The sequence below is a fragment of the Hoplias malabaricus genome, chromosome 3 (genome assembly GCF_029633855.1).
Source record: "Hoplias malabaricus isolate fHopMal1 chromosome 3, fHopMal1.hap1, whole genome shotgun sequence".
Taxonomy (NCBI): domain Eukaryota; kingdom Metazoa; phylum Chordata; class Actinopteri; order Characiformes; family Erythrinidae; genus Hoplias; species Hoplias malabaricus.
Genome location: NC_089802.1, coordinates 49,560,588 through 49,704,766, shown reverse-complemented (window position 1 = coordinate 49,704,766; position 144,179 = coordinate 49,560,588). Strand labels below are relative to the sequence as shown.

Here is a 144,179-nt window from a genome sequence, read left to right as displayed (position 1 = left end):
TCTGAACCTTTTTTTAAAGTGGAATCCTGGCCAGCATAGCACAAAACACCTGGTACCAGCTATGATTCTCTGGTATTGATGGCCACAGAGTCTCATCCACTGACTATAGACTGTGAAAAGAGCACACTCTTCTGCCCGCATTGCTGTTTTTGTAGTACTGTCCTGTGCCTGATTTCTTTTAGATACATGGCCCTACATTGCAGAACTTGCCAGCAATTGTTCCAGTGAGAAACTGTCAGCTCATGTAAGGTAAATGTCAACACTGCAGCTTCAGGTAGCTGACGGCGGAGGGTTGGTTTCTTTGGTCCATTGGAACTTCCTTGATTACTGATATAGTTTCAGTTCAGATATAGTACACTGTGACATAATTAATCAGAAAAGTGATTAAAATAACGTTATACTCTACAACTCTTCTCTTTATGCCTGCATTAGTATCAGTTCTGATACCAGATGAATCACAGGGTCTGCTGGAAGATCCATCTCTCCATGATGCCAGCACGATTTGCTCTGCTGATCTCTTTAGCACACACTTTCTCAGACTGTCAGTCCATAGTGACCACTTTAAAAAAGCTCTCTGTGAATTCTACTCAAGGGCAGTTGTGTGTGTCCTCTTGTCCTCTTCAGAGCACTCTGTCGCTCTTTCCTCAATCTCAAAAATGTCCCTGAGGCATTCAGGAGCCTCTCACACAAACACATTTCACAACGCAGCCCTGCTCTAAGTACAGTAGCTTTTAGGATCCAGGGTAAAGAACAAAATCTTGACATGCTTCTGTATTTTGTGTATAACACAAAAGAAATATCCTGATTAATAAAAATGCTTGGTACTTTTAATCATATTACATTTTTTTGATTACTATATTCTAATTGAAAATAGAATCTAAAACATTTCATGGAACATATTTTATTACACGCTGTTGGATGTATCTCACACATAAAAAACTGTGGCCTGTGAAAAAGTTATGGAATGTTGGTTATCATGTTGTATTAGTGATTTTATTCATTTTTTTAAGTCAAACAGTTTTGAGTTAAATGTCTTATTTTTATATCATTTTACTTATACCTGTTATTATTACTGTTGTAGGGCTCATTTGCAAAAGCAATGAGAGAGTCAACAGAGAGACAGCTCAGAGACCTAGTTTATGGACAGCAGTCTTTCTCTGAATGTCTGACAGACAAAATAACTGACTGTGGGATTCAGGAAGACACAGGAGCTGCACAGTCCTCTGAATATCAGTGTTTTGTCAGTGGAAACCATGCCCAACTTTAAGGTTTTTGGGGTATACATCATGAATCTACTCTCCAAACACCTCCTTCTTTCCTAAAATCACTGAAAGGACTGTCATGCACACACTCTTCTTCAGCTACTTCTAAAAAGGCATCATTGAAAGCATCTTAAATTCCAGCTTCATTGTCTAGAACACTGATCCGCCTCAGGAAAGAAGTGCAATGGGTACAGAAAACTACACAGCTGGGTCAATTTTCCCTGCCATCAAAACCATCTAAACTTAAACAGTATGAAAAAAAGGCTTGCAGCAGATCAAATTATCCCTCTCACCCCTAACAGAGTCCGTTTAGCTTCCTACCTGGAAGAAAGTTATGGTGCATCAAGGCAAAATCTTTCTTTCCACTGGCAGTCAAAGTACACTCTTAGAAAAACTGTCACTGTGGTGGTACTTTTTCCTGCCAGAGTTGTAGCACCCTGAATGATATATTTTTATTACCTTTAGCAAAAACATTCTATAATAACAGATATTTTAGAATTCTATAACGTAGATATTAAAACTGCTGATTTCATACACCCAGTTTCATCTTTTTTTTTAATTTGACACAGTTCTGTAATAAAATCTGATAAATATACATCTGTCCTACTGTAGAAGAGAATGCAATGTACCTTTAGAGAATACAACTAGACTCTAAAACCACTGCTGTACCTTTAAAGGTACATTACTTAGTGACAGTAATGTACTGTACCTTTGTTTCTTGATAGTGTACTGTATTAATCTGTCTGAACTGCCAGTCAGCTGAACAGCCCTCTTCTTTTGCACATACATACTGCATAGTCACTTTGTAATGGAAATATGGCACTAACTCATATGCGCAGACACGTTATCTTTAATGCTGCTAAGGAACATTTACATTATCAGGGTACAGAAATATTGTACAACTGGTATATTAAATGTGGCATCATGTCCTGGAGTAACTGCATTTTGTTAATCACGCAACCCACCTGACATGAGTCATTTCTTTATGTTCTAAAAAATGATGATGCACTGAATTGGGCTCAAATGTAGTTCCACATTTGTGAAATATATAACATTAGGCTAATGCTTACCAAAAGTATGTAGAGAAATAAATAATATGTAACATGAGATATAGAAACACACTAATGTAAAACTTTTATTCACATTTAAAAGCAGGGCACATTTAAACTGAGCAAATATAAGGTGTTCCTTTTTTCACTATGTGTTATTCCCAGAACTCTGCACTGAGAATCTGTGTTTGAATAAAAATGCTGGATGAAGTGTAAAGACAGGGTGACTGAAGAGTTCTCCCAAACTCCCTGCTCAATTTTCAGCTCCGTAGCCTGATGGTGGTCTTTTAGGGCCAATATAACTGCTATATTTGGGTATGATTCAGGTCCTAAAATGACTTAGTATTTTGCACCTATTGTTTTGTTTTAATTCAGATATAACCAGAGTTTTATAGATTTTAATTTGATTTCATTTGATCTAGTTTACCATTACACTTTCTTTCTAGCTGATTGTTGTTTGCTTTGTAAATGTGGCCTAAATCTAAGAGTCTTAATGAGACCTAGAAGATGAGACCTACATTCAACAAAATACAGCACAGAACTTCTACTTAATTAACTCTGTCATTTCAGAATATTTAAAATGGCAACAAGACACCTTTTTAGTGACCTTTGAATTTAAATCCAATATTCAAATGAACCCAGGCATGCCAGAAAACCAATGGAAGTCAGGCTTACATACAATATTTCAATAAACAAATGCAATTTGAATGGAATATCATTAAGCTATTTTATGGAGTTAATTAATTGTTAATGACTGATGTTCTCCAGCATTAGAGTCGACAGGGAGCAGACAAAACCACGTGAAGAAACTCATGGGATGTGCGTAGTTGTAAAGCCTAATTGGGTTGACATTGGCGTAGACTCTTAAATTATCCCATTTTTCAAAGGAAAAAGCCTGAAGCCATAGAGTCTCACTCTGGAAAACTGATCCTAATCAGAAGACTCATGTTGTAATTAAATTGTTTTATCTCTCCAATGTTTCTGATCAAATGCTTATAAAATGACTCCTGCTTTGGATAATTTAATTTGCTGTGTAAAACTTGGACACTTTATAATGCTATTACTATGTAGATTAGTGCACTTTTTTTGGATGAGAGTTGTAAATGAAATTTGCTGATTAGTTTATATGTGACTGTGTCACATTGTTAAGTTCTGGAGGAAACAGGTTTTCTCCGTAGAGTGAATTGTCTGATAATTGCAGTTAACAGCAGTGGCAGATGTTGAGTTTAATACTGGGTTAGTACTCTGGGTATAATCAGAATGTTAATGTGTGTTTTCACAGGATCCATCTCGCTCCCTGTTATACAGAATTTCAAGACTCCAAATCCTCTGTATACCAAAGGTATTTTTGCCTTTCTTTGAGTCCTGCTGCAGTGTTTTTTTCTCCTGCATGGAAAATTCATTCTTTTATCTCTCTTTTCTGAATGTCTCTGACTCTCTGACATTGAAAAGGACAGTGGGAGGGTATGTCCCACAGGGATGGATGCAGGGGGATATTGGAGGTTGGGTTGTTTGGCGGTCATTGATGGGAGATTTGTTGAAGACGCTTAGTTCTCTATGGGAATTAGACCCAGTGCTGGGCTGTGGTTGGCTGTCCTTAAGCAATTGATGTTTCTGGGTGTAGGATAGACTTAGGATGCAGTTTATTTTTTGCCAGTGTGTGAATTGGAGTAAAACGGCTGATTCCATATAATTCTGGGTTTCTGTAGGTGTGTACCAATACATACACTCAACTGTATGGTATTTGAGGTTTTGCATATTGTCACCGAACAAAGAAAAACATGTATGGTTTACTACATCATATAAACATAACATTTCTCCAGGAATATGCCAGAATTGCTTGGAATGTATCTTTTACTTTGAAATGGTTTGGACAAGGGGTGGCACGGTGGCGCAGCAGGTAGCGTCGCAGTCACACAGCTCCAGGGGCCTGGAGGTTGTGGGTTCGATTTCCACTCCGGTTGACTCTCTGTGGGGAGTTGGTGTGTTCTCCCCGTGTCCGCGTGGGTTTCCTCCGGGTGCTCCGGTTTCCTCCCAAAATCCAAAAACACACGTTGGTAGCTGGATTGGCGACTCAAAAGTGTCCGTAGGTGTGAGTGAATGTGTGTGTGTGTGTCTGTGTTGCCCTGTGAAGGACTAGCACCCCCTCCAGGGTGTATTCCCGCCTTGCGCCCAATGATTCCAGGTAGGCTCTGGACTCACCACGACCCTGAATTGGATAAGCGATTACAGATAATGAATGAATGAATGAATGTATAGGATACATACTCATTTAAATACATGCAAAATAGCAACATCATATTCAATTCAGTCAAATGTAAATGACATATGGTTATCACCTGTGTATTTGTCAAATCCCCATAATGACATATTCCTTAAAATGAAATATTTAGTAGGAATTCATGTACTGTAACACACCTAGTTTTTGAATAAAATATATGATTTGTAAAATGAATCCTAGCTGTTCACTGTAGAACCTTGTTTTTAATTTTTATAATAAATGTTGTGTGACAGCAGCATGTTCCTATAAATCTCTCTACGATAAGATTGTTCACAGCAATCCTTTTTCTCACACATCTTCCTCTCTCCAAAAGGATGTTATTTACAGGCCAGTCAGTGTCTCAGTGCCTCAGAGTGCTATTGATCTGCGTTGATGGCCACATTAAAGACCTTTTGACCTTTAGGTTGAAGGTCATGCTAACTGATGCTGATACAAGGCTTTTGGCAAAGCACAAATCACTGTAACACGGGTAGAGTGGACAACAACCCATCATTTCATGCACTTTATTGTCCTACTTATAAACATTTTTAAAAATGTATTTCAATTTCACTTAATTATCATTGATAGGTAGTTTGTCCTGTACAGATTTAAACCTGGCATTTCTGTTCTCAGATTTTAGAATGTCTGAACACTCTAGCCCTATGGCAGGCTTCTTAACACTTGTTCTAACTATAAAAGTTATTTAATGACAATGATATAGAGTGAGCTTCATTATGTGGATGTATAGCTGTGAAGCTACTGGCTTGTAATTTGCTCACTCACTCATACATACTCACACCATCAAACACAAGGGGCACAATTTCTCACATACTCACTCATATATAATGAATGCTTCACAAGTGCATGATGATTTTGCATCAGTAACACTGTCATCAGTCACAGATTATTGCTTTGTTAATATTGCATGTGTTTTCTGCTATTTTAACAAGATGTTACCAACATGTTGTTAGTGTTCAAAACCTCTCCAATTTATCGTTCTTATGTGTGCCAAAATGTAAAAATTGTATCTTTAAATTGTATTGGACTTCAAGATTAATGGACATATAAATGGTGCTTGGGAAAACTCCTGTTCGGTTAAAACCTTTTAGAACTCTCAAATTCAAAGAAGTCTCAAGAAGTTCAAAGGAATCTTCTAAAATATTCTAAAACACGTTATTAGAGCAAAAATAGCTTGTATTAAATGTATATTTAAGATATTTTCATTAAAAAGACTTATTGGTATTTTTACATTGTCATTTTTAGAATGTTAAAGATGTTAAAAAATGTTGGTATAGGTATTTTATGAATGGGTTAAATACATGTATGTATGTAGATCCTGTATTTTTAATACTACATTGGGAGATATATGTGAACACACTATTCTAGTCCATATGCTGTTACAGTATCACATTGTGTTCACAATTGCATGCACACACACAAACACACACACACAGAGGCAGACAGGGAGCATTACATTAACATGTTCTAATCTGTAGGAGGCTTATTGGAGACAAATCCCACCAAAGCCTTTAAAGGTTCAGCCTTTTTATCTCTCACTCACCCTTTTTTCCACTTTCTCTCTCTCCCTCTCTCTCTCTCTCACTCTCTCTCCCTCACTCACCTTACCTCACTTTCTCTATCCTCTCTGTCTCTTTCAGACCCTCTCCCTCAACACTCATGTACTCTTTCATTTTTCTTTTAACTTACTTTGCTCTCTCTCTCTCTCTCTCTCTCTCTCTCTCTCTCTCTCTCTCTCTCTCTCTCTCTCTCTCTCTCTCGTGTTTATCCTAAGTTTATGTGTAGCTTGTGTTCAACATGTGTTCAGGTGGTTAGCAGCCAATGATTGGTGGTTTGGTGCAGATAGGCACTCACATGTATTCTGTGTCGAATTAGCTGTACTTTAAGTCTTGGAGAACTGTGTTTTGTAAATTTTAGCAGAGTTATGGAGATGAAGCCCATGATGTACAGAGAAACAAGCATGACTTTCTGCTTCTGCTGCTGCTGCTGCTTATCCATCGCTTTCTCTCTCTCTCTCTCTCTCTCTCTCTCTCTCTCTCTCTCTCTCTCTCTTACTCACTCAGCCGTTTTTAGTAATGCACAGTTAATGTCCTAGTTTTCGGTGACCTGATATTCCTTATTTCAGAATGCAGTTCATCTTTCTCATGGATGTAGCCACCCATCTATCTATCCATCCTTCCATCCATCCATTTTTATCTTCCTGACACTCTCACCACAAACACTTCCTTCCTTACCTGCCCATCTGTACTGTGTTCACTCAGACTGACATAATAAGGTTATGGCCCACTTCAAAAGGTCACCATTCCCACGTAGAATCCACCAAATGCTGAACTTCTATTTTATTCCAACTCATCCATTTTTCAGTCTTCCAGTGTTCCCTGTCTTTCTTTTCTCCTTTGCTTTTCTTTCTTTAAATCGTCTGCCATTGGCCTTTACGTCACTCTCCGGCCGAACACCCACTGTTCTATGCTCTTTGCTCAACGAAGCGATGTTGGCAATATTCTTTTGTTTGAGATATCGAACGGGGACCTTAGAAAAAAGCCTGAAAATGTCAACATTTGTTCTGCATTAAGCAGTGTACAATCAGGGGTAGATCCACGGCCAAAGTCACTGAGCTGAAACTGGAATGATTCATCCTCTGCGGTCTGTTATCCTTCTTCTGGGTCATCTGGTAAACCTGGCAATTTGGAGGCCTTTAAAAATAACCCTTTAGCTTGGTGTATTAAACTGGATTAAAATAGGAGAAATAAAGAAACAAAAGGCTTTGTTTAATCTAAGTTTAAGATTCATTTGCACCGTTAGACTGTGCTTACTGCAATTTTTGTGTAATTAAAGTACTCCGATTGATCTGCCTTTCTTAAAACATGAGTTCTGTTGAATCATTCTGTTGTGTACTGTTGCTTCTCTTTTTGATTTTTCCACTTGTATGTATCACCAGAAGCAAAGAAGATGTATGATTCTGACCACATTGTGTATTTTGTAAATGATTCCATGTATCAGGAAATCTCTAATTTCATCACAGTTTGGTTCAGTATAATTTTGGGTTTGTTTTTGAAAATCCATTTTGTTCTTGCATATACACAATAATGAGATACATTAATAATTAACCGTTTTATTTATTTTAGCATTTTATCTTTCAACATGGGTGGCATGATGGCGCAGCAGGTGGCATGGTGGCGCTCCAGGGACCTGGTGGTTGTGGGTTCGATTCCCACTCTGGGTGACTGTCTGTGAGGAGTTGGCGTGTTCTCCCTGTGTCCGCGTGCGTTTCCTCTGGGTGCTCGGGTTTCCTCCCACAATCCAAAAACACACGTTGGTAGGTAGATTGGTGACTCAAAAGTGTCCGTAGGTGTGTGTGTGTGTGTGTCTGTGTTGCCCTGTGAAGGACTAGCGCCCCCTCCAGGGTGTATTCCCGCCTTGCGCCCAATGATTCCCAGTAGGCTCTGGACCCACTGTGACCCTGAACTGGATAAGCAGTTACAGATAATGAATGAATCATTCAACATACATTGAGATATTTTTCCAAAAAAGCATAAACTTGTTTGAAAATGTTTAATATATTATTTGTATATTATTATATATTGTTATTTTACAGTTTTTCTCAATTGCTAAAACACAAAACTCTGTTGTCTGAACCAAATTCTCAGTGTCCTAAACCCATTTAATGAAACCCACACATATTTCACCTAGTTAGTCACAACAGGTTCACCCTTTTGTCAGAACCTTAAGCACTTTTCACCTATTAAGACAAAATTTGCAAACATATTTTCACCCAGTAAAACACATTTTGCACTGTGATAAACATGGATTGCATAATGGTAAGCACAGGTAGCAAAAGTGAAACTCAAATAAAGCACTGGTGTCACACCTTAAACACAGCCACTCTAAATTGATCACACATGTGACAAATGATGTGAAGAAACCAATATAAGCCAGTACAAGGATCCCGGTCGTAAAAGTTTCACTGTGGATAGAAACAGAGAGGCAGAGTAAGGGGAACATGTGGAAGAAAAGGAGGGACGAGACGAAGAATGATAATTCTGATAACCATCATTGACCACGTTCTTGTCCATGGATTGACTATGAGGGAAGCAAGACTTCAAATTCAGCCCAATCTGAGTAGATTCACAGTGTCCACCATAATCCGAACATTCAGCGAGGAAAACAGGTAATTGCTTTATTAATTTGGTGTATGTTAACAGTATGACTCAGTACAGATCTGTAAAATGGTTTTTCATTAGATGATTTTTCTAAAACATTTGTAGGCTTAGTGCTGCATGCAATTTTTTGTAACGGCATGTTCTTTTGTAGAATCGCAAGACTGCCACATCGCAGGGGAGGATGTCTATGTTGAACCCACACCAAGAGACCCTCATTGTTGACATGGTTCATCAAAGACAAGTGTAATCATATTGCGTGAAATACAGCAGAGAATGTTTCAGCTGGATTCCTCAGACCGTCCACATGAATATACTTATATGGATGAAGCTGGGTTCAATCTCGCCAAAAGGAGGAGGAGAGGCAGGAACATGATTGGCCAACGAGCCATTGTTGCAGTCCCTGGCCAGCGTGGTCATGTTATGTTCTTCCATCAGCAATCATGGGGTTCGCCACCATCATGCCACATCGCGGCCATACAACACTCAACATCTTTTGGCTTTTATGAGTGATCTTGAGACATTGTCTTAGGGTGTGAGCAGCAGTATCATGAACAGTCAGGACATCCTGTCCATGTTGCTGTGTGGGACAATGTGAGTTTTCATCGTCCTGTCCAGGTCAGACAGTGGTTCAATATCAACCAAGATTTCCTAAATGTTTTTCTTCCACCATACTGCCCTTTCCTCAACCCAACAGAGAAGGGAGAATGTGGCCTGTGATGTATTTCTTCGTATATACAATATATATATATATATATATATATATATATATATATATATTTAATTTTTTTACACACTACATAATTACTAGTTTTTGTTAAACAAGTGTTTTAAAACTGCATTTTCCTTTGTGGACAATAAAGATTATTTCTACAGCTTCATGATCTGATCTCTGTGTTTTCCTTTTTTCGGGGTTGTGTGTAATGACTGTTCAATGCTGTTTATCATTGTGATTGACTCAAGACCTGATTTGACAACATTGTTTGGTTTTGAGCACTGCTTTGACTGTTTTGAGGAAATAGTTTGGTTTTGCAGGAAGAGTCAGAGGTTTTGTGATTTTAGTGTGTGAATTGGGTTTTGTGTTTACAGTTTGGAGAAATGGGTGCATGGTTTCAGGAAATGTGTCTTGGCAATTGAGAAAAACTGTAAACACATTTCAACATACTAGCATTCCAAACTTTACATTACAACATGTAAATAAATATTATTTTAATATATGTTTGTTAACAATAATAAGTCAACTTCGAGCTTGATGCCCATACCAGAAGTTCTTATTCTGCAGGTCCCTTTGTGGACTCAGAAAAGCCATTTGAAAAAGGCATACACTAGGGGTTTCTGGCCTTTTATGGAGGTACAATTTACAGCAGTTTTCATAGGGTCATAGGGCAGGGAATGTGCACTTGTTTATAAAGTGGTAAGACATAAAGAGGACTCAGTATAAAGAGCTACATCACTGGTCACCTTATTCTCTTTGTACCCTAGCTATACGTCTCTAGCTCTGGACATTGCATGCTGCTTGTGCCACACCAGGAATATGATCTATATGATCAAACTGCATGAGAAACTCATTCAGGTCAAATTCATTATATTCTATTCAAATATACATTTGGTGTGAAAGAATGTGTTTGCCCCCCTAACAATCATAGCAGAGGTGCAGTTGCTCCACATGCTCCATTGCTCATGTGCTATCCTCGATTTGCCCTCTCCAGTCTTCTCCCTTGTCTCTTTCTAGGCCCTCCTATTAATTAGTGTTCCTCAGCTAGCTCTCATTAAATTCTCATTAAACCAGTTTCTTGCCTCTTTGTCTCTCTGCTCTTGCATCAATTCAACTGTGTTTTTTTGTGTGTTTGTTTTTATTTATACTCACTGTCATTTGCATGTATATTTTATTCATGCTTTCATCCTGCCTCTACCCTTCCTACATGATATATAGTGGCCATTGGCCACCAAAGCCATGCTCTGATAGGACAAGACAGATGGGGGTGTGGATGAAGGCGTGACAGTAAAGCTATATTTAGCTTTTTATCTTTTCTTAGCAGGAAGCGATTTCACCTCCCCTAACCCCAGCGATCAGCTGCTTCAATGAGACTAATAGCAATGCACAATAGTACAGTGTGTTAAATAGTATTCAGGCTCCAATTCCCATCACCTTCTGTTCTCATTACAGCCTTCCATCATTATTCTCCCACTGTATGGTCTCATCAGAATAAGGCATGTTGGATTCTTACCTCTCTTTATCCTAATTTTAAGACTCATCATTCTACACATTTGAGTGACTCAGTTGCCTCCCAGTAAAAAAAAAAAAAAAGAAAGAGGGGGCTAAATGGAAGCTGTACATTTATAAAAATATGAAAATTAGCTGCAATTTGCTGCAATAAAATAGATTGAAAATATCCAGAAATGGCTGTTCTATCGGATCTGGAACATATCGTATTGTAACTGCTTGCCAAACAGTATTTGATTATTTTATATTTTCTAGCAATGATACTCAACTATCTTGTAAAGATTTGACTTGTTATTCATTTACAAACCCCATTTTGGGACAATGTTAGGACAACGTCCTAAAAGTGCAATAAAACCAAAAAGTGAAATTTATTAAATCGCTTGAACTTTCATTTAAATAGCAGAGATGCCACCTCCTGAGCCCCTCAACAGAAGCCTTCCTGTCCCAGGCTATGCCTCGCCACGCTGTCCATGAATATCAGGAACAGGAGTGGAGACAGGCCACAGCCCAAACAGTTCAATGCCCACATTGAACAAGCTTGACTTACTATCGAGGGTGCGAACAAAACTCAAACTCTAAGAGTACAAGGACTGTACGGCTTGCCAAAGCGATCCTGGCTCCCCATATTCACAAAGCACCTCCCACAGAATCTCTCAGGGAACACGGTCATATGCCTTCTCCAAATCCACAAAGCATGTGTAGAGTGGAGTAGCAAATTCCCACACCCCCTCAATCATCTGTAATAAAGTAAAGAGTTGGTCCATAGTTCCACGGCCAGGACGAAATCCGCATTATTCCTCCAAAATCCTAGGTTCGACTATCAGACGGATTCTCCTTTCCAGTACCCAGGCATAGACTTTCCCAGAGAGGCTGAGAAGTGTGATTCCACGATATTTGTCACACATTCTCCGGTCCCCTTTTTTAAGAATAGGAACAAACACCCCTGTTTGACAATCCAAAGGCACTATTCCTGAGGTCCATGCAATATTGTAGGGGTGTGTCAGCCAAGAGAGCCCCACAGTATTGAGATCCTTCAGTAACTCTGGGCGAATCTCATCCACTCCTGGGGCTTTGCCGCTGCAAAGCTTTTTAACCACCTCAGTGAGATCAGGTTAAGGAGTTCCTCAAAGTGCTCCTTCCAGTGCCCGACGATATGCTCAGTCAAGTTCACGATCCATACTGAGCACAGCTTGGACAGTGTACCCCCTCTCCCTCCTGAGCTATCGGAGTGTTGTCCAGAACCTCTTTGAGGCTGCCTGGAAGTCATTCTCCATGGATTTTCACAGTTTTCCTCTCTGCGAGCCGGAGCCACATTGAGACATCCCTCTCGTTTACTGGGACAAACTCCAACTGTACAGCCACAAGCCGGGGATTTGTGAGTATCCCCACACCCGCCCGGCACCTCTCACCCTGTGCAACTCCCTATCGAGGAGTTTGGTTCCAGAGCCCAGTTCCACATACCAAAAATCAGTTTCTGCTGCCAAATTCCATGACACCAGGGTCCCCTTCGACCTTGCTCTGTGTACGATGGGCATTGCACCACATCCCTACTCTGGATCTTGTTGGTGATGAGCCCACATGATCCTCCCACGTTGCCCTTTCGGGCTGAGACCGGCTGTGTAACGTTTACTGCCCAGCCACCAGGCGCGCGCCGTCGGACACTACCCCCCAGGCCTAGCTCCAGGGGTAGGTCCAGGTAACCCTCTTCCTGGAAGTGTACTCTTTAATCCTTTTAAGCTGTTCATAGGGGTGCTTTTTGGATCGTGTTTGTCTGGATCCTCACTCCAGACCTATTCACCATGGGAGACCCTACTGAGAGCTAACAGCTCCCAATGACCTAGCCCTGGAGGTAATTCGACCACAGGATCCAAGGGATTTGGTAATCTAAAAACACAAGATAATGTAATGTTAGAAACAGAAAAGGTGAGGTCAAACGAGGATGGGTCATGTTTCACTCATTTGTGCCAAACTTTGTGAGAGAATTGTCAGTCATTTAAAAGACAATGTTTCTCAGCACAAGATTGCAAAGACATTAGGTCCTTCAACATCTACAGTTCATAATATACCATGAAAGCATTTAGAGTCTGGATAAATCTTGTTGTGTATAGGCCTAAGGCAGAAACCACTGCTGACTGTGTGTGACCATAGAGCCCTTAGGAGGTATTGTTTAAGAAGCCATCATGCTACCATGATGGATGTAGCCACATGGGCTCAGGAGTAATTTAAAATATTGCACCCTGAAAGTGTATTAAATGGACATTTATTGGTCATTGTCTTCTGCATTTAACCCATCTGCAAGGAGGAAGCCATATTTTAATTTTGAGCAGAACCCTGGCAAGTTTTCTGGGCCCAAAGTCATTTGAGATGTACAGAAAAACGTGAAAACATGTTCTGTGGCCAGACAAGTACACATTACAGCTGTTTTTTGTTTTTGTTTTTTTTTTGTTTTTTGGGATGGGGGGTGCTGTACATTGGATTCAAATAACATGCCAAAGATGAAAAAGACCATCCAGACTGTTACCAACTAAAAAGTACAAAAACTAGCATCTATGATGGCATGCGAGTGCTTCAGTGCCTAGAGAATGGGCATCTGCATAAATGTAATGTGGAAGCTTATACTGGTATTTTGGAGAGACATGTTCTGCTATCAATACGAAGTCTTTTCACATGAAGTCAATGTCTTATTCAGCAGGACAGTGCCAGGCCTCATTCTGCACAAATTACAACTGTGGTTTTGTAGATATAGAGTGCATATCAATTAGTTTGTTAACTAAATCTCCAAGTGAATTTACATATTACAGATTTCAGTTTCTCTTGCATATTCAAGCAGTTCTGAAAATGTATTTTTTATAATATACAGTAGTAAGAAATATAGCTAAGTTATTTGTTAATAAACATACCAAGAAATATAACAAGAAACCATTCAGCTTGTTGGCTAAGAATAATTAGCTAAATGGTAAATATCTTTTTATATTGGCTGTTGTTTTGTTTTATTGTTTTCCCTTCAATTTAAAGTAACAAGCAGCCCCTCAAGAAACATTTTAACCATGAATCTGTTTGTGTTCTTTTATATCATCTTATTTCAGCTTTGGATGCATGCTAATGGATGTGGCCAGTAAACCTAGTCAAATCTTGGAGCAAGATTGTTTCTATGAGACATATATTAACTTCTTCTATTCCACTTAAAGCTGAGCGAAACTTTTAATCAGAGAAAATAGCTGGCTGGCTAAATTAATAGCTGCTGTATTTTGTTGTTTAAGATCAAAGAACATTTTTGAAGAAATTGTTTATTGAACCTAAAGCCATTATGTACATTTCTATTATGAGCTAAATTAATCTAGCATATTAGTAAAGTGATTATGTTAACTTGCGTTAACATATTATAATATATTCTACACATTACTCATTTCATACTCTTGTCATGATATTGGCCAGTACTGGGAACATTTTACAAGTTCTTTTTGTCAGCAATTCCACAAGTCTAAACATGTATCATTTCATATTTCTTTGTTCTTCACTCATGTTCCTCAGCCCTTGACACTTCACTGACACACACACACACACACACACACACACGCCATGGCTACTGCAGCTAATTTAATTTGTGTGCTAATTAGTGGAAATGACCTCAATTAAAATAGTGATGGGAGCATAGCATCCAGACACAAGTCTTCCTGCTGGTCAAACGCCTCATGAACTAATAATTGGTTATCACAGTAAGCTCACATTGTTATTTCTCTATCACACAGTGAGGTATTTATAGTATATTTTTTTAAGTTAGTGTAGTATGTGCCTTGATATGTTTATCTAGAGTTTTGAATGACATTTTCTGGATGAACAAGCAAGATATGGTCTACAAGAGAGCCTGACATACTGACATATAGTTCCAAGAAAACACTTTCTATTTCCAAATAGACATGTGACATCTCATTCCTCTGATCACTGATAGTGTTTAGGCAGTGTGTGTGTATGCTGTTGAAGGAAGGATGCTTTTAACCTTGTCTCAGAGCTCAGCTGACACATCTGGGACTTTTCTGTGCCTGGATTTGCAGAAGAGTATAAGAGCAAGTTGAAAATTACTCATTCATTGCTGTTATTTTAAAAAAAATCCCTATTCTTTTAGAAATAGTATATTTAGTTCAAATGAAAATCCTACTGTTTATTAATAAGTAATAATAAAACATAATTTCAGTTTGTTGTTCCATTTATTGGGAAAAGTTCACAAAGTGTAAAGATGTTGTTTTTAAGTGTAAAAAAAATAAAGTTAAATAATACAACGCTGACAGGTTTTGATACTGAGAACTATCTTTTGTTGCTTTCTCTCTCTCTCTCTCTCTCTCTCTCTCTCTCTCACTCTCTCTCTCTCTTTGCCTCCACTTTTTATTCTTCAGAGCTGTGCTGACCAGCTTTTAAGTTCTATAAAAGCACACCATAATCCTGCATACAGTATGAATGTCATACATATTAGCAATTGCATTTAATGCATCCTTCTACAGTGGGGTCCACAAAGATTTGAACCAGAATATTGGATGGAATTACCATTTGCACTGAACTCTTATCTGGTCTGTGACTTTGTAATCTGATAATTAGGGGTATGGGGGTGAGCAAAAAGGCAATTTATTCCACATCTGTCGCTCAATAGACATGTTGCCCCAGAGGCCCCATACATCAACCATAGACCCAGCAAAATCCAATCACGGACATATTTGATGTTCTATTAAGGTATGGGGCTGAATTTATTCAGCTAATGCCTCAGAACCAATGACATGCCATATTAGATATGTACAAGTCAATAAACCATCCGGAAAACCAACAATAAGGCATAGGTTTAGACATTTACGTGCCAAAACACACCGCATTTTTACATGCATTTGACAAGCCATAACTGTTAAAGCTCCTCATGAACTTTCACTGTTCACCAAAGTTCTTTACAACAATAAATAAAAAGAGTAAGAGAAGTCATAAATGAAAGATAAATAATGACACCTAAAGCCCTAAAAGAAATAAAAGACTCAATTCCCCATACACAACACAACACACAAACGAAGCCTTAAGCACATCAATCAGCACTAAATTTCCAGACAGTGTAAACAATGTATAGTTGCAATGAAAAATCCTGATATTACTGGGGACATTAGGAACAACTTCATATTATGAACTAGCCATGTTTTTCTCCAGGATTTTTGTCCTGAAAATGTCAAAAACCAAGCACTCATACACTAAAATCAGCCACACTGTATGCCCCAATCAGAAACAAGGCTGCCATGTGCTTCTTTTGTCCCAAAAGCGATTTGGCTTTGTCAGTCCCTGTTGGCTTGTGAGCAGCGGATACAGTGTAAAGGCTCCATCCTCCATCAGCCTTTTAACCCCCTGGCCATTCAGAGAATGTGCTGTGTTTATCAGAGCCTGTTGGTGCTGTGTGCTGGGTTTATCACAGCCTGTCTGATTCTCTTCTGAACGTGTGCAGTATTTCAGGTTACAACTCAGCAATGAAATGACATGTGTTTGAAATTAGCTGTCACTGGCCATCTGAGCACCTGCCAAATATCATAAATATATATGCATGAGAAAAACAGAAGCCTTAAGCACGTTCAGGTTTCCCTGCTTTCCTAAAAAGTCTCTTGACATGGCTTGTTCTTTGGATGTGCTGTGACATTTTCTTACAACAGTAATGTGCCATTATCTAACACCAATCATCAATAACATTATGAGCAGGTTCTTGTTTCCACACTCTCTATCCATGCTCCCAGCTCTACTGACCATACAGGAGCACTCTGTAGTTCTACACTAACAGACTGTAGTCCTTTTGTGGCTCCGAATTCTTCTTTGCCCCCTTTCAAAGATCTGGATGCCTACAAGATCACCACAGCGCAGGTATGATTTGGGTGGTGGATCATTCTCAGTGCTGCAGTGACATTGACATGGTGGTGATGTGTTGTGTTGTATGACTGGATCAGACATAGCAGTGCTCCTCAAGATTTTAAAACCTTCAGTGTCACTGTTGGACTGCTGAGAAACATCCACCAACCAAAAATATCCAGACAATACCATCCTGTGTCCACTAGAGTACGACCAACACAAACTGCGCAGCAACAGATGAGCTACTGTCTCTGAATTTACATCTACAAGGTGGACTAATGAGGTAGGTGTGTTTAATAGAGTAGACAGTAAATGGACACACTGCTTAAAATTCCAACAGCACTGCTGTGTCACTTGTACCATCGCAACACACACTAAGGGCATTTTAACACTTGTAGTTCATTTGTTCTTGTCCGAATTAGTAAGAAACTCATAATCTTGGAGCGTTTTCCCCTTGGTTTGGTTTGTTTTCACACACTGCACCCAAGTGCACCCAAACCCATCACCTCAAATCAGTATGTTCTCATCACTGGTCAGACCTGACTGAGGTGGGAGCAAGAATGTAAACACAGGAAGAAGGTCCTGTGTTCTGGAGTAGTGCGTTTCTGATCCATTACTCTAAAATAAGCGGCTAAAATTTAACCAGTTCTATGTTTACTTGCCTACTGAGTCCAATATATAAAACCCACCCTAGCTATGAATGCCATTTAGCAGTGACCTGAGGCTTACACCTTATTGTTGGGTCAGATAACGTTCTCACCAGAAATGAGCCACACCAGGACAGGGCCAAGACCACTTCTTCTCAAGGGTCTCGGTGCAGTTGTTTTGGGCCGCTTCCAAGTGTGAATACTTCTTTCACACCTGCCCAAGCGAACCGCACCAAGGGTGATTTAAGCAGACTTAAGAGTGCAGGTGTGAAAACACCCTAAAACAACAGGTCCATGTCAGTGTCACTGCAGCACTGAGAATGATCCACCAGTCAAACAATATCTACACTGTGATACTCTCTGACTAGTTGTTGCTGGGTGCAGACCTTCAGTGTCATGGTTTACAAAGTATAGAACACACTGCCACAGTCACTACCTCTCTTCTTATTTTTTATTATATAATCTGTTTTAATTCTATTTTAATAGCTTTTTAATTGTTTTTCTACCTTCTACTCTAATTGTTCTGTATTGCTCAGTAAAGCAGATTAAATTGCCATTGTGTATGAAAGGTGCTCTATAAAAATAAACTTGCCTTGCCTTACCTTTCCTCTCTTCACCTGCTGCATTCACCTCCTATAAAGCTTAGCTTAAAACCTAAATTTCCCACAATATTTTCATCTGCCTTCTCCTGGAAAGTGATGTGAGCAGATTTTTTGGTGTGAGATAAAATTCCAGCAGCTGAATTTTGGAAATACTGAAGCACACCAACAAATACGACACACAGCTGATACTCCTTTCTGAGCTTACTCTCGTCCCTGTGACAGACGAAGTCTGTGAAGTTCACAGTTGTCTCCACAGTTACAGTTGATTGATAGCTCCTAGATGTTCCTGCACTTCCTGCTCCTACTTAATGCCATCAACCATTCAGAATTAGCTCACCTGTGCTAAGCCCTTCCACTCAGATATTCATCAGCTGTCTAACTCATTTTCATCTGCTGCTCACACATCATCTCTCATCTCTCTCTCTCTCTCATATTCTGTTTCTTTTTTTCTATATTTTCCATTCTCGCTTGAGAGAGGTGTTCAAACTAAAAGCAATCTCTGAACAAAACATTTTTGTATTTTATATGGAGATGCTGATAGAAGCAAATGCTGTAATGTAATTGTCATGCAAACTGCACATTGGATCACCTACATATTGTACTGTTCTTGTGAGTAATATTGAAGGTTCAGTGAATTAGTAATTACATCATCTTATTCAAGATTTTTTAAAAAAGAAAAGTTTAGTGATTAAGATTTAACAGGGTTACAATACTATTGCAGCTTTGTAATTGTACTGGATAAAAAAACATTTATATAACAACAATATGTTTTACGAGCACATATTGCAGCTGCAAGGTATATGTTGCACTAAATTAAAATATACATGTTACACTATATGCCCAAGTGTCTGTTAACATTCAGGTTTTAATGTGCACCTTCAAGTCTATATGCTCAGCGTGTATAATCTTCATAGAAAGGCATAGAGTATTTAAAAAAGAAATGAAGCTTCTTCCTGCGTTCGATGTTCCCACTTCCTAAAGAGTGCCGGATGTGCTATTACTTTATGTGTCACTGTGTATGTCAGAGAGAGTGGGGGAGGTGGGGGTACTTTCTACTGCAGAATGCCTGCACTATTCCCAGGGTAAATAAAATTAATGCTAAGTCACAGGGTTTTGTGTTGTTGTTGTGTTGCATATTATCTGAGTGTTTCTGTTGGCTTGTAGATTTTAATTTTGAGAGAGAAATGTGGTCAGGTAATGTGCTGGAGGATTTGTGCTGAATCACAAACGCCACTCCAGCTTAACTGAAAATTTTGGAGGATGTTACATCACTCCAGAGAGCACATTTCCAGTGCTCCACATTCAAATGGCTTGTTTTTCTAAGCTTGATTTTACACTCAAAATACCTTTGGTGAATAAAATATTAAATAAATTATTGTCTTATAAGTAATAATAAATAATCTTGAAACATCCATTACTAGGATTCTCCTGGATGTTTGGTTGAATTCTGTAGTCAGAACAAGCATTAGAAGTGCATTTGGCATACAAAGATTCTGAAATTTAAATTTTGTGAGAATGGGCACACAGAACACACTCTAGAACAATAAAGACCCATGTCTGAGAGTGAAGTGTGATGTGAGGAACATTTTACAGATTTAAAGATGAACTACTGGTTCTCTTTCAGTTTTAGAGTTGCAATCCCATTTCCAAAAACATTGGGACATTGTGCAAAATGTAGATAAAAACAAAAGGCAAAAACATGCAAATTATTTAAACCCTATATTTTATTTAAAATAGTATTAAGAGAATATGATGCCAGGAGCACATTCTAAAAAAGTTGGGATGGAGCGTGTTTACCAGTGTGTTGCATCACATCTTCTTTTACACTGTGAAAGCTTTCGGGAACTGAGGAGACCAGTTGATGAAGTTTTGAAAATGAATTGTTTACCCATTCTTTCTTGTTAAATAATTTCACCTGTTCAACAGCTCAGGGTCTCCATTAATGTTTTTATTTAATAATGCTCCAGTTGTTTTCAGTGGGTTACAGTTGTAGACCTGTTTAGCTCCCAGAATCTTTTATTAAGGAACCGTGCTGTTGTAATCCATGCATACATTTTGCTCAGCATCCCCACATTTCTGGGATTGAGGTTGTATTTGTAGAATCACTTAGTTATGCTGATTAAAGTACTTATTTCTAAATGGGGGTTCTAAAGATCTAAATAGATATATAGTAATTCTTCTATGGCATGTTGCAGAATAATGCAGAGATGTTATTTGCCCCATTATTGTTAATAGTGTATTAAAAGTGTATGTGTAACAGCAGTTTTTAAAAGTGGGCTACAGAAGAAAGAGATTGTGATTCATGAATGTTAAATATTTTACCGTATGGTTATATGCCCTGTCGGCCTGTGCTTTAGAGAAAAGCGAGTGTTCTGTGGATGCTTTTAGAGAAATCCCACTGCTCCCTATGTGGATGTGCTGTGTTTGGACTGACCTGACTGGAGCTGAGCTACTGTAACGTCTGCACAGATGCAGCTCTATCTTTAGTGGAGGGTAAACAGCTCCTTTTATGACTCAGATCCCGTCATGGTTTTGTTCAGCAGCTGCTTCAATCTGCAGAAATTGTTGTGTGGCTTGTTTCTGATTATGATAATGTTGTTCCCATCATGGCCACAATTAGTGGGGTTGCCATCTGTCAACAGACAAGTCCCACTCGAACCGGTAATCTGTACAGTTAATGCATGGTGCATTTCAGTCCATAATCAAAGCTTTTCTCCAGATGGAGCATCTGTATTTTACAACGTCAAAAGAATTTTCTATCAATTGTTTCCAGTTTAATAGTGAGCTCTTTTTTAATACGGTGGCAAGTACACATAAGGCCAGATGGCATTATTATTATGAGAGCACTGTACCGCTGATACAAAGTCCTAATAAAAGTACTCATTATCATCATTTCCTTCATTTACTCACAGTAAAGCACAAAATTGTCTTTCACTGCTATTACGCTTGGGCTGCACAGTAGCTTTGGGAATATTTTATATATTATCAAAACAAATAAATAAATATTTAATATTATTGAAAAAGAATAAAATGGAGAAACTCCTGTTGATTTCACATAATCTCCAGTGGACAGTAGAATAGAAAAGCTTGTTTGGAAGAAGAGGTACTGTGCTGTGTTTGAAGAGACTCAGACAAGGAGGCAGGACAATTCTGAATTGCTTGCTCTCTACATAAGACGCAGCACAATATCAGAAATCAGAAATCATGTTTATACAGTGTTTTCAGACAACTGACCGGGTTGTTTTATTTCAGTTTGTATTTTGATAAAAATTACAGAATTAATGTGCAATTACAATCCACATTTATATATATATATTTGTAATGCCATAATTCTGTGCTTAAAGTTATTCCTCATTTTTTTATAATAAATAATAATGTAAACTATCAATCACTTATTTATAGTTATTAATACGCATTAAAGGCATTTAATAACACAGGACATTTTCTGAGGAAAACAGAGGAATAAATGTTTCTAGATTCTTTCTCACCTGATATTTTCCCCGTATGATGTTGTAACTCTTGCTTCTGCTCTTCTGGAACAGCTTTACACTAGATGAGCATTTAACTGCATAACATCACATAAATATTAATGAGTTCAGGGAGTGGTGTTAGGTGATTAATTCTGTATCACAAACAAGAGTGAAGAAAAAACAAGGCAAGCCTACTTTTGCTGGACTGCCATTAGCCATATACTCACTGTCACAGAGGTGTTTCTGGCATTTCAAAAACAGGAAAGCCCAAAATACTTACCCTTGTTATTGAAAGGTCTGGAGAAGCTTTGGTGCTTCATATCAATGTCTTTGTTTACATGTGGTTTTTATAATGTGATTGTGTTGTACAGAAAATATGGAGGGCAGGACTAATAAATACAGAAATGAAAAAAGGAGCAGAAAAGTTGTGTTCATAATTTATATTTTGTTGATTTTAAGAATTACAATTACTTATTTATTCAATGTAACTGGTTAAAGCATGTGAAGTTTATTGTGGCTGTGCACAGCTTTATGGAGTTTTATAAACACACTAACACCACAACATGTCTCCCACTAATTCCCTTTACAATATTTCAGGCAAAGACACACACTCACATAAAATAAGACAAATTCAGCAGTCCTCCTCTGTTTGTGAGATATAATACCTGTGTAAATGTTGCTGTGTTGAAGAACCTACTATTCTTTGGTTCCAGCTGGGAACACATTTTTTCTGGTCTGCGAACCAATTTATGTCAGTGGAAACTTGTGGAACAGTTCCAAATTTAGTTCACAAACTGGAATGTGAAATAAGGCTGAACTAACAATTTCTACTCACGAATGTGCTTTTCAACATTAGGAGTCAGTAAGCGAAAATTCAGCCGGTAGGAATGTTCTAGAATTGTAACTTGTTCTAAAAGTAATGGCTGGAGCAAAAATACAGTTCCTATGCCTCACAGCCCAGTACCCTATGCTGCTCTACTTAATGCTTGGCATTGAGGATGGTGACTTTAAGTTCAATGTACTCGCTTTGCTCATCTCTACATATTGAATGTAACATTTTTTACTATATTATTACTCCAACAACTTTGAAAAAAGCTAACTTCTTCCAAGTAATTTACAAGCCTAAAGCAAATTAGGGTAAAGAGTGCAGTGAAAAGACCAAAAAGAATCTCAATACTACTTTCAGTAAAACTTTCTGACTTAGCAGACAGTGGGTTCTTTTACATGCAGATGAAGTGAAAGCAAATATTAAAGTAGCTTTTAACAGCTTGTCTTTGTATGTGCCGTTTTTGAGATCACTCTCAATGAAAGTTCTTTTATTTTAATCACTCTTCTTCAAACACCATACAACACACAAGTGTGTTATAGCAGCATTAGGTATGATCATTAGAACTGGAATAAGTTGAATGTGCTGCTTTGAGTTGTCTGGTTTGTGTGTAGTTAAAGCAACTTGTATTCAGTAATCAAAGGGTGTATATTGATTAGCGCTAATTGCATACAAATCTCTCCTCTTTTAATGACCTTTCAACATCAGGTGGGAAATTGTCAACTGAAAACATGCCAATAGATTACAGAGCAGCAGGGATGAGACTAAGCTTTGTGTTTTGTGTTTGGATGATTAAATTAGTTGCAGGAACAGTTATGCTCTTGGGAAGCTAATTATATAAGGAAGTGGGACAGATTAAGTATTATGATGCTTTTTTAGTTTGAACTAGACATAGTAGAGTAGTGCGTAATTTAGTTGATAAGGTATTTCTTGTGCTGCTTATTGGTGCTGAAACTGTCATACTATACAGACTGATTGCACAAAGCTGGTATACTGAAGGATTCAGTCCCATTACACACTCATAAATGTGCTATGTTAATGCATAGTCCCTGTCCAACAATCTATCAACCTTCAGAATAGAAGACAGTTGGTTTGTCTGTTGTGAAATGTTCACACAGTGTTAGCTGTGTTCAAATAATGTAGATAAAAAAAACATGAAAATGTATATTTATGGTTTCTCAGAACAGTGATGAAATACTGGCATTAATTATATGAAAAGATGTGGCTTGTGTGAGAGAGAAAGAAAACCATGTGCATTTCTCTCCATGTGTGTTTTCTCTCCTACCCTGCAGCACTAATTAATCTATCTTCTATAGGAAATTTACTTTAGTAGCAGGAGTCACTAAAGGGAAAACCTCAAATTCTTAATTCAAATTCTTAAACAATGTTATTCAGAATAATTTACGATGAAATGCTGTCATAGAGAAAGATACCAAGTCAATAATTTTCACAGTGGTGGTGTCTGGAAGAAGATGTCCAGATCATTTGTTTATGTGTTATATGAAAAGACTCTGAATACACTACGCCCGGGACATTCATATACCACTATTATATGAGATAAGCTTTTAGCATAAAATATATTTTTCATACTGTTTTGCACCGCAATTTTATATATTTTTCATAATCAACTTCATTTAAAAAAAAGCTCACTGGATGTTTTGATTAATAAATCATACACTGGGTGTGTTTACTTCTAAAATATAGTTTACATGTCCATTATTGAGTTGAGCAAAATTTTTTAATTTTGTGGAAGAATGACAATATGTTTCAAAAAGTTGAGAAACAGTCCTTGGCCTCAGTAAAAATATAATATATGAAAGTAGTGAAAGAAAGCAATGGGCACTACTGACTAAGGTTAGTAATGTGTTATGGGTTACGCCACTGTACAGAAGAATAGTGTTTCATTCCCAGCTTGGGCAGGACAACGATGCTAAACCAATATTAATCCTTGGGCAAGACTTCTAATTCTGCACTGGCATAACACTGGAGTGTGATTACAAAGTTGTCTGTCCCTTTCATAAGGGAATATGCCAAAATATGTAAATGCAAATGTGAATTGACTGCATGGAGTGTGAACGAACGTTGTGGTTTGAAACTTTATAATAATGCAAACAAACTGTGTCATATTCTTTCATTTAAAATAAAAAAGGAAGATACTTGGTTTTGCCTAATGTGGGCCCTTTAAGTAAAGTAATGAAATAATTGCTGGATTCTTTTCCCCCTCTGACACATTGACTACTGCACATTGTTCATCACACGCAGGTACAGCTGACAGCCTGCAGGGGCTCACTATGACTGTGCATTAGAGCATGCTGATGATATGGAACTCTATATGGGAGTGTGTGTATACGAAATGTGAGCCTGCATGCATTTATTGAGTGTGAGCATGCGCCATACTCTCAGCCCAGGAGCTGTTTGCGTCTGTCTCCACTGCACTCTTTTCATTTCCTCCTTTCTGCTGACCTTTCCCTCTCAGTGTCAGAGAGAGTCAGTTCGGCCAAATCACATCACGTCAAACAGACTCCCAGAGAGAGGGAGCGCACTTCACTTCAGCATTCTGCACTGCATTATACACAGCCCGATACCAAATGTCAATCAGAGAAGCTAAAGCTCTGCAGGGTAACCTTTACCAGCCACTCAGGGAGCAACATGCTCACTTTGGTCCACCACGCATATTGAGCAGAGGTTACAAACAGATCATGAACCAATTTACAAGCCCAAAGAAAGGTGTCTTGGTTTCTTTACAGTTCATTAAAATGCCTCAAACTACAATATGATAGGTATCATTTGTCTGTTTTAGTGGATGACTCCATCCACTGACTCCATTTGTATACATCCATCAGATCAGGACTGTACTTGAACTTCTTTGACCTAGGTTGATTTTTATTGAATTTTAAAATCCCATCCTACATTTAGACGCAGATTCCAAATTCCACTCGCTTATCTCCCAGTCTGTTATTCAATACGCTATATATAATATTCTCTGCCCTATCCAAAGGGAGCTTTTAGTTTCCTAAGATTTTATGAAAGATTACACCAGTCAAGCAATCACAAACCCCATGCTATTCATTCCTGTCATTTTTTACCATTACTCATTTCAAAATATCGATCTTAAATGCTCTTGAATAGCAGCCACTTAATCAATAATGCACTTTGCAGTATGCCTACACAAAGCATTTCTTGTAGCTTGGCCACCCTCAAATTTAAGACTAACTGAAGGTGCCAGCTAAGATCAAAGCATTGAATATTTGCCATTTTAATCATAAAGGTTGCCATTTCTTTTTGTCACAGGTCCACTTGACATAAAATGCTTTGTCTTTCACTGTTAAAGTGTGTCTAAGCTAAGGATTTCATCTGACATTTACTGGCATCTGTGCGTGAGCCATCTCTTCCTTTTCCTGGCCCACAGACCATTTTGTAGGTATAGATTGAGAGAGAGAGAGAGAGAGAGAGAGAGAGAGGAGTTTATGCCAAAATATTTTGGATTGCTTAATATTTAACAATTGGCCCTACTTAATTCATTACAAGGGGATATGTTATGAAAAAATAGTTTTCAGTGCAATTTTGGTGGGATATGGACCACCTATCAACACATGAACTGTGTAATACAACAACTTAATCAGTTTTTTTGGGAATCTGCTTGGAAACATGGGATAAAAATGAGTCTTATGATTCTGTGCTGCATCTTACATAGATGCCAGACACTTTAGAGTTGTCTCGCCTCCTTGTCTGAGTCTCTCCAATCACAGTGCTGAACCCATGTTTTGTGAGACAAGGTTATGTTTATGTGACTAAGTTAAATATTGAATGAAAAAACAAACAAACTCATGAATGCAGAGAAAGTCCTGTAGTGATTATGTATGGCAATATAAGAATGGAAAAGGAAGAGAACAAAGCAAAAGAGAATAAAAGCAGCAGTCCTGCTTCTTACACCTTGCGTTTGGAGTAAATGGAAGCTAATACTGAACAGAATGCTGAAGCATATTCTGAAACAGGGTAGGAAAAGTGCTGTGTTGTTTGATACATGTGGTATATTGACCAAAGAATGCCACAGACATTTCATTAAGACCCAGGGTAATTATGTGACTTGTGGAAAAGGTGATATGAAAGAGTGACTAAAGACCTCCATGATCGAAACAGACTCCAAGGCTGCTTCTACCTGCATTTTTTAATTAAATCTCTATTATTTATCTTTTTGACCAGAGGAGGATGCAACACAGGCATATAATCAGTAATTGTAAAAATACAATTTAAATAAAACGGCTAATATTACAAGCTACCTGATTAACTGGACACTCAGTGAAATGCTACAAACCCTCTTTGCCTTCATCTCTCTCTCTCTCTCTCTCTCTCTCTCTCTCTCTCTACCCCAAACTCCCTTCCTAGGTGTGATGTGATGTTCTTGGATAAGAACACCCGTCATACACTGTTTCCGACATCCAGTGCTGTTGGTATCTTTATGGCAGCTACTGTGGTACTTTGCCATGTTAATCTAACTGTCCTGTTCACAGAGGCAAAGACCGCGTAGAGAAAGACAGACGCTCCAAACGAATCCTGTTAAAATATACGCCACTCACATACTTGTGTTAAGCACTATAGACTATGACTTTGATCACTGAACTCTTCCTCTCTCTCTCTCTCTCTCCCCCTCTCTCTCTCTCTCTCTCTCTCTCTCACACACACACACACACACTCAATTTCTCAGACATGCACAGACACCCAGTCTTGAGTGGATTCGTTCCTCTGTAAATCCTTTTCTCCACGGGTGATTTCCTTTTGGATGAGAAGATAAGAGCTACACTGTGTGTTCTCATTACTCTCCCTGTCACCCACAACTGCACAAGGTTGAAGAGGAAAGAAATATTCAGTCAAACAGTTTAATCTCTTCGGGTCAGTCAAGGATATTTCGTCATGTTTTCTACAGCTCTCCTCAGTCTTGTCATGGATTTTATCCTAATCCTCCCCACAGCCTCTTTCCTGATGCAACTGATCAACATCTTGACAGGCACAACCTCATTAGCCGGATGATTCAACTCTGCGCTCCACTCTGATAGCCCCTCTCTGAAGTAGCTGGGTTTCTACTCCCTCCTCATTACCAGTGTGATTCAGCTGTCTCTGAACTGAACTCTGATCTGTGTAGCAAGAGTAGGCACTTGGATGCAGGTTCTCCCCAGCCATGTGCTCTCTCCTCTCCAGAGCTCAGTAATTAAACCCACCGAGGAGCCATTAACAGCCATAATGGAGACAGATGTCCAGACGCTGCTCAGCTACCCCACTGTTTCTCCCCTCAGTCTTTCCCCATTGCTCAGCAGTGACTATGCTAAGTGTGCTAATGTGCTGCATGTGACACTGACACTGTGTTTGTATTACAAATTATGAAAAGAGTTGAAAAGAAGAGATAGATTAGGATTGCTCTTATTGTGGGAGCCATCAAAAATGTGCAGGCAGTGGTAATGCTTAAGGTTTATAAAAAACAAAACAGAAAAAAAACCCAGTGCATTGGTTATGCAGTGCATACATATCCACTGTCAAGTGACCGGTACAATAGTGTTAATTAGTGTTCTTATTATGGTTGTGATGACTGGCAGTCATTGCTGTGTGCATATCAAAACCTTTTGCAATGGCTCCTGCAAATAACTTGCCCTTCCCGCTTGAGAAAACAGAATTTAAAATGACAGTTTGAACCACTCACACTATTTGATGCCTATCAGCTTTCATAGATGGTGCAGATTATACAGGAGTTCACTTGAAGCAAACTGCAGACTACCATTTTTAGATGAACTTGATATGGTTCCAAGAACATAATGTAATTACACACCATCAACAAGTGTAAAAAGCAAAACAGGATCAACATCAGCTTGTGCAATGCTTGCAGGGAGAATAAAAAAAAAGATTTTTGTACATTCTACACAGAAGGAGAAAAACAGTTTGTAAGAGAACTTGAATAATGGTGCACGACTGAATTTTCCAATAATGCACGTGCAACTAAGTATTTAGTGTATTATAAACTGATGCTTAATTTGCCAGGTGTACTGAAAAGACCTGAAGTATGCGGTGTGCTGGCATGTTTAGTATAATGCCTAATGGCAAGTTGGTTTCCTAAGTGCACTCTCCCAAAACACAGAGGAAAGGGGAAGAGAGCCTGTGCTATACAAGTAGCTATTGACCCTGGATTGATAATAGTCATAGCAATCATCAGTGTTGGAAAATGGACTACGCAGCATCAGTCACAGGGTGAACTACAATCCATTTGTTTCCATTAATATTCGATGAATAGCATTCCCCAAGGGCAAGTGGTGTGCGTTTAATAAAATTGTGGTCTGAGTCGAAGTCAATGTGGTTCGTAGACAGAGCTAATATATAGGTGTAGAGTGAAGCTGATTGAAAGAATTCCTGCAGGTGGAACGCAGCTAGAACTTTGACCCAGTAAGTTGTTAGAGGGGAAAAAGAGGCATTAAGGTTAAGAACAGGGTCAAGAGGGTATTTACACGTGTCAAACAGTGCAATAGCTTAACACTGTTTCATCAATTCAGTTAGAATGCAGTACGGCCAGGGGTGAATTAACAATTTAGTTGTTGTCTTTTTGTGATATAATTAGGAAATACCACCTGTTGATGGTGTGTCCATCTTTTATATGCAGATCATTAAAAACAACTTTGAAATAATGAATTTTATTGAGAATTAAGGAGTATTTTGCCTTCTGTAATGTCACCATTTTGTTAATATTAGGTCTTGATCTGACTGCAGTGATTTACTCTTGAATGTTGATATAGCAATGATTGCTTTGATCACTGTGTTTGTAATCCCGATTTGTAACTGCTTAAAGAATGCCCTGCTGTTTTTGGACATGCAGTTAAAATATTGCTGAATAACAGAGCTTCTGACAAAACGTTTCATTCTCAAGACTTATGGTGTTTTTTCTCTTGATCTGAGATTACACTAGCATGTAGACCCCTGCAGTTGGGTTGAATGCAGGAGGAAATGAGGCGGGCACAAGTTCGGTCCTGCTCTTACTCAGTCTCCATTTTGGAAAGTGCCCCATGGGAGAAGTGCATAGGCAGCTGTGATATTAGGGATGTGGAATGAGGCAGTGATGGCTGGGGTTATTCTACAGAAAGCTTGAACAGGACAGAGAGCAGAGGATATAGAGCAAATTGACTGGAATATTTGGGTCTAATGTTCAAGGATGAGGAAATAATCTAAAAATTTAGATATTTTCCAATATGATTCCATACAGATGTGAGTCATGATGCCTCAAACAGGATTGGTAATTTAACTTCATTTTGTACAGTTCAATCATACGGAATTTATGAAATTATAAACTCCTCTGGCTTTCTAATGTTTTTTTATTGTATTATCATAGTTTCACCATATAATAGGTGTAATTGTGATATTTCCATGTGTAATTGAGTGATAATTCTGGATTGTTCCAGAAAACTGAAACTGAATTTCACATTAAATGGAATTGGATCAAAGTGAAATCTACCATTTTGTGATGCACTGAATAATTTCCTAAAAAATAATAAAATGCTATCCTTGTCAGGCTTATCCTATGTAACATTTCAAAAAAAATGTAGACTGTATAAATAAGTAGGTTATGCTGCTGATTGGATGTTAGTTTTCTCTTTTCTTAAAGGTCAGGATGTAAAGGTTGCTGGTCTCAGCCACCCAGTAGTTCCTGTGGGGGGAAGCATCCTATAAAAATGCTGTTTGCCCTAGCAGTTCCAAAGGCAATGCTGCAGAATTCAACTTTCAATATTATGGAAATCCCCCAGCGAGGCTGAGCTGAAGCAGAGTGCTCACAATAAAGATCAGGGAAGCTTTCAATCGTGGAAGATCCATGGCCTGCCCTCACCTTGCTATCCTCTGGAGACTTAGGACAGCAGAGCTTTACACCTAGAGGAGTGGGAGAAGCCGGTAAAAGCCGGGCAAACGTTTCCTGGAAAGATACAGTGTGTGCATTGATGCCTACTTCTCAAGGGGATACAGTAGAATTCAGAGGACAGTATGTCACAGCAAGAGAGAAATTCACAGAAAATCGTTTCATTTGAATGAAAGCATGTCAGCTCCATTGCTTTGTACTGTAGCATTCTCTGAGGGAACAAAGCTACAGTAAACAGTAAAATAATTATTTAAATGGTAATTAAATCTAGTAGTCTTTAAAGGGGATGCCTATGATTTTAGCAAAGATTTTATTTACAGTATAACATGCAACATTTCAGCACCACTGTAAATTATTACTATAATAGATATTAATTGTAATGTTATTAGATGGAATTCCCAGCATTAATATAATGCAAATGATACCTGAAATAGCACTAGATGTATCTATATCTATTTTATAAAGGTATTTCTACTGTATACATTGTCAAATATACCCTTTGTTGGCATCTGAAGCCGTTTTATTTTAACAATTCTTTACAGCTCAAATGAAATTGTGAAATGAAATCCATTCATATAAACTGAATATGAAGATACCAACTGTGGGCATGCTTCCTTGATAGTGACAATTTTATTTGTCTTATTCATCTTCTTTGTCATGGTGAATCAAAAGTATGAAGTGAGCGTGTTCTGGGAGGTATGCCAGCCAGCTACAGCACAACTCTAAGGTTTGTGATTTATCACATTCAATAGTAAAATGGATTTCACAAATATGGCTTTATAAATTATTTACATTTCCATCAAATGATATCCTAGCCTGGAGCTCAGCTCTACTTGCCTTTTATATGAAGCAGAAGTGCTGCAGTTTTTATTCTGTTGAGCTCTGGCCCAAATTAATCCCTGGTCCTGAGATAAATAATGGAATAATAAGACAGCAGTTTAAGGGGTTAAATCTATCAACAAACTCCTGAAATCTTTACTTAAAAAAAATTCAGTGCAAACCATCAGTGTAAACTATCGTGTCTGATTCAAATATCCACATATCAGGATATGGCTGCTCTGTCATTCCACATTCTCTTGCTGTCCTGGCTGTGATACCTCATGGTTTCTGTGATAATAATGATAAATTAATAATAATCTCTGTGGTAAATAAGGAGGCATTATGTTTCTCTCTCTCTCTCTCTCTCTCTCTCTCTCTCTCTCTCTCTCTCTCTCTCTCTCTCTCTCTCTCTCTCTCTCTCTCTCTCTCTCTCTCTCTCTCTCTCTCTCTCTGTCTCTCTATCTCACACACACACACACACACACACACACACATACTGGTAAAACTAGGGCAGCAGAGAGCCTGGGGATGGACAGGATTAATGCACTAATTCCATTCATACACTATTCAAAAGGCAAAAGGTGCTCTCGTCAGTAATCTGCTGAGTAGAGCAGTGTCCCAAATCAGCGAGCCATCACTCACTCACATTACACCTCACCATCACTATCTACTGCAGCCTGTCATAGGGGCTTCACCTCATCACATCACATACAATATTTTGTGTTGCAGTTTTTTTATTTATTTTACTTGTCATTATCATTGTATTAAATTTCCATTTTTAGGTTTTTCACTTCTAGTCTTGTCAGTAAGAATTTCATGAACCTGTTTCTGTGATGGAAGAAGGGTTTATGCTGTAGAATTGGGTTTGGGTTGCCATGTAGTACGCATATGAAGACGTTCAGCTGCTATAGTGTTTGAGACTAATTTGCTATCACTTGCCATATGTACCATGTGTCCAACCTGCCTTTATCAGCTTCTGCCATGAGAGCTGATCTTGGTGCCAGCAAGCTTTATGTTGTCACACTGCGCTAACACACAGCCATACGGTTCCACCATTTGTTGCATCATGCCATGCTTCACTCCACACATTCTTCCCAGTGGTGTGTATGTAAAAAATGTAAAAATCATATACCACATTATTTATCCAAAAATCTAGAGAATCTCCACAGAGAACAGTGCTAGCAGTACTGAAATCTCTGGAGCACCTGCTCATGAGCCAATGTCACTATGCCCAAGTGGAAATGAATTTTCTGAAGTGTCGGTACACAGATTTTTCATACATGAGTTGGAGTGGTGTTTTTAGTCCAGAACTAATCACCCAATATCACCTTCATTAATGCCTGATTGCCTTCAACTGCTAAAATAATGTTCCAGCATTCAGTCTAAAGCCTTTCCAGAAAAATAGATGCTGCCGGTGTAATAGGGGAAAAACTAGTAATACCAATACTTTCATGTTGGATGAGTATCCACATATTATTGGCTATGTGGTGTCTCCAACCTGTCTTTATTCTTTAGATATTTACAGGATATTTAAAGCCATTAATGAATGTGTGTGTGTGTGTTTTTTGCCCTGGTGTTCCCGCCTTGTGCCCAGTGATTCTGGGTAAAATCCGGCCCCACCGTGACCCTTGGATAAGCGCTTACAGACAACTAATGAATAAAATGCTGTGAGTTTATTAGGCAGATATTTTAGGCAGAGATTTACTATATGCTCAGGTCTAGCAGGACACACTTATTGGAGGATTAAACAGGCATTTTTCTGTATAAAAATGCAGACTTTTGCTCATTATCCTTAATTCCATGTGCAATATCACTTCAAACTTTTGGAACTTACAGTATGTTTAAATGCATTTGTTTTTATGACACTTTCTTGAAACGGTAGTCTGTTTTGAAACTTTGACAGTGTTTACTACATCAGACTGTAAACTTCAAGGATGCATCTTCTCCTCTGCCAATATTTTTCATTGGCATTACTGCTTTAACAGTGCCCATCTATCCTTTTCAGTGGCCTTATAGAGTTAAAGGCCCTTTTATCTTCTTGATGTCCTCTAGCTTTCCTCCACTATTAATTCACAAGACAATAAACAGAAGGGAATGAGAGCTAGCCTCTGCAGCCACCACCTAGAGGCAATCTGCCTAATTAAAGGCTGGCAGCAATCACAGGTTTTATGCCAAATAAAACCAACAAAATCTCTAATTAACGAAACATTGACACAGCTGATTTGTGGTAGTGTTCAATGTTGAAAGAGGGTCTGGTTGCTTTCTTTCCAAGCTATGCACATTTATTTCAGTGGGTTTGTGTGATCGAAAATTACATTAGAACATACTCAATTTAGCACTTAGATAATTTAGGACCTAGGAATGATTTCATTTTGTATGCAGTATCCCCTAGAATGAAAAGGATTAAGGATTATAGGGTTCATTTCTCTGTACAAAGTGTGCACTTGATGGAGCTAGTATTGCTCAGGTTTTGTTTGGATATATCTGCTGAGAAATGTACTTAAGGAAGTGTTAGGTGTGGGCTGCTCTAGCTGGTCAGGACTTGTACTGGTGTAACATAGCTCTACTCCCCTGAGTGTGCAGTAACTGGTCTAGACACGTGTGAAGAAAATGATTTGCAAAGCTTTGTCAGATCACTTTTAAGTGTGCTGAAATTCAGTTATGTATGTCATATCTCAGTTAATCTCCATTAATTATTTTGGTACATAGTATTTATAGATTTTGTGTTTAAACACAAATAACTGCATAGCCATTTTAGATGTTAACACACTTTAAATGCAGTATTATGCAGTCTCGTATGCACTTTTTTCTTAAGAAATAGCCATTCAGTAGCCCACATACAGATTGTTTTGTAAAAATCAACTGCCTGATTAATTCAGATTGTTTTGTCTTGCATTTAAATCACTCTAAAATTATGTAAGCAATCACAAATTTAACTATAAAAATATACCAAGCCAGTCATATTTTTTTAGGCTCTAAATGGTATAAAGCAATAGTTATTTTAGTTAACTTTGAAAACAGACAGAAATGTTTTATAAAATATATAACATGTTAAGCACATTTATTGTGTTATTTTAATAAATAATAATAATAATACATGTCTAATTATTGTATTCTATATATACTTTAGGTATATTATATTTAATTATCAAAACCGAAAAATGAGTGTAGTTGATTTGCTGCCCTAAGTTCTATGCATTGTGTTGCCATATATTAAGTCCTTACTGATCACAATTTGTTGCTTAAAGACAATGTCTACAATTGTGGGGAACTGCAGTTCTCTCTGGTTTGTTAATGTTCAGTGTCTTTTATGGTGGAACGGTTTGTTTGACAGAAAAAAATTACTTTTGTTTGTATGTAAGTTTTTATTCACAGTTTAAATTACCACAAAAACTAATTTGTAACTCGAGTTGTTTAGTTTTGTAGAAATTTTGTCTGTGTTTACTTTCATGAATTTAGCAGTCTCCTAATTTAGAGGGGCTCCTACCTAAATAATAAGAAACAGCAAAAATAAATCACTATAACTTGGAGCAGGAATAAAGCAATATCCTCATCTGTTTTTATGATTCTCAAGGTTTGGAGGTTTCTCTTTGCAGTTTCTCTGCTGTGAGCAGAGAGAAAGAAAGCCTAGCATGTCTGACAGAGTCACCTTTTTTTTAACTCGTTTACTGACCCTGGGACTTTGTAAATACATTTAACCATTTCCAGCATGCAAACAGGTTGGAGACCAAGCAGATGGTGAGGAAACATCTTGTAAATTTTATAAAAAGTGTTTTTTGTCGTGAACATCTCCGTAAATTTTGTATTTGTTGGCACTGGTCAGTTAAAGTCTGTTATAGCTTAGTATGCTTTGTTTGACAGGTACCTTGCTTTTTCTTTAAAATGGCTCTGGTCTGCGGTTTGGGAAAGGCCTGTGCAGAACACAGTGGCTTATAGATTGGGTACATCCATCTTCCTTGCTCTGAATTCAAGTCCCCTGTAGCATCATTAGCTGCTATCTGTCTTCCCAGACGTATGAAAGTTGTCTGGCACGTGGTCTACATTGTTTTCAAGTGTAATAGTTTCTCTCTTTTCCTCTCTCTCTTTTGCTCTCTCTCTCCCCCCTTTTCTTTCAAGAACCAAATTAACCATTCATCCTCATCATATTTTGTTCACCTATGTGTGTGTGTGTGTGTGTGAAAGGACAGATACAAATAATCTGCTTATTATTGTGCTGTAGAAAGTAAGAAAAGTATGTCATTGTATGACTGCTAGCAGAGATAGATCAATAATAAAAGAGCCCACATGTTTAGATTTACTGTTATACGCATAATGATGCAAATGCTGTTTGCTATATTTGGAAACAATATCCCCAGCGTTGGGAACCATAAGTGAGTAGTGGCAGTGATTCAAAGTGAGTTATTGAATTATGGGGTATTTATGATGTGAATGTGAGTAGCTATAACGTGTGAGAGGTTTGTGGTGTTGTATCCGCTAGCATCGCACTGCAGTGGACGCTGTAATAATTGTCATAAAGGCTGTTTACTTCTCATAATGGCTGCTCCCTGCTATGATAATTGAAAATTAGCAGTGACACACTGCTGTTTTTTTTTTTAATACATTGCCGGCCAGCAGTAATTGCTTTTACATGCATAACAAGGTCTGCTAGCGAGAGTGACGTGCTAGCTACAGCTAGAATGATGGGTGCACTGTTTAACATTACAACATGTTTGCTAATTTAGCAGGCCTATATATATATATATATATATATATATATATAGAGAGAGAGAGAGAGAGAGAGAGAGAGAGAGAGAGAGAGATTTAATTGGTAAAATTGCAGTGCACAAACAAGGCAGCAGGAAAAAAAAAGTGCAGAACTTGCTGTTTGTGCACAGACATAAGAGAGACAGAGACATGGTAAGGATGAGATTTTACCTGTATTTCAGCATTAAAAATATTTTAATCGACCTACTGAACTCAGTTGTAGCAATGCTATGTTTACATCTAATGAAACCGCTAATATGTCACTAGGCTCTCTAAAACTTGTACCTCCATTTTAGATGTTGTTCATAATTCTGTACATAAATCTGACATTTGACTGTGGTAGTGTGTAAACGTTTGTTGTTTATCTATCCCTGGTCTCGCATTGCCAGACTCTCTAGTGGCCATTCACCACTTAACGTGGCCAAGAACCACCTACTACTGCAGGAAAAGTAATTTGACTGACACACAAAAAGGACCAAGTCTGCTATTTTTGGCATGATGTGTTGAAGGAGGCAGCCTTTATGATTCACATCGGACCAATAGCAGAGCAAGTATAAAACAATTCATGGAAGTGTGTATATACGGAAGTACAGAGAGCCAGAAGACTGAGACTAATCTAACCCTAACCCTATTGCAGTATTGTGTTTTTTATTTATTTGTTTGTTTATTTGTGTATTTTTCTTTACTGTTGCTTCAAGTCAATGTGATGCTGGTGACAGAACAGCATAGCAGCAGATGTGAACTTTGTTCAAAAGTGAAATAATAATATTCCCTAAAACAATGCACTAAGACACAGAGGTGTGTCAGGTCAATATTTTAAATTGCCTGAAATTTCTGAAAATTACATTCAATTGAAAAAACTCTAAGACACAGTATCCACCTTGCCCTCTCTCTCTCTCTCTCTCTCTCTCTCTCTCTCTCTCTCTCTCTCTCTCTCTCTCTCTCTCTCTCAGTGGGAACAAGGCAGGAACATACCCTGGAGTCGAAACATATTTGCACATTCACACCTACAGACATTTTTGAATCTACCTACCAACATGTGTTTTTGGACATCATCATTTGAACACAGCAGCTGTCCTTCACATGTCCTTTTCATGATGAATGGGCCAAATTGGAATGGAATAAAATCTTTCTACATGGACTTCCACTGATATGTACACATATTTTGGAGATGCATGCTTTTGATTGGACAATGACTATATATATATATATATATATTTTTTTTTTTTTTTTAGGGCCCAATAGCACTCTAGACCTGGTTCTGATATCATTGTCCCAGTGTTCTAGAAAGGCTGTTTTGTTCTGTAATTTGGTTCACTCATTGGACTCTGATTGGACTCTGATTGGTGGGGAGTGCTAGAGTGAGGCTCTGGTGTGTTAGGGGCTATTGGGATAGTTTGTCTAAAAACTAGCTGCCATAGGGGGCTAGCTTTAGTGCTGAGCTCCTGCATTTTCAATGTGTTATTGCTGGGTGTTTTGTTCAATGGATTTTAGATGGAGCTGGACATGGGGGTAACTCCACTGCTCTTTGAGAGGAAGTGTCCAGGGATCGTTTGACCTCAGAGAGTCAGGACCTCAGTTTTACACCTCATTCGAAGGGCGATGCCATTTGTCTAGCGAAGTATTCTGGTTACTGCACTTGTGCATTGGGATCAGCCCATCAGCCAAAGGATAGCATTTTCTTTTGACCCAACCAACGCCACTTCCAGCAATCACAGAAAAGTAACTGAAAAGAAATTTAAAAGCTACCCATCTAACAGATAAACAGGAGGTTATCCCCAAATTAATATATTTATCTGCTTTATCTTTCTTTAGAAGTGTCCATCTAATACAAAAACCAATACAAAATATAGTTTTCAACTATATTACAAAATCTAAATTTACAAAATATTCAAATTTCTTGTGTAGAAAGAAATATTTTGTTGAATGAAGCACTCACTGGGATTTGAGTTTTTGCGAGAGTCACACTTATATATATATATATATATATATATATATATATATATATATATATATATATATATATATATATATATATATACAAGATAAGATATATGTGTAGCCTGCAAGGTAGACTGGACTCCTATGGAGGTAAATCTGCTTCTCATTATGTAGTTTTTCACTGCAAATAAATTTAGTTAATTATGGAAACTTTTACTGAGACTGGACTGGAATTTAAAGCAGTCTTTCTTTTGTCATTCTATATTCTTGTGCGTTTCACCCATTTAACCCCAAACTGTGAAGTTTTCTTCTTGCGATAATGAACCTAATCAATTTAAATAAAAATGAAGAGACATCAAACAGTGAATGTCTTTATATCTTCCGCCTTTCATCATCAGTGATAATGCATACATATGAGGAAGAGCTTTGTCCTGAGTTTCTCTCTCTTTCACTCTCTAAAAGTCATATAACATGTAGTTAACCAGTATGGTCACATTGTTTTGACCAACATCCAAAGGCCAACAAAAGCAGGAATTATAATTATAAAAATATTTTCATACCAAAAATTACCGGAGTAGATCAATTTAGATTAAGCGGTTACAGATAATGGATGGATGGATGGAAGTCATAGTTACTATAATCTACCATAGTAAAACCATGGGCCAGAGTCATAGTATAGACATAATTAATATACCATAGTATTTCATAGTAGAATCATATCATCACTGTCCAAAGAAAAAAACATTTATCTCCAAAATAGTAACTTAACAGGAAAAGGAAAAGACCTTCTTAAGTTTCATTTCCTGTCTGTGAGGAGTTGGTGTGTTCTCCCCGTGTCCGCGTGGGTTTCCTCCGGGTGCTCTGGTTTCCTCCCACAGTCCAAAAACACACATTGGTAGGTGGATTGGCGACTCAAAAGTGTCCGTGTGTGTGAATGTGTCTGTGTTGCCCTGTGAAGGACTGGTGCCCCCTCCAGGGTGTATTCCTGCCTTGCGCCCAATGATTCCAGGTAGGCTCTGGACCCACCGTGACCCTGAATTGGATAAGCGGTTACAGATAATGAATGAATGAATATAGATACTGTAAGATACTATAGTAGTTCATGGTACCACTGGTTAGCTATAGGATACCAAAATTAATTTAAAGTACCATAATGAAACCATGTTTAATTTTTTTAAGTGTGTTCAGACTATGATATGTATTTGTACTCAGTGATGTGTTCTGTGTGTTGTTTCAAGCTCTGTTAGTTTCAAATTATGGTAAGGGCTAATTTGCCATGAGAAGCCTTCCGGTCAGCCCCTAAGGTCCTACACAGTGAGAGAGCTAATTTGGTTGTATGGATTCTTGGGGAAATCTAAATGGATTGCACATTCAGTTATGGCAAGAAATTAAAAATGTAGATTACTTTATGCATTATATTATATATTAATAAAGTATGTTAAAAGTATTTTAATAAATAGGGTGTATCTGTTTTTGTAATTAGGCATGGGGTAACATTAGCATGGGGACTAATTTGTTGTTATTTTCAACCTGCCTATCAAATAAGCCCCAACCCAAACACCTAATGGCTTATTAGGGGGAATGGGACTTTTTTCATCATTTTGTAAAGCTTGTCCAAACTTACCAAATATAGTATATTTCTAATATAGTCAGTTCTCATGTGTTTATGTAGGTTTTGAAAGACAATTAGCTGTGGACCACAAAGACAAAACATGTCCTGGATCTTGCTGGTTGCCAGAATAAGCACAGGTTCTAGGTACAAAACATGTCTCTGTGTGAGAATCACTTTCCCTGTGTTTGAATGCTTTTGTTGGCATTACAGACACAATTTCCAAGCTGTATTTCTAAAGCAGCTTTGTGCCTTTCTCTCTCTTTTGACATCAAACGTAAGGCAAACACGGATTTCATGTTAACTAAAATTGTACACATATTTTAACCAGGTTTTGTTATGGATGCTGCAGGACATGGCCTAAAAATGTCAGGCAGGAGAAGGAGATGAACTAGTTCTATGCCTGAAGTGACGCTCAGTCTATCAGGTCATGTCATTCTACTTACCTCATTCAAAAGAGTTATAAAGGGTATGTCAAAAGTTACAAGACACCTTTTTATACCCAAGCATGTAATGGGTGAGGGGGCCTATCTTTTAGGCCAGTGTCCAAAACATGGCCGCCATCTTGAAAGTTGCCATTTTGGATCAGGGCAAGTTTTTCCAGTGGGAAGGTGGTCATGTAGCATATCAAAGAAATAAAAGGGTGTCCTGCAACTTGTGACTATGCCTGTATTTTTATCTACATTGCGCAGTTCACCCTTACAGTCTTAGGGAGCTGTTGAAACAGGACCTAGATATCATATAGAGTGCCGAGGCTAACACCTGTGGTCTTTTTTACAGTTCACAGAAAATATAAAAAATGCTATTTCAAAACAATCAATGAAGAATCATTATTAATATATCATTATTAAAATTATTTACATATATGTTATTATGGGCGGCACGGTGGCGCAGCAGGTAGTGTCGCAGTCACACAGCTCCAGGGACCTGGAGGTTGTGGGTTCGATTCCCGCTCCAGATGACTCTCTGTGAGGAGTTGGTATGTTCTCGTGGGTTTCCTCCGGGTGCTCCAGTATCCTCCCACAGTCCAAAAACACACGTTGGTAGGTGGATTGGCGACTCAAATGTGTGAGTGTATGTATGTGTGTGTGTGTCTGTGTTGCCCTGTGAAGGACTGTCGCCCCCTCCAGGGTGTGTTCCCTCCTTGCGCCCAATGATTCCAGGTAGGCTCTTGACCCACTGTGACCCTGAACTGGATAAGCGGTTACAGATAATGAATGAATGAATATATTATTATTATATTATTATATAACTAATAAACTGTAGTGATTAAGAAATGTTCTGTGATAAATGGAGCTGTAGATGATTCCATAATGAAAATTATGATGATCTGCATACCACTTAGAATTAACTTATTAATGAAACCCAGAATGCCTTAAATTTGGAAAACAGTAGCCAAATCTTGCTGTCTAAGTTTTTAAAAGTAGCATACTTAAAAGATATTAATTTACATGGGGCATTATTGTACTTACCACGACCCTGAAATGGATTAAGTGGAAAAGATGATGATGATGATGATGATGATTATTATAATTCTAGATTGTACTTTATTTATTGCACCTGTCCAAGTATTTAATACTGTCTTAACATCTTGACAAGGCTGTAATTTAATAGATTTTTGCTTATCCCAAAATTTTTAAAATTAATAATAACACAATATTTTATGTGCTTATATTTTGGTGATTCTTTTCTAACAAAACACTCTGCACTTCTTAGAATTGAGAGGAAAATTGGGGGTGGTGGGAGTGAAGGAACAGCACTCTCCTCCTCCCTCAATCTACAGCTGAGGTGCCCTTGAGCAAGGCACCGAACCCACAACTGCTCCATGGGTGCCAAGGATGGGTGCCTGCTGCTCTGGGTGTGTGCCTATTTCACTAGTGTGTGTGTGTTCCCAACAGACGTGTTAAATGCAGACGATTTTGTTGTACGTTGTTGTACGATGACAAATAATTGCACATTTGATTTAATTTTCCTTTCACATTTCATTTCAATATCTTTATATATATATATATATATATATATATTTTTACTGGACACAAAGACTTGACAATTGAAGGGTAGAATTGTGGTCTAGTGTCCATTTAAATTTGGGTCATTTAGGCCTATCCTTTAATGTGGTGATTTATTGCTTTTGCAAGTGTCAGTGTTGATGAAGATAAAAGAGCAGAGTGATAGAAAATGAAAAGGAGAACTCTTCTGGCTCTTTGGGTCTGTTTGTTGAGATTATATGATGCCTGTAGGGATAAGTGTGTGTGTGTGTATGTGTGTGTGTGCGCGCATTGTGTAATACTTCCCTGCCTTTTATATCTCATGTGCCCTGGGAGTTGTTGGCCTATTACTATTGCTCTACCCTCCTCAACCTCCTCTGTGAGATATTGTAGCCTGATTGGCTCTTGTTCAAAGATGTAAATGCACTTTAAATAAAAGGCTCTACAGTGTAAGGTGAATGAAAGGGTAAATAAAAGTAAATATAAGCAGCAATTTGTAAATGATATATATGCTCACTCAAACTCACACACACACACAAAACTGTTCTCATGCAATTTGGGCATTGCATAAACTTCTATACATTTTGTGTAGATTTACCTTTAATATATCCATAAACAGCCCAACCCTAATCCTTACACTAACCTTAGCCTAATCCTAACCTTAAAACCTGACTTTACCTTAATATTAAATGAGTTGCATTGTGGGGACTAGTTTGTGGTCTCAACCACAAACTAGTCAAGTAAACACAGTATGAGTGTGTAAATTATTTTGTTCCCTACACACACACACGCACAGTTTGTGACTAGCCAACTAGAACGACAAGAATGACCCATCATTCATGGCTACAACATGAATTTGCTCTTGTAAGGTAACTTGTCAAGAATGTTTTTTTAAAACATACTTCTGTAAAACACAAAACCATTATTTGTTATCTTGTTACTGAGAAACAGCTGCTGAGCACCTGCAGCTGTGAGACGTTGCAGAGAGGCAGAGCCAGGGTGGGGCCAGAGCAGGTTTCCAGAAAGGAGAAACTGTGACACTATTAAAATGGCCATGGACTGTAAGTACAAACCAGGAGAACATACATCCTCAAAATCACACATCTATGAATTATTAAATTAGCAGAACTCTGCTAATAGACTCTGAAGAAGCATGTACAAGTGATTTTCCCTCATACATTGTAACAATTTAACAATGCAACATCTGTGCATTCAAATGTTTCTTGAATTCCCACTGTTTTACATATAAACATTGCCTGTACTAAAGAAATCTTAAAGAATCCATTTTTAAAGGTTTGTATATATTTTTAAATCCCTTTGGTTTATATACTCTATCATCTACCCCTGTCCGGGGCAGTTAACTCTACTTCTCTCTACGTTTATTACTGTTTTTCCTTTCACTAATTTTTTTTGTCCATTGCCCTTCACAAAACGCCTCACACTACTTCATAATGAAATAAAATCGAGCATAAAATATAGTGACATTTAATGTGTTCACATTAAAGAAGCAATACAAGAAATGAAGTGGACTGCTTAATTTTGCTTACTAATCACTGTGCCATTGAGTCCTGTCCCCTTTGAATGAAAGAGAGAGAGAGAGAGAGAGAGAGAGAGAGAGAGAGGGGGGGGGGGGGGGGGGGGGAGAGATGACAGAAGCTGACATCTTCGCATGCCCCTTCCACACAGATCTGTTTGTTTTAAAACAGAAGCTAAAGCTCTGCTCGTTTTTTAAAAACATTCCCTTCCAAATGTATATAAAACGGTGGCATTATTATGCCAGTCCAGTAGGGGGCCATAGTAGGGCCTTGAGAGATATCAAAACACCTTGAAACATGAGAAAAACACAGAGGTTTGCCCAAATCACTCCATAATCCCTATGTAGTGCATTACACATGTCATGAAATTACTACTCTTAGCTAAAGAAACTCCTCCCACCATTTCATGGAGAGTCTGATACTTTTAGTGCACTAATCTGGCCTCATTGTCAGGATTCTGCCAGTTGCATTCTGATTAGCTCACTGTATATCCATGTATACACACTTCCATTTATCGTGGCTCTTACTGGTCTGACACGAATCATAAAGTATGCCTCTGTCTACACGTCATGGACAAACAGCAAACTGTTTGGTCCTTTTGCGTATCAGTCAGATTTTCTTTCATGCAGTAGTGGGCAGTTCTTGGCCACATTAATTGGTGAAAGGCACCAGACTCCCCCTAGAGATTATGGCAATGCAAGATTAATTAATAACTGAATCTAGATCTTAATAGTGCATTATATGTTTCGAATACAACATAATTTATATAGATTCATCTGTGGAATCTGAAATCCAGTGATATCTGAATGTATATGTTGTAGTTTTTTGACTTGCGTAATTCACTATGTAGGGAGTTGTTTGAATTTCATCCAGGTTTTCGAAAGCTCAGTTTTCAGTGACCTAATACACAATTTTCATGTGGATGGAAGGCCAAAACACAGACAGTAACCTCAGTATTTAAAAATAAATGGATCCCTATGCATGGGGCCTCATTGTGTGTGTGTGTGTTGCTTCCACTTACTCGTTCTAGTTTACTCCTTCCTCCCACTTTCTGGAACTATTCTGTGCTGCTTGGGAGATCTGTATGATCTCCTGATGTTTACATTTACATTTATGGCATTTATGGCATTATAGCAGACGCTCTTATACAAAGTGACTTACAAAAGTGTTTTGTCATCTAGTTCATAGATTGCATTCTCACCAGTAGAACCAGGATTTGAATCCAAACACTAAGACTAACACTCCATTAAGAAAATTCAAGGTGTTTATATGCCTGGGAATTACAAACACAGTTCAAGAAATTAGGAAAGTTCAAGATGTCTTGGTAAATGCAGGATTAGTGGTCATCTAAATACAGCACAAAGAGATGAGTATTTAAAAACAGCAAGGGACTCTGCAGTTGGTCCAGGCACTGGAAGTTTCTTCAACCATCTGAGAGCTAGGACAGAGATGAGCCATGATCCTTGTCTTCCACATGAATTGTGGATTATGCTCAAACATAATGGGGAGGAGCTGGTCCATTCCCATTGTTCCTTTGCAGAAGAGCATTAGGGTTTTAAACTGGCTTGGGTAGCTGCTGAAAGTCAGTAAAGGGAACACAGCAAAGGATTAATTTCTCAGATCTTTGAAACATTGAAGACCAGCTGTGCTGTTGTGTTCTGGATGAGCTGAAGATGGCTGATGGCTGATTTTTCAGAGGTCCAGCTAGAAACAATTTGCTGTAGCTGATGACACTATGCTGTATGACATGACACAAGACTAAACAGTATCTGGGCAGCCTCCTGATAGAGAGTCAAATCCATCATAATTTGTGAAGGAGAAAGCTGCATAACTGAGTCAGTTTGGAAAAATAATTTGAGAATAATAAAATAAAGTTACAGGGATGTACAAGGAACTCATTTTATATGCAGGTGCTGGTCATAAAATCAGAATATCATGAACATGTTTATTGATTTCAGTAATTAAATTCAAAAAAGTGAAACTTGTATATTATACTCATTCATTACACACAGACTGATATATTTCAAGTGTTTATTTCTTTTAATTTGATGATTGTAAATGACAACTAATGAAAACCCCAAATTCAGTATCTCAGAAGATTAGATTATTGTGAAAAAGTTCAGGGGTGGCACGGTGGTGCAGCAGGTAGTGTCGCAGGGTTCGATTCCCGCTCCAGGTGACTGTCTGTGAGGAGTTGGTGTGTTCTACCTGTGTCTGCGTGGGTTTCCTCCGGGTGCTCCGGTTTCCTCCCACAATCCAAAAACACACGTTGGTAGGTGGATTGGCGACTCTAAAGTGTCCGTAGGTGTGAGTGTGTGAGTGTATGTATGTGTGTTTGTGTCTGTGTTGCCCTGTGAAGGACTGGTGCCCCCTCCAGGGTGTATTCCCGCCTTGTGCCCAATGATTCCAGGTAGGCTCTGGACCCACCGTGACCCTGAATTGGATAAGCGGTTACAGATAATGAATGAATGAATGAATGAATGAAAACGTTCAATACTGAAGACATCTGGTGCCACACTCTAATCAGTTAATTAACTCAAAACTTGCAAAGGCCTTTAAATGGTCTCTCAGTCTATTTCTGTAGGCTACACAATTTGACAGTTGTCCAAAAGACAATCATTGACACTTTACACAAGTAGGGCATGACACAAAAGGTCATTGCTAAAGAGGCTGTTCACAGAGCTCTGTGTCCAGGCACATTAATAGAAAGGCCAAGGGAAGGAAAAGATGTGGTAGGAAAAAGTGTACAAGCAATAGGGATAACTGCACCAAACCCCATTTACAAATGTGGGGCAGATTCACAAAGGCTGGACTGCAGCTGGAGTCAGTGCTTCAAGAACCACAATGCAAAGACAGGTTTCAGCTGTCGCATTCCTTGTGTCAAGCCACTCTTGAAAAAAAGACAGTGTCAGAAGCGTCTTGCCTGGGCTTGGACTGCTGCTGAGTGGTCCAAAGTTATGTTGTCTGATGACAGTAAATTTTGCAAGATGGGTGAGGTTGAGACATACCAGCTAGATATAGTTGGGCTCACCTCTACACATAGTGTGGTCTCTGGAACCAAACTCCTCGATAGGGGTTGGTTTCTCTCCTACTCAGGAGTTGCACAGGGTGAGAGGCACCGGATGGGTGTGGGGATACTTACAAGTCCTGGCTGGTGGCTGTACAGTTGGAGTTTGTCCCAACAAGAGGGTCGCCTCAATGCGGTTCTGGCTCGCAGAGAGGAAAACTTTGACTGTTGTGTGTGCATATGCATCGAACAGCAGCTCAGAGTATTCATCCTTCTTGGAGGTAGTGAGTAGAGTCCTGGAAAAGATTCCATGCACTGGCTCCATTGTTTTGCTGGGGAACTTCAATGCTCATGTTGGAAATGACTGGGAAACCTGGAGAGGAGCCATTGGGAGGAAAGGCCTGCCTGATCTGGACCTGAGTGGTATGATGTTATTGCACTTTTGTGCTAGTCATGGTTTGTCCGTAATACATACCATGGTCGAACATAAGGTGGCTCATAAGTGTACTTCTGGGCTTGGCTGGCTCAGGAACTTCCTCAGATTCTGCGGATGGATACCGGCAGGTGAAAACGGCTGCAGCTGTGGCAGTTGCTGCAGCAAAATCCAGAGCCTGGAAGGAGTTTGGAGAGGCCATGGAGAACGACCTCTGGGCGGCCTCAAAGAGGTTCTGGAAAACACTCTGACAGCTCAGGAGGGGGAGGGGGGACACTGTCCAAGCTGTGCTCAGTAAGGACAGTGAAACTCTAAACTCGACTGAGCGTATTGTTGGGCATTGGAAGGAGCACTTTGAGGAACTTTTTAACCCGAGAGACATGCCTCCTGTGCAGGAGGTAGGGCCAGAAGTGTCTGGGGTGTCAGATTCCATTTCTTTGGCTGAAGTCACTGAGGTGATAAAAAAGCTTCACAGTGGCAAAGCCCCAGGAGTGGATGAGATTCGCCCAGAGTTACTGAAGGCAGTCGATACAGTGGGGCTGTCTTGGATGACACGCGTATACAATATTGCATGGACCTCTGGAACAGTGCCTTTGGATTGGCACACCGGGGTGGTTCCCATTTTTAAAAAAGTGACAATTATCATGGCATCACACTTCTCAGCCTCCCTGGGAAATTCTATGCCAGGGTACTGGAAAGGAGAATCTGTCTGATAGTCGAAACTAGCATTTTGGAGGAACAATGCGGATTTCGTCCTGGCCGTGGAACTATGGACCAACTCTTTACTTTATCACAGATGATTGAGGGGGTGTGTGAATTTGCTACTCCACTCTACACCTGCTTTGTTGATTTGGAGAAGGCATATGACCGTGTTCCCTGAGAGATTCTGTGGGAGGTGCTTTGTGAATATGGGGAGCCAGGATTGCTCCTGTGAGCCATATGGTCCTTGTACTCTCAGAGTTTGAGTTGTGTTTGCATCCTCGGCAGAAAGTCAAGCTAGTTTAATGTGGACATTGGAGTCCGTCAGGGCTGTGCCTTGTCTCCACTCCTGTTCCTGATTTTCATGCACTATGTTCATGATGATCATAAAAACTATGCAGTCCCTCTTAAAACTATTCCCCAAATGTTTGTGGCTGTTTTGTACATAAGGCTGGCGCTTTAATTTCTTCTTGTTTCTTAGCTTGTTTTCAGGGAAGTGTGGGATTGTCAGTGGCAGGTTCGGTTTGGCCTCTGTATGGGTGTGTTTATCTGGGTGCTAACTGGCTTAGCAGGGCTTGAAGTGGTATCTGGTGCTGGGAGAGGGTTCTTCATGCTTAATTAATTAATGCCCATGTTCACCAGGGTAGACTTATACTGAAGCTGTGTTCTCAGCAGCTCTGTGATGTCTCTGTGTTGCTGAGATGTGACAGCTCCTCTTTCAGGTCTGCTAGGTCTTTAATTGCATGTTTTTACATTGGGCTATATCTCATTTCTCCACATTCCCCTGTCCTCCCATTTGCTCCTGTACAATCACCTTCAGCTAATAGGGTTCCGTGTCAGTGGTGGTGGAAATGAGGGTCTGTACCTGCTTCTTCAGTTCCACTAAATGTACCTCCAGCAGAGAAAGGCTGTCTCTGAGATGGGCTACTCTGGATTGTAGGGCTCTGGGGTGGGGCAGAGTTAGTGCTGCTGAAGGTCTGCTCTCTCTCTCTCTCTCTCTCTCTCTCTCTCTCTCTCTCTCTCTCTCTCTCTCTCTCTTTCTTGTTTTCTCTTTTCTCTGTCTCTATCTTGTTTCACTCTCTTCCTCTTTCTGGTGGTGAGGGAGTCACCAGTCCATCACAGTAAACTCATTATCGTCAATACATATCTATGCAGTGCATTTTGTGCTAGTCTACCTGTCTGTCTGTTTACCTGTCTGTCTGTCTTATGGCTTACCTGTGTACTCATCTGCATAATCTCACAAAAACGGTCACCGTGGTCATGTCTTGTACTGTCAATCTGGTAGTACCCTCAAGGGTACATATTCAGTAGTTAACATTAAGAATCACTAAGCACTGTCAAACCAGATATGTTTTAAATGTTCAGATGTGTTTCTCCAAATGTTCTATGGATCCTCAGAACAACATGGTCATTAAGGAGCTGAAATATACATAATGTAGCAAATTTCACATACTCACCCATCACTAACACACTCACACCTGTGGGCATTTTTACACACCCAGTCACTCTCACACACCTGTAGACAATTTCACACATTCACCCAGTCATTTACACAGTGACACCTGTGGACAATTTAACACAATTACCAAGTCACTCACACACATCTGTGGATAATTTCATGCAGCTAAGCTTAAACTTAAGCCCTACTTGGATGGGTTTAGTTTTACCTGTGGATGTGGGGGTAAAGCACTTATTACCTGAGTATCTCAGTAGTTTTAAACTCATCAGAATAGACCATTGGGAGTGCAAGCTCCCATTTCAGGAAATATTTCTGAGCCTTTTTACCTACTGTAAAATAAGCAGTAATAATAACCCCAGGTTATATTAATCTCGTCCGAACAGACATATAGGGGAATATTGAATCATATCCCAGGGAAAAGGGGGTTTTCTTGAGAACAGAGGAGCTGAAGAAGTTGTTTGTGATGAAATAATATATGGTTTAAATAAAAGCTCAGCAACTGAACGAAGCACCACAAGCAAATCTAAAAAACAACCTGAGAAATCACTCAGTAAAGAGACATTTCTGATAGCTGTAGGTAGGTTTACCATTACCATTACCATTAAACTGTTTATATTAGTTCTAATAACTGTATGAAGGATTAGTAAAGGTTTGACAGTCTTCTCGTCTGTTATTTGCTATGAAGGACTAAGATAAGGTTGTTGAGTGCCTGATAAATTTAGTCTGTTTTTAGAACAGTTGTAACATTCTAAAAACTCCAGTAGCTCTGATGTGTATGATCCACATTGTGCGTTGGCAGTGCGTGAATCAAGTAGCCCCTCCCATCTCTGTTATTTTCCCCCGAGATTTCTTATCCACCATATGGTGCGAATCCACCATAAATATTACTGACATCTTGGGGGAAAATTACATTACCCCAGCTCCCCATGTAAAATGAGTCCCATCTGAATAAGGCTTTAGACTTACTTATTATTTGTAATATAGTCACATAAACGGGAGAATGACACTTCATGACATTTTATTTTCATTGATTCTTAAATATTTTCTGACAAATTATGATACTTTAGCCTAACTATGTTCAATTTGCTAAACTAACAAAGTTAATATAGCCATGTAAATGTCCTTTTCTGTTAACATCTTTTGGATGTAATGGGAATGAACAGTCTGATCAGAATGTCCATCCATCCATCCATTATGTGTAACCGCTTATCCAATTTAGGGTCGCGGGTGGTCCAGAGCCTACCTGGAATCATCGGGCGCAAGGCGGGAATACACCCTGGAGGGGACGCCAGTCCTTTGATCAGAATGTGACAGAGATATTTGTCTTGTTAGATTTAGTTAAAATAGGACACCTAATGGCAGGAGTGTCTATACATTTCTTATTGGGGCCAAAACGAGAAAAATATGGGCATTCATGGACTACATACACTCTGTAACAAATGAAAAAAAAAAACTTGCCTGTTTAATTTAACATAACACTTCCTTTTATGTAAGTGACTTGTTTAATGGCATATCTTTCACTTTCTGGTAAAATATCCTAATGGGAACTGTGATAGTGTGCCTTTGGACTGAAGAAGTGTTTTCAAGTTAGTTTTAGTCTGGTTGTGGAGAATTGAAGCACATATCAGAGTTGTCTGTCAGTTATCTCAACTTCACTCTTGTTCAGTGTCATCACAGAAAACACTGGCTCACATATTAATGTGTGAGGCGAACAAACTGATCGTTCTTTTGCTGTGGTGCCCTATTCAAGGAATTTGGGACTTTTTAAGCGTGTGTAGCTGGAAGTGAAAGCATCTTATGGTGACTGTGAAGAGCGTCATTGCATTTCAAAGAGTTCCAAAAGGACTTCTTCCTGTAGCTTACGCCTTCCACATCAACAGAGGAAGGGCTTGAACACTTGAACATTCTTCTCAATTGCAGCAAAGCCTTGAAATCTTTGGTTACATTTTTGGGCCACAGTCACATATTTCCCTGTCTTTTCCAGGAGTGTTGGAAAATGGGTTAATTTCTCCTAAACATGAGTGATGGAGGAAAGAGTGATATTTCATTTCATAATGACTCTTAATATACTATTTCTTTACCTACCAGCTCTCTCTCATATTTGTGTTGTAGTCACATAAATGGGAGACTTCATTTTGTTATGTGTGCACTTCGTGCAGGTCTTGCATCAAGCCAGAATGGGCAAAATGTCCATTTGCAAAACTGCAATAATTTGAATCTGCATTTCCCAAGATTTGTTGCAGGCTTCTAATTCAAAATTTGCCAATTTGGTTTACAAAACACAAACAAATTTTCATTAATTTATTGTCTGTAACTGCTTATCCAGTTCATGGTTGTGGTGTGTCTGGAACTTACCTGGAATCACTGGGCGCAAGGCGGTAACCCACCCTGTGAGGTGCACAATTTCATCACAGGGCATCAGACGCTCAGTGGAAAATGGAATGGAAAATTTGGATGCAATCCATCTACAAATGTGTGTTTTTTGACCTGGAGAAAACCCACGCAGACACAGGAAGAACACACTATGTGACCATGATACTGCCTGTTGAGCCACTTTGCTGCCCCACAATCAACTTGATCAGTGATTGTTATTTTCTGTACTAGTTTTAATTTAATTAATTAATTAAATTCTCAGGCAGCACAGTGACGCAGCAGGTAATGTCATAGTCACACAGCACCAGGGACCTGTGAGGAGTTCTCCTCCAGGTACTTTGGTTTCCTCCCACAGTCCAAAATCACACGTTGGTAGGTAGATTTGTGACTCAAAAGTGTCCATAAGTGTGAGTGAGTGAATGTGTAAGTGTGTGTCGCTCTGTGAAGGACTGGCACCCCCTCCAGGGTGTGTTCCCACCTTGTGCCCAGTGATTCCTGGGTAGGCTTCGGACCCACCGCGAACCTGAACTGGACAAGCGTTTACAGATAATGAATGAATTAATAAATTAAAATATTGGTTTTATTGCATTCAACAGCATGTCTCAGCTTCTTTGATAACTGGGTTTGTAAACTGAAATGTCCAGCATCTCTACTCCACGTTAAGAAGGAAGAGTCTCCCCCACAGAGCAGCCTCTGCAGCCCTTGTCAAAGCTGTTTAGTGGGCTGAGTGTTGTCTTGATCCTACTGAAGCTGAGGCTGGGGCTTACAAGTGGAGGAGACACCAGTGCTGCCCCCATGCTGTTGTGCATGTGCTCATAAGAGTTGACAGATTTATGTTTTTCATTTTTGTTTTATTTTATTCCTGTTTAATGTTGTTGTTTGTACATCTTGTGGGGATGATCAGTTAAGAAAATAATTACAGCTGGAGTCTTTTAATGAAAATAAGATTAAAAGCAGACTTGCTGCACTGTTAAATAGGAAAACAACACAGATATTCACAAAGTGAATTGACAGGTTGTTTCTTCATACAAAATAGGTTTGGGGTTTAAAATTAAATTCTGCTGCTTTAATTTAGGGGGTTAAATTAAGTAATTTTTTTTCCCTTAGGACAGGGTGGGTATACAGTATAGAGAATTAAAGACAGCAAAAAGATTAATGGGATGACCAGTAGTATTACACTAAATCACTAAAAATCATCTGAGAGATCCATAAAAGAAATGTGTTTTTTTCAGAGCAAGAAGGTTCAGCTCGGACACGTGTTTCAGCTTAATAAAGACAATTTACTGGAGATATATAATTTATATTATGTAGTTTTGTTTCTTCATACTTCTATATGTGTGTGTGTGTGTGTGTGTGTGTGTTAGTGGTGGGCGATATGGCCCTAAAATAATATCACGATATTTCAGGGGGTTTTGGCAATAACGATCCTCTTGGCGATATAAATAAAACACTGAAAAATACTTTTATTAATTTCAAGAACACACTAATGCAACAAAATAAATGTTATTTTAATATTAATTATAATAATTAAATTATATTTAATATATATTAATTGCAGTAAATGGGTTAATTTTTTAAAAAGATTTATTTTACTACAAATGTAAGAGTTTCAAATATTCAAACATAAAGAAGTGAGAAAAGAAATCAGTAAACGTTTGATTATTTTGTAAACAACAGTAATTTACCTATATTTTGATTTTGTATAAAATAATGTAGCATATAAATCTACCACACAACCAAAGTGCAGAAAATGGAGTGTGTGTGTATAAACAGCAAAAGGAAACAATTATACAAAAAGTGACATTACAGCTTCACAGTAAATAATAAAACAAACACAAAAACGGTGCTGAGTTTTATGCAAACGAGTCAGAATATCACGATTATCACAATATGTTTTTTATTGTTTAAAAAAATATGATATTATCGCAAACGATACTATATGGCACAGCCCTAGTGTGTGTGTGTGTGTGTGTGTGTGTGTGTGTGTGTGTTTGTGTGTGTGCGTGCGTGCGTGCACATGCGTGCATGTGTAACGTGAGAGTGTCTATTTAGCACTTGATTGGAAACACATGGCCTCATCTCTAAAATAGGATTACTTATCATAGGCATAGTGAATAGGAAGCAATCTCTGTGGCCTGTCACCACTGTCTGCCTGATTCATTTATTCTGCTCATTATGGCCTCCTTATTATTTTTGAATCAATGGCCTAATTAAGTTTGCAGGATGATTTATATGATCAGTTATTACAATAGGAGCTAGCACACACACACACACACACACACACACACACACACACAGGACTATGCACACACATAGACATATCCTGAAAAACTATATTGGATATCTTCGCCATCAAAAACTCATAATTCAATTTCTTTCTTTTTATTATTATACCACTTGAAAAGGATAGCTGCTATTTACTTTATGGGAACACTTCACGATTGCATGCTTGCAACTCATTTGTTTTAAGACTGGAAGGGCAGAAGATTTTAAATGGGAGTAGGGTACATGAATGCAAATGTATATAGTACACAATGATTTGTTATTACTTAGTGGTAGAGACTTTATTGGAAAATATATAACTTGTGCTTAAATATAATTTCGTAAATGAAAGAGTGGTCTCACTATAGCACAGTGTGGTACAATAAAAATAAAAGTGTGTTAAAGTTACCATCTTAAAGATTTAAATTTTAACTGATAGCAAGAGAATGTTACTCTGGTATATTTTTATTGTATTTCTTAATGAATCCAGCCGTTCCTATATCTCTGATTCACCTATGGTTGAATGCACCCGTTTATTGCATTGTGTTACTGTTGTTCTATCCATGAACAATGCATTACCCTTGTGAACGCAGTGTGTATGATTTATTGTTTTTTCAGTATATTTTTGACAATTTTTCTAGGAACAATAATGTTGCTAGCTTTAGAATGCATTTTTCAGGACTTGTTGTATAGAAGATGCCTAATCTGCAACAAACACACAGCACACCCCCTCTAGAGGCACACACACTCATGCACACATCCAGCTGCTTTGCTTTGACAAGTCCCTGGTGAAACTTTAAAGGTGATGCGGTATATTGTTAAATATGTATGAAGGCAAGTTAATAGTCCTTGTTCAAATATTCAGAGCTGAGCCAAGAAGGCTCTTTTGTTTCTATTCTTGCTGGTAAGAGAATGATGAAACTGGGACACTAACATACGCCATTATCGAGCAGTCGCATTGTGGCCTTGTTGTGCATATTTATATCTTCAAACTAGCCCTGGCAACAAGACATGTTTATGGATCATATTGACTGTTTGACTAAACAATGCTTGGAGATCTAGGTTTCATGGGAAGGAAAACGTATGACAATGGTACATATCATGGAACTGGTGGAAGTATATATTTGACATAAATGGTTAAATAGGTACATTTATCATAATAAATTCACAGACTCATGTGGAAGGTATTGATGTACTCGTCAGACCTAATTTCAGCAAATACATTCAGAAAACAACACAAATTCTGTTTTAAAAACTAAACATAGGTTTAAACTGGTTTTATCTGATCTGGTGCTGGTTTAGCAGGTCACCAAATATTGTCATCCCGTTTCCAAAACAAAACTGTTGCTGGCTTTACTGGTAGGTCATCTATGATTTTTTTTCTCCACCATAAGTCCCAATAAGTTTGAAAGCAAGCAAGATTGTTTTTTTTCCCTTCTCTCTCTCTCTCTCTCTCTCTCTCTCTCTCTCTCTTTGTTTTTGTGTATCAGTGCTATTTCAGTATACCCAGAATGCATTTTGGAAACACATTATAAAACATACCCTTCATGGTAATAAGGACATCCACTGATGTGGAGACTAATACATACAGACATCATCTTTTGGCTGCCTTGTAGCTACAATAGCTTTCTGGTATCCTTCTGCATTTATCAGCTTGCTATATATCCAGCGCTAAGCAGTTGTAGTTTTTCAGTCAATCAATTGAAATGGTGATTCTCACTTTGAATCTATGTGATATCACTCTAGCAGGATAGCTAAGTAATAAGAGCTTAAAGAAACCCGTATGTCTCAAACACAGAACAAACAGAACTGTAACAAAAGTTAATAGCTTGTCATAAATTATTAATAAATCCTTGTCATAAAACCCAATAATATAACTTAATTCAATATGGTTTTTAGAGGCTAAAACATCACTGTATCTCTTTCAACAGGAAACTGAGAGTTCATTGGGCCCTGTCACCTGTATGATGAGCTCCAAATGTAAGTACAGAGTCCAGCAGTAGGTGTTATTGCTCTGTGGTTCAGGGACATCTAGACCTTTCATTTTATGCCTTGACAAATTATTCCTTTGGTGGGATAATCTAGCAGTGTCTCTGGTGGACTGAGTGTGCACAGATCACTCACCCCTACCCTGCACAGCATGCCAGTACACACATGAGAGAGCCCTATGCATCCAGATGTTGCTATGGAAATATCTCAAAGTGTGTTGACACATTTGACAGGCATTATAATATTACTGACAATAGAACATGCAGTTTAGTCTTCAACTCCTTTATAAAAAAAATAGTTTTCCAATATATTTGTACAAACCCACTCCCCCTTCTCTCTCTTGCTCATTCTCTCACTGAGTTGTACACATGCCTGCATATTATGTATTTACACTGACATGTCTGTAGGTTATGTCATTGACCAAACACGCACACACAGACACACACACACACACACATGTTTACCCTAGAGTTTTTCTCTTTACCCAGAACACAGAAATAGAGTCAGCCCTCAGTCCATGTGACATACAACGCTCATCCAAAACACTCAGATGGTATTTGCTATGGATTCATCCTCAGTTTCTATCTCTGTCAGGACTTCTCTTAAAGCAGATCAGATCATTATACAGGCTTTTTAAGATTTGAGCAACTGATTTGATGTTTTGTTGAAAACATACAAAATTATTTTGCTGAAAATTGTATGGTTTGTGGAAAATGTTATGGTTCGGCAAAACAACACTCAGAGAAGAAAGGAATTGCCAGTGGACCGTTTACCCCATTTTTTTAACATGATGAAAATGTGTTAACTCGAGTAGAACATGATGTGAGAAGTGATAATGCAAGTTAACCCCACAACTGTGATGTTATTCACAATAGCAAATGACCTTGTGTTTTATTGCTTTTGCACAGCAGTTTGTTTGGCAAAGAAAGACAGAAATAAGCCCCAGTCATTGCATCAGATGTGTTTTAATATTAGCATGCCCATCTGCCAAAAAACAACAAGCCTTTTGCATTACTGATAGATACTGATAGCTTTTTTAATACATGCAAGAAAAGCTGATTTATATTTTGTTCAAGATGAACAGACAGCATTGTGTTTCAAAGTCTTTGTTGTTTGCTGAATGGTATTCTATTAATTCCAGTTAAAGATTCTGCTGATATAAAAGCTTGCTTAGTGGCAATGATACGTTTAGAATTTAATATAGACCCACTTGATATGTACCCAAGTGAGATGTTGTTTGGCAAATTACCCACTTCTTAGTAAATCATACTCTACCATATAAAATTGTTACAGACAATAATTCTTTTTTGTTGAATGTCTTGTGATGTGTTTTCCAAGTAAATGTATTGAATTAAGCATTCAATACATTACTGTAACAGTAAAGTACATCTGATTTGTGATTTATATGAATATGTACGAGGCGACACGGTGGCGCAGCAGGTAGTGTCGCAGTCACACAGCTCCAGGGTTCGATTCCTGCTCCGGGTGACTGTCTGTGAGGAATTGGTGTGTTCTCCCTGTGTCCGCGTGTGTTTCCTCGGGGTGCTCCGGTTTCCTCCCACAGTCCAAAAACACATGTTGGTACGTGGATTGGCGACTCAAAATTGTCCGTAGGGGTGAGTGTATGAGTGAATGTGTGTGTGTGTCTGTGTTGCCCTGTGAAGGACTGGCGCCCCCTCCAGGGTGTATTCCTGCCTTGCGCCCAATGATTCCAGGTAGGCTCTGGACCCACCACGACCCTGAGCTGGATAGGTGGTTACAGATAGTGAATGAATGAATATGTACGAGGCGGCATGGTGGCGCAACAGGTAGTGGGCTCTGGGTGACTGTCTGTGAGGAGTTTGGTGTGTTCTCCTCATATCCACGTGGGTTTCTTCCGGGGGCTCCGGTCCAATTGGTGGATTGGTGACTCAAAAGTGTCAGTAGGTGTGAGTGGATGTGTGAGTGTGTGTTGTGTGGAGGTGTGAGGACTGATGCTCCCTCCAGGGCGTGTTCCTGCCTTGCACCCAAAGATTCCGGGTTGACTCTGGAACCACCGCGACCCTGAACTGGACAAGAGCTTACAGACAATGAATAAATATGTACTTATTTTTAAATATGTAAGTTGTGTAGTGGGGCGGCACGGTGGCGCAGCAGGTAGTGTTGCAGTCACACAGCTGGAGGTTGTGGGTTTGATTCCCGTTCCGGGTGACTGTCTGTGAGGAGTTGGTGTGTTCTCCCCCTGTCCGTGTGGGTTTGCTCCCACAGTCCAAAAACACACATTGGTGTGTGTGTGTTGCATTTCTTATTTATAGATTTAATCATTCTACTGTGATTGGAGTTCTAGCAAAGTGTAACTACTTTGTTCTTTTTAATTGTTAATCTAATCTGTTTATTATAAGAGTTCTCTGAATGTGTGTGTATTTTCTTATGATTATGAATAAATGTATACAATTATTTGTGATACATTTCTGAGAACTTATTTATTTATTTATTTTGTGCAAAACAGTTATATATTTATGTAGGGCAAGTAAAGCATGAGCAAACCCACACAAACAGCAGCCCCACGGAAAAAATACAGAGGACATGCCTCATGTACTTCTTGCTAACCCTTAAGCCTTGTGGTGGATAAAAGGATGTCATGCTGATTCTGATATCTCTGCACTAAGTTAGAAGAAGATAAAAAGGGAAGGGAAGGCTTTAGGGGGCTGATGTTTTTTAACCACACTTTCCTGGAAGCCTTTTTGCTGAAGGCCGATATGCTTTAAAATTTCTTTAGTCCCGTGTCAGAAAAGATAAGGATATTGGAAAAAGACTGAGAGTTGGATCTTTCATAAGATAACCAGCTGAACCTACATTTCTTGGGTTTCTAATGGCACATATTTCACTTGTAAGATACCCGTGTTAAAGTGGTGTATTGCATAAATAAAATATTTATACTCTGTAACCGGTAAGACTGGTTCAAAGCTCTGGTATGTTTGATTTTGGACACCCGACTTTAAGTTATTCCACTTTTTTTTTTTTTGGATTATATTCTGAGACAAACTTAAAGTTACAGTGAGTGGTATGGTCAAAGCAGTGGAAATTTCAAAACCATCTAGTAGCAGTTTAAGAATCTGCAAGGCATCTGCCCTGAATAAATCTGGGGTATTACATTTGTTTTGGATGATTGTCCATTTATTGTTGGCCCTTTAAATGTAGAATTGTTTAAAACATTTTCCAGTATAAATTAATTAGTACACACACAAATTTGTTTCATGATTTTTATTAATTAAATACACAATTTAAGTATTCTCTTGAGAACATTTTGCTGCATGCAACAGTGTAACCTGTAGCACGGTGGAGCAGCAGGTAGTGTTGCAGTGACACAGCACCAGGGGCCTGGAGGTTGTGGGTTCGATTCCCGCTCCAGGTGACTGTCTGTGAGGAGTTTGGTGTGTTCTCCCCGTGTCCCCGTGGGTTTCCTCCGGGTGCTCCGGTTTCCTCCCACGGTCCAAAAATACACGTTGGTAGGTGGATTGGTGGCTCAAGAATGTCCATAGGTGTGAGTGTGTGAGTGAATGTGTGTGTGTGTGTGTGTCGCCCTGTGAAGGACTGGTGCCCCCTCCAGGGTCGAGCCTGTCTTGCACCCAATGATTCCAGGTAGGCTCTGGACCCACCGTGACCCTGAACTGGATAAGTGGGACAATGAATGAACAGTGTAACATGCATTAAATGAAAGGTAACTCATACACTGTCTGAAAGAAAATCCTAAACAATATGGCAGTGCAAACATATGTATATAAACATGAAACTACTCAGAATCATTCAGCACAAGGCAGGTGTACACACTAGACAGGACACCAGTCCATAGGGTGACATGAAAGTATGGATAACTTGTTTTCACATGCAGAAAGCATTATGAAAATATTCATACTGTTGAAATAACCCAGTTGAAGTTTACTCATTTTTTTTCAGTGAATGTTTAACTTTCCTAAATTACTTATTAAATTATATACACACTCTTTTTGAGAGATTCAGAGACCATTTTAATATAATAGAGGACATGAAAAAAATATATAATAATAATAAACTGTTGTTGTCTGGTTACTTATGCATTGTACCATTATACCGTGCACGGTCAGTGGCTGTGACTTATCTTGTAATGTTGTATCTTCTGACCCATGGACTGAGAGAGAGTTTGTAAATGTATATATGGAAATAGGACAAAAAATAGCACTGTTACAAAATGTAATTAGGACAAGGTTAGAAAGAGCATCTCTCTCTTTCTCTCCCACTCTTCTTCAGAAAATATAGTTCCTTGTGCTGTGTCCTCATGTCTTATCTTTCACTGTCTGTCTCTCTTTGCTGTAACCTCTGCGTTGTGCTTTTTATATATATTTTTTTTACTTCTTTGGAGTTCCTGTCACAACACCAGCCATGTTTTTTCATGCCCCCCGTTTGTCTTACTGTGTCTGTCTCTTTCTAACTATCTTCCTCTGTCTCCCCACTGTCTCTCTCTCTCGCTCTTGCTCACACACACACACACACAAACACATGAACAGGAAAGGAGCAGATGGGTTCTCTGCTGTATGACAGAGATACGCTGTGACAAACTAAAGCTCTCAAATGATGCTCAGCTGTGTGCGTGCGTGCGTGTGTGTGTGTGTGTGTGTGTGTGTGTGTGTGCACGCTCTCCTGCTGCAGGGACATGATCTGACACATACACGTACACTCAGTATGGGGTGCTGTTGGATAGATGTGGCTTCCCTGCAGTCAGGCGTTTGTGTTGTAAAGCTGCATCATCGCCCCAGCAGCACCAAGAATGAGCAGGAGAGCCACAGGGCCTCCTTCTGATTATGGCCATTTTAACCCTTTCAGCTTCCTTGAGGGTTCATTTATTTAGGCTTATTTTTCAGTCAATGTTTGGAAAACGATAACCTAAAGTAGTATTCGGATGGTTCATTTTTATTCTTTGAAACTGTTCCTGTGTCATTAAGACCGTAAATAAATGATCTGGGCTTTGATATGCCGCCTTGTGTTGTACCATTATGCAAATGCAGCATAGCCTGGAACACTCCTTATATCACCAGCTATAAGGTTTTATTCACTGTTTGAAATACCCCAGAAACTAATTTGTAACTCGTGTTGTTTAGTTTTGTAGCGCTTTCGGTCTGTGTTTGCTTTAATGCAGTTAATAGTTTCCTGAATTTAGAGTCAGTTCCACCTTAAGAAATTCAAAACACCAAAGATAAGTCAAGATTTTCCACCTGTGGGCTAGAATAAAGCAATATCATCAACTTTTCTCATGATTTTCAACATTTGGTGGGCTCTTCATCCCATATAATCAGCTCCAGATGAAATCTTAGCGGGCGGGGTGAGAGCCTGTTTTTTTGTTTGTTTGTTTGTTGTTTTTTATGTTTACTGACACTAGGGCACAGCGCACAAACAGGCTTGAGAACTAGCAGATGGTGAGGAAACATCTTCTGAATTTTCCAAAAGGAGTTTTTGATTACAATCGTGAATGTTACCTTAGCACGGGTCCACTGTTGCTGATGGTTATTGATGGTTGGTTAATGGATGCTTATCCTGATGGTTGAGTTTCTTGTAAGATTGTATCACAAAGTTTTCTGGGCACAGCACTTTACTTATCCTTCTTCATGGTCATAGCCTTATGTGGGCTTCCTTCTGCATTTGTGATTAGGGATTCTTTATTAAGGGATCAGTACAGTGTCTGAGAATCAGAGCATCTCATCTATCAGAACATTTACAAGTATTTGGCTCTCGTGTGTGTGTGTGTGTGTGTGTGTGTGTGTGTGTGTGTGTGTGTGTGTGTGTATGTGTGTGTGTTTAAAATGTCTATTTTACATGTCAAATGTTATGTACTGCCCCCTGGCACCCCCTGCTGTTCAGAGTCAGGAATAACTTATCTCTTCTTCACATTGCTGCTCCCCACACTCAGCCTGCCACTCAAACCCTTGAGTTCAGTATATCAGGCACAAAAAGAAAAATTTTAACTACATTTATGGGTGAGATATTTATTATATTGTCTAAACTCTCCCTGTGTCTGTGTGGGTTTTCTCCATGTGTTTCAGTTTGTTGATTGGACTGGCCCCTCATCTAGGGTGTGTTCCTGCCAGGTAGGGATCCCTAGATTAGCCAAGGAGTTCTTGTTGTTTCAGATTTGAAGCTAATGTAGCTAATAAGTCATTTTTGCTTCTTAATCTTTATGCGTTGCCTACAACATAGGGTTGACGCAGAAGCATAAATTGGGCTTTAATCATCGTATTTTGCCTCAAACTATGGCCAGTTGTGATTTGTGATAGTGTGCCACATTTTATGACATGTAAAATAAACAGAAATACTATGTAAAACAAAACCAGGCCAGTCTAGTGATGCCAGACTGCCACTGGATGCAAAGCATTGCTGATATTTCAGTAATTGGGAGGCAGTCATTCATGTTGGTCCAGAATATACATTTTTCTTGTTAGAAGTATAATAATACCCTGTGTTATGCGACTCTTTTTATGTTTTGTGCAACATTTCCTTTGGCCCTGACTAATGAAGGACACAAGGCACCTTCCTTGAAATTCAAAGATTGAATTAGTGCACAAATATAAATTATCAGGGAGAAAATGTATGATGCTTTGAAGAGGTAATTCATAATATGTTGTGTTTATAAATATGATATTAAATTATAAAACTGTCATTCACGTTTTAATAAATTATCCAATATGTATGCTGTAAAATTCAACAGAAACGTTCAATTCCCCCCACCCCCCCACCCCCCTTGAATTTAAAGGAACACTAGGTAAGGTTTTTTTAATTAATAAATTAATTTATTATTTGCTCCTAGGCTCCCACTAAAGACAGTGTCATTCTCTTTTAGGGCACAGAACTAAAATCAAGGGGGAGGGGGAGGGTGTGAGGGTGATTGCCTCCAAAACTTACATAGTCTAGTTTCTGCAGTGTTGAGCCTGGTGTAGCAATGACAGAGGCCCCGTTCTCCCTGTTACAGGTCAGAGAAGCATCACAGATTTTGAAGCTACCATTTCAAGTTAAAGATACTAACTGTTGCTTTAAATAAACAAACCAGTCAAGATATCATTTTGTGATATTGAATGATACGTAATTAACAGTAGGAAGCACAGCCATGTTTAATAGTAAATATTCCCTGGAGTGAATGGAATTTGTGTTCATTTGATCTGTGGCCTGTTGGTTTAAATGCATTTACATAAGTAAGATCTCATGCTGTCTCTTTTTTCATCTCATCTTTGTTTATGGGTATTTCTGTGTGTGTACGTAGTATGGCAGTAAATACTTGTGTAATTATTACACTATAGCAGATAGTGAGTGCCAGAGAAAAGTGCAGTCTAGGCCCTAACACAACCCATATATACAAAATTTACACACTCTCCAATTTGTGCTTCAATGTGGTGGTATACATCTCTTTTTTCTCTCCCATTCTCTCTCACACTCTCTCCAAGGTAGCTATGATATAAGTGATTACGTTCGGTCCCATGGCTAACTGTGAGTGACTGAATGGGAATCAACTGTGGATGAGTTGGAGTCTGTATATGAACAATATCAATTCAGATGACAGAGAAGTGATAAGTGCAAGAAGTCTAGGGAACAATTATGTGTGTGTGTGTGTGTGTGTGTAGTGTTTGCCACATAAAGTACAAAGCTTAATTAAATCTAGTTATACAGTCTGTGATATCAAGTTTAATCTTATGTTAATGTGGATTTGAATTAATTGACTGTCACTTACTGCATAATTCATTCTGTGGTTTCTAGCTGGTAAACAGCAAACAGGCAATTAACTGAAGCGACATTTGCTTTTTTTAAAATCATTTTCCCTTTTTTTCCGCAAGTCTCTTTTTTATTTATGTCCCCAAATGCATTCACTGGGCTTTGAAAGAGATAATCACTGTGGATTTACTCCTGAAACAGAAATGAATATGTTTCAATTATTCATTATTCTTAGTCTACACCAGACTTTAGATGAGTTCAGTTTTTTCCCCTTATTAATTGTATGTACCTTATCTGCATTTTCACTTTAACTGTGGCAGGCAGGTGTATGTTTGCATGCTTGTCTGAGTGAGTGAGTGAGTGAGTGAGTAAAAGCTTAATGAGCTTAATATTTAATGTTTTTTTCCTTGATAACCTTGGAGAGGCAGCTCGTCTCCTGCTGCAGCTGTTTCTGAAGATGATCTGAACTTTGCCTCCATCTCACTATCTGTTCTCGTGTGGCAGGAATTTAGCTAGTGTAATGTGTGTATCCACTTGAAAGCATAGCTACTGAGGTATTGTTGATAAGAGAATATAACTCCTTACCAAGAAAGGACACTCTTCTCTGTTCATTGCTGATAGGTAGCTTTTGCTTCAGGTTTTTGCTCTGTCTCCCACTGATACTACTGCTGTGGCTTAATGTGGCTTTCTCTCTCTCTTTCCTGACATTTTATATAATAATATACAAGAAAAGCAAAAAAAAAAAAAAACAATTATTGAAGAAAAATAACAAAGTTGTGTGTAAGCTGTGTGTTGTACAAGTTTTAATTACTGCAAATGCAAATTTAAATTAAATTAGCAGTATACCATGCATGTAATAAATGTCTGTGTTTAAGCTGAAATTTATATTAAACCTTGAGTGAATGTACAGTACCATTAGTTTTTTGCGAGGCTTCGCAAATCCAAATGAGGCGCTAGGAATTTTCACATTAGTGACATCATTATCTGAATTAAATAAAAAAAAAGCTCATGAACTTAATGGAATTTATATTTACTTTCTGCTGCTTCAGCTCCTGCTTTGGGTGTGGAGATGACAGCAGACAAGAAAAAGCACCAGAGAAGAAATGGAAGAGAGGTTCTTTGTATGAATTTAATACAAAATATATTCTGCTGTAGAAGGTAGTGTCGCAGTCACACAGCTCCAGGGACCTGGAGGTTGTGGGTTCAAGTCCTGCTCCAGGTGATTGTCTGTGAGGTGTTGGTGTGTTCTCCCCATGTCCTTGTGGGTTTCCTCCGGGTGCTCCGGTTTCCTCCCACAGTCCAAAAACACACGTTGGTAGGTGGATTGGCGACTTAAAAGTGTCCGTAGGTGTGAGTGTGTGAGGGAATGCGTGAGTGTGTGTTGCCCTGTGAAGAACTGCCATCCCCTCCAGGGTGTGATCCCACCTTGCACCCAGTGATTCCGGGGTGGCTACAGACCCACCGTGACCCTGAACTGGATAAGCGGTTACAGACAATGAATGGATGAATGAATGAATATATTCTTAACATGGTGTTGTATGGTTTAAATATTCTAAAAGCAAAAATTGTTAAAATGCAACCACATGCCTGATTTTATGATTTGACAATTTTAACAATTGGGTGAGGAGCTCGAAGTAGAGTTGTTGCTCATTCGTATTGAGAGGAGTCAGTTGAGGTGGTTCAGGCACCTGATGAGGATGCCTCCTGGACGCCTCCCACTGGAGGTATACCAGGCACGTCCAACTGGAAGGAGGCCCAGGACACGCTGGAGAGATTATATCTCCCGGGTGGCCTGAGAATGCCTTGGGATCCCTCAGGAGGAGCTGATGGAAGTTGCAGGGGATAAAGACATCTGGGCTTCTTTGCTCGCCCTGTTGCCACTGCGACCCTGAAATGGATAAGCGGAAAAGATGATGATGATGATTTTTAACAGGTGCTGTGCCATATCTATGACAACCCTCTGTGATTTTCATTCATTCAATCATTCATTATCTGTAACCGGTTATCCAGTTCAGGGTTGCGGTGGGTCCAGAGCCTACCGGGAATCATTGGGCGCAAGGCGGGAATACACCCTGGAGGGGGCGCCAGTCCTTCACAGCGCAACACACACACTCACACCTACGGAAACTTTTGAGTCGCCAATCCACCTATCAACGTGTGTTTTTAGACTGTGTGAGGAAACCGGAGCACCCGGAGGAAACCCACGCGGACACGGGGAGAACACACCAACTCCTCACAGACAGTCACCCAGGTCCCTGGAGCTGTGTGACTGTGACACTACCTGCTGCGCCACCGTGCCACCCCTCTGTGATTTTGCAACTTGAATTTTCATGGTTATCCATATTCATGTAGCTGGCATCTTTCTCCAACTTTTCCACTCCAGGTAAAGGGCAAGTCAAAGGAAGTCTAATGAAGTTGTATAATGAGTGTTCATGATCTTACTGCAGTGTGCTAGGGCTTTTTGCCAGTCCCTGTAATGCTGCAGAGAGTCAACTGGTAGAATGGTGTTTAACCTGACTCTCCCTACCCTCACACCCTTTCTCTGGAAAGTGCTAACATGGCAATGGGAAATAGCAGAATACAGACAGTCTGGGAACAAAATATGGGCCAGCAGACTCCAGTCACTTTAGTTGGCTGAATTGACTCCCACGTCAGTGAGAAATACAAAATCCTGCAACATGAAGCAGAAAAACAAAGACAGACTTGAAATACCTCACATATCTATATGGAAAATAGGATTTTTTTTTACCTAGTATTTTCCCTAGTGTCACAGAATTCATCCAGGCTGTGAGGATGGAGTAGCACATGCTTCCTCTGAGATATGTGAGATACCATGTTTTCTAAATTCCTTCTAACTCAACATGATTGGATAGCTCAACACACTTGGAGGAGAACATTTTACGGAAATGAGATCTTTCTGTGAGTCATATAAAATGAAATCTCTATCTTTATTAGGCATCCAGTAAAGATTTTCAGGTGTATAGTCACATCAGCTCCCATGTCACCATGACATTCTTATCTGCTTTGTTTTTTAAGATAAGCTGAAAAGGCAGATGCTCTCTGTATTGTGTTCAAATTTCATGGTGAAAGGACAAACAGAACTGTCCCAGATTTACTGGGAAGTAATCCCTTCTCTGTTATTTTCAATTTAAACTGAATAGTGTTTTTTCTCCTGTAAAGTTACAGTATTGGAGATTCAAAATTATTGCAATATTACAACAAAAATATGGGGCACGTATGTATCTCCTGGTAAATTACAAAAACATGTGTATGTGTGTGTGTGTGTGTGTGTGTGTGTGTGTGTGTGTGTGTGTGAGAGAGAGAGAGAGAGAGAGAGAGAGAGAGAGAGAGAGCAGGTGGCTGGCAGTCAGATGCCACATAAAGCAGGTGGTAAGGTTGTTGGTGGGTCAGTTAGAAGGGGGACAGTCTGTGCAGGTGACAAACAGCTTCATTACCAGAGCAAAACTACTGACAGTTCACTGTCAGTTTACACACACCAGTGTTCTTAATGTTCTGTGTGTGTGTGTGTGTGTGTGTGTGTGTGTGTGTGTGTGTGTGTGTGTGTGTGTGTGTGTGTGTGTGTGTTGTGTGTAGCAGATGTGCGCAGCAGGGTAGAGACTGAGCACAATCAATACTCTCTCTTGCCACTCAATTAACAGTTGTGTGAAATCAAGATACCTCTTTAAATTACTGTCTTTCAACAGGCAGCTATCTATCTTTCTGTTTGTGTTTGTGTGAGTGTGTGTGTGTGTGTGTGTGTGTGAGAGAGAGAGAGAGAGAGAGAGAGAGAGAGAGAGAGAGAGAGAGAGAGAGAGAGAGAGAGAGAGAGAGAGAGAAACTGCTGGTGCCATTTTTATGCCAGCTTGACACACATGATGACTCATTCTGCTTTTGCTCCCTCACTCCCTCCCCCCTCTGTCACTTTTTCTCTCTTGCTCCCTCTGTTTATCTCTTTCACTTCCTTTCTTTTCTACTCTAACTCTACATCTCTTGCTCCCTCTCTGTTAATCTGTTTTAATTTCTTAACGCTATCATTTCACTCTTTCTGTCAATCATTATCTCTCCTCTTTATTTCTCCTTACATCTCTGCCCTACTTTGTTTTTGAAATATTTTCGTCTATTCCTTTCTCTTCTATTTCTCTATTAATCCCTCATCTCTTGTTTCTATTTCTCTTCTTCAGCCCATGTCTTTTTGTATCTGTACAAGTCCTTTTCTTTCTGTTTCTCTCTCTCTCTCTCTCTCTCTCTCTCTCTCTCTCTCTCTCTCTCTCTCTCTCTCTTTCAAAAGCATATTTCAAAAGCATATTTGGCAGAATGTACAAGACACTGAGACTTTTCTCTTCCTCTGTCTTCTCTTCTTTTTCTCTCTCTCTGCATCCAGGACGTCTCCTCCAGGGTATGAGTGTCTCCCTGCTGGGACAATGCTGCTGCTGTAGGGGGGTGGGGGGTCTCCCCGTTCCGCCATGAAAGGCTACACCCCCCAGCGCTCCCGTCACCTCTCTGACTGTGAGCCCCCTCATTCCCCTTCTCACCTAGACCCCCTGTACCCCTCCTCTTCCTCCTCCTCCACACTTTCCCGCACTCCCTACCTCCTACCCGGAGCCATGGATCATTACGGAGCACTGGACCCCCATCACTTCTCCCCCTCCCCCTCCCATGGTGGTCTACCTCCAGACTGCCTCCTACCCCTCAACAACCAGCTGTCATCCAGTAGCACCTTCCCTCGCATACACTACAACTCCCACTTTGAGCAGGAGGACTTCTCACCCCCTGGTGGAGACAGCATCGGGGGCATCAGCACAGGCACACTGGGCACCTCCATGTCCATGGGCATGGGGATGGGCATGGGGCTCGGAGTGGGACGGACCAACATGATCACAAGTGGATCGGCAACCATATCAGGTAGGGTGACAGTTTCTTAAGAGAATTGCCTGTGTTTTAGACTCAAAACCTCCTTGGTATAGTAGCTACATTTATGTTTTGAATTCACTCTGGTAGGTAGGCACACCGACGTAGATAAGGAAGTGTGTGTTACAAGAAGTAGCACAGTGCTCAAATTAGGACACAGGGAATGTCAGTTAATGGAATTATTAGGTGTACAAATAATTTTTAAAGAGGTTTTGTTTAACATGTGACTGTAATTGGAATAATAATAATCAAATATTAATACACTACATTCTTGACTGATAATACCAAACTATTTTTAAATCATCTAAAACAAAACTCACATACGTTTGGATGCAATAATACCCTCAAGAACAGAACAAATGGATGCACATGCTTTTGCAGAGCTTTTGCCTTGTAGGATCTCACACTTGCCATTATCAAATGACTTAAACTTTAATTAATATTATGCAACAGAAGAAAAAAAAAGACAAAAGCACAATTATGCTTTACATATTCATTAAAATCATGAATGCAGAGAACAGATTTAATTCTGTCTTATTTTCAACCATTTATACGATCTAGAAACTCTCCGAAATTAAGGTACGATACGGGTACATTACTGTCAGAGTGGTTTTAAAGTCCAGTTGTATTCTCTAATGGTACATTACATTCCCTCCTACTAAATGAGAGGTAAACATTTGTAAGCTTTCATTACAGAACCGTGTAAAATAAAAGAACATAATAACGTCCTGGACTTGAAATTGTACATATGAAATCAACATAACTTTAAAATCTACAATTAATACAGAATATAATACAATTATGTTCCCTAACTTAATTTAAAATGTAATATAAACCTTTGAGGGTAGCACCACAGCGACTGCAAAAGATACCACCACAGTGACTTTCTAAAAATGTACCTCAGTCTGTGGAAGTGACTGGGGAAGTGATTAAAATACTTGGTCTTTCATGTTCTTTTATGGTCTTTCTTTATACTGAGAACCAATAATGATGTGTTTGATCTTTTGCCCTCATAATTTGCAGCTCTCTTTTGCAGTTAGCCATCTTTTGTACCTTAGGCTTTTTAAGGTGCATAAGCCTGAATAGTATTTCATACTCTGTTTTCCTACATGTTTTCTGTTTTAACCATCATGTCTGCGAGCAGTCTTCCCTTTAAGAAGGGAAATTGGTCATATGTACACTTCCATAAAATCACACCACTGATGGGTTGTTGTTCTTTGTTGGATTTTGATGTTATACTTTTAAAACATCTGGTGAGTCTATATTTCTTCAGTTCTGGGCAATATGCCAGATTTGGGTCATGCAGTATTATCAGACAGATTCAATATATAATAAGTGCTTCCACTAGCCAAGATAATCAGATATTATCACTTTGTTGAAGCTGATATACACTTGTGGTACACACTTTAAAAGCTTTTAAGTGGTTCTTGGCTTTGACAGACAACTATAAACAATACAAATACTTTTATCATCATTGGCTTGCTTGCTTGCCAATTCACATATTTTTGTAAATCCTTTATATTATTAATGATTTTTGACATTACTGAAGAAAAATGCATAGTGTAAAGATTATCCTCACTACCTTTCTCTTTTCTTCTAGGTGCAGGGAAGATGAACCGGTTGCCCCCAAACCTCCTGGATCAGTTTGAGAAGCAGTTGCCAGGGCAACGGGATGGGTTCAGCACATTACAGTTCCACCGTAGCACAGCCGTGGAGACGACCAAACAACAGCAGCAGCAGCGTACAGACAGCCCTGGAAAGATTCGCTACCTGGTCCACTCCGTCCAGAAACTTTTTGCAAAGTCGCAGTCACTAGAAAGCTCTGCTATCAAAGGTAATGTGAATGGGCGCTCAGGTGGCAGCAGCAGCGAGGACAAACACCACCGACGCAGCAAAAGCAAAGACCGGGCCAAGAGCGAGGTCACAGCTAAACGCCGGCCACGATCCAACATGTCCGGCTATTGGAGCTCAGATGATCTGGACAGTGACGTCAGCAACTACAGAAACCCCATGGCCATGATGACCCTGGGCCGACAGGGGGGGTCAGGTTTGGACAGTCAAGCGGCTTCCAAATATCTGATGCATGGCTACAATACCATCAGTGAACACACACTTAAAGCCTCGAAGAGTAACAATGACCTGAAGCACCAGGGGCTCCCAGCACTCCCAGCCCCAGGTGGAGATGGAGGCAGTGGGAGATCTCATATAGTGGAGGGTAATTTCGGCAAAGGTGGACCCTGGTCTACACTGACACTAGGATCCAGAGGACAGATGTGCCAGAAAGGCTCAGCCACACTGGACCGCTCCATGCTGAGCAAATCCAAGTCTTGTCATCAGGAGCTGGCCAGCCATTACCTTCAGGTGCGAGGCAGGGTGAGTGTGAGAGGCTGAGTCAAAAATTAGAATTAGAGAATCCTGTATGTAATTAGTCATTACATTACTGTAGTGTAAGAGATTTTCTCGTTATAAAAACTTATGTATTCCCTTAAAGCATACTTCAGGTTGTAAGTGACAACTAATGGTACCATGGTACCTACAGTACTCTACTTAATAATACTCTGTTTTTAGGTTTTTCATTTAGGCAAATTTATCTACTTATCTAGTACCTGCTTGTTTGTGGTTTCAGCAAGTCAACTACGTACTTAAACAAGGCATGTAAACTTTGCAGAGAGCAAATTAGTCAGAGAGATTGATCACTCTATGCGACGCCATATCATTACATTTGTTTAATTCGATTCACAATTGCAGCCTTCAAAATTACGCTGTAGTCTTTTGGAGAAGGATGAATGTTCCTTGGATTGGTGGCCAATGAAAGACTCCAGCAAGAGCTGGATGGTGAAACAAGGATTTTAAAAACCTATACTGATCTGTCTGAACTAATGCACGATGAAGCTGTGTTCTGTCCAGAAAAACAAACCCAACACACAAATACACAATAATTAAAAAACACTTACATTTACTGCTGCTTGTTGCAAGTTGCCAAGCCTGGGGTTAAAGTTAGAGATGGGGTTTTGCAATGTCATCGACTACATTTTGGGGAGGAGCTGTTGCAGTGGAAAACAAACCAGATACCAGGTCCCAAAAAGCAAACAGAGTTCAGTAGTGTAGGTACCATGCAGTGGAAAAGTGTTATTTTTGTCCTTGTCAGTTTAGTATGTTACATGTATTTACACTAAATTGATGGGGTAACTCAACAAATCTTACATGCTCAGTTTTGCATAAAGAAATCAACGTTTGGTTAGTTCCACTTTGTTTAGTAGCTTTTATTTATTTTATTTACATGGATGGGCGGCACGGTGGCGCAGCAGGTAGTGTCGCAGTCACACAGCTCCAGGGGCCTGGAGGTTGTGGGTTCGATTCCCGCTCCGGGTGACTGTCTGTGAGGAGTTGGTGTGTTCTCCCCGTGGGTTTCCTCCGGGTGCTCCGGTTTCTTCCCACAGTCCAAAAACACACGTTGCAGGTGGATTGGCGACTCAAAAGTGTCTGTAGGTGTGAGTGAATGTGTCTGTGTTGCCCTGTGAAGGACTGGCGTCCCCTCCAGGGTGTATTCCCGCCTTGCGCCCGATGATTCCAGGTAGGCTCTGGACCCCCCACAACCCTAAATTGGATAAGCGGTTACAGATAATGGATGGATGGGTTTAAATGGATTCCACTGCAAGGGTTACATGGGTCTTTTCACACAGGGCTTAGTCATTGTGTTTTAGATTTAAAAAAAGGTGCTTGGCAAAGCTCTGAGGTTTCACTTAAGTTTTATAGGAATCTATTCTCAAGTAGTTTTTGCATTTTTTGCTGAATTGTTTAATCAATATTTGGGATATTGTATCCACTTTTTGATCAGATGCCCTCTATGGGTGAGTGGGGTGGGACACTGGGACGGAGTGGGGGTCCAGGTGAAATCCCGTGCAGGCGAATGCGCAGTGGAAGCTACGTGAAGGCCATGGCGGACCTGGAGGACAGCGACGATTCGGACAGTAGCCCTAAACCCTCACCCAAATCCGCTGCCCGCAGACAGAGCTACCTACGAGCCACACAGCAATCCCTCAGTGACCAGTTCCCTTCCAGAAAGTAAGTGGCATTGCCTCTTGCACACACACTGGCACACACACACACACACAAGCTGAGCTCAATCATGTGTTGGATTTAGCACAGTGAGTTTCTTCTCTTTCTACCACATGCTACCTCCCACACTGTCCTCTAGACAGCAAAACAAAGTATGAACAACAACAAGCATGGATTTAATTTGCTGTTTTGTCTTGTTTTTTAGAAAATAAACACCAGATAAGGCAAAAACTGACAGGCCATTAACAGTAATGGAAACAAAGAGCTGATGTGGATCATATAACATTAGTGCAGTCAACGTAACATCTACTGGCTCCCGCTCTGGAAACTAACGTGTTAAATTATTTTTATGCTGAAATATGGATTAAATCTCATAACTAACTCGACACAGACACACACTAACACACAAACACAGCTGCTGCGAGAAGTTCGGCACATTTTTTTCTCTCTTAATCCTAAAATTTATCTTTTATAAAGTCATTTAAGCTGGAATTCTTCAATATGGAAGTGTTTTATTTTCTGAGCTGTGAGCTTCAGGCTACAGGTTTCTAAATTAAAGCTTGTGTCAGAGATTCGTGTTCTTTGATGTTAACTTATTCAGATCAGTCATAAAATACTCTAAAAAGTTTGTAATAAAGTAAAAAGAGCGTAGTATAAAGTCGCAGTAAATTCTGTCCTAACTTCACTCCCATACACTGTAGTGACAGCTGACAGTTAAATAGGTGGTATTTATATATTTACCTTCACTGACTGTACCATTTCTGTTGGTGTACAACACTCAAACTCTATATTAATATAAAATGACCACTGTAGGACCACTTCTGTCTGGGTATCATTTGTGTAATAGATCTTTCTTAGAAAAGCACTGGCAGTGTATGCTGCACTCATACACCCGTATCAAACCCTGAAGCACTGTGGAGTTTTTATGCATGTTTTAACAGTATGTGAGGAATTTCTGCTACACTGCTGCACTCTGTAACTAATACCTTGTCAGCAGTGGTCCTATGGTGGTCCCTTTTCAATCATGGGCAGAGTAGACAGTTGCTGGCAAACTGCACATGCTTTCAGTGCAGCAGCTGTATACTTACGAAATGCATCTATATAGTGTAACTGAATTAACTGCTAATTAAAATCCCTCCTATCATCCTATACCACAGTAGTTTATTTTATAGAACAATATATTTCCCACATTTCTCCTAAACCCTACCCCCCTGCCAACTTTCTCCCTGTGAATAACCTGTTACCTTCTTGCCCTTCTTACTGTCATTTCCCGGAAACCCCCAACACTCCCCCAGCCGTCCGCTGGACTATGCGATGCTACAGGGGGATCTGGAGGCCCTCTGGTCTCCCCTCCACAGCATTGCCACCCTGCAGCAGATTGGACGCTCTGTAAGGTCAGTGCAGTAAGGAGGCTGAGTGGCCAGCAGGTTTACTGCAGCTCCTCACTGTGCACACTGGGAGGCGCCACACCACTGCACTCCAGTGCTCCATTCATTAAGAGATCAGAGTCTTTATTCATCTCAGAACAGGAACGCTGATCCAAGATCAGATTCCACACAATCGTCGCTGATCTTGAACTAGCTCCTACTATGGGATGAGGAATAAGAATGACTCTTGGTTCAACAACTCTCAGGTGGCTTTCTCTATTGAACTTGTGATAGGATGGAGCAAGAGCTATATTTTGAGCCAGTTATGGTTAAAGATCAAGAAAACTAAAGGAGGACAGCCACTTCGGGGGTTATTGCTTTCACTCAGTGCTCACCCTGCCATTGTCTAACTGAACAATGACAGGAACTCAATGGTCATTTTCTTTGTCCCTACAGTCTGGTCAGATAGTGCTCTATTTCTGTTTCATCTCATTGAAGCTTGCCCCAATAAGACTTTACCTTTGTTCAAGTTTATAAATGTGACTGGTTATTCAATGCAGCTTCTGCCTGTTCTAGGTCCAAATTGAGGTTCCCCATTCCTAGTCCTGATGTTCTACATAGTGTGCACATTTTGTGCTTTGTCTCCTCTAACAAGATACCACTTATTAGCTTACTAATAGTCTCCTACAGTCTCCAAGGCTGGGACTGGGAATGTGTGATTCCGTTCAGATGAAAACATGTTGGTGTGTGTGAACAGTGACTGAAGGCTGCCGGTTGATGGGTTAATGAATGAATAGCTTCAAAGTTACATAAACAAGCATGGTGACTGAATAGGTTTTTTTTTCTCCATCAAAGCTTTATTCATGGCTTCTTTGTTTCCATTCTCTTTGTGTATAAAGGTAGAACTCAGAACATGGTGATTATTTCTTCTCTTATCTTCTCCTTCCTCTTTATTTTTTCTACTTTATTCTACTTCTTTTTTTATATTTTATCTCTTATTTCTCTTCTTTCAACTTTTTTAAATTTCTCTACTCTCTTTTGTCTTTTTTCTCTTTTTCTTTCCTCCAATGCTGTCCTCTCCTCTTGTCTCTTTTCTCAGTTGTCTTCCATCTCTGCGTGAGTTCTCGGGTAATCGCAGTCTGGATAATCTGGACTGTATTGGTTCAGGAAGTTCGTCGTTCCCGCGCTGGGATGATGATGACTTCAGTCAGAGCTGCAGCACGCTCGGACGCAACAGTTGCATCAGCCAGGTCAGCTTAAATATGGAAAATATATCAAATTAATACGTATCGTTCTTATTAAACAATAAACTGTAAGAAGCTAAGTAACCAACACATGGATGAATTTTGTTTTCATGAGAATTCTCATAATTTTATTTATTTATTTTTTTAAAATATACCTTATCCACACTTCCACATCTTTTCACTGTTCAGTTGCTGGATTTTAACTGGATCGCTTCTGTCATTTTAAACAGATACATAATGGGAAAATAATCCATTCTAAAGGACATGTCATGGGCCTCTGAGTTTAGCCTCTCATTTCTAACCCGCTCTACTCTTCTCCCTCATCTACCCCTGTGTAGATGTGTAGTGACAAATGATCAATTACAGCTCTGGGATAAGGGTCCTGCTGGAATGAATTAAGCCCACTGGAATGAAAAAGCTTTGGCGGCTAATGCTTAACACTGACATGTTTGAATGACACTGGTCTTGGGAGGGTAAAATTCTTTCACATAAAATGAACCATCATCTTCAAAGTCACTCTGTCTACACTTATGAGTGCTTAAAGCTGCTTGTTTGAGGGATGAATATGGCAGAATGTGAGTCACTGCCACTAGTTAATCCAGCACCATATTTGTCCTCTCTGTACCATTAATGCAGGAACTCGTTTTCTCTTAGTGAGCTTCTTATTATAAGCCCATTTGGTACATTTTAACTGCACTTATGCCAATTGCCCCACACAGGTGGATGTCATCACACACACAAACAAACAATAAAAATAACCAGTGCTTAGCTGACAGAAATTACACTTTCCATTTCTTACATGTATTTAATTGTACAATTTAATTTAAAAAAAAAACACCTAAAAACAGTGTCTAAAACTAAAGGCTATGATTTGTATTTCACAGAGTAAAATGTTGTTGTTTTTTTCTCTGTTTTTTCTTATTCCTCAGCGGTGGAACAATTCAAATAAAACTACTCTGAGCTGCTTACTTTACATCTAAATGGGTGGATTGTTTTCTGATGTATACTTGGAATTTATTTTTAAAATTGGTAATAAAATATAAGAGCTGAAAACAAAGTTGTTGCTTTTGACAGTTTGATTAGACTTTTTTCACCCCACTGTCACCTGTCAGAGTTCACACTGAGCATGCTCCCTGCCCCTCTCATCAACCACACATGCTCTGTAAAGTTAGTTCTAAGCTGAAAGACAGTCACAGACACAGTCACAGTTGCCCAATATGCATCAGTGTGAATCTTGCTGCAAACTGCCCAACTTGGCAACCCATAAAAACTGCTCAGTTTTGGCAGCTCAGATCAGACTGTCTCTGTCTCACCAGGTGCGGGACTCAGACCAACGTTACGGTGAAGAGTCCTGTTCGGAGTCTGTGTTTGGAGACACACAACCGCACATACGCTCTCACTCACGGGTTGAGGAGCATCCAGATTTACCCACGCCCACATGCTTCCGTTCCCGTAGCCATAGCTACCTCCGTGCCATTCAGGCAGGGTGTTCCCAAGATGACGACACGGCATCAGTGGACTCAGATTCACCACCACCCACCGCAACAACCGTCCGCACCTACAGCACCAGCACCGGTGAGTACAAAGTTCAAAAGTAATTAGAAAGATGTTTATGGACTGTAAAGAGCTCTAGTGTTCAAATATTGCAAATCTCATCAAACATATTATCAGTTTCTTATATGTCTGTTAAACATCATGTTGTTCATATATTTAATCAGGGTGAAATGGATTGTGTGATAAATTAAATTTCTGGGAATTTTCTGAAGTACATATTATATCTTTTAACTTTAAGTGTGCCTTAATGTTCTGCAATGTTAAGAAAAACATATTTTATTCATTTCCCCCAGGTCCCCAGTAGTCATGTGATCATGAAACACTTAGAATAATCATAAGATGCACTTTTTGTAAATAAGCTCAAGTCTAAGGAGTGTGTTTGCTAATCTGCACCAAATTTGGAACAGGTTCATTTTTATTTTATTTGTTTATTTATATATTTTGTGAAAAACATATGTATTTTCATTGCTGTTTTAAAAGTCAAGTAATTAACAGTAGTAATTAATTTTTTAAACGTCATGAACTGAATACAGATTCGTCATTCTGAATACATAGGCCTTAATCCTGTGTGTATGTGTGACTGATAGTGTGTGTGTGTTTTATTCTGAATGTCAGTTAAATGTGTTTCTATCACCCCACGTGATTATCTCTCGCTTTCCACCCTGCCACTCCTCCTTTCTAGTCCCTCTGTCTGCTTCCACTCTTTGCCCCAGACAGGGGCGGGAAATTAGCTTTTTTTCACTGACGTTGTGTGATTGGTTTAGAAGGGAAGCTACTGGCATCGAGGGCCAATAACACACGCGAAGCTCGGTGATTGACAGCTCTATTATCCATTGGCTGCATGCTAAGCCATCGCTTCCCTTAACAATGCTCCAATGCACAATACTGAGGGCGTTTCTCCGGTTCCTTTCTTTCCGCGACGTGGACCACGATACTGCTGTCTTACTTACTACAATATACACCCGGCTCAGTTCATTTTAGGGAGAATTAACCGTGGAGCGGTTTCAGTTGTGGATTTTAACGCCGTTGGCTATGTGTGTTTTATCAAAAGAAGAGGACAATTCGTTTTAAAGAGATACAGATTTCGAGATATGTGATGGCTGGCGAGGAGGTAAATACATTTTCATCTGTCATTATCCCAGAATGAGATTTCGTGATAGTCCTGGTCGCTGTTTGGTTTTTTCGTGTGGGTTAGGCTCTGCTCTCTGCTGCTGTTCATCATGGATGCTCTCTGTACGCTTCTCTTCTCAGAGACCAAGCCCACTCCCGCTCATTCACTTCTCAGTGACTTGAAGGAGATGGAAGTGAACCCGCACCGTTTCTCCGGTTTGTTGTGAAATTAACGCCTCGATGTTGATTGGCTGAAATTGCTTGATTGGGCGCTGCGTAGCTTGTTTTTCATTGGACGAACAAACAGAGTTTGAACATAGACATCATCCCTTGACAAAGAGACTGTAGCCTACCGTCCTAAAAGGGCTGTGAACGGCTTACAGTCGCATGAAAGGTGTGTATAAAACATAAAACCAGCCAAAAAAAAATCATGTTTTATGTTTTTTTCAAGATTAAAAGAATATTTACCACATGTCTACAGGGAATAAACGCACAGATAACGTATTAAACAACTTTATTTATTGGAGTGTGACATACTGGACAAAACAAAGCATTAATTAGCTTACTGCCTGACTTGTGTGCAGTCCACATATATTCCTTTAAAACTTACATTCAGCTAATTAAAGTTATTTTGACCATGGCAAACAAACTATCACACAAAACTGTATTAATGTATGAAATTTGATCACAATCAAATTATAATTCATCTATGCTTCTCGGATTTTGCCTTTTCGGGTCCATCACAATTAAAACTGTAACTTTTTATTTTTATTAAAACCATTTATAAGGATGCTCCTACTGTAAAGTTTTTTTTTTTCCTGAATATCTTATAGCATACTTTATAGTAAATAAATAGACATGAAAATACAATTTTCAAACAAAATTCAATTCTGTTAAATACATTTTATTTATTTATTTATTTAACTAACTAACATGTCAAACTGTGGGAGTTTATTTTAGAGTGAACAAACTTTGTAAATTTTAACTATGGGACAGGGACTTGGGAAAGAACATAAACGCATATGAGTGCCTCGAGATTAACAATGAGAATGAGGTGGAGTCTGGGGGAGCTGGAAGTCAAGCCTCATCATAGCCAAGCCCACTCTTTACAAAACCACACTTACTGCATTCCCACCAGTCCCAGTGTCATTTCTAACCGAGTTTTGTGCAGTTTTCACATTGATAACTGTTTGCTGTCATTATTTCACAAGCCATTTAATGAAGAGACACTGGAGAGGGTAAGTATGCAGCCATTTATGCTGTAGTTTTATAGATGGTGATTAAATAATCGAAAAAATGAAAGTCTTTAATAGGAGATCTGATTAACCCAGGCAAACATAATGTAGAAGCTGGTGAGCGTTTTTGCGTGTGGCTCTGTGTGTTCTGTATTTACTCATATCCTATTGATGAACGTTATTATTTTGTTACCATGGTTTATGACAGGTTGAGTAGGTGTGGTGAAGAAGCAGTGGAGTTTCAGTATGGTTCACACCCCCAGGGCAACTGAGGGATTTCATTGTTTACTAGCAAAACAATACACCCTTCTGTTACTATCACAGGAATGCTTTGCAGAACTATTTCCCCACAGACTACTTTTCTGGCTATACATTGTTGGACTTCTGGCCGTCAACTACCTTTTTAGGGAGGAGAGGGATGGGGTTATGACTTGATTAAAAAAAGAATAATAATAAAGATATAGTAATAAAAAAATGAAAAACAAAAGCTATTCCTTAACATTTACATAATGCAGTTATGGGAATTATACAGTAGGGAAGCTAAAGGAATTGTTTGGTGTTGCCCAAAGTAACTATAGGGGCCAACATACCAAACCACAATGCAAACAAATGAAGGTGTCAAATTTGTTTGCTTACATGGCATAGTAATTGCTTTATTTGGCACCTTAGCCACTGTCACCGTGAGTTTAATATATGTTGTCATTCAAGGATTTTGATTATTACATGGAGATTTTTTTTTTTAATTATTGAATACAAACTGCAGTCTAAGCATCTTTACTCTGGACTGTCTTTGTTCTCCTGCACTTAGCTTACTTAAACTCAAGCTACTCAATTATTGAGAGCTTTTTCCATTTATACAGCTGTGTCTTAGAGATCCTCTGCTGAGAACAAGAGAGTCAGTTTTGAATATTAAAAATGATTTAAAAGTGGAATTGAATGAATGAATGAGCTGTTTACCCATTTATTTTAGCCTGTGTGTTTATCTGTATATAGTTGTTTAGAATATAACGTGTGATTCCATGGCTATTATAACAGAAAACTAAAGGGTATATTTTGACAAAGATGCATGTAGAACATTGACTTTGTGAGTTTGTGGGGGAAAAAAAGTCTGATGAATGCAACATGAACATAAAGCATACAAATCCAAAATTGATCATTCAAAAGGTTTTAGAGGTCAGTCAAGGATAGGATCATCAGAACTTTGGCTTACAGAATAAAAGCTTATTACTAAACAAAGAGTGTGTTGTATACCAGGCAAATTTCATGTAAATGAGATTACATATAGTTAAATCAGTAACAAAGCTGGAGTTGAAGAAATATGATTCTAAAATCTGTTTTATTCACACCACATATGCTGTGGAAAAAAAGTGAGAGGATTCTTGTCTCTGTCAGCCAGCACTGTCCAAAACAATCTTTTTCCTAAAGTATATCTCTAAGTGCTTTTCCTGCACTTCCTGCATTCTTAATTAAAGTATTATCAGATATATATCCTTAATCAATGAATAACTGGTTCAATCCACCACCCTTCTGGTGGAGTTAGTTTAGACATATGGTGCTTAAATGAGAATCATCAATTTTAGATAAGTTAAGATATCTTAGATATTGTCAGTTGTCTTAGTTTACTAATAATTTTCCAAAACGTTCTTGAATAATCTGTTAAGCAAATAGTCATGTCCACCCCACTAGCAAAATGCCGTAAAACAAAATAAGATGATCTCAGCTCTCCTAAGCATTTAACCTATTTGTTTTTGTCATTCAAATGTGAATGTCTTACTGCTGTGTTTACTGCCACAAATCAGCCACAAACATGACATGGAATAATTAGATAAGATGACTTTCCAGCTCAGTCTATAAATATATTCCAGATTGGTCAAAACATTTTATAATGCCAGTGTGCCATAAAAGAGTGGTGCTTCTGTGTTTCAGTTTTCACCTTGATATTTTCTTTTTTCATTTGTTTCTACCAGGGGATTTAGAAATAAGGATATTCTGCGCAAAGTGATGTTGGCATTTTCAAGAGCCACAATGCAGGAAAATTGCAGGGGAAAAATAAAAAAAACAAACAGACAAAGCTGAAGATTTGCATTTAATTAGAATTTATTTTTGTTTCCCTGTGTTTCAGAGCAGATGGTGTGGGTGATTTTATTTTTTTTTTTTGTCAGAAATAAATAGGGACTGTACTTGTGTGGGAAGGAGGAGGGCGTGCAAGGACGGCACAGTGCCAGCATTTTTTTGGTCATTGACTCGTGGGCAGAATGAGTTGGCAGAGCCATAGCAGCCCCTCGTTAACACGCTGAGCAAAAAGCATCTCCTGGAGAAAGAAAGAAGCGATTAATTTATAAAGAACTTAGAACAGATCACTAGGGGCTGACTAGACAGAAGAAAATAATCCATGAGTGAGGGAAAAAAACACACAAAATGGCAGAAGAGGCAGATATCTTTAGTAGCTTGAGCTTCATCCTGGAACTCTCTTTTTCTGTTTACCAAACTACAGTCACCATGGTAATTGACCTTTTAGTTTGAATACATCATTCAACAAAAGCAACATAAAGAAACGCTGACATGGCACTCTCCCATGGTTTCTTTTCTGGCTCTGGATAAATGGCGGTTACGCAGTGAAAACCACTGTAGAAGACTGAACAAGAATGTGGATTGATTTTGTGTGTCTACATGTTGCGAAAACCATAATATGGCTCAGAGAGACATTTTCTGCACAGCCACTTCTGAAACTTGTTACAATAGCCAACATTTCAGTGGTGCTGCCTTATCATATGAGATGATCTTCGCTTCTGCACATTCCGTGCAAGTGTTTGGCACAGTCAGACCCACAGCTGAGTTTGGTCTGGCTGATGATAATGATTAAGTTTTCTCCATCTGCCAAGTTGTATGCTCTGGGATGAAACAGAACTGGCAAAAGGAGCAGGCAAATTTTCTTCCCATGATACAAATTGGAGGACTTTTAGGGTCAAAAAAGGTCAGTTCTCACCATAAATGCATACATTTAATTTGGGTTTTTGTGGATTTTATATTGTTAATATCAATATTGGAAATATTATATAGACCAAAATTAAAATACAAATTGTGAAAATACAAATTTTAAATTTTGGCCATATCATCCAGCCCTATCTACTTAAAGTGATGGACGAATTTAAGCCAGCACTGCAAAAAATAAAATCTAAGCAAGTAAAATTTACTTAAATGTAGTCTAAATATCTAGTATTATTCATTTGGAAATTGTCATAAGAATATAATAAGATTATTCAACTTCTTTTTACGTTTTTTAAATCATTTTATCTACAGAAAGTATCTTATTCCATTGGCAGATATTTGTGCTTCTTTTAAGCATAATTTTATGTTATTTCTTGAATAAAGTAAAAATATCTGCCAATGGAATAAGACACTTTCTGTAGATAAAATTATTTTAAATTATTTTAAAAAGGTAAAAATAAGTTACAAATAAGTTGAATAATCTTATTATATTCTTACAACAATTTCCAAATGAGTAACACTAAATATTTAGACTACATTTAAGTAAATTTTATTTGCTTAGATTTCATTTTTTGCAGTGTGTCTTCTGTTTGCTGTCATATATAAAGATTGGCTTTATAAGTCTTTCTGCCCAAGGCAGTAAAGAAGTCATGAATTATTTAGAATGTACAACATTTTAGATCTGCATGGGATAAAAGATGCTGCACATGATGGGAACTTCCTGCTCTGAATGCAGGGTACTATGAATAGCTAATGTGCTGCAGTTGCTCTGCAGTGGTTGTGCATAACTTTAACTTTGGAAGTATATGCTCAGCTTTTATTTTGCTTTTCTTCCAAATATGCGAATGATGATACTACTTTCGCTTTCCTCTGTGACTGAATAATAATCCATTAGTTTTCAGCTGTTTTAGAATACATTTTCACATATCGAATAAAGAAGGAACATCATTTAAAATTTCTTCATGTAACAGAAGATTGCAAAGCAGACACACAGGACACCCTGGAGGGGCTGCCCATGACTTTAAGGTCACCATGCTCAGCACTAAATGTTGTCTAGAGGGGCATAAATCCCCCTAGCATTTCCACACAGTGGAAGCTGTGGTTCTCTGTAGTGAATAAACACTTCTAATGCTTTTTTGAAATGAGTTGGAGTGCCCCTTGTAATTAAAAACTTGCTGCTGAATGCCATCGGGTCCTGACAGAATCATACCAATATCTAGTGTGCAGCCTTTCCATTAAATTGGAGTGGGACAAATTCCCTATAAATAACTTTGATTTCAGAAGAGAAGTTGGAGGCCATGGTATTTACAAATGTTTGTTTATTCAGAAATGCAAGTTTACATCACTGGTTTAAAACAGTTTTTTGCTGTCACTGGGCCAGATTTTCTGATCCTGCATCTATGTATTATTGATGTCACTGCAGAGAGTTATTAAAAGGGTAGGACATTGTCCAGTGCCTAGAGCATCATGTGCAGTTTGGTAGAAATAACATTTCAGTCTCTCTCTCTCTCTCTCTCTCTCTCTCTCTCTCTCTCTCTCTATCTTTCTGTCTTGGCCACAAATTGCATCATCATGTTCACACCCATTACTTTACAGATGACACATTGCTTCCCTGAGCCATGCAGTGGGAGTATCTGCAAGTGCCCGTGTACGTATTTAACCAACCTCCATGTGTCTTAATTTTACTTCAAAGTTGGCTTTCTTCCACTGTGTCTCTTGTCTTGGCTTGGCTTCCCATTAGGTACCCATTAAACGGGCACCGAGAGGACCTCTTCTTTTGCCGTATGCTCTGCAGTCCAGTGGCTCAAAGCTAATCCACAGTTACATGTTGCACAGAGGAGATTACAGAAAACTAAAGAGGATGATGAGAGCTCTCGCTGAGCCAAGATGGTGGATGAAAAGAGATCATGGAATGAGCTGAGTCTGTATGGATCTGTCTGCCCATGAATTTCTGGCATTGGCAATGTCCAGGCTGTTCCTCTGGAATTCACTTTTTATAATGTGCACTAAACGCCCTAGCTCTAGATATCTGAAGCATTCTCTCAGTCAGTTCTCTATTTACACTCAGATTTGATTTTTAAGTTTAGTCCCCCGCCCCGCCCCTGACTACAACTACACACAAACTAAAGTGACGACAAGAATTAATTAAGAACATGGACAGGTTGTGTGCAGACTTATTAGGAACTGTGTTTTCTTTTTTTTTCTTTTTCTCAGTAATTTGTTGACAGTATATTGTGTATTTTAGTTAAATTATATGAATATCTTCTGTGTGTTCTGTGTGGGAGATTGGGTGTTGAGATCTATGTTCATTCCAAAGAGAGCAGCTGCATTTTAGCAGCTTGACTGCCATTCTTTCACATTCCAACACCTCCCAGTGTCATCACTCATTTACAATCCGCAATGCCATCAACAGCCTATAAAAAACGAGTTCCTGTAGTAGTACATGGCCAATACTTTGACCTGTTAGAAGAACAGCCTTTGCCTGTCATACCTTTATACCAGTCCTGTTCAGACCTCTTTCTTACAAACCTTGTTTCTGAATTGTGAGGATTACTTTAGTAGAAGTGAAGACACTGCTATCTCAGCTGTCATGGCTGTTTTTGCTAACATTAACGGTATTTCTGAACCCACAGCTGAACAGTAAATCTTGTGTCGGAACAGTGAGTCGGATACCATGGCACATGTTCTTTTAGCAATTTGAGGTTAGGACTTAGGAACATATAAGCCTTGAAAGCAGATAGGCCAGTATTTTATGACTCTCTACGTAAACTGTCATTAGCCACAGTTTAAGCACAGGACCTTGTAGAAAATAAGGTAGAGGCCCCGTTTGGTCTGCACTAGGATCAGGTGTCCGTTTGCACAGTTTAGCTAATCTCAAATACCTTTCAGGTTAGCACACTTTCAGCAGTAGACAGCTTTTAAACAACTACACTTTCCAGCAGAGTTGCAGAAAGAAATATATTGATCAAGTTCCTTAACCAAAGACACAACAATGGTGCTCTTTTTACTGCAGTTATTTCCTTCCTTCTTCTTTTTTTTCTCCAATGTAGATGAAACATTTATAATTGTGTAGTCGGATTGTGTTTTTACTATACACTTGGCTCAGATATTCCAAACAAGGCCTTTAAAGAAAGAATCATATGTTAAATGTGCATTACTTTACACCGCTTCACCAAAAGAGACTGGGGTTATGTCAAATGGAATCAGTCATTTGTGCAAGAGCTTGTTATATGTCAGTATCTATTTATTTTCAGTTTTGTAACAAAAGACCTACTTATCTCCTCTCATCATTAGACTGTCAGGAGGCCTTTTTTTGACAATTGCTGTAGATGTTTTCCTTCCTACCACATGTAGCCTGCGGTCTATTTCCTTTCTTCTGTGTTTTTTTCCTGTTTAGAGCGTCCTGTTTCTGAGGTCATGCACAGTGACCCAGAAGTGACCCACTCTAGACCACTGCATAGTTGTCCCAGATGATTGTCAGAGCTGTCCTATCATCAGTGACTTTTCAGCTATCTTTGTTCCTTTATGGTTTGTGAAATTAGAAATTGATTTTGGAATACCAATGTTCACTTCATTAAAAAAACATTTAAAAAGCTTTTTAAAAAGTTTTGACTGTATCAGAAATATATAATAAAAGAGCCATTATATTACCATTATTCTTTAAGTCTTATTAGGCAACTTGCACTGCTGAGAGTAGACAAGCCCTGAAATGCTGAAATCTGTCTTGTGAAAGGGAGTGTTTGGATATTGCACTGCTTCAAGCACTGTTATCCTTTAGCTAGTTAGAGATTTATGTGTAAGCATGAGGACTCTTCCTGTAGGCACTCTACACAGTGTGTGCTGAGACCAAGATTTTAAATACAGCTGCTTCACATGTACAGTCAGACCTCCAACTCTCCAGGCAAAGCTAGAAAATACAACAATAGAATCAGCCATCATGGATAATGAAAACTAAACCTTTGCAGGAGCTGCTCTAATAGCAACTTCCATTCCCGAATCCTAATATGAATCATTCTAGAAAATCTACAGCCAGAACCAGTTCCTGTTCTCATTCATAGTCAAGGGTTATGAATCATCCATATGTAAATATAATTATAATATTTTGTCAATATATTTAACCTGAATATAGAATTTATTGTGATTGTGTTACCTGTAGATTACTTTTTTAAAAAGTGTATTCCCATTCAAGCTTGTTTATTGGCTCCACATTCAGAAGGGCTCTTTTAGAACGAGAATAGTAATACAGCATGCTGACATAGGTCCCAATGAGAAAAGTGTGTTTTGACTTGCTCTTCTGGGCTCACTCTCATTTCTGATCTTACAACATCCATTGACAGGAGGTTATTGCACCTCTGAATTCTGTCTAACTTTGCCTGGTCACTCAACAACAGTGGAGATATCATTAATCATATAGAGTTAGTCATGAAGCTGTAAGCTGTCTCAAGACAGGGGAGTAATACCACACCAGTATAGTCTCAACTGACTCAGACTGACACCATCTCTAGACTGGAATTCCCCATTTACTTACTGTATAACTGACTCAGAAACCTGAACCCAATTTGGGGTTAGAATGAAAGTGAAAAGCAAACATGAGAGGCAAAACTGCTATATGATTATTAGACATTATTAGACGTCTTTATAGGGGATGTATGAGCCAGTTCTGATATTCAGTGTATTTCATAATGCAAATACTAGTTTACACATTTATATACATTCTATATTTATAAAATATAGAATATTGGACTACATGAACCTGGATTAGTGTTAAGGTTAAATATTTACACTCTGTGTTCAAATGTTTGTTTACATCCATTCTAATTATGAATTCAAGTCATTCAGTTTGCTCCCACTGCTGACACAAGAATTCATTTGTGCATCCATAGCTTAGAAAAGTTTTAGCAATAGAACATGATGCCCTAAAGCAGCTGCTTGTGAGCATAGGATCACTATGCCCAATGACAAGTGTTAAATAGTGTGATACACAGCCCCAATATGCAGAAAATTGGAACTGTGTACTCTGGAGTGATGAAGCTCCATCTAATACCTTTGGGTTGAGGTGTTTCTGAAGCAGAACTAATCATCTTACCACAGTGACTGGTTCAGGGCAATCTAGGCCTAATCCTCACAACAATATATTAAAGCATTCCTAGAAGAGGAAAGGCTGTAACTGGAGTAAAGAGGGAAAATTGTTCCTATTAGGGTTGCAAAGGGGTGAAAAATTTCAGATAAGTCACCAGTAATTTACTGGAAATTTTCCATGGGAACTTTAGCTTGGGAATTTATGGGAATTTACTGGAATTAATAGGAAATATTGAACAATTTAAAACAACTATATCTGGTGATTTAAAATAATCCAAACCAAATGATCTTCAACTTGATTCCAGGCTTGTTTCTGTTTTCCTCACTTTTTATTAGCCAAAGGTGGAGGTCATGAGGCTTGTGTCCTTGACATACAGATGTATTTAAATCTCTCCACATGTTTAGATAATGAATAAAAAATAATAAAACATTCCCAAAATTGCTATAATACAAATGTTTTCATCACATTTGACATGGGGTCAGATGTTACAGTTAAGTTCATGACTACAAACTCTAACTAGCCAGCAGCAAGCCTTGAAATACACCTGCCACAGCCATAACATAATGAAGCACAGATCGAATTCAACAATGGCTCTTTTGTCCAGCTCCTTTGTTTAAATCTCTCTCACATGTTTTCTGAGGATTTCTTTTCAAGTGGTCAGCCAAGAGCAACTACATATTGAGAAGAAATGCGAAAGTGCAAATCTAAACATACATTGATGCATCGGTAAAGTAGGATTGCAATGCATCTGACATAAACTTTCAGTTTATTAAAGTTATATCCAATCACACAAATCCAAACCCAGAACTAGTCATTCACTGATGTACACAGAGTATGAATGCTTAAATTCTTACTTTAAGAAGTAGATAAGCATGTACATATATAAAAACATTTTATACACACACACACTGTGGGATGAGATTCCTGTGGTCTGTCTCTGCCATCATTTCCTTTTGATTCCCAGTCGGCCATCTGCCAGCTCCACCCAAATCCACCAAAATATGTCTCTGTCACCTTATGGTGCACACACACACACACACACACAAACACACACACATCCTTTCAGACTCCCCCAATAGCTCCCGCTAACCACAAACTCGCCTACACACAATCATAAAACCTCTCTCTCTCTCTGTCTCTATTGCCTTCTCAGTCTAAAACACACACACACACACACACACACACATACTGTGTGCGCTCACCCACCTACTGAGACCTCATAAGGGCTGGAAAAACAACAGTGGTGTTGGAAAAGGGGAGCAACAGAGTGGATTTGCGTCAGAGTGCTGCACTACCATAAACATTGGCAACACACGCGCACACACACACACACACACACACATATACACACACTTATGCACTGAGAGATGGATATGCACTCAGCCAGAGGCCAAACTGTGGATCCCCACTGTGAGCCAAAAAGGTCAATTTTCTTCAAAGCGATCTCTCGTCAGGTTATAGACTATATTAGTGGAGTATGATACACTCATTTCACAGTATGATATGTTTTTAAAAAGAACGCTGGAACCTAGGCATGCACATATGTATATATTTTTGTGGTGAATATAATTCTGACTTTTTCAGTTTTATTTTTTATTATCACTTTTAACAATTTTATTAATTTTATTTACATATGTCTCTGTGTGGGCTAAAGAAACACATGAAACACATTAGTCAATTTTAAGTATTTTATATTAGTCAAAGTTGTGATTTGTGGTTTGAGTTTACCCCGCGACCCTAAATTGGATAAGCGGTTACAGATAATGGATGGATGGATGGATGGGTTTGAGTTTATATGCTTAATCCAAAAATGCATAATGCATAACGCATAACAAAGCTACAACATTTTAGTAAAGGTGCTAGTTCTGATTTTGTATTTTGTGTAATAATTCATATTTATGCTGCACTGTTTGATGTAACTATGTTCATTTTACACTGGGTTTCCGGTTTATTTTATTTTATATTATATATGTCATTACACTAGAGCTCTGTGAACACACTGTGTTCAAGAACACTTCCCTGAGCACATTGTGTGTGTATTATTTATTCTTACCTTGACACAGAACCACTTCTGGTTCATTATGTACAGGATGTTGAACTTGTGTATTACTCATATAAAGAAGACTGTGTAAACCCCACTTAGTTCTTGAACAGTGCTTCATCACAGACTGTGAGGTCCATTTCATCATGAATATAATGGATGCTCTTGTAAACACACAGTACGCTGCTGTTTCAGTCTTTTGCCCTGAGACTATTGCTAACATGCATCAGTTCTGCTGGTCTGATGACCCATAGAATGCAAAGTTGTGCACATACACATCGATTTTATGCACATACAGATCCGCAGTTATTCTAATGGGTTGATAATGGATGGAGATAAGCAGGCAGACAAGAACATTAAGTTATGCAGATGCAGAGAAAGAAAGGATGAAGTTAGGAAATGAGAGACGATAAAGAGCGAAGAGTGAGAAGAGCTATTTGGCTGCTCTGTGTAATAAGGTTATCAGTGGAACATTAGTGCCAGTGAGTGGACTGACTTCATTTCCTGTGTATTTGCCCACTCACATTCTAACCTAGAATTCTATGGGGTTTGGGCTGAATGGATCTTTGTTTTTTGTGGACGTACCATGCCCTTTCTAATAAGCACACACAGAGACAGATCCACATAACTGTAAATACTCCAAATCTGTCAGCTGTTTTCTGCATTTACAGAACGCCTGAAATCATATTACAGTTAATTGTTTGTCTTCAGTTGTGGGATTGAGAAAGACACTATCTAAGCAACTGTGTAAGAAATATCAGTCTTCAGTCATCACCGTGAAACCATGGACTGCATCTTCTATCTTCAAAAAATATAGAAATGACATTGCCAGTCGTTTGCTCATAATGCAATTTTGCTATTCTGCTTGCTCCAACACACCTACTTTAGCTCAGGCTTATTTATGAGCTGACAGGTTTGACCTGTTGTGTTAATTCAAGGAAATATACAAAGCTGGGGTACTTGGGCTAGGAACCACTGACTTCAGCATTACTTAAGCTGGATTCGTTTTACCACAGGAAGGTTTGCCTGGTCATTTATATGAGATTTGACCATGTTGCATTTTAAAAATATTCCTGTGTAGACTGAGTTTATCCCTCTATTAACTTCACACTATATATTTGCAGGTCCAAAAGTGCCACTAACTGAAATGAGAATTATCATAGTGCTGATAATAGGACACAACTTCCAAAGGAAATGTTTGGCTATGGAAATGACCACATGAAATAATTAATTGCTATTAAAGAATTGCTAGTATGCATTTCTACTCCAAATCACCATATTTTATAGTGTGTTTCTACTAGTTTCTCATTGTCCAGTGTGGGTTTATGATTTATGATTGGAAGTCAGTTTAATGTAATGTTAATCTAAACTGGACAGATGCCACTATGGCATAAAATATAGGAACCCATCTTTGTTTATTATTTAGGTTTTGTTATGACATTATTTCAATAAAGTCCATTTGAACAGTCGATATTTGAACAGAAGGGAACTCAAAATGTATTCATTGTCACACAGAACTATCTCAGGGGTAAAATTAATCTAGCTCAGGCGAGTTTTGTTGAGCTTTTGTTTTTAGATGTTGAAATAATCTGTGTTATGTTCCTTTTTTTCTTTTCCCCCAGTCTCAACGTGTATAACAACGTGTAAGAAGGTAGCTCCGCCCCCCGTGCCTCCTCGGACCACCTCCAAACCTTTCATCTCTGTAACGGTACAGAGTAGCACAGAGTCTGCCCAGGACGGTTACCTCGATAACCACGACCGCAAGAGTGAAGTCAACAGCCAGTCAGGACACAGTAACTCTTCTGACAGCTTGGACAGCACACGGGCAAACAGCCTGGCCAAAAGCTCGCGGCCACAGCTGCCAGTGGCCACCCCTCGTGAGCCACAGATCCCAGCTGCTGTGGTAGTTTCTCCAGAGCCTTCTCGAGATATCCACAATGAGCAGGTGAAGGGGAGTGCTCTCACAGCAGACGAGCACAGGACAGAGCCTGTACCCCGCCGGAAACTCTCCTCCATTGGAATACAGGTGTGTGGGCAGTCTACAGCTAGAGATAAACTCCAGTCTCTAGTTTGTGGTGTTTGGATTCAGGTGGATTTACACAGAATTTTGTGGGGTTGCGAGTGCATTTTGGCTCAGACTTGATTTGTTTGAGTCAGACTTATACAGAATAAGCCTAAATACTTGGGTGCACACGAAAACTTCAGGCCTTATTGAAGCTATACAACAAATATGGTTACAAGGGTGAAAAATACAAGTCTCGACTGGATAACAGTTTCTTAACAGTTCCTTACAGGGTTAATCATATGACTTGGATTATTTGACTGGGCTTGTAGATTCAGAGTCTGAAGCAGTAGCATGCAGTTTGCAAAGCAGTGCATTTAGCCCTGCAGGTGTACCTTCAGCATGCTGTTTAAAGCACCTTGGGCATTGTTATGTGTACAGCAGAGATGTAATACTGCAGTCACTGAGGACCACAAGCCCATATGTTTTATCCGATTTTCCGTTCTCTAGGCTACAGCGCTGCACAGTTTTTGCAGTGCTTGTTTTTAACCTTATTCAGTTTGTAAAAGGTTTTGATAAATACCTGATGAATCCTGTAAGCATTTTATAGCAGGCAAAACACTGAAATCAGCAGAAATGTCCTGCCAAGACAGGATAATCAATGTTTTAAAAAATGATTAGCACTCTTATGCTAAATTATCGCCTGTTTTCTCTTCACGCAGTACCCCTTTTAAAATTAACTTGTATTGATTTCACATGACTTCATGGAGCTTTAGGTTAAACAATAGTTCCTGTAACAGTCCTCTGATTGAATACTAGGTGGACTGCATCCAGGAGATCCAAAACCGTGTGGAGACACCACCGTTGGCCAGATTCCAGTCAATTGGAGTGCAAGTGGAGGACGGCTGGACGTGAGTAATTTTTGTCATGCTAATTTTCCACTTCCTTTTTCCTGTTACTCAGTAACAGCTGATTTTATTTATCTCATTCAATAAGCAAGTGTAGCTTCTGTGTCATACTTACTATAATGTATGTTTTTGTCCTGTATAATCTTTGCTGCTCTGCGTGTGGTTTCAGACATCTGAAAGATGTTTTATGCATATAAGTATACGATGATACAAGTATTAGTGACACATAAGACAGAAGTCAAGGTCAGAGTCTAGTCATTATTTTATTTGACACAGCTCTTTGACTAGAAAGTGCCAACTTAGGCTAAATATGATACATTACATTCCTGGAATTGAACATGAGATTCTTTTTTTTTGTTGGAAAAGCTATTACAGTTCATTATAGTAGTCTGTTTTAGGCCCTCCAAAGATACAGATAATGATTGAATGAATGTATCAAGCCTGCTATCCCAACTTTTATTGTTTGTTTCAGTGTCAGAAAAACAAATAAACATGCAAATGATTTTTTTTTTTCTATCAGAAACCACTGCATGCTCAACTACCTTTCAACAAAACATGCATACTGCTCTACCTACAAAAGTGCAAAAAAAGCACTGACATGTTTTTATTTAGTGAGCTATGTATCAGATGTTGGTATTTTGCAATTTCAGCACTTTCACTGATAATTTTGTTGGTAATAGACACTGAGAAATTATTTTGGGTTGATAACTGAGACTTTCTCATTTATTTATTTCTATGCAGACTCAGCCGCTCCAGTAGTATGGCCTCTAAGCAGGAAACTGACTCAGATACACAAGATCTCTCGCTGACTTCAGTCACCACAGTCACATCCAATAACACTTCCAGACCCACTGAGAAGAAAGTCATGGTCAACAGCTCTAGCCAATCAGTGGACTTTGCTACGCAACTGTCCCTCGACAACGGTAGCCATGACGATGACGTTGTGACAACCAGCGGCCCCTCTCGACAGCTCCTGACGAACCGCTCAACGACAAGGAGTAGCTCCTCCTCTTTCTCTGAGAGCTTAGACCCCGCCCTTGACCCCTCCTCACTTCCCCCGCCTGACCCCTGGCTGGAGAGTGGGAACGGGACAGGTAATGGGGGCCCCACCCACACAATGTCCAGCGGGATGTCAGCATGTCGACGGGATGGTCACTGGTTTTTGAAGCTTCTCCAGGCAGAAACTGGACGGATGGAGGGATGGTGCAAACAGATGGAGGAGGAGACCAAAGAGCACCAGCTCTCTGAGGAAGGTAAGAGTGTATGACTGACCTTAAAAGGTTCTTTAGAATATTGGTTTATGTGTCATGAAAACTCAAGTTTAACAACAGTTCAAAGAAAATCAGTTGTTTTGTAAGATGGAAAAATTATTTGATAAAACTTCAGTATGTGCTCACATTGCTTCTGGAATTAGCGTCCAATATACCAAGACTGTGGCTAATTATACTAACTGTGCTTAAGACAGCCTACTAACTGTGACAAGGCTTAAAATGTACTGTAAAATAGAAGATGCCTGTGACACTGGAACAATTTTGCACCCTTCCTAGGTGTTACCCTCTCACAAAGACATTTTATACAGAGCTGAAATAATGTTATTCTCTTACCTAATAATCTATTGATGCATATTTAGTCTTGCGTCTGTGTTTGGTTGCTGTTTTTTGCCATTGTTAATATATATTTTTTTTAAGTTTAAGGTTTTAAAAATGGAGTCAAGTCAAATATGTAATACATTTTCTTTGTAAAGGAGAGAAACATACGCTGCATTTTTGCATTTTTGCTTCCACATAAATACATATCCATGCCTAGTAAAACATTTAGGTTTTGCACCAGATGTGTATAGAACTTGTAAGCAGAAGCATCTGATTTGCACATAATATTGCCACAAACATCTTAGTAATGAGTCCCAGAATACCCAGTCAAAGAATGTAGATTATAACATCTGAAAATAGCCCAGAGAATTAGGTTGTATTTGGCTGAATACAACCATATAAGCTATTAAAGCATTCCAAATTCAATCAGTTGAAAGTTAACTTCATAAATGTTGAAGATACCAGTATTCATCATTTTTATGTGTTTGTGTTTATGTCTGTTTGTCTTTCTGTGTATTACCACTGGCTAAAACAATTTCAGGCCTGTCTGGGCCTTTTAGGACTCTATGAGTGTAACGTTCATTGGCTGCAGACTGATCCCACAGTTCATCTGTTGGACAAACACATTTGCAGTGTGTGTATACATTTGTGCTCTTTAGGCTGCTTTGAGGCACTAATCTGTTTAAAGTAGATTATCGTAATTCCTCAGATTACACGCCTGTATGTCTGCTCACACCAGGTATCGCACACCCAGACATACACAGACTGCACATACTCACTTACTCTGGATCAATAATCACTCTGACAGTATCTTTTGATGTTCACTCTCTCCCATTTGTACAAAGCCTTGATGCACCCTTATATTAAGCCTAGCTCACTTTTCTCTTAAAACTTTATGAAGTGGAGGTTTGCATTTAGATAGATCTGCTGTTCCTATTCTGAAATTTTGGGAACATCTGTGTGAATGAAATAGGCTTGAATAAGGCAGCATGCACTCCTCCTTCAGTATGTAATTTCATCAGAATAAACTGTATTACTTGCATGCAAACGAGTGCAGTACATGTTATCCCATGGAGAGAGCTAGTTTGTAGTGTACTGCCAGTTTATGAAAATTGTATTTGACTGTATCAAGCCTGTGGCGGCACGGTGGCGCAGCAGGTAGTGTTGCAGTCACACAGCTCCAGGGACCTGGAGGTTGTGGGTTCAAGTCCTACTCCGGGTGACTGACTGTGAGGAGTTTGGTGTGTTCTCCCCGATCCAAAAATGTTTATTCCAGTGTGATATCCTGTGTGTGAATGTGGTTTCAATTTTTACCAAATCTTTTGCAAATCTGCACATATCTATTGCTTTTAGCTGTTGAAGCATCCATTTTTTCTAAATTATTTTACAATTTCTGGTAAATGTTTTCTATAATATGTGCGATTTAATATTTGTTTTAACTACTCTTTTATAATTATGTACAGTACATAATGTGCAGTTCAATGTGAATTTATTTTATATTCATAAATACATTATTTTTTTTATCTCCCTCTGTGGTGTGTGTTAGTGCTGGGGAAAGTACGCAGTGCAGTAGGCAGTGCTCAGCTCCTTATGTCTCAGAAGTTTCAACAGTTCAGAGGGTTGTGTGAACAAAATTTGGTGAGTGACCCCCCCCACCACCCCCACCCTCTGTCTCTTTCACTCTATTTTTTTTCTCCTGCCTACTTAGGCATCTACACACCCAAAACAAGAATCACACACAGTTTTAACAATGTGTGCATGTGTGGCTATTGTAAAGAAGGCCTGCTGCCATTTATTATATGCTCTAAAGAATTATGAGTAGCATCAAGCCACATCATGTTAACTAGGTCAGCTCATTGATATTATGAAAATGCAGTTCAGAACATTATGTTTGTTTCATTAAAGGTGTCTCATAAGGACTGGAGTTAAGAATGAGGTCATGTGATGAAATCAGATTAACTAAGAAGTTTTGTTTAAAAGTAAATCAAAGGAAATTAGATTTGTGAGTTGTGTTACACTGCCCTCTTGTGTACCGAACAGGTATGACGGCTAAAAAATGCACTTTTCATGACTTCATTCGGTTTTGTTTCTTTTGTTTCATTTTGTTTCACCTTTCATATCCCTCCCTTTACTCTCTCTCTCACTCTCTCTCTCTCTCACACACACACTCTCAATACCTCTGCCTTTCTCTCTGTCTCTGCCTCTCTCTCGTGTACTATAGAATGTGAATGCTAACCCCAGACCCACAGCTCAGGACTTGGCAGGATTCTGGGATCTGCTGCAGCTTTCAATAGAGGACATCAGCCTGAAGTTCGATGAGCTCTATCACCTCAAAGCCAATGACTGGAAACTGGACAGGGATTCACCCGAAAAACAGGTACATGAAAACTCAGAAAATGTATATACGTACAGCAGTACACACAGAGATGTTTGATCATATATACAATCACCTGTTCAGTACAATTCACATACAATTTGTGTTCATATGCATTAAAGCCATATACATTTTTTTATACAGTAACACATGATATACAATTTTTAAACTATTGTAATATGGACTATGAATTCAACTTTAGGATTATGTGTCTAAAAAGCCTTTGAATATTAGGCAACTTTTAACATTTAAAATTCTGAAACTTTACTAACAATTTTAATGGTAAAGTGAAAGACAAATAGTGATTAAAATGACTATTTTCACTGTTTGCATGACCAACAACAAATTTTAGATTTTGTGGCACAAACTCTAGCCTGCATTCTAAAATAGCTTCCATTTTTAGGCCATTTAATTTTCCATTTCAGTTTATTCTGGGTCCTACATTTTCAGTTGTGGTTTCCAGGCTTACTTTTTACTTGTACGTCAAATTGGGAGCTCAGATTAAAAACTTTTTAACATATAAAAACATACACTTAATTCCTGCATCTTTCTTCATCGTGAATGTTGGGTCTTCAGGAGAACCAGAAGCAGGCTCCCCCTGTACCAAAGAAGCCTGGGAAGGGAAAGCCGGTCCTGGCCCGGGAGAAGAGTGGAGAGGCACCTGATAAACAGAGGCAGGAGGCTCGCAAGAGGCTAATGGCAGCCAAGAGAGCCCAGTCTGTAAAACAGAATTCAGCTACAGAGAGTGCAGACAGCATTGAGATATATGTTCCTGAGGCTCAGACACGGCTGTGAGGGTGAAAGAGAGGAGAGAGTTAAATGACTGGAGCAGGCAGAGGAAACGGGGAGAGAGAAGATAAAACAGCGTGAAGAGACGGGCATTTGAACAAGTCTGCTCCAGCATGAAATGCTGCTTTTCAGGTGGCAACGAATAATGGAGAAAGAAGAGACAACAGGGAGTGGAAATCATGGACACATGATGAGCTCTTTTCAGAGACTGCCAAGGAAAACCTCACACAGACTTTATTATTAGTACATCAATTATTATAATTATTATTATTATTATTGGTACTACAGTTATTACAATTGTTATCAATAATGATATCACCTAAATTCTATATCAGACTGTTTTAAATATTCTAATATGTTGGATAAGAGATAACTATAATATGTGGACTGAAATAGCCACGTTTTTTTTTTTGTTTGTTTGTTTGTTTGTTTGTTTTTTTGCCCCCTCACTGCCCCACCCAGTAAAAACAGCCTTCTCTGTAGTTTGCATAGAACACATATATACATACACACACACATGCCTACACACACTTGCTCAGAGGATTCCTCATTGTCTGCCCTCTCTGAAGTATCTGTCTTCCTGTTTATTAATTTGCTTTATTAATTTCAATCCACTGCTGTCTCTACTGACATAGGGATAAGCAAAAGCCTGTCAGAAAGAAGAATGATGGCACAGAATTGTAGCAGTGTAGTTCTTATCCCATCATATCCTGTTTCTCTTCTGCAAGGCTCACCAGAACAAGCTTCCACGTCGTATATGGATTGTGCTCCCTGCCCACACTTTTAAAGAAACCTTACAAAATAAGAAATCAATAGAACCAGCAAAAATCATAGCTGGTGAGAAACAGATGCCCTTTGCTTTCTGGGGGAATTCTTATCCAATTTTTTCCAAATTTATTAGAATCCTTGTTCTAATAATCAGGAAATAATTATGTGACCAAACATGAGCCAGAGACTGAAAATTAATATATTCCCATATAAATCATATAAATTGCATTTATAGCAGGGGTTGTTCAGGGTTGGTTTTTTGTTTGTTTGTTTTTGTTCGCATTTTGTCATAAACAGTAAAGAAGTAAGGGTCAGTTCCATGCTCCTAAAATTAAATTCCATTGATTATTCATTGATAATTCATAATTAAATTAAATTTAGTTGCTGTAATTGTTGAGATGTAAACACAGTCATTCAGAGAGAAATTGTTAATCGCAGACAAGAGAGTTTATTCATAACAGTGATCATTGAAACCTGTGGTTGTTGTGTATACAGTGTTTATGTAGTCATTTTATTCATTATCCTTAAACAAATGATGAACTGACATGTGTTTTCTGAGTTTTTATGTGATGTTTATAATGGTAAAATAGCCATAAACCTGGAAAAATACAAAGTATGTACGTCTCAAACATGAAGAAATCCAGATCCTAAAGCATTTTCAAAGGCCTTAGGCAATGGATTTATAGCCATTTCATGTAATAACTTTCTGTGAATGGGTTAAAAGGCATTTAATATTTCAGATGTTGGTTTTCTATGGATACTGACTTAAATTCCTTTCACATAAATCAAATGGCTTTGTTTATATCTTAACAATTTGGATATTCATTTTTTTTAACTAACAGAATTCCTCTAAAAGCATATGTATGTGGAATTTGGAACAAGTTTGCAATTTTACACAGCAAGCTTGATATCCGTAAACGTATCTCAGCCTTGTTGAAGACTCAGGTCTCTTTTTTTTTTTTATACATGTAGCTCTCCCTTTACAGCTATGCTGTGCACTATTCACGGATCTACCACTTTCAGATTCATGTCCTGTGGAGAGCGACTGGCAGTTTTATTTTATTCATTCTTCAGTTGTAGCTCAGTCAGGGTTTTTTTTTTCTCCTTTTGTTTTGTTTTGCTTTTTTATTTCAGGCCAGTGCAAATTGTTGTTTCTAGTTGTATTTCTGTGAAGAGAGATTAGTCTCAAAATACTTTACAAATGTGTAAATGTTAATCCACAAATTAAACAGAAGTCATAAAAATATATTTCACTGTTCACAAATGAATACATCCCAATCTGTGTCTCACAGTCTGCAATTTATACAAATACAGTTACATTCATAAATACATGTTTTATGCGAAAATAAATACATTTGTTTAAATTTACATTGAATATATTTGTAAAGTCAAAGTCTTGAATTCAAAATGTATTTGTAAATTTTAGAATCTGCGTTTGTGAATCGAGTCACTCACGAGTTTGACGTGTATATGTTCATTTCTTTATTTTTTTCTTTATTTTTTTTTTTTTTTTTGGAGACCTTCCTTTCGCATTTCACCCGACCCAAATACAATTGAAGCATGATCCACAGACGTGGCCAGCAGGCGAACAAGCCACCGCTAGATGGCACTGTTGTTCCCCCCCAGTGTTTCAGGACTGTCCTGTTGCTCTCAGGGCCGCAGCAAAACGGCCTCCTATAGGCGGGAATATGACTCATTTGGCTACCGCAGAAATGATGGACAGCTAACTCTGGTTATATATAGGCTAAATAAATGTGTTGACAAATGAGAAGCGCATTTTCTGTTTAGGAGCCGTGGGGTAATCTTAGGGTGACCAGATCTGAGATGGTGAAAAAAATGACACGCCTCCGGGGGGGTGATGAGTTCTCGCCCCTCGCTGTGTGCAGACTGACCAATTAAATGTGTTGAAGGTTATCGACCAATAACGGTAGCTCTAAAGTCAGACCATGCAATCCGAAAATTTTAGGGTACTTCACCACGCCCCCTTCTCACTCAAGCGAACCAATCGGAGTAGGGGAGGGCGGGACTAGTTTGTGAGCGAAACGTTTCTCGAAATTCTATGTAAACGATAGAAAAACAAAATGCCGGACCTTTGTGAAATTCTGGCCGGACATTTTTTTTAAGTCCAAAACATAGGACATGTCCGGGTAAAAGAGGACGTCTGGTCACCTTAGGTAATCTGCCCCTCTCTCCAGCTGAGACAGAGTTTCAGTCTGTCTGAAACAAATCACCCGCCTTAACTGTCCAATCTCAAAAATACGGAACACAGCGCGTCCCGTATCAGCCCAATACACCACACGGCTTTTAGTGTCCAAACAAGGGATGGTTTTAAAGTATTTTATTTGACAACCCTAGTTTGCAGCGAAATTAAGGAGAGTCCGTTGGATTTTTAACGTCGTTAAATATAGTGCACCTTCAAAAGCGTTTCACAGTGATCCCCCGCTCCTAACCGTCTGTGATATGAAGCTGAATTCAGCGGATTTTTGTTCGAACTTCCACATTAAATATTGCGCACGTGCGTCTCCATTGGACCGGGTGAAATGCAAAAGTCTCAAAATACAAAAAAAAACAAAAAACGCGAGAACAAATGAACTAATACACGTCACGGAAAACACGTGAGTGACCTGATCTACAAATACAGATTCAGTTTACAAATGAATTTTGTAAACTTCGACTTTACAAATATATGCAATGTAAATTTAAACAAATGTATTTATTTTCGCATAATATTATGACATATCTATGTCTAAAACAAAACAAAAACATGTATTTATGAATGTAACTGTATTTGTACAAATTGCAGACTGTGAGACACAGATTGGGATGTATTCATTTGTGAACAGTGAAACATATTTGTGACTTGTGTTTAATTTGTGGATTAACATTAATCTCTTTCCATATATTTCAGTCATTTTACATTTAACTTTCTCCCACTGATGATTCAGAGTTGTAAGTACACAGCAACAGCAAAACAGTAGTTCGGGAACAACAGAAGCTCAAAGGTATTGTTGGGGTAATAGCGCCTGTCTGTGGTAAATGTGGACACTACAGGTTGTAACAGGCTGTAAGCACAAGTTCAAAGCTGACGTTCAAAGTAAAGTCATTTTATTACACATAGATACATTTTTTGGGGGTATTTGATTGTTTAATTTGTCCTTATTCACTTTCTGTTTCTCCACAGTACTAGTAACTGTTTTTATAAAAAAAATAAATCATTAAAGTGTTATTTTAAAGGGTAAATGCTTGCCATTTCAAGCTGTTATTTGCAGTTTTCAGGTTGTGATGAGCCTTGTTTTAAAACTGACCGGAAAATTGCACAATTGTATGCTTTTATCACAGGTTCGGTCCTATGTGATCTTTTAGCCCTGCATTGAATTCTCAGACTGACTAAATTGTTTAAGCAAAGTATGTAACAATCCATACTGCACCACAAATATTATGGGGCATTTAATATTTTTTCCTTTATCAGTGATTAATTTATGGTTTAAACCCAGCAGTGGGCCTCTGTGGTTATTAGCACAAAGTCTAGGCTTTAGGAAAGCATTGTGTTGTCCTCAGGGGTGATAGTAGTTCATTTGGTACTTGAGCTGCAGGAAGGAGATAACACCTTAAAACTAAATGGCTTCAGGCTTGTCAGCACACAGTGGGATATACTTTATGCATGTCATGCCAAGCAGTGACAACTTTCAGGCCTCTGTGGAATGAAAAATGTTATGACCACAGACGGTGGCCATTTTTAAAACTTTGTTTTGTGTTCTTTAGTGAATTATAAATTGCACAGTTTTAGAGTATAGTACAAAACACTAAACATCTATGTCTCCGGGACACATGCTCATAAGTCGCCCAGAGTTTTGTGTACAGGATGTTGACACCATGAATTCATAATCCAATTATTAGTCTGGATGAATGTGAATTTCACAGAAGATTTTTTTAATGGCCACTACTTCAATGACCCTTCAGTGAAACAGGCATGAGCATTTTGACTATGAAAGCACTATCCATCACCCCCGCCCAACTTCTCCACACTTCATATGATCAGATGGTTGAGTGATTGGGCTCTATTGTTTACAGTGTTGTGTGTAAGCCAGGTCAGTGATGGCCCCCTTTGCTGTCTGCAATAATGGTGTGAATGGGACTTCTCCTGTCCTCTGCCTGTGTCCATTTGGCGCGGGGGTGGGTCATTGACGCCTGTGGCTTTGTGTGCTGACGACCTGCTGCTTTATCCCTCCTCTGGGTTTATAGCCAATGTCTGACAATTCCCTGCAGACTCGCTGCTGTCAATTCAATTTCTAACTCAAACAAATTGGGATTTTGTATTGTGAAATTAGGAAATGTTTATTCCTTTGATACACACTGTCTACGGTTAGGAATGACTTGTCAGGATGTTGTTGCTATAACAAAATCTTTTGTCTCTATATTTCATAAAAGAAGGAAATTCCTATTAACTTCTGTTATGGTACAGTGTAAAAGGCAGCTCATTTGATGTAAAAGGAGGGGTTACATGGAGTTGTAAGGTTTTGATGTGACAGTAAATGAAGCATCTGAAGTTGCCATTGCTTTTCACAGACAAAGTGTCTAATCATCACACGATTACTGTCTAAGCTGGGGAGATTCTCATGCTCTTAGAGATTAGGCCAGATGTTGTTATAATGTCAGTGGTTGTTCTTTGATGGTGCTGATAAATGAAGTGTAAACAGAAACGAAAGCCAGCACACGGGTTCAACACCCGTTAAAGCACATCGACTGTGTCTGAGCATGCAACTGGAATTGTAATCATTTTAGAAGGACAGCAGCAAAGAAAGGAGGGAAAAAAGAAATGGAGGGAGAGGTATTTGACATTTGTGAGGATTAGACTTTGCTTCAAGAAATCAGTCAAATCTACAAGGCTTCAAATGCATTAATGGCACTTGCACTGCTGATAGTGAAGGAGATATAGGTAAAGGAATAGAGATTTTCTTTAAGAAACCATTCAAACCCTCAGATTACCCCCTTGATTGTGGACTTCCTTCCACATTCAGCTTTCCCTCCATTCACATTCTGCTGCAAAAAGTCTTTAGGCCAGAGTGGGGACATTATTTCCATCTTTGTTCTCATTATATAGATGTTCTAGAATTTCTTTGCTTTGTACTTACTACATTTAATGTGTTGCTTGATTTCAGCTTTTCACAATTATCAACACAACATATCAAGAAGTAAATGTCCTTATATCTTGCCATTACCTGTCCCATGCTTTTAACACATATGTGCTCTGACTGTATTTAATTCTGCTGGTCTGTGTTTTTGATCATATTTGTGGGCTTCCCATAGGACGACAATGGGCCAATACCCTCAATGTCTTCTATGACAACAGGGTGTGTATATTAAAAAAACAAACAAAAAAAAAAACAACAACAACAACTCTGGAAAACAGCTGGGAATCTGTTTCTCTTTTGTGTTTCTTTTGTACATCAGTTGTCACCCCCACCTCTCTCTGCTCCCCACAACCACCACCCCCCACCCCCAACATGGAATTGCAGGGCATTCAATATTTTGGAAAAAAAGATTTCAATTTGAAACACACTTCAGGGGGATGTCTGATATCTTCTCTGCTCAAGCTGCTTGGATTCTAAAAACTTTTTATATACCTCTTAAGTGACTGGCACACAGCACAATGCTAACATCTGTAGGCTACAGCCAAGAGACAGCCCCAACCCCCACACTGGGTTAACAGAAGCCTAGATAAGTACTCTCCACTGGGACATGAGTCTGCACTTCTCCCTGGTCTTCATCAGCCTAACATGCAAAAAGGAGCTAGTCATGCTCTCTGCATCCTGCCTTTTCTGGCTATGTTTTGCTTTGAAATCCATTTAGTTATACTACCAGGGGTAGGAGGGGGTCAAGATTAAACCAATACTCTTAATGCAAGAGTCTGTAGCAAAAAAAAGTGAGATAATTATTACTCTAATGATCGATAATCAATATTTTGTGAGACAAGCACATATTTTACTGACTAGGATTTGTTCTATATCTCTAATGCTATATAAATTTTAGGCTGTGTATGTCAGGGTCTTTGTTTTAGTAAGAAATACAATAAAATGAAGTTAAGTTAACCAAAAGTGGTGTCCATTGTTTCTTTCTCCCATCACTGGTCAGCATTTAAATGAATATGTCACAGTCTTAAACCAAAAAGAGCTAACAACAACAAAAAATATTTTCTTACACCCTATAGTTGCCTTCATTCAGTGGAGTGATATTTAAAAACCTGGACATCTTTTTTAAGAATGAACAGTGTAAAACAAACAAACAAAAAATCCATCGTGCTGCCATGTACCTTTACACAGTAGTTATGTAGACAGTTAACTTCTAAAGACTTTATCTTGTTATAGCTCTTTCACATGAAGTGAAATTAGACAATAAAAATGATATTTTTCACTTGCAGCACTTTTAAACAGTCTACACAGTCATCAAGTAAAAGTGAGGTAGGTGAAACTCTAGGACTACTATTCTGTAAGCAGCCACTGGAAATCCTATGCACAGCCAATAGCTACAAGCTAAATTTGGTGCATTCCATTGGCAAGGTGCATCACAAATGTATACCCCAGGCTAACACTGATTTTTCCTTTCCACATTTCCCCTTTGCTAACACCACCCAGATTTTTTTCTTTGTAGCATATGGCTTTAAGTATTAGCCAATATACATGGGGATTTTTTCAAAGTAAATTAAAGGGCCTGCTTTGAGAAACTGCCTTCCTCTCATTCTCCGTAATGTAGTGTAATGTATCAAAAGGTGTTTTTAATTTACACATATAACACATTTATATACAGCATACAACTGAAACAACACATATTGAAAGTAGGTATGGCAATAGAAATGGAATAGCAATAGCAAATATCTATGCAACTCACCTGGCAAATTTCTGTTGTTTATTTACAGTGAAAGTAAATAAATCAGAAAAGTATCTGATGTGTTTGAATACCATACAAAATAAAAAATAGAGGCATACAGTTTTCTTTGGACAGCAGTGAGATATGCAGATGCGAAACCAGATGCCCAATCAGTCCATATCAGCCTACAGGATAGTTCCAGTTTTAACTAGTTTTTCTTTTTTTCAGACTAACCCTAGCCTAATTCAAGTCATTCATGTGTAAACTAAGTAATTCAGAGTGGCCTGATGTAAAACTGGTGCATTGTAGAGGAATGTGTGGACTCATTTACCTTCACAGTTATGGTGATGTGACCTATTGTGATGTCTGCAGACATTTTAGCTATGTTCCAAACAATTAGTAAACCCAGCTGTGTCTTGGTGAAATGCTTGTAGGGTGTGAAGGGACAAAAAGACAAACCTATATACAAATTTAAAAATCTAAAATGTATTTTACTGAATACCAGTATTTTGCAAAATATTTAAAATGTATACTTTTTAAAGAATAATACTTATAAACACTTTAGGTATGGTATATTTGTGCTCTGTGGGCGAGTTGGATAGGCCATGTTTATGACTGGTAAAATCAAATGAACATTTCTGAGCAGTTCTGTTTTAGGGGCAATAAAGTTCCAGATGCTAATTCCTCTCAGCACTTCTGTGAGATTTTCAGTGGGAATATTCTACATCCTAAATGACCTAATAATTAAACTGTGCAAGTATCAGTTTAACAGGGATGGAATTGCCCCTGAGGTACAGCCTGTAGCTTTCACACAGTTTATTTGCTATTTTGTTGAGAAAAGTTACAGAAAATAAGTAAATACGTTCGTTATCTTCCCACATGATGTAAATGTAGAAAATGGTATAGCTTTATAAGTCATGGAACTATTCATGTTTATTAATGTTCTGAATTTTTAACGGAAACGCTTCAAGTCTCTTGAGCGGCTGTCACTCATTATGCAGTGATGACATCGCTTTGGCGCGTAGCAGCAGCCTGGGGCTTTGATTGGCTGAGAGGCCGCGGGGGGCGGGATTAGGGCCGCTGTCACTGGCAGACTGAGAGTTGGCGTCGCTGATACTGCAGGTAAAAAGGGACGGATTTATCAACAAGATCTGATGCTTTTGATCGTGTATGCAAGACAACAAGAAAATGAGACGTTAACAGACTGAATCCCTTTGGCGATCGACTGTCCGGCACTAGAGAAAAGTGAGGGAAAGCAACAGCACCTTGTGTTGGTGAAAGAAGAAGAAAAGCGAGAGATCCCGTTGTCACCGTTTTGTGGAAAGCACGCATTCATTTCTTCGCCAGGAACTTCGAAAGCTGCGGATTTTACTGGGAAACGTGATACAAAAGGATGAAATCTGTTAAAAGAGGTAATTGTCTATTTTTCTCTGTGCCCTTGTCTATGGCGGACAGTCGGCGGAGTGTATGTGACTGTTGGTTTTAACAGGAATGTGGCTTTTTGTTGGGAGCAAATGCAGCGTGTGTTTGGGTTTGAATGCGGTTGGACTGTTAGCTGTAGCCTGTTAGCTCCATCTCCCACACATTAACTTGAAGCACGGTCCATCAGCGCATGGGTGTGCAGGTCTGAGTAGAAAGAGCGATATGATGGAGGTCTACATTTCTTACTTCCAGCTCGGGATATGTGAAGCTTTTTGAGCTTAATGTTTTTTGTGAAATTTTGGAGTCGACTCCAATTCTGATTCAAAGTGTCTGGAACGGACGGAGTCGAGTTTGAGTCGATTCCTCATTTTGGTTCTCTAAACCAAGACAGGGAAAGACATCAAAAACTAGCAGTTTATTCATTATAATTGACCTTAGCAAGAAGACTGCGATCACCAATTACTTCACTTGGCTGACTAACAGGGCCAGTTACTAACTACCTTTGGGGCGGCACGGTGGCTTAGTGGTTAGCACGTTCGCCTCCCAGCGCTGGGATCTTGGGTTCAAGTCCCATCTGGGTGGAGTTTCCATGTTCTCCCCGTGTCTGCGTGGGTTTCCTCCGGGGGCTCCGGTTTCCTCCCACAGTCCAAAAACATGGAGGGTAGGTGAATTGGCTTCTGTCTAATAACTGTCCTGGTGTGTGAATGAATGTCTGTATGTGTGAGCCCAGATATGGATTGGCCCTCTATCCTGGGTTAAACCCTAGTGCCCGATGCAGTCCTCCAGGTGGACGGTCGTTCCTGGTTGAGAGTACGCTGTGCGCGTTTGGCTGCCGCTTCTCACCAGTGTGTGTGTGGATTGAGCGTTCTGAGCAGTGTGGATTGTAAAGCGTCCTTGGGTGTCTAGAAAGGCGCTATATAAGTGTAAAGATACATACATACCTTAAATAGTTTCAAACCCCAGCCGATATTTTGTGTAGTCCATTTTTGATGTATCAACATTGTAGTCGATTGTCACCCAAATATTTTCAAAACACCGTTTTTTTATTATTTAAACAAAGTGCGGGTTGTTTTCCTGACGAAGTGAATACCTGTCTGCTGACAAAAGTAAATAACTTTGTGGAATCCAGATCTCTGGAATCGACTCCCGCTTCCTGAAGCCTGGTTTCGGAGAGTCGAAGCTGAAAGGGCTTGACTCCCATCTCTGTGTGTGAGAGCGGTCTGACGTGGTCCCTTCGTGCCCTTTGTTGTGTCCCGTAGCATAATGCGGCTAATTTATAACAGTGTTTACTGAAGCTCTATGCGATTATGGACAGGGATGCTATGTTTGTTCAGGTTCTGTACACATTTTTGTGAACTAAGCAGTTGTTTCACTGTCTGTTTAATATCCTGAGCTCATGGGGAATTCCGGTTGATGTTCAAAGTGTGGGGCACAGGGTTTGAAACGCTGACGAGTTATCGTCATTGGCTGCATTGCTCGATGCATGGTCAGGAAAGTTGTGTTGTTGGGTTGCTAGGATTTGTAAAACTGAGGGGTTTATTTATTATTACTGATTATTTCTAAGGGCATCTTATGTGAAAATGATTGAGACTTAATATAGCTGTATTACTGAAACATTCACAACCGTTTTTGCATAATTTGTTACTCCTGCTAACAGTGAAACCTCATCTCAATGTAAAGGTCCTTTCCAAGACCTGAATAACTCCCAGACTCGCCTCTCGAATGTTTAGGACTTTACCAGTCCAAATAATCTCACAAGAGAAGCTCAGTCCCACAACTCGGTCCAGCCCACGCTCCCACAGCCAACAGTCAATCCTTTCATTTAATCACTCGGCTTTGTGGCACTACTTCCACTTTAACTTTCAGCGTGGTGTAAAAATGGATGCGGGAAAGCGCGGAAGCGTCTGTGAGATTTGTCCACGGTTTGTAAACAGTGCTGGTTTTGACATTTCAAACGGGACAGTAACTATGCTGAGAGTTTTGAGAAGACACCAACAACAAAACCGAAGTTCTTGACGAAATCAAGCCTCACCGCTCATTCCAAGCTCAAACTGAAACTCCATTTGGAAACAAGAGAAGAAAACAGAGTAATTTAAGGTATACGACGAGATTTATGGGTACAATGAAAGGAATGATGAGCAAGGCACTAAGTCTAAAGACCAAATGAGAAGACATATGGTCGAAATCTACATTAAAGATTGTTGTAATAACATATGACGGTGATGATTAAAAAGTGCTGCATATAGCTGTTTTTTCCCCTTCATTCTGTCTTCAGTGGTGCAGCAGTTATATTGCGCAGCCTGTGGTTTTTAACGGAGGTGTTGTACAATATTTAAGGTGGAACAGAAAATTAGTAAAGGGAGCCAACTTAAGCCTGGTCGGCCGATATGACTCTGGGCTGGCAGCATGTCTACAGAGAGAGAGAGAGGGAGAGAGAGGAGGGGGGCAGCTCTGTGAATGGAAACGAGCTCTAAAGCCCTCAGCGCTGGAGACGGATACTGCACACACAATCTCCTTTGTTAGAGAGGCACGGAGTAACTCCCACATTTCTAACTGCTCTTGAGGGGTTCGGGTTACACCGACGGGAGGAAAGACAATCCACACCACCGCATTTCCCCTCAGTTCTTCTCTAAGTAAAACCACTGTGTCGTTGCTAACAATTCGGAAGTAGCCTAGGTTTTTACAACAAAGAAGCTACACACTGTAACACCGACAGGGTCTAGTGTCCGGCCCGTTTGTGTATTTTGTCAAGAATACAGTGATATTTTGGCCATGTTTACACACTTCAGGTGTTACAGACTAACCAACGGGCCAGGCTTTCCACAAAATACACTTTTCTTGGAAGGGACTTTCCAGCTCATCCAAACACACGGTGGAAACTTTTTAAAGTTTTAAATATTTTACCTAAACTTATCTTTTTCATTCTTTCAGATTTATTTGGAAGAAAATGGTCCATTAAATCGCTAGACCATATCATCGGACTAATTCTGATGCAGAGTAGATGCAGAATTTGAGATATTTCAAATGCCCCTTAAATGAAAATCAAATTTTTTACCTTGTTTACATGTCCATGTGGTGCTGTGTATATCCTAGAAGTGTCAAAGGTCAAATAATCAGTCAAAACCATGGTCAAGTGACACAACTTTGAAACCACAATATTCCAAAGAGAATTTAAAACGGACTAAATCAAATAGTCAAGATTTCAAACAGTCAAGCTGCATTCAAGTGGCAGAGGGCCGCCTTTAAGGCATTATATATATATATATATATATATATATATATATTAGTTTTTACTTATTTAATTTTTTTTCCATTGGAAATGACTTCTAAACATGCCATTTTGGGAAGCACAGTGACATTGCAGTTTATTCTTAGTCCTTCTTTTCTGCTATTTTATTTACTTGTAGACAGCTCTAGATTTGGAACTCAAATACTGTTAGTAAGCCATTTGCACTTTAGGTTGATGGCAAAGCCTGGAATGCTCCAGCAGTTCCCAGATTTTGTTTGGTATATCAAATAGAGAGGAAGTGGGGGAGATGAAAGGGAGGAAATTAAAGGGTAGACGGATGAACTCCTACCTCATCTAATTTTATTTATTTATTTTTGCCTTGAATTTAGGTAATCATTATATGAACTCTACAGAAACATGCTGTGAGTCTTTATCATTTGATTCTTGTCATATTGAAGTATTAGTAAATGTGCAATTCTTTAATTATTTCACTTAGCGCTGCTTTCCCAGACAGATTAATCTTGGTCCTGGATTAGATCCTTTTTCAATGGAAACATCACAATTCAAAATGCTGTGTATTCCAGGACTAAGCTTAATCCATGTCTGGGAAAACATCCCCACATTTGTAGTCACTTTATATATTTTTTACAGCTGGATTTAGATATTTTTGCCATAGGCTAATATTTGTAGCTCTCAGCTAAATTTTCACCAATGTTAGAAAACCCCCAACTCAGAAGTACAACGTCTGAGATTTCTGATCTTGTACTGATTTTTCCTACAGTTTGACTCGATTAAAGGTAATTCATAAATAGTTAGGAGCAAGGAAAACAGGACAGGTATATGCTGTGGAGTTTGTGCAGTCAGGTACCTTGCATGTTTGATATATACATGTCATGGCTGGCTGTTCCCTGTAAAATATGGCTCTGAACCCATGACAGGAATAAGGTATCTATTGGGAGTGTCCTGTTTTGAGTCTAACTACATTGTGTCTATAATGGGTTATCGTTAGAAATGTAGCAAATATCTGGCAAAGTGTGATCAGTGTGTAGCCCTGTGTCTGGTACACCGTTGTGTCAGCATGGCTCACCTCTAACCTAAATGCATGTTGTGTCTGTATTTCTTCAAATATGTAGCAGACCCATGGCTGGTCTCTAGTTTCCTCAAGCCAGTTTCAATCACATTCCTTTGCCATTTCTATCCCATGTGTTTTTATTTGAAACCAATAAAATCCTGTGTTTCCTCAGTGTTTGAAGAGGAGCATGGTGGAGAGACGGAGTTTTCTGCGATGTCGGACAGTGACCCCTGCGAGGATGACAGTTACCCGCTCAATCTTTCCACCAGTGCTGGAGGATCAGGGGGTTCTGCCAAGCGTCGTCGCCGTGGAAACCTGCCTAAAGAATCTGTTCAGATTCTGAGGAGCTGGTTGTATGAGCATCGTCTCAATGCCTATCCCTCAGAGCAGGAGAAGCTCAGTTTATCAGGACAGACAAATCTGTCTATCTCACAGGTGAGCTTTGTAAAACCCATCATTCCCTTCAGTTCTGTCATACTGGTGTCTGTGTTGTGATTATTTGTGTATGGCACTAAGCACAAGTCTTGCTTTCACTAGCTATCAACAGCACAGATACACACATTTATCTTAGTATCCGATTCATTAGCAAAAAATGTCACTGAAATACTTGGACACAGAGGGTGTGTAATCTCAACCTAGTTCTGTCCTTGACTAAAAGCTGGGAGCTGCAGTGTTGTCAGTGTGAAGGAATGCAGGCAGCAAGGTCTTTGCTCTGTGGCTTTGCATATTTCCCTCCAATCTCCATTAGTGCCAGCTGTTTGTAACCTGCAGTTCACAGTTTAGCCACAGGAGTGTGCACAGAGATGTCTGTAAAGTATGTAAAGATGTCTGTGCACAGAGGTTCTGTAAAGTATTTCCATGGCCACCAGAAAGATAAAATTTAATTTTCACAGTTCTCTCATTACCCCAAACATGGGTGATCAGGAACACCATTTTCAGATTCCAAAGTTTACCACTTGAATATTTTTTTTAAAAAATTCTCATTGTTAATATTGTCTCATGGTTAATATGAATAAGAAAACAGCATTAAACATATCACATTTTTAGTTTTCTACATAAGCACTTCTGCTTCTGTGTCATTATAGCCAATGACTGGGAACTTGTTCATTTTTAATAGAAGCTAAAATTGTCTGTCATAGCTGCAGTTACAGCACACAAAATCACCCAAATATTGTCCTAATAAATATACACATTGATTAATGTTTATTTATCCTCTTTGTCTCTCAGATCTGTAACTGGTTCATCAATGCCAGGCGAAGGCTGCTTCCTGACCTGCTCAGGAAGGATGGAAAAGACCCAACTCAGTTCACCATCTCTCGTCGCGCTGGAAAAGCAGAGGGTCGTCCAGTTGGATCTTCCTCCCCAGATTACTCTGTCCCGTCCTCAGTCCCTACACCCAGGCCCTCCGTCATCCGGCCCGCTCCTACCCTGGACTTGAGCGTGTTGGGTAATACAGCCACCGCCATTTTGGCAGGGGCCGGCTGTCTGGTGGGATCGAGCATTACAAGCCAAGATAGAGGTGTCAAGGCTCTTATGCAGATAGATGCTCAGGGTCTGCTCAAAAAAGAAAGTTCAAGTTCTGGCTCCTCAAAACCCAGTATCACTACAATTCCAGCCTTTTCCTCCAGCAGTTTGAGTCCTGTGGGTACTGTGAGTCCTACTGGGGTACTGTTCAACACACCACCCCCTACTCCCCCAGAGCTTTGCCCTCATGATTTCAGTGACCTGAAACTGTTAGTGGATGCAGCGCTACAGAGAGCAGCCGAGCAGGAAAGCCAGAGACAGAAGGAGCAAGAACAGCCTGTTTCAGCCACCATGCCCCCTGCTGTTGAAGAAACAGAAGCTAAGGAAAAGGACCTAGAACCAGAAAGCAGCAGCAGAAACTTGGTTCCAGTCTCCGAGTGTCACTCAGACTCAGTTTTGAGCCTGGAGGATAAAGCTGTGCTCCCAGTCTCTGTGCCAGTGTTAAATGCTTCAGGTGTAGTCCCCCCTGCTGGAGGGTCTGGTGTTAACTTGGCATTGGTGCCCCAGAGGGTCACTTCAGCTGTGAGTTTTCAGCCAAATGGTGTGTGGAGCATGGTCCATGGCCCAGTGCGAGCAGCCAGTCCAACCACAAGCAGTGTCTCCCACACATGGAGCTCACAACACACAATCCATGCAGTAAGGGAAACGGTCAATTAAGAGACATTGCAAGGGCATGTGTGTATGCAAATGCACACGGTTTGTAAGACTAAAAAGTACATTTCCTTGCAGCCATTTAGTGAATGCAAATTCTCTGCTGCTGCTGTAAGATTCTCTTATGGGAGAATTACAGCCATGTAACAGTAACGCCGCTGTTGACATATGTTGTCCTAACAATCCCCGGTTGCCATGGATGTGCTCAGATAGTTGCTAGATGACCATCTTTGAAGAGAACTGCTTGCCTATGTGTCAGATAACCTGATTGTGGAATCGGACACCGAGATCACCTTATATTGACAAAAAGGATGTGTTTTTAATGTTTGAATGACATTTTCACTTCATAAAATGTAATTAGACACTTCCTATAATATCTGCACAACAGAAATTGCGCATTTGATTACATTGGGCCAAAAAAGTGGAAGAAACGGATAAAACCTCAAACAACAACCTTTTCTTCTAAGAGGAAAATGCTAAAAGGGGCATTTTCACATTACGTCACTATCAGCAATTTTATCTCAGACTTCCATAAACACCAGCAGATGTAGTCAAGTGGTACAATATGAAACACATCCCTTATTTCAGTGTTTTTTTTTTTGTTTTTTTTGTTGTTTTTTTTTTAATAATATATATATATCTGAAATGTCTCGCTGATTGACAAGATATTTTTTAATTTGGTAGGTTTGCTTTCAGGACTGACATTTGGAGTTATACAAGTGGCCTTGCTCAGTATTTGCCTTAGAAACTTGTGACAGTTCTTCTGTATTTAAGAACTGCAGTTAGATGTGTATGCCTGTATGCACCAATGTCCTGTCCTAGAATTAGTTCAGTAGGCTCTTATGTAGCATGGCTAGCTAATTTTGTATGTGACTCCTGAATGCTTCTAGAGAACCAGCATGCTAAGTGTCAGATTGCTGGTATTGTGAATATCTGCATCAGTTAGAGAAAGACTAAGCACCTGTTTTTCAGTCAGGGCCTTACACTAGTCTTGGACTTTTTCAGTCAAAGAGTAGATTTAATGTGTGCTAAAACCCCCTTCTTTACTGTAGCTTCAGATGTTATTTGATACCTCGTTCCAGTTGCCTGAAACCACTGCAAATGAAACCACTACTTCTAAGTATCACCTTTTCCAAACTCCTTTCTGTCATTTGTTTATTTTATCCATACATCCTGCACTTTATTTCTATGTTTCGATGTTGCCAGTACTTTAAAATATGAATAGAAACACTCATATGCTGCTCATTCCCAAAATACAATTTTGCTTCCTTCCTCCAAATCATTCTAAATTATCCCCTGCTCTTTGTGTGCAGAGTCTGTGTGTGTGTGTGTGTGTGTGTGTGTGTGTGTAAGGTAAGATCTAAAGACTGGGGAGAGAGGAGGAGACAGATGGGTGGGAAATTGATTGCACTGCAGAGCACATTGCTCAGGCTGACTGCGCATCTGCAGTGACCCAGTCAAGACAGACAGCAGTAGAGTGTGGTAATCGATTTTTGTTTTTTTTGGGGGGGAAACCCACACTTTTACCTTGACATGTCAGACCCACTTTAACTGGGTTGTCTTCCTTTTTGCTGAATTAAATGTCAAGTAGTGTTAGTTATAAGGCCATGGCACATGGACCTAATGTTCTCCAGATAACATGTTCAGCGTAAGACCTGACAAGCCAAATAAAGTCACATGAATACAGAAAAACATCCTCACCGTGTCAGTGAGCAGAGCAGTCTTGGAACATTGTGATTGGAGGAAGGAAAGGGAACCTAGGGTTAGAGTCTGTTGAGTTCCCTGTTCTAACACACTTAACCTGACAATCAACAGATGTTGAATAAGATTTGTTTATGCAGGAAAATAAGTCAACAGACTTTGCAGGAATCCAGTCATCCCACCCCAATTCTAGAGGCTTGTCAAGTCACACAGATGACAAGCCTGTGCCATGTTTGCTGAGGTGTTTGCAGATGTTTTGGATCAGTGCAGATTTAGGGGAATCAAAGCCTCATTTTAAGTCCATGTGAAATGCCCTTTTTATATACACACACCCCTCTGTTTCTTAAAGGCAGTATAATAGGAAGCAAAAGTGAGACATTTGTTATTATAACTCTATATTGCTCTTTTATGTTTCCCTATGATATCTTTGAAAAATACCTTTTTAAAACATATATTCAGTAATTGGGAAAATTAAATGTTTTCTGCTTTGCGATGATATAAAAATGCTTTATGGGCAGCCACAAAACACATCCATGCATGGGACTGATGGCATAGATTATTTCATGGCTGGCCTAAGAGCACGCCAATGTGAGAGATTCATGTGTTAAGTTCAACACCTAAATATCATTCTAAAGCATTTCTTGGCGCTAGTATGGGACATGAACCCAGCAGAAACAGTATTTCAATGTTATTTTTTTTTATTATTGTTATTATTATTATTTCAAGATCAATTTCACCCTGTTTCAGTCCCCTGTGGGCAATTTATGTGCACACCTTTACCATAAAATTCATGTTTGCTGATTTTAATGTGGTTTTAAGTATCATGTTAGTTTGTGACTATCCAAGGGTGATGTATGTGTTTTTTAAAGCATAATGTTTCAGCTTACTGAAACGTTACTACAGTGGTGCATTTTTTTTTTTCTTGTCATGATGCCTTTTAAGTTTATCAATTTTGATCTAACTAAGCTAAATTACTACAAAATAATGTGCTATAATCATGCAAATGTCTATGTCTGAACTGTTTTATTTTTCTTTTTGGATTTCTAAGAACCTGTTTAGTTATATATGAGGAAGCTGGTCTTTTATCAGTACTGCTTTTGATGTCAGAACTTTTTTCTGCAGTACTCTGTGTTGTCATTTTCTGTTTTTGATTGTCAGCATTGAGTTTGTCTCTCAGGTTGAGGTCAGTTTTTTTTTTTTTTTTTTTTTTATTTTATTATTTTCCCCTTTTGGTCCTCCTAGTACGGTGTTTAGCCACTGGGTTATGAATAGTGAGTGAAACAATGCAGTGTTTGAGATTGGTTACACGCGTTAGGTTAGTGCTCGACTCGGAAGCCGTTCTTCGGCTCTCTGAATGCAAATCATTAACACATTTGTTGTGTTCTAGCTACGTTTTAAGTACATGATAAACCTGGTGTACCACTACTTCAGAAACCACTGTGAGCATTCCGTTAGTTGCTGGCTTACTGGAACAATGATGGGTACTGGATGTATACATATATTTTTAAAAGATGCTCTATTTTTTCACTACAGTAGAATGACTGATGTTAATATTCTAGATATTGTATCTATTTAGCTGAGAATGGGTTATGTAGATGCCAATATGAAACGCATGTAAATATCTACTGGGTCAGGTTTTGTCTTTGGCATAGTTCTCATTTTTACTCTATATCAAATGTGTAGCGTACTCTATGTATACGACCAAATACATTTAAGATGGATGTGAATAATTTTTGTTTCTGACATTTCATGTAATTGTATCAAGTAAATACATATGGACAGTGAACTTGGCATTTGTGCCTTAACTGAGAACAAGGGAATCTTCCCAGCTTTTCTAGAAATTGGACTAGTCTGTGCAATATCTGCCTTAAACTTGTGATTTTTTTTTTTTGTTTTTTTTTTCCCTTCCTTTTGTACAAACATTTCAGAAAAATAAAAGTCATTTTCATATCAACTTGGACATGTGGAAATTATATTATTTGATGGGATCTCATCATTTAAAAGCAGGGGATGTGTCTGATCAGTTTTACAAAACCGCAAAATTGGCCATTGTCTTTCTGGATATGTAGAATGGCCTTCCTTGTGACTCCCTCGGTCACTCAGCATGATGCTAGCCAATGCAGATGTTAGCTGATGTACCAGTCATGGGCAGGTGCCAATCTCCAAGTGTGTAACATTGTAGTTTGTGGGACGAAATAAGATGCATGGTTATATATCTCATGTCATTTTTACTTATTCCAGGGAAAGGTACAGATATTGCCATGTAGTGCACAGCAGGAGTCTTTTCAGCATCAGCCATTGTCCAACACCTGGAAATGTTCTGTATGCTTTAGGCATAGGTTTGTGTCTGTGAGGCACTGCAGGATTCTCCGGAACATTACCGGCCCTATTCACGCATGCTCACTTGGACATTATTCGACTTTGTACAAGAGGCTGGCTGGACAATGCCTGGCACAAATGTAACAGGTGAGGTTTGGACAATATGGCCAAAATATGATGTATTTCTAAATTTTGGTCATGTATAATTCTGATATCGATATAAACAGTATCAAATTTCAGTTCATTGCTATTAAAACATTTTATATTGTGATTATATATTGATATTGAATTGTCCAGCACCGTTACAGACATTTGCATTTATACATATAGCTCCTCCAGGTAAGGTCCAGAGAAGTTACTGTGCATGATGTGAAGGGCTTCAAAAGAAACATATTCCAAGCTTCACCCTCCCAGCTTTGTTACATTTTGTGGTTAGGGTGAGAGGATGGCATGTGCTACAATAGTATGGAACTGGCAATGACTAGAAGTGGTAAGAAATTTTGCAAAAATAAATTGAGGTTCCTGGAGGTTGTGTTATCTGGAGAACATGTGTTTCTCACTGGATTCCTTAGTCAAAAAAACAGATTAGTACTGAAATAATAAAATGTGTCTTTATGCAGTAGGAAATTGGAACTGTTGAGTGTCTTCCATTTGATTATTTGGTAATAAATGAGAAACAGGTGAAACCTTTAATCTGATGATGATTCATTGGTCACAGAATAACAAAAGGAAACACATTTAAGGAAACTACCAAATGTCCGCAGGCATTCCCAGTGTGCAGTAAACTGACCTTTATTAGCAGAGAGTACAGTCTTATGTTTGGGAACCTTTACATTTTGGTTTAAAAAAACTGACCTCTGACAATTAAAACTGGCTGATAATTGGTCTTTTTGTTGTAATCCATAATGCTTAACATCTTTAATGCCTCATATGCCATCAAAAACCTTCAAATGCATTTCAAAGCAGTCTTAATGAGCATAAATCATATACAGGTTGAATGGGAAACAGCACACCTTCACAGCTGCTGCAGGAAGACCGTAAAAGTTTCAGCTGAAAACAGAAAGTGGATTCCCTATGAGCCTTGAACAATGTTACATTCTGTCACAGTTGCAACAAAACCACATATCTCCAATTGTGTTGTTTTCTTTTTTTTCCCCTCTTTTTTTTTTTAACCATAATAGGAAAATTCCAGCTGCCTTTTACTTTCTGTGAAAATTTCATGATGAATGGACCAATCAAAATAGTTGGAAATAACTTCAAAATAATTACTTTCAAGAAGGAAAACATCTGAAACTTTGAATGGAAGACAATATTTTGGAGATACACGTTTTTGATCAGCAAAAAAACAGTGCAGATTTTTGTAGTTTATATATCTTTTAAATAACTTCATATTTATTACAATTTTTAATAAATTTCTAAACTATTTTAGACTTTTTCTGAAACATTGTAAAACAGCAGCTCAGGTCTGTAGGCTGCAGAATTTAGAGCACATGTAAGAAAGCAGATGAGAGAAAGAGAGAGGTATACAGATTTAACCATTGAATCTACATGAGGCCAAACAGCCTGTAACTTTAAAGTATTTATCTGTAAATACAGTATACATGAATGTGCCAATTTTATGACAAAGTATATATTTTAGCTTTAGAATAACATTACATTTTCTCCACCTCATGTGGACATGATTTATGTGACTAAAGGGCACTCTGTAGGCAGGCCTGAGAGTCTGTGAGAGTTTAGATGTCGTCCTTGTCCTTGGCGCCGTGTTTGAGGATACGAGTGAACTCTGCATAATTGAAGTTCCCTTTCTTGTCGATTGGAGCTTCTCTGAAGAGCTCGTCCACCTCTTCATCAGTAAAGCGGTCACCCATAGTGGTCAGCAGCTCTCTAAGATGATCTTCGTGGATCACTCCTGTGCCCGTAAACACATGTATTAGTTTGTGGGAAGATATTTTACATATATGGAACATATATGGATTACCTTGTGTACTTTAATCAAGACTGGAGATAAAACATTGTTTTAGCTTTTTTCACATAATTTGAAAATGTAAGGTGCTGTTTACCCACAGTCATCATCAAAGGACCAATGGATATAATCAGTATTGCTTGTTTTTTTCTAAAATTACAGAACATTTTGTCCCTATAATAGTTAAAATATAAAGGTTTTTCCCCAATATAAACAATATTCCTGACATGAAAGTATATTCATTTCACAAGGTTGTATTGCAACGTAGAACCACACAATGTAAAGGGCAGTTGCACATCTAGTAAGTTTTGTCAGCTAGTTTTACTTTATTATCACTAATACATTTTTTGTGATCATTTTTAATGTTTGCAGCAGTAGAGGTATTTAGGCTGGTCACAGCAATTATTCTCCACATTTGTTCATTTTCACTATTGTGTTTACATCACAGCAGGTAGAATGTCGCTAATGATTAATTGATGTGAGCTTTAAAAACAACTGGTCACTTTAGGCTTATGGTTTAAAAGGACACTAATCAGTTTCACTGGAATCCCTGTCTTGTTATTGTAGTTCACCTACCAGGCAGCCAGGGGTCACACATCCTGAATACCAATCAATGCACTAGTACATTAGCCAAGGCAAATTTAATGGCCAAGCAAGTGGATTACAACAACAAAGCCAGCGAACACATTCTGATGTACAGAATACACTTCCGCTGATATCATTGCTAAAATAACTATTTTTTTTTGTTTTTTGTAAACATGGTTTTCATGTTTATCTTTAATAGATGCACCCAGTGAACCAACAAAGAAATCATATTCATTCATTATCTGTAACCGGAATCATTGGGAGCAAGGCAGGAATACACCCTGGAGGGGGCACCAGTCCTTCACAGGGCAACACACACACATTCACTCATACACACCATTCACGCCAATTCACCTACCAACGTGTGTTTTTGGACTGTGGGAGGAAACCGGAGCACCTGGAGGAAACCCACGCAGACACAGGGAGAACACACCAACTCCTCACAGACAGTCACCCGGAGCGGGAATCGATCCCACAACCTCCAGGTCCCTGGAGCTGTGTGACTGCGACACTACCTGCTGCGCCACAGTGCCGCCAGAAATCATATTTCACTTTTTTATTGAATTGCAATAAACTGTCAGCTAAAATATCTAGACCCTGCTTTTTATTACTGCTGTGCATTTTTAAATAATATACTGTTGTAGGGAACTTGGCAGTTAAGAATGGACTCCCCACACGAACTGCATATATTATGATATTACAATATGTAATCCAGTCTAATTTTATGTTGTAAAGATTTACTCTGGTAAATCTGCTTCTACAGCATAATTGCAATAAGCTCAACAATTTGTCAAATACCAGAGCATCTATCCCCATGTAGCATAAAGTTCAAGAAATGATTAATAAAGCGTATGTATTAAAAAATACATTCCATTATCCGCATTTAGAATTGGAAAATTTGACCAGAGGCCATGTATGTGAATGTAATGAGTTTGTGAAATGTGAAGATGGGAGTTGCTTAAGGCCAGACATGAGCTCAGTGGTAGTTAAGTGTTTTTGTTGGCTCACCAGAGCCCTCCTCATCGAAGCAGGCAAAGGCATTCCTGATCACATCCTCAGGGTCGGTTCCATTCAGACGCTCTCCAAACATGGTGAGGAACATGGTGAAGTTGATGGGACCTGGAGCTTCACTCATCATGCCTTCCAGGTAGTCATCAGATGGGTTCTTACCTGCACAAAAGTAAAAGGCACATAAAGACAATGCAGAGTTTGGGTACTGTGATAAAGTGTTAAAAGCAAATGAAAATACTGTAATTAATTTTACACATGTAATTAATATAATTAATTTTAGCAAGTGTTTGAAAGAAAACGACAGTGATAGTTGAAATGTGAAGGAGAAATATGTGACAGCAATAAGTAAAAATTCACAAGCTGTTGTAGACCACAGAATCTTGGTCCATAATTCCTTAGGCTAAATCTTACATTTCACCATAATATGGATTATTTTGGTATTGAGAAATGTTTTATATCTATTTATATAATAATGGACAGACAACATAGACAATAAAAATACTCCGCTTCATATTCTCAAGAATGAAACCTGTACTTTACTGAAAGCTAATAATCAATGCAATTTAATCAACACCTTTGTATCAGTTAAACCATAAATATCTTTGTTTTCTTCTTTGCTCACCTAATGAGGCCAACATGTCATGTAGATCCTCCTTGTCAATAAACCCATCCCTATTTTGGTCAATCATGTTGAAGGCCTCCTTAAACTCCTGGATCTGGGACTGGTCAAACATAGCAAATACATTGGAGGTGGCCCTCTGGGGCCTCTTTTTGGTGGTTTTCCCCTTGGCACGTTTGCTGGACATGATGACGCCTGGCTGGACCTGGACGAGGGTGAGAGATGAGACACTGTAGAGCTTCAAATGGCTTCAAACATTTCCTGTTCTGTGGAGTTAGCAAGTGATTGATGAGTAAAATAATGTGTTTTGTCAGTAAGTGCCCTATTTGACAACTTTTAGTCTTCAAAACAGGTTTCTGAATGGAGTTATGACTGAAAGGTTATGACTGATGACATCGTGGAAGAGGAAACATGAGGGTGTTGTCATGGAGCAGCCCATGGAATCCTGTCTCTGTTCCAAACCACCAGACTTACTGACCCTTCTGGCAACCTGCTTTGTGATATTGAGTCCAGTCTTGTAGCCATGGCACCACAGAAACCCAGGACAGTCTTGTGGAGGCAGAGATCTACTCCACATTTGAACGTGTAAAATGCCTCTTATTTCTTCAAGCATGCAGCTGGCCCAGTCTGCTTGTGTGTGGCTTTGTGTGTATGCATGCAGGTAATCCATTAACTACATGCCCGATTTCACTTGAGCACAAAAACATATTATCCTTTCTGTTTGTAAAGAAACTGATCACACTGTTCTGAAGTTTAAATGCAGAGCCTGAATAATAAATAGCAGAGGGATGTACAATATTTGAAACATTTTACTGTGAGTGTGTCGGTGTGCATGTCTTCCACTACATTTGGGCATTGACATATATCTGTCAATAAAGGAAGCAGGCATTAAAAGTTTTTTAACTGTACAAAAGATTTTTAAAAAAATATTATTTATGTATAATTGATACTATATACAACACACTTTAGATGATAATTCCACAGATTTTCAGAACCTGTTTAACAAGCAGACTGTGTTGATGAGCGATGTTGAGTTCAAAGAAACTTGACATGTCAGAATTATTCAGACTTGTGGTGATGTGAAACAGATGCCTGTGTGACTGATGCCTCTAAAAGCTTCCTCTCAGCAAGTTATTACATGAAATGATTACGGATATATTGCCTGACACCTTAGACAAGGTTTAGGGCCCATAAATCATTTTATAAAATGTAGCCTATTTATTTATGAAGGGCAAGAGTGTCTGCAAAGTGTTGGTTTGGCTTAAGAATGTTATTCCATCAAAGAAAAAGCAGGCAAGACAAGTTTTAGAGGACTAGGATGAATTGTTTGAACACGTGAATTAAGGTTTGATTCTGCTTGACTCTAACAAAACCCTGCAGTCACAATGGTCCTTGATGGATAACACTGAACATCCTTGGTGTGTGGCATGTATTAATGCCAAAAATCCCCATAGTGCTTTTCACAATTGATGATCATCACTGCACATTAAAATTGAGAAGATACCTATAGATTTAATAGCAGTTTTGGACAGTTAATAAAATGATTACATCACGATACCTTGTTTAACATCACTGTAAAGAAGTCAGCATCCTAAAATTTTTGTACATTGGCAACATCTCACACCAAACCAATCTGAATGACTGTGTATACTCAATCAGTTAGACAGAACATTTTAAAATATATAGAATAAACCTTCAGGTCTGCAAACTGAATTCCTCCTTTGTATTTTCCCTTTTTACTGTGGGACTTCATTTCCTGTGTGAATTCCAGCACTGGAGTCAAGTTTCAATCCAGTCTGACCCTGACTAAAATAACTCCTCACTGTGTCATTACAAAAAATCCATCCCAGAATTACTGCAACTGTATCCGCAGATAACGGCAACAATACATTCAATGATTCTGAAAGCCTGTGATGACCCACATATCTGACTGTGAGCCACTGCAGGTTTTTAGAACAGGAGATCTTAATCCACCCTTTGCTAAAAACCAAACCATAGCCGATATCTCATGTGCTTGTTTTTAATAAACACTGTCATAGAGATCATAGAAACAGGTGTGATCTAACACTGACTCATACTGCAGCAGCAGGCCATGACCTACACACTGGCCAATGCCAAACACAAGCACATTGTGAATCATGCCACCTATTTTTGAGGTTGCTGATGAGCATGTCCTCACTGTAATAAAATGCTGTATGTCTGATACGGCAACTGCTACAGAGAAGAATAATATTCTTGTTTTTAATGAATGTAAGTGAATTAATTTAGTGGAAGTAGGTTATGAGGCATTCTACTGGTCAATTAAAAAAATGGATTTTAAGCATTGACAAGGTTTTGAAATAAAAATGGCAATGTGTAGCAGAATCTAAACAGGACCCTATTAACTGCAATGAAAGGACAACCAACCGGAACAATCAGATAAGGAAGGGGAACTCCAATAATTTTACAATTTCTGTAAAATGCACAGAATTAATGATCAAGATGTGAACAAAAAAAAAAAAAAACAAGTAGTGGTTTAAGTAAATATTTAATTTTAGAAAAACGTAGAGATAGCGATGGTAAAAAGGAACCAGCTCAATGGCTCTTAATGCCACCTCTCAGAAATCTATTACATGAAAAGACTATGATTACAAACCCTGATGTGTGAGACAGTGTTTTATATTAGCTTTAATGTAAATTTTCGACCTAAAAAATAAATGGAACTCTCTACGAAGGCCAGAAATACACAAGCAGAGCATTAAGCGCAAAAACAGTACCCAGATATTTTACCACTGTGAAAATTATACAAAACATTGGAAAACATGTAGGTTCACTGGTAGTTCTGGGTCATTTTCAGACCACCTTTATACAGGAGACTTAGGCTACCTGGTAAAATTCAAACCACTCTGTTTGATTTTGCTTATATTTCAGTATCTACACAATGCTAAAGTTTTGGAAGAAAAAGTGGTGGAATTCTCCATTAATGTCTTATTAGTGAGCACTACAAGTCTTTGAAATGTCTGTAAAAGCTGTTGCAATGTAGAGGCCAAGCTATAGTTTTATTTAGCGGCTTTCTAAAGTTTCTTTAAGATGTGCTTTCAATAAAGACACACTGTCTCACCATATCAACTGCTAAATAAAATAAGCAAATTTTTGTAAATGTGGACTTGACACAAGGCTTATCTGATATGCAAATATCTTGTGGTTGGCTCACCTAAAAAACACTTGAAAAACCTATGATAAAAAGAAGCAACTGCAATAATATCTATTTATTTTGTTATTTGTTTTCTCAATTCATAACTCACTATTTTCTGTGATTAACTTTTTTGGTTTTCTAAAACAATAAGTGCAAGTGTGTGGGTAAATTAGAAATAAAAATATAAAAAGAGTCACAAACGTAGGGAACAATACTTTCATTCATTTTCACAAATTTCTCACAGCAAAAATGCCTCTATAACAAAGATAAATGTTGACATTCACCTTATGACTTTAGCCAACCATGTTTAGCTCTGTTTATGGGTTAATATAACCAGGTTTGTACTTAAAACAATAAAAAAGAAACACTGACAGTAGAAAAACCTCAAACTTGTGTATTTAGGTGACGAATAACTGCTGAAAAGCTTGAATGATGATTAACTAGTTAATGATTTTGTTTTAGCTAATCATTCTGTTTTGCTGGACATTGTTTTGTTGTGAGTTAAGCTTCTCTCATCTGTGTGGTATTTCACAAATGATCAGTGTTTCAGTTAACTTAATCCTGATGTCCAAATCTTCTGAGTGGAAAGCAGCAATGGGACATTCCAAAGGGACATGTCCCGTCCCCTCTTTTTGTCTTAAATTAATTCAGAAATGGCTCCTTTTCTTTATCTTCAGCCTCTCCACACAGTCCCTAGTCTTAAAACCAGTCAAAACAATCACTAATTCTTAACCCCTGATCCTAGTTCTGAAGGACAACAAATGCTAGTCTCAGGCAGCAAGTTAGAGCCAAGAAAGCACAAGTAAACACAAACCCTCTTTTCAATAAATCTATATTTTCTTGGAAAGACTAATATACTGAGCCTAAAAAGTTTAGCTAAAAGCTTACTTTACAGGAATGTTAGCTGCGGTGTATCATAGCAAACAGCTTTTTGAGGACCTCACTGACCTAACTTTGGGTGAAAGTTACTGCAGAATGCTAAGGTGAAGTGGTCTATGACTACATGGCAGAACATGCCTGGAGATTAATGACAACACCACACATCCACACACACAGGGCTGAGGACACACTGATCTGCTACACAGGGAGAATCCAGACCATTGTCAACAGTTTAAATGGGTCAGAGAACAGGTGAAACTCTTCATTTTAATCCACCCAATTCACTTTCCAAAGTCCAATTTCAGTCTCTTAAAATAAATCAACCTCACACACGGTGTGAACACTTATGTATGGCTCTTTGATATATATTGTCTATAATAATATAACTTGATATATTGTTAGTGACAATTTAGATATATATATATTTGATAAGATGATGAGCATTATGTCCACATAATACCCAGTGTCAGTCAGCTTTTCTGTTAGTTTTTATTTATTTTTTGTGTATTTTATACATGACAGTTAACTGCAATCTATGTAATTCACTGGATGCTTGAAATTATTCACAAATTTAATGATTGACCTTTGGAAATGTGTTTATTTCTGGCAAATATTCCCATTTGTGAGAACAATTTTTAGAGAAGGAAATGGAATTAAAATGACCATAGAAATTATTCAATATTAAGGCACACACTAACTTCATTTGTCAGATTGACCATGTTTCCCTCTACCAGGAAAATAATTTTATTGGAAAAAATTGTTTGCAATAAATACAACTTTTGATGTTATTTTTATTTTTAATTTTTTTGATTAAATACTGAAGGAACTGGCCATGTGACATTAATGCACAAATCAGCTACAATTATCAATAAAGCAAGACTACTGGTGGCTATATGCTCATGTGATATAGACCTAACATAAACACAAATATTGTTTTGAAACCAGATTTTGCATCAATAGTAGGACCACAAATCTAAAACCGTGCAACAAACGTGGTGAACATTTTTACTCAAAACACAATCAAACAGAACAAAATCTACTTCAACTCTAATAAATATTTTAGGGTTTGACACGAACATAACACATGGGTTGGGAAAAACTCCCAGGACCCCAGGCCATTAACTTAAGCTAAAGGTAAATACCGTGTAATAAACATCGTCATATGGTTTGATATTTTCTTTTTAGCTCTACACGCCCCGCTCCATGAACTATCTACTTAAACCAACTCAGTATCTGTTTCTCTAACGACCGCTGGACATACGTCAGCAGCTTCATCCTCTCAAGTCAACAGTCAGAACGCAGCTCTCCTATAAAACTTCTACATTTCACAGAAATAAACAACAGAAGAAGCTTAAAAACGCCACTAACCTTTAGCTTCAGGTGATGAGGTGAACAGCCCACTAGACTTTGAGAGGATTTGCAGTAAAGGAAAGGAAGGAGGGAGTTACTAGCACTGGATAAAGTTTGATGAAAGAGTTAGTTTAGTGACACGCCACGCCCACTTTTGTATTCGGCCAGTAAGATTTCACGGTTTTCCCAAATAGGGCGGGGTCAAAGCAGGGATTTAGCCATATAAGGGCAAAGAATGTGAAAGCTATGTCCTGTCTCGGTGTCTGTTTCACCACAGAATGGGATACTCATAGGAATGGAGCTGAATTTACAGAAACACCGATAAGGATGCCTTATTTAGAGAGAAAAAAACAGGCCTGTGTGTGTGTGTGTGTGTGTGTGTGTGTGTGAGAGAGAGAGAGAGAGAGAATCTGACTGTGTGTGGGAGGTTTTACATGGGATGGTCAGAGAAGATACCGCTGGTTCCCTTTCATTTTGTGATGGAGAACTCCACTGTTGTCTCAAACACCATTTAAAAGCTCCATAAATAGGCATAGACCTTACAGAGATCTAAATATTATTGTGGACAAGATTTAAAATGATTGTCACTGAACTCCAGTTCACTAATGCATACAACTCATGTACTCTGTTACCATCTCCCTACCTTTTATGGGTCAGTTTTATGCTATCATTTGTTTGTGAGGGCAAAGAGTTTGTGCTACATTTACACTGCTGATTTAGTTTGGAAAATACTTTTAATTTTAGCTCTGTCATTAATTTTTCCTAAGTAATAATACACTTACATAGCTTGAATTTATTATACTTTACTCACCTCTGGTGAGGAGGGACCACAACAAAGAGGAGGAGGATGGGAGAGTTTACAAGACAGTAATTTATATGACCTGGGATGGACAGATATTATTTAATAGTAGAAGTGCTACATGAAGTTTTGCATAAAACAGACTACATTAAACCTATTAGATATCAGTCAGAGCTTAGTAGGGCCTGTTTAAACTTTAGAAAGGAGACTGTTTACACAATGTTTAAACAGCTGCCTGAATGGAGATGGGAGGTAGTGTTATAAGCACAGTACTGGATGCCCAGTGGAGCATAGTGAAGAATAGTGTCCTGCACAACTGCAGTGTGTTTACCTCATCAAAGAAATAAAAGATGAGGGCTTTTAGAAGTAAACCAGACACCAGCGCTGTAGACTCAGACACAGTATTGAATAGGAGATGTTTAATAGTTAGAGTTAAATATACAAGATATCAACAACATTTTACATCTTTTTTTTCATTATGAGAAAAGAAATTCTGTCTTCAAAAGACAGAAGACTACACCTGCCACAAATAATTAAATACACAAATGCATACAAATACACTAGGGCTGCCAAATTGTGGTCAGCCAGAGCTGGCCAGGGATAATGTTTAATTTGGTCCAACAGAAGGAAACCGTATCCCCACCCCCTCATCCAATAAGAACACAAATCTCTTTTTATACTGTATCACATATTCTCCTCTTCCAGTTCCAGAAAATGAAATAAAGAAACAAGAACATGATTTGTTAATTCTGATCAACGTTTATTTCACTGACACAAATGTTAAGGAAATATTTCAAATGTTTTCACTGACTAACTTGATTGAATCTTGTAAATAGGACACACTCTAAAAAGAGGCCTTTTTCCCCATAGTATTACACCATTCCTTTCCTTTTAAACATGGTTTAACCTTTAGCAAATGCTAACTAATTGCTAAAGTCTTGCATGTGGACTTTTTCCCCATTATGTCTTGAAACAAGATGTCAGTTGCTCAACAGTCCGTTGTAACTGTTGTCCCATTCTTCTCATGATAATGTGCCCAGAGAAGAGTGGAATACTGGCAGGCCAGTCAGGCACACACATTCACTATCTATGACGCCAAGCTGTTTCAGCATGTGCTAAGTGAGGCCTGGCACTGTCGTGCTGAAGTGATCATGAACTTCCCTGGAAAAAACATCATCTTAATAGCAACATATGTCTCTCCAAAATCCACTTTAAAGGTGTATATTCTCACATATGCAAGTCAGCCATGCTGTAGAGACTAACGTACCCCTATACCACAACAGATGTTGGCTGTAGCTCTATTGCTGACAAAAGTTTGGATGGTTCCATTTGTCTTTGGCACAGAGAACCCAATGTATTTTCCCCCTAAAAACGTGATTAAACATGGTATCATCTAACCACAGCACATTTCCAAAGTCTTTCAGACCATTTGAGATGATAGAAAGTATGGCTTTTCTGAAGAATGCACAAGCACGTGACTACTTATCATTGCAGAATTTCCCGTGCAGTGCCATCCCAGGGCTTTACAATCACACATATTCACAATATGTTCTGGCCTCGCCATAAATAGAATGAATCTCTCACAACATTATGTATGCTAGATGGCAGGAAAAAAACAAAACAAAACAAAACAAAAAAAACGACATTCTTTGTAATCTTGCTTTGAAAAATGTACTTTGTGAACTGTTTGACAATCCTCTCATTCACGTAGGCACATAGTCCTGAGTCACAATGCACTTTTCTTGCGCCTTTTGTGTGCATATTCTCCGACTGACTGTAGAATGGGCGGCAAAGGGATGTATTTGTATTATTTTTTAGTACTGTTTTTAAATACATATTAAACCATTGGATCTAACGCTTTTATTCAGTGATTTATTATCTTTATTGTCCACAGGATTGTCTTTGTGCGCCCTCTGGTGGTCGTTTTAAGCTCTGATCACACCTCTGGTATAAACAATAGAGAACAAGGGCGGGCGGAGTTCAGTGGAACGCAGTCACGGATTGGTTCAAACTGTCATTGACGTGTTTAGGGATTCATCGCGTTGTGTGTGTTTAGCGTCCGGAAGTTTGAAACGTCTGTCCCTAAAGCCGAAGGTGAGAAGGTAAGAACAAATGTATTAGTGTTTATTTAAGTACTCGGAATGGTTTCTGGTCAAAAGCAAAACTATTTTTTTTATTTTATTCCAGTTTATCACAGGTTTGTAAATCTTTTCAAACATTCAAGTCTAAAAACGAAGCTAAAATTCAATTTTCCTTTCTACCTTAAAAGCTTCAGCTGATCGCGGTGCCTCCTGGAGTTCATACAGGAGCCGGACTGGAATTATTGATTCATTTAAGGTGGAACTTCAAGTTCCAACAAGAAGCTGGCGAATAGAAAACACGTTCAGTCTTGTATATAGATAAAGTGAAAGAAAAGTTTTTTTAGGGATATTATGATTATTATATGAAAAGGTTATTATGCTGCCAGACTGACAACAATAGTTAACATTAATTGATAACTATAAAACTGCAGGTTATTAGTATTGGTAGATAAAATATCCCAGCAAATACACAGTGGCCTTTTTACACAGATGTCTTAGAGCATTGCATTTTAACCTAAAGTGCATTTAGTTTTCTATGCTACTAGCTTTCACACCTGAAATTTTGCAGTGAGTTTAGTCTCTAATTAGAGGCTGGCAGCAAGAAGGAACATTTAATGTCCAGCTTAAAACCTGTCAGATTTAAAATGGGTAAATATAATATATTGATGTTCTTTGCTAAAGGCTACCTGCAAATTTTAAGTCAAAAATAAACAAAAGGCTGATTTAGTGCAAATCTAGGTGTTTAGATAAAACAAACAACAAAAACAAGCACCCTTGATGTTGAAACATTGTTGTGAGGATTTCACTGCATTCAGCCATGAGACCATTATGAGGTCAGGTACTGATTCGTTTAGAGTCACTTCAACTTTAAGCTCCATCAGTAAAAACAACAGATATAACTCTGTCACTTCAGGGAACACACTTCCACTGCTCTGTAGCTCAGTGCTGAGGAGTTTATACCCTCAAACTCTGTTTGCCTTATGCTTCTCCAAAACCTCCCATTCTGTTTTTTATGCTCTTCAAGCTGTGTGTGGACAGTTGAAAATATGTATTAGAATTGGGTCTCTGGATCATTTTGGTGTTGTGGTGTAATATAATTCCAGAAATGCTTTGACTGGTGCCCCCTTCAGGGTGTATTCAAGCCTTGCACCCAATGATTCCGGGGAGGCTCGGACCCACCGTGACCCTGAGCTAGATAAGCACTTACAGATAAAGAATGAATGAATGAACAACTGCTTTGTAATAGTTCCTCTCTAGTTCTGTTCACGGTTATTCATAGCTGACATATGTGCATGATTTTCATGACTTTCCTAATGAGCAAACCACTGTTTTGTTTTACTGAACTCCATTGTTAGGTTTTAAGAAAGTAAACAGAAATAAATCTAACAGATATGAATTGTCCAGAGATCTGGGGGATTGCAAAGGATTTTTTTTCTATTGCTATTCAGGAAAGTTTCCTTAGTAGTTAATCATATTCTTAGTTCATATTTTCCTCTGCTTTCTTCACTAAGAGACTCCCAATCAATGTTGCATTTATCATAAAACCTGAAACGTAGGTTCTCATGTTATTTTGGATAGTAAACAAAATGTATTTATTTGAATTATTAATATCACAATTTCTTATCCTTGTTGTAATGTCTCTACAATCAAACATTCTCATCAGTCCAATGAGAATTTCAATTATATATATAAAAACTATTTTTTGCAGCTATCCAATAAACCCAGTAAATTACATCCATTATAGCGACTGAAGATGTTGTTATAATCTACTTCTGCGATGTAAAGTTATGTTGTTATATAGTGCTTTATACAGAACTGTGATATACTGTATGGTTAATGATACACAGGTCTAGATGAAACACCCTTCACCACTCAATCTAGATATCTAAAGTATCTACAAAGTGGTCTTCAGCTATGAGATGACATTTCATCTAATAACATGGAGCTTGTGAACTGCTCAGTTATCTCATTGCAGAAAAATGATAAAAAGCCCTCCTTATTTATTTATTTATTTATTTGGCTAGTGCTGGCATTGACTAAACAACTGTCTGGAACCTTTATAAAAAATGACCACAGTTTAAATCGCAAACAAAAATACTGATCAGAAAAATTGCATTTAGATATTTCCTTGTATTTGTTTAAACCCCACTCTTCCCTATCCCTCTCCCTCCACCATTAAACCACAGCCTTACCTGTTGTAGAGCAGTGACATTGTAATCAAAACTTTCACCAGGCTGTCCATATGTGTCTTATATACTCTGCGTTTATTTGACAAATTGCTCAGGGCTGTATCTCCATTGCGTCTCTAGTCGCTCTGGCTCACCACACTAACCCACAAACACAGGCTTTTCTCGATTAGCACACAAGTTTGAGTGAAAAGAATGGCTGAGCCTGGCACAAACTGCTGGCCTGATTGTCATGGGCAGCAGGTGTGTGTGTGTATTTGTGTGTGTTTTAATGTTGGACTAGAGAGTACAAGCATTTACGTTTGTGTTAGAGTCATATGGGTGCCTTTTAAAGCCAGACTTTGTGCTTTTTGTGATGTGTAGGTACGAATGACTCAAAAGAGTTAGAGAGCTGTGTGTATGGCAGAGACACATGCATGCAGAGTGTGATCTAACTGCTGAAAAAACAGTGTGTGTGTGTCTGTGTGTGAGTATGAGAGAGCGTGTGAGAGACAGACTGAGGCTGAATGTACTGGGTCTCTCTCATAGTGTCATTATCAGCAGTATTGTCCATCTGTCATTGCCACATATAGACTGTACGCTACCCCTATTGGCTGCCAAGCAAACCGGCCACAGAGAATGTACTGAACAGAGAGGAAATGCATTTCCAATGATAAGCTCTTTCAGACACATTTTTTGGGATCTAAGAGGTAGTCCTGTTAGTTGGGGCCCAGAAAAGTGACTCAGGTGAGGGGATGAAGGAGGTTTGGCATGTGAATGGCAGCTGGAGGGTGGAGGGTATCAGACTTTACAGAGAAGGAACCCCTTCATTCCTCTCTATGGGTAAGAGCTCATTCTTTCTCTGTTATGAGTTTGGTAAGAGCCTCTAAACTACCAAGGCATTGTCTTTGGCACTGGTTAGTCAGTTGACAGCTAGGTTAGTTGGTTCTAATGTAAGAAATGCTTGTGCTCAGCTAAGTACATTGTTGTTGGTACAATGTCCAGGCATGTGGCCTCTCGTCTGAAACAAGCTGAGTCATAGTACTTCACTAAGTATTTGGCTAAAGATTGTGGGATCTGTTTTCTTTTGTGCTGTTTCTGTGTTGCTGTCTTTTAATTGTATGTTAAGTTACTTGCTTCCACCGGTCAGATTTTTTTTCAGAGCAGGTCAAGTCATCAAATGGCTTTTAATAGATTAACTGATAAGACAGCTGCTCAGCTGATAACTGTTCTTAAAACTGTGGGTACTGTTTACACAATGTTAGGCCTGAATAATTTTTCAACAGCTGACACAACAGCTGATAGTGCTTGGTTCCAGATTTTCCTAAAGGTGGTGTCCTGCTACACAGTATATAAATTTGCAATATATATATATATATATATATATATATCTTAATTATGCGTATTGGGAGTGGGTTATCAAGCAGAATGACAGCATGTACCCAGAATAAATAGCACATAACTGCAGAAGTCCCTGTTCTCCTGTATATTCATGTAGCACTATATTTAAAATAAGCTGAGACCTGAGGTGCAGAAACTGTTAAACTGTAAAACTGTGGAAATTGGTATGAGGGTGAACGTTTTGTTTTGATAATGTTTAATCATTTTGGGCAATGATCTTTGACATTAAAACTTCTTTGGCAGATCACATCATGACATTCCTAACCTCTAACGTTTGATGAAGCGTTTTTCACACAGAGTCACAGTCTCTTACAGTCATTAGTCCTGTTGAGTCTTGCTAAGTCACACCTGTCAGTGAGACACAATATAAAGGAAAAGGTATTATGAGTGATTACGGTGTGGAATGAATGAATGAATTTTAGAGGTCAGCACTTCTACTGTACCAGACCACTAGGCTTACTAATATGTTAACCTGTAATTATTGGAGCATTCACATTCTAGCTAAAGTTTCTTTCTTTCTTTCTTTCTTTCTTTCTTTCTATTGATTTTTTAATAGTTAATGAAATATAAACTCTGGTTACTCTTATGGAAAAATAAATGTGAATGTTTCAAACTAAGATGCTATTTCTAGCTAACTCCTTTGTCTACCTGGCTCCAGATCATTGCTCTTTGCCATTCCAGATGCTCTTTATGTATCTATGGAAGGCTGCCAAATCCTGCCAAAGGCTTGTCCCTAAAGGGTTATGCAATTTTTGTTTTGTAATTAGAATTTGACTGGAAGGCTCAGAAAACAAAAAGCTAGTTCCTAGCTCAGATGCTAAAATTGAAAGATGTTACTGTGACTAAGAAGTCTTTATCAACTGGATTAATTCAACTGGTTATGTTTTCTTATTCATAACATAATGAGGGTGTTTAGACACTGCTTCCATTGATCTCAACCCAGACTTTGATCTCTATGTGGAATGTGGAATTTCACTGTTTATCACATTTTGAATCCAAAGGTTGATAGTGCATTTGGGTTCAACTTTATCCAAAAGCAAATCTCCATTGGTTTTGAGGCTTCAGAAGATTTACCCAGCAAGAAATGAATGCTAATTTGTTTTATGTATTATTTGTGTTAGTTGTGATACTTGGTTTCTTTGTAATCAGGTCATGTTTTGTGTTTGTTCTTTAATTGGATATTATTTAACAAATGGCAGATTGTTATGTTGATATTCATGCTTGATAATGTACTTTTACTTTTATTATCTTTCAAATGATTCAGTTTCTCTCTCTGTCTCTCTCTCTCTCAGTCTCAGACCATGAACTACGTTGGACATTTAGCAGAGACTGTCTTTGTAACAGTAAAGGAGCTTTATCATGGCTTGAACCCTGCTACCCTCACTGGTGGCATCGACGTCATTGTTGTGCGACAGCCAGATGGTAGTCTCCAGAGCTCACCTTTCCATGTGCGCTTTGGAAAACTGGGAGTCCTGCGCTCTAAGGAGAAAGTGGTGAGAGACAGTCTTCTTTTTTTTTATTTTAATTCTTAAAAAGATTTATGTATCAGTATCAGCAGATATGTACACAGAATTATCAGCATATCTGTAAGATCTCATTTTTGGTCCCTTTTTGGCTTGTACACACTCAGGAATATCACACTCAGGAATAAACTAGCTTGATTGGTTGTGTTGGTTGAGTGAATGTTAAATGCGGGAGTGTAACTGTACCTCAACACAATACGACTTAATGTTTTATTCCAACTTTTAGCTCTAGCCTCAGTAGTTGGATGTGCATTGATGTGGTTACAGTATGATATTTTTATTTGCATTTTTATTAATTTCAGAATGTATTTTTGCACTTGTTGTAAAATGCCATTTAAAGGAGCAGTAATAATACAAATCAAAATAAAAACAGATTTTATGCTCTGCTTTTCTGAAGTCATTATGTGTAGTTTATGCTAGTACTAGTTAAAAATACTCTATTTCTAGGTGGATATTGAAATCAATGGGGAACCTATTGACCTGCACATGAAACTGGGGGATAATGGAGAGGCATTCTTTGTTGAGGAGACTGAAAATCTGGAGGTATTATTATTACAATAATTTTTTTTATTATTTTATATTATTAATATAAACATTTGAATATTATTTCCCTTATTGAAAACATCTGTAATAAATCTCTGATAAAACCTGTGTTTATTAGGTTTGTGTGCCAGCACACCTGTGCACCTCACCCATCCTTGTTGAAGTTCTGGAGGAGCCTGAGGTGGCTGAAAGTCTCACCAGCACCACCTCGTCGTCTTCCACCCGGCGGAAGAAACGACGGAAGAAACGAGCACGTTCTGATGCACACCTCCATGAAGATGGCAGCTCGTCCTCAGAGGAGAGAGAGACTTCAGAGCTGGAAGTTCTCAGTGAGGAGCCTGTATCCCCTTTGGTAGCAAGGTTAGAATGATTGAACGAAAGGTTTTTGGCTGAACATTATTGACAACATGTAAAAACAAATTTTTGTGGGCTGTATTATAATATTTAAGTCTGCATCATGTGCTTGGTGTTATTTTGTGTTGTAGGCTTCTAGTTGTACATGGATTGAAGAAAAAATCACCAGGACTTTGGGGCGTTTTAGCACAGTGTGATTTTATTTTTATTATAGGACTGTAACATTTTTGTTTGTTCTGATTTAATTAAACACCTTTGTGTTTGTGTTTTTCTAGTAAGTCTGTCTACTACTCTATTTCCGAGGAGCCTGGTGAGGAACAGACTGGAGCTCAGCTCAGAGAGCTACACCCACACTCTGATGGAGAGTGTTCTCCTAATGAGAGGTAGTAGCTAGAGACTATAATATTAACCTGAGCAAGTGTGATTATTCATTTTGGGTTCAGTCAGGTGTAGACATAGTTTCTGAAACATTTGTTAGGATTTATATACGCCACTGTTACCTTATTCTATCCCGGCCTGCATTTACCTTGATTTAGTTTTGCTCTTGACCTTTTACATCCTGCAACAGTGTTATATTTTGCTCTCCGGAGCTCATAAATGTGGGGGCAGTGAGGCTTTGAGATGCACACTTACTGCATGGATAAAACACATCATGTACAATTTATCTGCATAAAAACTTTGGATGCTTTTATAATGCACAAAAATATTACGAAATACAAAATATACAAAAAATAAATTTATGAAAGTATTGTGGATAGTGGTTTTAAGTTGCATAGGTGATAATGGGTGTATTATTTCTTTTTGTTCATCAGTAATCTACTGACAGCAATGTAACTATTCAATAACTTAACTATCATTAGGAATGAGAAGTTTTATTAAATATCTGGTTGTGGTTGGTGGGGGATGGATCATGCTTGGACAGAATTGTGTGCTATAATCAGGTTTGTGGTCTTCTCTGCTGGGTCAGACACAAACCAAACACTTTCTGTTTGGATAAATTACAAACTGCTTGATCAATTACATTAATATATTATCTTTGTATATCTATATTGTAATACAGTTAAATCTAACCTATCTTAATACATATTAGACCTCTCTAACTATACGTATCCATTTCCTCTCCCTTCTTCTCTTCAGTGTATTCTACAGTCGATCCTCATCTCCTAAGAGTGATTCAGAGTTGTTGGTGAAGCCAGTGGAGACTTTAGGGCCCCAGATGCAATGGAACTGGGGTGGTTTTCCGAAGGTAGGACTTTTTCTGTGTGGATATCACCAGCATTGCTTATCATATAATGTGCTTGTGAATCAGAGAGTCACTGTTTGTTGTCCCACCTATAGGTGTGTCAGACAGAACGAACTGGACCTGAACTTACCCGCACTCCGTCTTCCCCACAAATTCCTTCTGATCAAACCCATTTTCGCACAATTCAGCGGCAGACCTCATTTAATATGGACCCCTCTGACTCCTTGGAAGTGGTAACTGTGGTGAGGCCAGAACCTCGGACATTTGTAGCAGAGCCCTCTCCCTCAGTTTCACACTCCACCCCGAATAATACCTCAGAATATTCCACACCTACACACCAGGCTTCCTCACCGCTCATGCTGCCGCTTGTCGAGACACTACAACCTGTGGACAGTTCTGACCATCTGCTGGTCTCAGGGCTGGACAGACAGGGCCTTAATAATGCTCTGACTGATTTCTCAGCTAACCCAGTTAACACATGTTGCACAGACTGTGATGCTAGGACTGCTAATCTGGACATCTCTGCCAAAACCACTAGCTATACTAATGCTGCTAGCCTAAACCTCATTACTCACACCGTTAGCATAAACATGAGTACTAAAGTTGTCCTTTCTGATTGCCCCAGAAGCCAGTTAAACCATGCTGAGAAGGTTAGCCTAGCTGCTACAGCTGGCTCAGACGCTGGGGTTAGCATGGGTCCATCAGCATTAGAAACACCAATCAGCACACTCAGCGACTTTACTAAGACTGCTCACCAGAGCACAACAGAAACTGTGGCTCTAATGGAGAGAGACAGTGGCATTGAACCCTTTGCAGAAGGACTTGCTGAAGAGGAGGGAGAGGTGGGTTCAGAGAACCGTCTAACCACAGATACAGAGAGCTTCCAAGTGGCACATCCAGTGGAATCCGTCATCCACTTAGAGGAGCAGCCTGGTCTTTCCCAGCCACTTCCAAAAGCAGTGGAATCACAGGAAAAGAAAAAGAGTATGTCACCTTCATTTTTATTTCACAGAAGAAAAAACAGCTGTACATGTGGTTTATTAAATGTAATAAGAGTCCCATATACTTGTAATACAATGTAAATAAACATGTAAAAAATATAAGAAAATAATTAAAAAAGATATTTACCCTTTTCACCAGTCTTTCTCACTTTTATTTTGTGTATAGGTAAGCGCAGTCAGCATTTGGGACCAGCAGATATTTACCTAGAAGACTTATCCAAACTCGACCCTGAAGTTGTGGCACTTTATTTCCCCAAAAAGTGAGATACTGACTCCTGCCTCCATACATTTTCAAGTCTTAAAATTCCTAGAAAATAGACTGAAAAGTAAATGGATTATTAAAATGCATTATCATTTAAAAATTCTTGCTTGCACAATGCTTGTAATATCTCAGAAAATATGCTTAAAACCACCTTATTTTGTTTCTGTATGTCATCACTACACTGTGTTAATATTGTTTTTTATATTTAAAGAAATGTTTATTATTTTTTTATTTTTATTTTTTTTTTGTATTTGTATATTATTCTTATGAGTCCATATAGCCCTGTTCTATACTTTTGCACACACAAACTCAAACTAGTGCACTTGGGGCAGTGAGCATATGCAAACCTAAGTGGTGGGCAGCCACCCCCAGAACACAGGGAGATAGGGTTAGTTCAAGGTTAAGTACCTTGATCATTGGCACTTATTTAATTATTATTTCTAATTTATGATGTGTCTATTATTTAATCAATCTAAGAAGCAGCCACTCATTTTTATTTTTACTGTACCATCACTTGTTTTTCTTTGTGTCTAGTGACAGTGAATCTGCCGCACGGTCTGGTGCTGAACTTAGTTCGATACACCCACCCAGAGTTTCTCCACAGTCTGGTCAGCAGTCTCCTCAGTCTCTTGGCAGTGGAAATGTGGATAGTGGGACAGAGTATTTGTCAGATTCCACCACTGACACATTGGATGTCACCATGTCCCTTTGTGGAACTGAAGGACACACCAGAGAGATTAATAAAGGTAGAAGAAAAGATAGCAGAGTGAAGAGGAATAAATTCTCAGAATAACATAACTTTGAACATAACTGTTGCCTTTGAAGTTTAAGCATAGAATTTAGTATGCTGGTATGCCCCATTTTTGTTGCAGAAAAGTTTATGGAGCATATTGTTAAGTATCAAGACCTAGTCAACAATCCAGGAATTATTGATGATCCAAACCTAGTCATCTGCATCAACTCAAAGTAAGTGAAATTCCAGTTATACATTATAAGCGTCTAATTCTATCATGACTATTGCAGGATCTCCAAAATATTGGACATGTTCTTTCTTTAATCTGAATACTTTTCAGCTATTACAACTGGGCAGTTGCTGCGCCAATGATTCTGTCAATGCAGGCTTTCCAGAAGAATTTGCCAAAGGTATATCCTTCTTATAATTTGTATAGGCTTTTCCCATAACCTGGCTGAGGGTATCTGTTCCTGCATCTGTATGTAAATGAAAAATATTTTCACAATTTATTTTAATGTAGAATACAATTGAGCGGCTGGTAAAGGATAAGATGCCTAAGAAGTCAGGCCGTTGGTGGTTTTCCTGGCGAAGGAGAGACATGGACAGTAACCAGGTACACTTTATTAGAGGAAAAGTCATACATAGTGTAATGCACTGGCTGTTGCGTTACTGTTTATTTGACAAGAAGCTGCACCACACACCAAGCTTTATTTGCTTCTTATCTTATTTCCTTTTTGCCTCTGTATGTATACATGCTTTTGCAATCTTTCTTTTTTTATCACTGTCGTTCTCAGCCAAGTTCAAAGCCAGGTTCAAAGGAAAACCAGCTAGAGACATCATCTGCTCGCCCTGTGCCACCCTTACTGAAGTAAGCTTCATTTAAGCTTATTCAGTGCTCGTGTGGTTTTAGTGGTATTTTGTAAGAGGTCTAGTGTCCTTTAACCCACTGAATTTTGAAACGTGATAAAGAGTTATAATCTGTTTGCTCAGAAGAGGAACTTTGTTTCCTATTTGACTCAGAAACTGAAACAGAAAAGAAACCTAGCATTTTCCTAGTGAATAGAATATAAAATTTGTATATCTTGTTTGTGCGTGTAGGGATCACTCTGGTCAACTCTCTAGTGATGATGATGGTGGTAACGCTTTGAGGCAGAAGATTGTGGCTGAATCCATGTCCACTACACAGTGCCTGGGTCAGATGTACCGCAAATCACTCCGCCTCACCTCCAAACAAATAGTAAGAGATGTTAAACATCCATTTTAAGATTCAGTACAAGCTGACCAGTATAGTATATTTATACTTTGTTATACTATGTTTAATAAAATAGCTCTAATATTGAATTGTTGAAGTCAGTTGTTGTAGGGCTTTGTGATATTTCTATTTATTTTAATGCACTGGTAAGCAACTGATATTACACTAATTTTGTTGGGACTGCAATATAAAAAAAAACATAGTAAACATCAGTCAGAAGTATTTTGGCTGGGCAGGAAATACAAAGGGATCTTTGAGGTGACATTTCTGCTCATAGGAACCACATGTTCAGCAAAACATCTGCAAATAGAAGCATATACAGCAATGCAGAAAAGATCTAGCAATTAATGAAATCATCCCACAATACACATCCGTTGTTAAAATAGAGCAAAATACATATAGTACCTTCTGTTTTTGCTGAATTTAGAGCATGTTTACCAGCAGAAACGAGCAGTGTGCACGGCTGTAGACATATGTGTTAATAGTGAGTGGTTTGTTGATCTACACAAGATAAAAAATCATGAGCATCATGGCATAAAATACCATAGCCACTGATCTAAAATGGCTGCACACTAGTTTGCATTGGTACATTTTTTTTTAGACCCACTCTTGTGGACCCCTCCCGACCTGGAGTATTTAAGAGAGTGTGTGTGTGTGTGTGTTAGGAGTGCCTGAATTTGCGGGAAGGAGCCAACAAGATTGTGTTCAGTGTGACAACTCAGTACCAGGGCACCTGTCGCTGTGAAGCAGCCATCTACCTGTGGAACTGGGATGATAAAGTCGTAATCTCAGACATTGATGGAACCATCACCAAGTGAGTATGTGTGTGTACATTTGAGTGTGTGGTTTCAAATAGGGGTAACTTGTCTGCTTATATTTACACTGTTCAATTTGTTTACTGCTAGGTCAGATGCTTTGGGTCATATTCTGCCACAGTTGGGGAAAGACTGGACACACCAGGGCATTGCTAAACTCTACCACAAAATTCATCAGTAAGAGACAAATTGTGCATGGATAATCACTTCCCTATCTCTCATAATCAGATAACACAGAATTAGCCTCCAGATCTGTTTACTCTGCACACACTGCAGACAGCAAGCATCAGCATACACTGAGTTACCAGGTTTTTTTTTGGTTTTTTTTATCTTGTATACACATACGTTCATAATTTACCTACCATATTGTTGCACTTGGTAGGTATACAATTATTGATTTTAACCTATCTGTTGCTACACAAATTGTAAGCAACTCCCTAGTTTTTCCATCAGCGAATACTCCTATAGTACTGTCACTGAGCAGATAATATTTAAAGGTTAATCAGACTAGTTCTGTACATGTTACTCTGGTGTGCACGGGTACAATATTATCAGGAGTAAAATAGACACATAGTATAGGAACTAATGGATGTCCCTAATAAACTGGGCTCAATGTATAAAATACAAAACCTAATATGCATACAACAGCATAATCTTATTGTAGTGTTGTAAAGTGTCATTTGATAACAGTGTCTTTAATAGTATTTCTGTGATGATGTGTGTGGTGCTTTTCTCCAGGAATGGCTACAAATTCCTGTACTGTTCAGCTCGTGCCATAGGCATGGCGGACATCACTAAGGGCTATTTACAATGGGTGAATGATAAAGGCATCGTACTCCCTAAAGGGCCTGTCCTACTCGCTCCTAGCAGCTTGTTCTCAGCTTTACACAGGTACATCAATATTTTTTTTTTGGAATGGGTTTTAAATGTGTTTGCATGTTTATGTGCAGGACAATTTACATATTTTGGTTAAAAATTCATAAGAACATATTTCTGTACAGGGAGGTAATAGAGAAGAAGCCTGAATTATTTAAGATCACATGCCTGACTGACATCAAAGACCTATTCAACCCGCAAAGACAACCATTTTATGCAGCCTTTGGCAACCGCACCAATGTAAGCAAGACTCAGGAACAAAGGAATAACCTGAATACACAGAGCTCATGGGCATTTAGTGTGTTTTTGTGAATGAATAATGGATTTGTGTGTTTTTGACTGTAGGATGTTTTTGCCTATAAGAAGGTTGGGGTACCAGAGACTCGTATCTTCACTGTAAATCCTAAAGGAGAGCTCATACAAGAGAACAGTAAAGGCTACAAGTCCTCGTAAGTTAAAATAATAATGATAAGAATAATACTTGCACAAGATGCTTGCACGTAAACGAGAATTAGAGTTTCTGAAATTATTGATTGTTTATATTTATTTATTTTAATTATTTATTTTTTTCATATTTTACAGGTATACTCACTTGAGCGAGCTGGTGGAGCATGTCTTTCCTTTGCTCTGTAAAGGCCGACCCACGTCCTTGGATTTCCCAGAATACAGTCATTTCACTTACTGGAGGGAACCCCTACCTGCACTGGACTTCTCCTCACTCTAGATGTTTGATGGTTCATAATATATACCTGGCTCATGTTTACTCTCGCCTTTCTATTCCTAAAATAGTAAACCACTAAATGAATTCATGGGCTCCTGATTCACAGTAATGCCTTATACACTATAGATCTGTGCATAGCCTGAATAAATTCAGCTTTACTACTGTGGACTATATGCAAAACGTTTTAAAATACAAAGTATAAGCTGAAGAAAAACTGCTGTTGTCTCTCGTCTTTTTTCATATGTATACACACTAATAATATACATACATACATACACACACACAGGTAAGGTAAAATGTGTATTGAAGTAAATGTATTTCTAAAGGTGCTATTGATATGAAATTCTCACCAGATGTCAGTAACAACCCATCCATTCCACACATAGAAAGAAATCAAACCATAGCTGTCCATAAATTGTGTAATAATGAGAAATTACACGGGGAAAAAAAGTATTGAAAACACTTACTAAAAGTTATTTATTTTTGTTGATTTTTGGTCTCATCTGACCAGACCATATTCTCCCTGTATTTCACAGACTTGTCTGAAGGTTGTTGAGTAAACATTAAATGGATTTCAGCATGACTTTTCTTTACCAATGGAGTCTTGCATGGTGAGTATACAGGCCATGGGAGTTGAGTGCAGTACTTGCTGTTTTTTTTAAACATTTTACCTGCTGCTTCCAGGTCTTGTGATAGTTCTTTTCACTCCTCAGTCTGAAATCTTGTGGGGAGCACTTGGTTGTGGACGGTTATGGTGAAATGCTGACTTTCCACTTCCGTATTATGGCCCCAACAATGCTCACAGGAACCTTCAGTAGTTTAGAAATTCTTCTGTAACTAATGCCATCAGTATGTTTAGCAGCAATAAGGTTTTGAGAAAGCTCACTGGTTTTACTCATCATAAGAATTTTCTTGTGTGGCACCTTGGTAATGAAACAACTTTGTATGGACCATAAACTGAACCAACTGATATTAATTTGCACTTTAATTGTATTTATTTTTCTTTTTGCAAGTGGCAGGAGTGCTTTCTAGGGTGGCACGGTGGCGCAGCAGGTAGTGTCGCAGTCACTCAGCTCCAGAGGCCTGGAGGTTGTGGGTTCGATTCCCGCTCTGTCTGTGAGGAGTTGGTGTGTTCTCACCGTGTCCGCGTGGGTTTCCTCCGGGTGCTCTGGTTTCCTCCCACAGTCCAAAAAAAAACACACGTTGCAGGTGGATTGGTGACTCGAAAGTGTCCGTAGGTGTGAGTGTGTGAGTGAATGTGTGTGTGTCTGTGTTGCCCTGTGAAGGACTGGCGTCCCCTCCAGGGTGTATTCCCGCCTTGCGCCCGATGATTCCAGGTAGGCTCTGGACCCCCCGCGACCCTAAATTGGATAAGCGGTTACAGATAATGGATGGATGGATGGAGGAGTGCTTTCTAATTACTGAATTCATGGCTTGTTGCACTTCTCATTCTTCATGTGTTCAATACTTTTTCCCTTTGTCATTTCATATTATTTCATAATGTGTGGATTGGATGGGTTGTTACTGACATCTGGTGAGAGTTTCATGTCAGTAGCACTTTTAGAAATATATTTACTTAGAAATTGGTGACATGTTCAATATTTATTTCACCCGCCATGCAAGCTCACCTGACCTTCTCAAACATCAACAGCAGTTCTCTTGGAAGTAAACCAAGACTGAAAATCATTTAGTACTAACACATTCAGTAAACTTTAAAAGAGAACAACTTGTTGAATTGAGAAAAAGTTTTTTTTTAAGCTTCTAAATATAATTATATAAACACATCTGAGAATGAAACCTGCCAAAATCAATTAATCAATAAAATTATAGCAGAAATTCATAAATTAATGTGATATAAATTTGTAAATTAATGAATAAAAAATAACCACAAAAATGAATATATACATAATAGAGAAAAATATAAGGAATGAAAGCAATGGATAGCACATAAGTGTATACTGTATGGACAAAAGTATAGGGACACCTACAGGAGCTTTCATGACATCCCATTCTATATCCATAGGCATTAATATGGAATTGGTATCTTTCTTTGCAGTTATAAAAGCTTCCACTCTTTTCTGAAGACTTTCTTGCAAGATTTTGGAGTGCGGAATTTGTGCCCATTCATTCAGAACATAATTTGTGAGATCAGATTCTGATGATGGGCTTGAAAGCTCAGTTCTAGGTCATTCCAAAGGTATTCAATGGGGTAGAGGTCAGGGCTCTGTGTGGCCAGTCAAGTTCTTCCAATCCAAACTCGCACAACCATTTATGGATATTCCTTTGTGCACTGGGGCACAGCCGTATTGGAACACAAAAAGGCCTTCCCTAAACTTTTCCCACAAAATTAAGGATATGATTGTCAAACATATCTCTGCATTCAAATGCATTATTTTTTTTCTCTTTACTAGAACTAAGAAAACAACCCCCTAGCATTATCTCTCCTCTACCAAATTATAAAGATGGGAAAGCACGGGCGGACAGGTAACGTTTTCCTGCCATTCACCAATTCAGACGTGCCCATCAAACTGCCAGATATTGAGGGGTCACTCCAAAGAATATTTCCACTACTCCAGAGTCCAGTGGTTGCATGCTTTACATCACTCCATGACACTTGACACAGTGCTTTTTGATGCATGTCCTGAAGCTCCTCCCGCACGGATTTTGTGTTTATGTTAATGCAAAAATAGGTCTGAAACTCTAGTTACTGAGTGAGCAGAATACAAGTGCCTTTATATGCTATGTGCCAGATCACTCTGTGACCCCACTCTGTACATAACACTTTGTGGCTGAGTTGCTGTGGTTCCTAAACACTTCCATTTTTCAGTAATACCACTCACAGTTGATTGTAACGGTGGTGAGTTGAAGCCCATAGAGGAGGCTGTGGAGAGCATTGTAAAAAAGGTGTCAGACTTCCATAAGCAACTGAAAATACAGAGCTCTGTGTTACCACTCTAAATTAATGTAGAGATCCAGAACATTGAGGCCTGTGTTGTGAACCTCATCGCAGAAGCTCTGGAAATTCCCGAGGTGAGAAAAGGCTTACACTTTCACTACTACCACTCATAGGTTATTGTGGAATAAATGTAGGAATAAAAATCCTGAAATGAATTTTGGCAATGGTGTCATCTTACCACAGGACAACACTAATTCAGTGAGCCCCCAGGACCCATTCTTTCACAAATGTTTGTATGGTAAACTGCATGG

The 144,179-nt window shown here is 38.8% G+C and overlaps 4 protein-coding genes across 7 annotated transcripts; 3 read left to right on the top strand and 1 right to left on the bottom strand.

The window, feature by feature from the left end:
* Positions 1 to 67,286: 67,286 nt before the first annotated feature.
* On the top strand, positions 67,287 to 97,998 carry dlgap4b (discs, large (Drosophila) homolog-associated protein 4b). Of its 2 annotated transcripts, XM_066665926.1 has the most exons (11): positions 67,287 to 67,725; positions 69,332 to 70,104; positions 71,570 to 71,796; positions 74,257 to 74,407; positions 75,718 to 75,976; positions 90,032 to 90,435; positions 91,231 to 91,322; positions 92,061 to 92,572; positions 94,455 to 94,546; positions 95,130 to 95,285; positions 95,859 to 97,998. In XM_066665926.1, exons 1-11 carry the CDS (start codon positions 67,287 to 67,289, stop codon positions 96,075 to 96,077), a joined length of 3,324 nt encoding a protein of 1,107 aa, XP_066522023.1. In that variant the 3' UTR covers positions 96,078 to 97,998. The 2 variants fall into 2 exon arrangements, with proteins under 2 accessions (XP_066522023.1, XP_066522025.1); XM_066665928.1 differs by lacking the exons at positions 67,287 to 67,725; positions 69,332 to 70,104; positions 71,570 to 71,796; positions 74,257 to 74,407; positions 75,718 to 75,976 and adding exons at positions 76,839 to 77,066; positions 77,207 to 77,459.
* A 6,840-nt stretch (positions 97,999 to 104,838) lies between these two features.
* Positions 104,839 to 111,607, top strand: LOC136691478 (homeobox protein TGIF2). Its single transcript, XM_066664036.1, has 3 exons — positions 104,839 to 105,115; positions 109,599 to 109,861; positions 110,654 to 111,607. The coding sequence occupies exons 1-3, from the start codon at positions 105,097 to 105,099 to the stop codon at positions 111,605 to 111,607; spliced, it is 1,236 nt and encodes a 411-aa protein (XP_066520133.1). The 5' UTR covers positions 104,839 to 105,096.
* Positions 111,608 to 117,312: 5,705 nt separating this feature from the next.
* On the bottom strand, positions 117,313 to 125,364 carry myl9b (myosin, light chain 9b, regulatory). Its single transcript, XM_066664149.1, has 4 exons — positions 125,222 to 125,364; positions 119,803 to 120,004; positions 119,178 to 119,339; positions 117,313 to 117,530 (listed from the first exon to the last, which is right to left on the bottom strand). Exons 2-4 carry the CDS (start codon positions 119,984 to 119,986, stop codon positions 117,355 to 117,357), a joined length of 522 nt encoding a protein of 173 aa, XP_066520246.1. The 5' UTR covers positions 119,987 to 120,004; positions 125,222 to 125,364; the 3' UTR covers positions 117,313 to 117,354.
* A 2,627-nt stretch (positions 125,365 to 127,991) lies between these two features.
* zgc:123305 lies at positions 127,992 to 141,174 on the top strand. Of its 3 annotated transcripts, none has more exons than XM_066663842.1 (20): positions 127,992 to 128,104; positions 132,942 to 133,142; positions 133,620 to 133,715; positions 133,834 to 134,075; positions 134,345 to 134,452; positions 135,207 to 135,315; positions 135,408 to 136,296; positions 136,480 to 136,573; positions 137,110 to 137,321; positions 137,448 to 137,541; positions 137,649 to 137,718; positions 137,829 to 137,921; positions 138,103 to 138,176; positions 138,407 to 138,545; positions 139,226 to 139,374; positions 139,466 to 139,552; positions 140,114 to 140,266; positions 140,377 to 140,491; positions 140,597 to 140,700; positions 140,834 to 141,174. In XM_066663842.1, exons 2-20 carry the CDS (start codon positions 132,951 to 132,953, stop codon positions 140,973 to 140,975), a joined length of 3,162 nt encoding a protein of 1,053 aa, XP_066519939.1. In that variant the 5' UTR covers positions 127,992 to 128,104; positions 132,942 to 132,950; the 3' UTR covers positions 140,976 to 141,174. The 3 variants fall into 3 exon arrangements, with proteins under 3 accessions (XP_066519939.1, XP_066519940.1, XP_066519941.1); XM_066663843.1 differs by having other exon boundaries at positions 128,020 to 128,096; XM_066663844.1 differs by lacking the exon at positions 127,992 to 128,104 and adding an exon at positions 128,181 to 128,199.
* The last annotated feature ends 3,005 nt before the right edge of the window (positions 141,175 to 144,179 follow it).

Coding starts and splice junctions, on each gene's coding strand:
- dlgap4b (XM_066665926.1), top strand. CDS start 67,287: ATGAAAGGCTACACCCCCCAGCGCTCCCGTCACCTCTCTGACTGTGAG. Junction 71,797..74,256: donor GACCAGTTCCCTTCCAGAAA/GTAAGTGGCATT, acceptor CTCTTTTCTCAG/TTGTCTTCCATCTCTGCGTG. Junction 95,286..95,858: donor GGGATTCACCCGAAAAACAG/GTACATGAAAAC, acceptor TTGGGTCTTCAG/GAGAACCAGAAGCAGGCTCC.
- LOC136691478 (XM_066664036.1), top strand. Junction 109,862..110,653: donor CAAATCTGTCTATCTCACAG/GTGAGCTTTGTA, acceptor TTTGTCTCTCAG/ATCTGTAACTGGTTCATCAA.
- myl9b (XM_066664149.1), bottom strand. CDS start 119,986: ATGTCCAGCAAACGTGCCAAGGGGAAAACCACCAAAAAGAGGCCCCAG. Junction 119,340..119,802: donor TGACATGTTGGCCTCATTAG/GTGAGCAAAGAA, acceptor ACTTTTGTGCAG/GTAAGAACCCATCTGATGAC. Junction 117,531..119,177: donor CTTCGATGAGGAGGGCTCTG/GTGAGCCAACAA, acceptor TTACGGGCACAG/GAGTGATCCACGAAGATCAT.
- zgc:123305 (XM_066663842.1), top strand. CDS start 132,951: ATGAACTACGTTGGACATTTAGCAGAGACTGTCTTTGTAACAGTAAAG. Junction 140,267..140,376: donor TTGTTCTCAGCTTTACACAG/GTACATCAATAT, acceptor ATTTCTGTACAG/GGAGGTAATAGAGAAGAAGC. Junction 140,701..140,833: donor AGTAAAGGCTACAAGTCCTC/GTAAGTTAAAAT, acceptor CATATTTTACAG/GTATACTCACTTGAGCGAGC.